The sequence below is a fragment of the Oryctolagus cuniculus genome, chromosome 2 (assembly GCF_964237555.1).
Source record: "Oryctolagus cuniculus chromosome 2, mOryCun1.1, whole genome shotgun sequence".
NCBI classification, from domain to species: domain Eukaryota; kingdom Metazoa; phylum Chordata; class Mammalia; order Lagomorpha; family Leporidae; genus Oryctolagus; species Oryctolagus cuniculus.
The window spans coordinates 107,982,925-108,096,068 of record NC_091433.1 but is presented as its reverse complement, the minus strand read 5'-3'; the positions used below and the strand labels follow the sequence as shown (position 1 = coordinate 108,096,068).

The 113,144-nt window shown below is 49.1% G+C and overlaps 1 protein-coding gene and 5 long non-coding RNA genes across 7 annotated transcripts; 4 read left to right on the top strand and 2 right to left on the bottom strand.

The window, feature by feature from the left end:
- The first annotated feature begins 31,166 nt into the window (after positions 1 to 31,166).
- Positions 31,167 to 33,867, top strand: LOC138848704 (uncharacterized). Its single transcript, XR_011386803.1, has 3 exons — positions 31,167 to 31,404; positions 33,452 to 33,507; positions 33,816 to 33,867. It is a non-coding gene; the product is annotated as an uncharacterized lncRNA (long non-coding RNA).
- An 8,917-nt stretch (positions 33,868 to 42,784) lies between these two features.
- LOC138848552 (uncharacterized) lies at positions 42,785 to 46,190 on the top strand. The gene is made up of 3 exons (XR_011386460.1): positions 42,785 to 42,838; positions 44,753 to 44,801; positions 46,108 to 46,190. It is a non-coding gene; the product is annotated as an uncharacterized lncRNA (long non-coding RNA).
- A 133-nt stretch (positions 46,191 to 46,323) lies between these two features.
- On the bottom strand, positions 46,324 to 66,760 carry LOC138848550 (uncharacterized). Its single transcript, XR_011386458.1, has 2 exons — positions 66,531 to 66,760; positions 46,324 to 47,130 (listed from the first exon to the last, which is right to left on the bottom strand). It is a non-coding gene; the product is annotated as an uncharacterized lncRNA (long non-coding RNA).
- LOC127488058 (uncharacterized) lies at positions 56,004 to 58,394 on the bottom strand. Its single transcript, XR_011386455.1, has 3 exons — positions 57,864 to 58,394; positions 57,120 to 57,504; positions 56,004 to 56,421 (listed from the first exon to the last, which is right to left on the bottom strand). It is a non-coding gene; the product is annotated as an uncharacterized lncRNA (long non-coding RNA).
- On the top strand, positions 66,729 to 76,096 carry PDCL3 (phosducin like 3). Its single transcript, XM_002710014.5, has 6 exons — positions 66,729 to 66,980; positions 67,469 to 67,598; positions 70,914 to 71,004; positions 71,312 to 71,455; positions 72,454 to 72,662; positions 75,622 to 76,096. Exons 1-6 carry the CDS (start codon positions 66,975 to 66,977, stop codon positions 75,762 to 75,764), a joined length of 723 nt encoding a protein of 240 aa, XP_002710060.1. The 5' UTR covers positions 66,729 to 66,974; the 3' UTR covers positions 75,765 to 76,096.
- Positions 76,097 to 85,011: 8,915 nt separating this feature from the next.
- On the top strand, positions 85,012 to 104,717 carry LOC138848549 (uncharacterized). 2 transcript variants are annotated; one of them, XR_011386457.1, is made up of 4 exons: positions 85,012 to 88,961; positions 89,357 to 89,429; positions 90,188 to 90,314; positions 95,023 to 104,717. It is a non-coding gene; the product is annotated as an uncharacterized lncRNA (long non-coding RNA). The 2 variants fall into 2 exon arrangements; XR_011386456.1 differs by lacking the exon at positions 90,188 to 90,314.
- The last annotated feature ends 8,427 nt before the right edge of the window (positions 104,718 to 113,144 follow it).

The following is a 113,144-nucleotide window of genomic DNA, read 5'->3' as shown; positions in this document are numbered from 1 at the left end:
AGCTCTGCTGCCCACACGCCGAGCACGCTGCTCTCCTCCAATCAGGAGCAGGATCAGCTCCTGCCGCTTGTTAGTCAAATTGGTGAGGCAGCTGCGTAGAAGTTGTTTGCTCTCTCTCAGCGCCATATTGTGGGAGATCAGATGCATAGAATTAGTCCTAGCAGTTCCAGTAATTTAGTCTAGTCTCGGTTGCTCCCCACACACCCAAAGATGCGTCTTCAATGCTGCATTGCGGTTGTAAGCCTTTTGTTTGTTAATGAGAATTAGGAATCCAAATTCAAGCTAAAATCCATCCACATAGGGAGCCACCAAAGCCATTTACCTAACTGCGGCGACAGTGGCTTGAACAGATGCCACGCCTGCATGAGCGAGTTTGCGAATGTGCAGGCAATGGCGACTGTGTTAGAATCTTCACCTCCTTCTGGTGCCTGGCAATTTTACTTTCTAAAATTCTAAGACAGAATCGTGGATCTAGGTAATACTCTACTTCCTAGTAGCAGTCGAGGTGTGTAATGAATGTCTTACGAGAGCATGCTGTTCCCTGTCCTCTCTTGAAACCACTCTAATTTTTTTTTTTTTTTTTTTTTTTTTGACAGGCAGAGTGGACAGTGAGAGAGAGAGACAGAGAGAAAGGTCTTCCTTTGCCGTTGGTTCACCCTCCAATGGCCGCCGCGGCCGGCGCGCTGCGGCCGGCGCACCGCGCTGATCCGATGGCAGGAGCCAGGAGCCAGGTGCTTTTCCTGGTCTCCCATGGGGTGCAGGGCCCAAGCACCTGGGCCATCCTCCACTGTACTCCCTGGCCACAGCAGAGGGCTGGCCTGGAAGAGGGGCAACCGGGACAGAATCCGGCGCCCCGACCGGGACTAGAACCTGGTGTGCCGGCGCCGCTAGGTGGAGGATTAGCCTAGTGAGCCGCGGCGCCGGTGAAACCACTCTAATTAAAAGCTACTGACAACCAAATTCATTCATTCATAGACATTTATCAAGTGGGTGCTACATGCTAGGTATTGCAAGGGTGCTGGGAATCCATACATGAATAATAATAGTAGCAAACTCTTACATAGTGCCTAGGGTATGCAAACAATGCCTTTCACACTGTGCACATCAATCTATTATTGGTCACAAAACAATACAATGCTTCACAACCATCATGCGGAAGAAGAGAATTGAATAGAAAGTAACAGAAATAGGAATTAATACTCCTATTAGGAGTAAGAATCATTTCATTGGACCTTTAAAAAATGTTTTATTTATTTATATATTTGAAAGGCAGAGGGAGGGAGAGAGGAAGAGAGAGGTCTTCCATTCTGTTTGTTCACTCCCCATATGCCTGCAACATCCTGGAATGGGCCAGATCAAAGCCAGGAGACGGAAACTCTGCCTGGGTCTCCCACGTGGGTGGCAGGGACCCAAGTACTTGGGCCATTTTCCATTGCTTTCCCATGTGCATTAGCAGGGAGCTGGATTAAGAAGCAGAGTGGGGGCTGGCACTGTGGCGCAGCAGGTTAACGCCCTGACCTGAAGCGCTGGCATCCCATATGGGCACCGGTTTTAGTCCCAGCTGCTCCTCTTCCAATCTAGCTCTCTGCTATGGCCTGGGAAAGCAGTAGAAGATGGCCCAAGTCCTTGGGCCCCTGCACCTGCGTGGGAGACTCAGAAGAAGCTCCTGGCTCCTGGCTTCAGATTGGTGCAGCTCCAGCTGTTGCAGCCAATTGGGGAGTGAACCATAGGGTGGAAGACCTCTCTCTTTCTCTCTCTCTCTCTCTCTCTCTGCCTCTCCTCTCTCTGTGTAACTCTACCTTTTAAATAAATAAATAAATCTTTAAAAAAAAAAAAAAAAAAGAAGAAGCAGAGTGAGGATTCAAATTCCAATGTGGTATGCAGGAGTTCCAAGCAGTGGCTTCCTTACTGAGCCAAATGCCTGCCCCTGGTTAAAATGGTTTTAAAATCAATGATCTTGGGCCTGGCATTGTGGCATAATGGCATAGCAGGTAAAGCTGCAGTCTAAAACACCAGCACCCACATGGGTGTTGGTTCAAGTCCCAGCTGCTCAACTTCTGATCCAGTTCCCTGCTAATGGCCTGGGAAAGCAGTAGAAGATGACCCAAGCACTTGGGCCCCTGCCACTCATGAAAGAGACCGCTTTGGCCTGCTTTCCCCCCGCCCCGCCGAGTCATTGTGGCCATCCGGGGAGTGAACCAGTAGATGGAAGACCTCTCCCTCTCTCTAGCTCTGACTTTCAAATAAATAGATCTTAAAAAAAATCCAAAAAGCCAATGATTTAGAACATATTGCAAGAGGTATTAATAATAATTTTTAATAAATATTTTAAACTCTCATCAACCAATAGGCATCTCACATTACAAGAAAATTATAGATCAGTATTTCCTAAAAACGTAGAGAAATCCAGGGGCCCTGTGTCTGTGGCACAGTGGTTAAGCCACCACTTGTGTAACTGGCATCCCATGTCATGGCGTGTCATGGCATGTCATGGCATGTCACTGGCTGCTCTGCTTCCCATCCAGAAGTGGCCAATATGCAGTTCCTGGTTCCTGGCTTCGGCTAGCCATTTGGGAGAGTGAGCCAGTGGATGGAAGATCTCTGTCCCTGTCTGATATTCTGTCTTTCAAATAAATAAACCTTAAAAGGAAAAAAGCAGAAAAATTCCGAGTAAATTAAAAACAAATTGAGGGGCCAGCACTGTGGTGCGGTGGGTTAACGCCTTGGCCTGAAGCGCCAGCATCCCATATGAGATCTGGTTCTAGTCCTGGCTGCTCCACTTCCGATCCAGCTCTCTGCTGTGGCCTGGGAAAGCAGTGGAGGATGCCCAAGTCCTTGAGCCCCTGCACCCACATGGGAGACCTGGAAGAAGCTCCTGGCTCCTGACTTTGGATCAGTGCAGCTCCAGCCATTGTAGCCATCTGGGTAGTGAACCAGCGGAGGGAAGACCTTTCTCTCTCTCTGTCTCTACCTCTCTCTGTAACTCTGTCTTTCAAATAAATAAAAACAAATCTTAAAGAAATAAGGAAATAAAGAAAAATGATAACAATTAAAAAAAATTGAACCCGGCAATATATAGAAACCCTAATACATCATGACCCATCAGAGTTTATTCCAGGAGTGTAAGGTAGGCTTGATGTTTGAAAAGCAATCAATATAGGAGACAACATTAAAACAAAAAAAAAAAAAAAAAGGAAAGAAAAGTATGATTGTCTCATGGAATCAAAAAAGATAATATCCACTTTTAACAACATTTTCAGCAAATTAGACATGAAGGGAGATTTCCATGATGAGATAAGAGTCATGAACAAAAACTAAAACCAAATACAAAAATGTCTCATAGCTAACACCATACTTACTGGGCGAACAAGGCAAAGACATACACACGTCACCATTACTATTCAACCTCGTGCCGAGGGACCTCGTTTAGATGGGAAGAAGTGAAACTATCTTCACTCACAGATGATTAGGTATAGAGAAAATCGAAAGGAGCTTTTTAAAGATCTATTTGTTGGCCGGCGCCGCGGCTCACAAGGCTAATCCTCCGCCTTGCAGCACCGGCACACGGGGTTCTAGTCCCGGTCAGGGTGCCGGATTCTGTCCCGGTTGCCCCTCTTCCAGCCCAGCTCTCTGTTGTGGCCAGGGAGTGCAGTGGAGGATGGCCCAAGTGCTTGGACCCTGCACCCCATGGGAGACCAGGAGAAGCACCTGACTCCTGGCTTTGGATCGGCACAGCGCTGGCCGTGGCGGCCATTTGGGGGGTGAACCAACGGAAGCAAGACCTTTGTCTCTGTCTCTCTCTCTCTCTCACTGTCTAACTCTGCCTGTCAAAAAAAAAATCTATTTGTTTATTTGACAGCCAAAGTGATGGAAAGAGAGAGGGAGAGACAGCGAGAAAAGTTTTCCGTCTGCTGGTTCACTCCCTAAATGTCCACAACAGCTGCAGCTGGTGTAGGCCAAAGCCAGGAGCCCAAAACTCCACCCAGACCTCCCATGTGGGTGGCTGGGGCCCAAGGTCATGGGCTATCTCCTGCCTTCCCAAGCACATTAGCAGGGAGCTGGATCAGGAGCAGAGCAGCCGGGACTTAAACCAGCACTCCAATGGGAAAATGGGGTCCCAAGTTGCAGCTTAACCTGTTGGTCACGACAGCTGCCCCTCAAAGGATCTTGTGCATTAAATCATTTAATCCTCATGAAACCCATGAGAAAGATGGAGATTCAGTAAGATTAATATTTTCTCTTCCTTATATGTTTGAAAGACCACTAAGAAAGTGCTCTCGGAGTTTTCTCTGTGAAAAAATATTTAGTGATGGCTTCAATTTCTTTAATAGATAAAAAGCATTTTGTTTTATAATAAGTTTTGGTATATTTTGGTTTTGGGGACAATTTCACATTTCATTTAAGTTTTCAAATTTATTTGCATTAACTTATTCATAATAACCTTTCTTTTTTTTAAAGATTCATTTTATTTATTTGAAAGAGTTACAGAGAGAGGTAGAGACAGAGAGAGAGGTCTTCCATCCACTGGTTCACTCCCTAGAGGGCCACAACGGCAATCCGAAGTCAGGAGCCAGGAGCTTCCTCTGGGTCTCCCATGCAGGTGCAGGGGCCCAAGGACTTGGAACATCTTCCATTGCTATCCCAGGCCACGGCAGAGAGCTGGATCGGAAGAGGAGTAGCCAGGACTAGAACTGGCGCCCATATGGGATGCCAGCGCTTCAGGACAGGGTGTTAACCTGCTGCACCACAACACTAGCCCTATAATAACCTTTCTGATAATTGTAGAATCTATGTTAACATCTCCCTTCTCCTTCCTAATATTGGTCATTTGTATTTTCTCTGTTTATTAAATATTTATTTATTTGAAAGGCAGAGTTACAAAGAAAGAGAGACAGAGAGAGAGAGAGAGAGAACTCCATCTACTGGTTCACTCCCCAAATGATGGCAACTGACTGGGGTTGGAGAGGCAGAAGCCAGGAGCCAGGAGCTTCTTCTGGTCTCCCACGTGGGTGCAGGGGCCCAAGCACCTGGGTCATCTTCTGCTGCTTTCCCAGGTGTACCAGAAGGAAGCTGGATCGGAAGTGGAGCAGCAGGGACTGGAACTGGAGTCCAAATGAGATTCAGGTGCCGCAGGCAGTTGCTTAACCCACTACACCACAGTGCTGGCCTCTCTCTCTCTCTTTTATCCTGTCTTGTTAGAGTTTATAATACATTAATATTTTTCAAAGAAGTGACTTTGATTTTATTGGCTTTATCTGTGCCTATCTTCTTTCTATTTTATTAATTTCTACTTATATTGTCATTATTTATTTATCTCCTCCTTTGTTTTTTACTGTTTCTAAAGAAATTTTATTGGAGAGGCAGAAAGAAACAGAGAGACTGCTCCTGTCTGCTGGTTTACTTCTCAAACATCTGCAACAATCAGTCTAGGCCAGGGCTGAATTGAGGAGCTGATAACACTACACAGATCTACGTGTGTGGCAGAGGCCCAATTACTTGAACCATCACCACTACTTCCCAGGGTCTGAACTGGAGGGAAGCTGAGTTAGGAACCAGAGCTGGTCATTGAACCCAGGTACTCCAATGTGGGATGTGGGTATATCAGTTGCTAGGTTGAATGTCTACTCCTTGGCGTTCTTTTCAAGTTAGAAGCTTAGATAATTTATTTTCAGCCTTTCACCATCCTTTTCTCTTTTTTTAAAGATTTGGTTTATGTATTTGAAAGGCAGAGCGACAAGAGGAAGGGAGGGAGGGAGGGAGGGAGGGAGGGAGGGAGAGCGAGAGCGAGAGAGAGAGAGAAAGAGAGAAAAATCTTCCATCTGCTGGTTCACTCCCTAAATGGCCACCATGGAAGGGGCCAGACCAGACAGAAATCAGGAGCCTGGCACTACATCCAGGTCTCCCGTGCAGGTGGCAGGTGCCTGAGTACTTGGGCCATCTTCCCCTGCCTTTCCAGGTGTATTAGCAGGGGACTGGGTTGGAAGAGGAGCACTGGGACTTGAACTGGGACTCTGATGTGGGATGCCCACATTGCGTGCTGTGGCTTAACTCACTGCGGTACAATGCAGGCCCCTTTATTTTCATTTAAAGCTACAGAATTCTCTGTAAGTACACTTTGGCTGTTTCTGTTAACTTTTGGTATATAAATAAACTCCTAACTCATTTGTTCTCTTTAATTTGACTGGTTTTTCTCTATCAGTGTCCTGGTAGGGTTTCCTCTCTCCTGTTTTGGGGAGTTCAGGAGTAGCAGTGTGATTTTGCAACCAACAGAGCTTTTTTAAAAAAAAAAAAAAAGATTTATTTATTTATTTGAAAGGCAGAGTTACACAGAGAAAGGAGAGGTCCGCCATCCGCTGGTTTACTCCCCAAATGGCTGCAACAGCCGGAGCTGCACCAATCCAAAGCCAGGAGCCAGGAGCTTCTTCCGAGTCTCCCACGTAGATGCAGGGTCCCAAGGACTTGGGCCATCTTCCATTGCTTTCCCAATCCACAGCAGAGAGCTGGATAAGAAGTGGAGCAGCTGGGTCTCGAACCGGCGCTCATATGGGATGCCGGTGCTTCAGGCCAGGGCGTTAACCCACCGTGCCACAGCACCAGCCCCCATCAGAGCTTTTACTATAATATAGCTAATGGAATTTCTTCTGGCATTGAGTCTTTGAGATCTTTTAATCAGGAGAGTCTATTTTAGTTCTTTCCTGCTTCTATAAAGTGTATGAGAAACAGCATCCTTATTAATCAGCTTTTCATCACTTTAAAATACCTAACAGCAGCTTCTTGGCAAAGAAAAACTTTTATTTCAGCTTCCAAAAGGAAGTTCCCAGTTCAGAATCTGGGGGCCTCGTTAGTCTGACATCAGGTGGGGCTGGCAGTAGTGGGGCAGGTGCGGCGGAACAGTTCTGTGGTGATCCAGGAAGCGGAGAGAGAAGCTAGGCCAAAAGTTGGCTCAGTAACCCACCTTCTTGTGAGAACAAACTGCCAAAGTCAAAGGCTACCGTCCAGTGACCTAAAGGCCTCTGCCTGGCCCCACTTCCTGGCTGCCGCACTAACCCATCGGCCACCAGCATTAACCCGTTAACCAAGAACATGAGGCTTTGGGGTTTAAACGACTCCAAACCTTGCTCAGTCTATAGCAGCGCCTCTTACGCTTTTAAAAACAAAAAGTTGTGGGGCCGGCACCGTAGCTCACTTGGTTAATCCTCCGCCTGCGGCGCTGGCATCCCATATGGGCGCCAGGTTCTAGTCCCGGTTGCCCCTCTTCCAGTCCAGCTCTCGGCTGTGGCCCAGGAAGGCAGTGGACGATGGCCCAAGTGCTTGGGCCCCTGTATCCATGTGGGAGACCAGGAAGAAGCACCTGGCTCCTGGGCTCAGATTGGCACAGCGCACCGGCCTTAGCGGCCATTTTGGGGGTGAACCAACGGAAGGAAGACCTTTCTCTCTGTCTCTCTCTCTCACTGCCTAACTCTACCTGTCAAAAAAAAAAAAAAAAAAACTGTGAAGTGTTATTTATTCTTAACTCTGTGTTTGGGCGAATACAGAAGGGACAGTGATCATCTTTTGTCTCCATAAATAAAACTCAAGGTACTTGAACTTTCTAGAAAAGAAAGTTGTTAAATATTATCGCCAGAACAATATATTATTAAGACAGTCAGAATCATAGATCCCCATAGGTAGAAAAGTTTACTTTCACAGAGACTATGTGAAATCACTCATATTGGCAAGAGCAACCTCGTTATGTGAAACAGAGCTGTGGAGGAAGGCAAGATGTTTTCTTCTTTTCTCCTGAGATCTCTCTCCCCACGGTTAGAAGGGCCTGCAGGGTCAAGGTGAGCCCTTGCACTTGCCGCTGGCACTGGGAGGAACGAGCAGGCCCAGGAGACGCAACACTTACTCTATGAAGAGGGGGCAGAGTAGAGTGGTTCCTACAGGGAATGTGTGGAGCCGGTGGGGCTTTGCAGCTCTGAGTCGCTTCCTTGTGGACGGTGGCCCTCGAAGATTAACCTAATTTTCTGATACAAAGGTGACTTGACTCATGGCACACAGGCGGCTGAAATCTGCACCAGTTAATTGTGGTGCCAGGATTTTAGGAAGGAGCTGGGGTTGACTTGGGTTGGAAGTCAGAAACTTGGCTTCAGAAGCCTTAGTGTTTTGCAAGCCTCTTGACTCGGCAGTTCCATATTGAGGGACTGCTATAAGGAAACAACCGAATGTGTGTGTGAAGATCTAAGTGTAAAGGGAGCTGTCATAATGGTGCTTATAGTTCTATCCACACTGCAGAATGCCTAAGTCTTCTTAATTAGGTAGTACACATTTTTTTTTTTTGACAGGCAGAGTGGACAGTGAGAGAGAGAGACAGAGAGAAAGGTCTTCCTTTGCCGTTGGTTCATCCTCCAATGGCCGCTGCGGCCGGCGCACCGCGCTGATCCAATGGCAGGAGCCAGGTACTTATCCTGGTCTCCCATGGGGTGCAGGGCCCAAGCACTTGGGCCATCCTCCACTGCACTCCCTGGCCACAGCAGAGAGCTGGCCTGGAAGAGGGGCAACCAGGACAGAATCCAGCGCCCCGACCGGGACTAGAACCCGGTGTGCCGGCGCTGCAAGGCGGAGGATTAGTCTAGTGAGCCGTGGCGTCGGCCGGTAATACACATTTATAATAGAGTATGATTGAGAAAAACTGCTGCTAATTAACATTTCATAATGTAGAAAAACATTTATGCTATATATATATTTATATATATAATCTTAAAGACAGAGAGAGATATACAGACAGAGTGGTCTACCATCCGCCCACTGGTTCACTCCCCAGATGTCTACAATAGCTGGGGCTGGACCAGGTAGAAGTCGGGATCAGGACCAGGATCCCAATCCAGGTCTCCCGCATGGGTGGCAGGAACAGAAAAACTGCTTGAGCTGTCGTCTGCTGCCTCTCAGAGCGCACGTTAGCAGGAAGCTGGAATTGGGACTCAAACCCAGGCACTCTGACATTGGATGGGGGTGCCCCAAGCAGCATCTCACCTGCTGTGCCCAATGCCCATCCCAATGCTATATTTTAAGTTAAAATATTATGCCTGACATAATTCAATCTTTATTTTTTGAAGAGCATATGGTATATTCTATGTTTAGGCATTGATAAAAGAAGAGAAGGAGAAATACCAAATGTTGACAGTGGTTATTTCTTGAAGTTGGGATTATAGGTAATTTTATTTCCTTTTTGTCGCTCCCCGTCTTCGTGGAGGAACGACACAGGACCCTGCGCTGTTCTTTTGTCTGCTCGGCCCTTCCCGGGTTTGCTGCTGGTTCTTCCCGGGTTGGCTACCATCCCTTCCACCTCCGTGGAAGGGCGGTTCCCCCTAGCCACTTTCCCCACTTCCGCAGGAGAGTGGCACACCGCCGGCCGGCTCTCTCGGGGGCTGCACAGGTGTTCCTCTTAGATGTTCCTGGTGCATGTTGTCTCTCTCCTCCTTTATAGTCCTCTTCCACCAATCCCAACTCTGCTACCCACACGCCGAGTACGCTGCTCTCCTCCAATCAGGAGCAGGTCCTGCTGTTTATTGGTTGAACTGGAGGCAGCTGTGTAGAAGCTGTTTCCTCCTCTCCCAGCGCCATATTGTGGGAGAGCAGATACATAGAATAAGTCTTAATTCGAGTAACAGTCTAGTCTGAGTTGCTCCCCACACCTTTTGACTTATCTACAGTTTGAAATAACTTCCAAAAACATCCATGACTTATCTTTGCAGTATTGAAACATGTAAGCTTAGTAAATTTCTTTAAAGCAAATGGGAGATGAATGAGTACGATGGATGCTTGCTATGAGAACTTTCATATTCGTAGTGTATTTTGTTTTAATTTATTTTTTACTTGAAAGTCAGAGTTATGAAGAGAGAGAGAGAGAGAGAGAGAGAGAGAGATCTTCCATCTGTTGGTTCACTCCCCAGATGGTTGCCACGATCAGGGCTGAGCCAGGCTGGAGCCAGGAGCTTCCTTCAGGTCTCCCACATGGGTGTCAGAGGCCCAAACACTCGAGCCATCTTCCACTGCTTTTCCCAGTCTCCCAGCAAGGAGCTAGATCAGAAGTGGAGCAGCCACTGATATGGGATGCCAGCACTACACACTACGCCACAGAGCCGGGCCCTTGCTTTTCTTTGCTTCTCTGCTGTCTCTGGAAGTGAATCTTGCCTCCCCAAACCCTTCCTGACCTGGGAGATGACAGAGACCGGGGGGATTATCATAGCAATGACTGTCATAGAGAGCACTGAGTAGGGTGACATTTATAGCAGTGATGGCTCCCCAGCCTCCTTTGAAGAGCCCTTTTGGGGTTGGGAGACCTTTGCCACCCTGTAAATCTATTTTACAAATGAAGAAATTAGCTAGCTTCTTTGTAAATGGGATGCAGAGTTGGAAGCAACCAGCCAAACCATGTATAACCTCCATCCACAGGTGGATCTCATGAGCCCGTAGGCGCCACCTGATGCTTCTGGGTCACCTGTGTGGGTGAAGGTAGACATGTGCAGACTGGGAGAACAAGGACAGATGTGGGACACAAGGGATCTCAGCTTCACTTCCATACCCAAACCTTGTCCCCATTCGCTCCTGTGTCTGCCTTAACCTGAAATATATAGTGAGGGGAATTCTGGGAAATGTAGTTCTCCAAGAGAAAGAGACACATGGGGGATTTGCAAGTCACTGTCCAGGAGCCCCAGAGGGCAGCTCTGAAGGGTTGGAGAGAGTTGTTATGTGACAGGATCAGGGAATGCCCTGAGCAGGATGAGGATAAGACCTCTAGGGATGAGGGGCTGGTGATGAGGGAGGCTTGGAACCCAGCAGTGACCGAGAGGAATGCCTGTGTGAGATGCTCAGGTCAGTCGTGGTGTCTCTGAGTAGAATGTCCAAATGTCTGGTCCTGGGCATTTAGTGATGTTACAGGGGCAATAGCTCTCTCCTGCAATGAGGGAGCTGGCACTTCTCTGAGCACAGGCGGGGGCCTCAGGATGCACTCCCCAGGAAATGCACCTTATAATTTAACTGCAAGTTTTACCACCTTGCTGTGTACACATAAAAGAACTAGAGGCAGCTTTAAACCCCCAAAACAGGGGATCTGCTTAGTAAATTTCAGTCCCCTTATACAAGGGAACCCTGGGAAGCCATTAACAGTACTTTCCTGGAATGTTTAAAAAGAAAAGAAGATAAACTCTAGGGACATGAAGGTAGCGGTGGGAGCATAGTTTTTTGGTCTCTCAAAATGTTCACCTAAAGACAGAGTGGAGCAGGTGTTTAAGCCTGCAAGTTAAGATGCTCACATCCCACGTTGGAGGACCAGGTTCAAGTCAAGGCCCTGGCTCCTGACTCCAGCTCCTCAGCCGTGCAGACCCTGGGAGGCAGCAGTGATAGTGCAATAACCAGGTTCCTGCCTCTTACATGGGAGGCCTGGATTGCATCCCCAGCTCCAGGGTTTGACCTCTACCCAGTCCCAGTCATGGAGGGCGTTTGGGGAGTGAATCAACAGTTGGGAGCTCTGTCTCTGTGTCACCGTTTCTCTCTCCCCCTCTCCTGACTCTGTTTCTCTGCATCTCAGCACAATACACAAATGACATAGCAACTATATAGTAAATCCAAAAACCCCATGAACAACTTTTACGACCAACACGAGGTGATCAAGTATTGTGGCAACCCCCAGATTAGCACTGGGTGGGGAGAGACAGCAGACTTGTCTGAAGCAGCAGCTGTACAGGAAGAAAAGATGGAAGCAACCAGGCCGGAGAATAGGAGAGACCCCAAAGCTCATGGTATGCCTTCCGAGAACAACAGTGTGAACCGAGGATGGTCCTGCCCAGTCCAACAGCAGTGAGAGGTGGGAGCCTGTGGGAAGGCTGAAGGGACTGGAACATTCTAGGTCATGTGAGTTCTCAAGGCTTCTTGCTGGGGCTCCCTTTCCAGGGCTTTACTCTTGGGAGAAGTTGGTTTGAGTGGAATCAAATTTGAGCAGGTTATAGGTATGACAAGGGGGAAGGAAAGAAACCAGCCATACCCAGGTGAGGAAGGAGACAGGGGCAGGGACCAGCAGGAAGCAAGCTGCCCTGGGGCTTAGCATACACAAAAATGATGGAAAGAGGGTGAGTTTTGGAGTGAGAATGGCTTTCTTGAATCTTTTCCTCATTTCAGAAAAAATTATTACACATGGAAAACAGCCACAGAAAAGGATTAAGGCCAAATCCTACGTAAATCTATTAAGACAAAGAAAAGAAGGAACAGAGAATGTTCCTTGCTGAGAGGGACAGTATGCCATAAAGATGTGCCCACAACTCAGGATAAAAGCATATCCTGTTACTTCAACAAGCTAAAAGGCCTAAGAAAATGATATGAGTCATGAAAGAAAAATGAATCAGAATTATGAAAAAAAAAACAAAACAAAACAAAAAAACACCTCAGCAATGACAACATTCAGGAAAGAAGTAGAAATGAAAGGAAAAAACCATTTGGGAGAACAAGCGTAAATCAGCAGAAACACAAGGATGAACAGAAGGATAAATACAGGGTGAAAAAAAGAAAATTCAGAGCTCAAACAGAAATTAAGAGATCAAGAAGGATTTGAAGAAAAACAAAGATCAATGACGAGCACTGATGACAATATGAGTCCCGGTATTTGTCAGTCTCTTATTATCAGAGTGGAATACCCGAGGCAGACTGAGTTCATAAAGAAACGAGGTTTATTTAGCTCACGGCTCAAGAGGCTCAAGCATTGGGCATCAGCATCCACTCAGCCTTGATGAGGACCTCGGGGTGGGTGGCAGGAGCCTGGACAAGAGGGAGAGGTCAGTCTGAAGACAGGAAAAAGGAGGGCAACTCAGGGCAGGGTTCAGGCTTTTGTTAGAGCCCACTTTAAAAAAAAAAAGATTTATTTATTTTATTTGAAAGGCAGAGTTACACGGGGGTGGCGGGGAGAGGGGGAGAGAGAGAGAGAGAGTCTGCTGATTCACCTCCAAATGGCTGCAATGGCTGGAGCTAGGCCAGACAGAAGCCAAAATCCGAGAGCTTCTTCGGGGTCTCTCACGTGGGTGCAGGGGCCCAAGCGCTTGGGCCATCTTCCACTGCTTTCCCAGGCACATTAGCAAGGAGGTGGATTGGAAGTGGTACAGCCAGGAACCCAATTGGTGTCCATGTGGGATGCCAGCACTGCAGGTGCAGGCTTAACTGACTATGCCACAGAACTAACTCAGAGGGCCCACCAGAACTACTTAATCCCCTTTGCAAATGCAGCCCCAGTGGCCTAAGGACCTCCAAACAGGCTCAGCTCTTAAAGGTCCCACCACCTTGCTAGGGACCAAGCGCTTAACACACGGACGTAAGGAGACAAAGCACATCCAAACCATAGCAGTCCCTGAAGAAGAAAATCAAAGCAAAACAACAAACCATAGACTAAAAACTGGTTCAACACAGCTTTCCTGAAATAAATAAAAACTTGAAACGACACCATGACTGTACACAACAATTAATTACGAATAAATGCAGAGTCATTGAACTTTAGTAAAAAAGGAAAATTACTTGAGTACCTAGTTAAAAAAAAAACTACAGTTTCTCTAAGGGAAATACAATTAGATTTTCATCAAAATTTTTAACACCGATACTTTGTGTTAACTGGATTGGAGGAACATTATGTTGTCTTGAGGATTTCTTAAAAAAGTGATGTCCCCTTTAAGCCTCATAGTTTATAGTCTATAGGCTTGTGGCTCTTGAGCCATAGTTTATAGCCTCCTCCTTCTCTCCTTTTTTCCTTTTCTTTCCTCCCTCCTTCCCTCTCCTTCCCTCCCTGTCCCTCTCTTTCTTTCTCTCTCTCTCATCTGTTGAAGAACCTGGGTCCTGTAACCAGTACAGTTTCTCGGCCTGGATTTTGCTAAGGACACATCCATGGAGTAGATCATTGTGTTCTCTGTTCTTTGTGCTTTCTGTCTATTGACAGCTCAGGCCAGAGGCTGGTCTAGAATCAGGTTTGAAAATATCAGTATGAAAGACCAGCATTGTGGCAAAGCAGGTTAAGTCGCTGCCTGCACCGCCAGCATCCCATATGAGCACTGGTTGAGGTCCCATTTGCTCGGTTTCCTATCCAGCTCCCTGCTGCTGCGTCTGGAAAGGCAGTGGAGGATGGCCCACGTGCGTGGGCCCCTGCACCCTCGTGGGAGACCAGGATGCAGCTCTGGGGCTCCTGACTTCAGCTTGGTTCATCCCTGGCCATTTGTGGCCATTTAGGGAGTGAATCAGTGAATAGAAAATCTCCTTTGTCTGTCTGTCTGTCTCTCTGCAACTGCCTTTCAGATAAATAAATAAATCTTTTAAAAAATCATTATGAGCTTGTGGATTCAGACTTATTTGATGGTTTACAAAACATCGCACTTGACAGTACTGAAGCTTATCCTGTCTCACTTTTGGTTAATCGGTTCCTGAATCTTTTAGAAGTGGCCTTGGTGTCCCTGAGAGCTTCCTTGCTGTCTGTTATATAAGATATTCCAGATTCATCCTGAACTCTTCCCATCCAAGAGCTGGAGTCATTTCTCCAAGAAACTCTGGTCTCTTTTAGTAAGAAACACTCATTTAAGACCACTATTTGGGATCCAGAGATGCTCACTGTTACTGGGTTGCTCATTGCCTGATTTATCATCCAAGCTAAGAAAAAAATAAAGACACATACATTTTTTCTGAGCTCATACTCGTCTTCCCCATTTTAATTTGAGATGAGAGCTTTTACTTAGGTTTGTGTCTACTACACCTGAAATTCCTTTCTCCCACATTGAGAATCATGGCTGTGACCTTGAACTAGGAATGTGTATTTGGAGGAGAATAGTATGAAGAAACACAAAGATGTGACTACCCGAAGCCAGGATAGTGGTATATTTTGCAGAGTAGGGACAGAGATGTTTCTGGCAGTGGCTGGCTCTTGAATTGTGTGGTATTTGTCTTATAATAATCCATTTAAAAAGCTATATGTTTTCATTTTGCAATAAAGAATTAAAAAACAATGCCGTGGTCAAAGGGCACACAATTTCAGCTGAGTACAATGGAGATCTGATGGACAGCCTGGCGATGAAAGTGTAACTACAGCTTAGAATACTGTGTGTATGTGCTTGGAATTTGCTCAGTGGATAGATCTTAAGTGTTTTTGCTTCTTTTTTTCTTTTCTTCAAATTTATTTATTTTAAAGGCCCGAGTTTCAGAGGCAGAGACAGAGAGAAGTATTCCATCTGCTGGTTCACTCCCCAAATGGCCTCAGTGGCCAGAGTTGAGCTGATCCGAAGCCAGGAGCCAGGAGCTTCTTCGAGTCTTCCACGCGGGTACAGTGACCCAAGGACTTGGGCCATCTTCCACTGCTTTCCCAGGCCATAGCAGAGAGCTGGATCAGAAGAGGAGCGGCCAGGACTAGAACCGGCACTCATATAGGATGCCACTGCCACCGGCAGAAGCTTTACCCGCTACACACAGCGCCAGCCCCAAGTGTTTTCACTTCTAAAAAAAAAAAGGTAATCATGGGAGATAATGGAAACATTAACTACCTTGATTGCTATGATTATATCACAGTGTATGCATATACCAAAACATCAAGCTGTACATCTTAAATATATACAATTTCTATTTTTCAGTTATATCTCAATAATGCTGAGAAAAAAACACAGTGACTCCATATATTTCATTGTTTAAAAAAGCACAATCTTGATAAGTGTCTATCCATCTAAAAAATACATTGTGAACACCTCCTTTTGTCTGTATGGAAAACACACACATACACACAAGGCAAACAACATATACGTAGTATGATCCCGTTTAGTAGAAACTACAACTTCATTTAAAAGAACTTTCAAAATCACGCTACTCAAGGGCCATCCAGGACTGTGAGACTTGTGGTAGCTCCTCTTGCAGAATGAAGGAGCACTATGAGGGAGGTGCGGCCTGAGCTTGACCATCACGTGCTCCAGGAGGCACAGGGGGACCAGCTGTTCGGTTATGGAAGCAACTGTGGCAGTTCCTTTAGAAATCGCCTCGTGGGGCCGGCGCTGTGGCATAGTGGGTAAAGCCGCCGCCTGCAGTGGCGGCATCCCATATGGTTGCTGGTTAGAACCCCAGCAGCTCTCTGCTATGGCCTGGGAAAGCAGTAAGAAGATGGCCTAAGTCCTTGGGCCCCTGCACCTATGTGGGAGACCTGGAAGAAGCTCCTGGCTTCGGATCAGCCCAGCTCCGGCTGTCGCGGCCACTTGGGGAGTGAACCAGCCGATGGAAGACCTTTCTTTCTCTGCCTCTGGCTCTCTGGAATTCTGCCTTTCAAATAGATAAATAAATCTTTTAAAAAAATAAACATTTAAAAAAATTGCTTTGGACCATGTACCCCATAGAGCTTATTTACTGAATAATTTACATGCTTAAATGTGTTTGATTCTTTTGGAATTACCTTGTTCTTGTCCATAGGCATGGAATATTAGCATGCAACTCTGAATGCTAACTGTAGTTATATATGAGTGATGAGATTTAGGCTTTGCTTGCTATTTTCTTATTACTTAGCTGAATTTCTAAAAAGTTCTTCATGACATTTAAAGAAAAGACCAAAAGACTTAAAAGGAACAAGAAAATAACAGTAGTGAAGGTCTATATTTAAAATGCCAATGCATTCTGTTATTCTGGTGAATTTCTCCCAGTTTTTGTTTTTAAAAAATTAATTTATTGAATTTCTTTGAAAGGCAGAGAGAGACACACAGACAGACAGAGACGGAGAGAAAGAGAGAGAAAGTCTCATCCTCTCGTTCACTCCCCACTGCTTACAACTGGTGGGGCTGGGCCTACGTCAGGAGCTGGGAACTCAGTCTGGGACTGCACAGGTGGCAGGAACCAAAACTGCCTGCCGGAGCCATTGCGGGTGCCTCCCGGCATGGGCCTGGCTGCTGTGTCGCACCAGGGTAACCAGCGGATGTGCAGCGTCCCCTGTGGCTGCACCTGCACCTGACACTTCATGGCCTTCCAGCATAGACGTGGCAGATGCGGTGCTCCAAGCCTCACCCGAGTGCCCACCCTGGCCACACAGAAAAGGGAGTTGTAGCAATGCCACTTCACGCAGTTGCTGCTCCACTTCTGATCCAGCTCTCTGCTGTGGCCTGGGAAAGCAGTGGAAGATGGCCCAAGTGCTTTGGCCCCTCTACCCATATGGGAGACTCAGAAGAAGCTCCTGGCTCCTGGCTTCGGATCAGCACAGCTCTGGTCACTATGGCCATTTGGGGACTGAACCAATGGATGGAGGACCTCTCTCTCTCTCTCCTCCTCCTCCTCCTCCTCTCTAATTCTGCCTTTCAAATAAATAAAGAAATCTTAAAAAAAAATGCAGCCTATCCTGGAAAATGTCTGATGTGCACTGGAAAAAGAATGTGTTCTGACATTTTGTAGAGTCTTCTAGTTGGTTTATTGTGTTGTTCAAGTTCTTTGGACCCTCACCCATAACCTAATCTACAGTTCAAGATAGGCAACTAATTTATGTCTTTTAAAATTTGAGAAGCAGAGTTCTATATGCAATATTACCCTTCTCCAAAAATTGGGGTTTGATCAGATACTCTTATATTCAAAACTGAGACTAATTTATGGAAAGATGAGCTAATTGAGATTCATTACTTAATTTAGGCTTACAGAATAGGAGTTGGTGTGTTTGCACACTTGGAGTAGCAGATATGTTAGTATAAAGTTAGGTTGAAGCCACAGACCTGAAGGTTCCACGGCATATGGACATTACATGGTGATTGCATTTTTCTTTAGTGAGATGTTACTGATATTTTTTTTTACTCTTTAGCTGATGAAGTACCTGAAAATTTGCAATTGGAACAGGCTACTGTGGAAACATATATCAGAGACTGGTGTTGTGACACAGAGGGTTAAGCCACTGCCTGTGACACCATCAGTCCATAGGAGCACCAGTTCCAGTCCCAGCTGCTCTACTTCCAAACCAGTTCCCTGCTAATACACCTGGGCAGGCAGTGGAAATGGCCCAAGTACTTGGGCCCCTGCCACCCACATGGGAGACCCAGATGGAGTTCCAGGTTCCTGGCTTCAGCCTGGCCCAGCCTCAGACATTGTGGCCATCTGGGGAGTGAACCACCAGATGGAAGACCTCTGTCTCTCTCTGTCTGTCTGTAACTCTGATTTCCAAATACATAAATATTTAAATAAATTTTTAAAAATCTTTTGATTTTGGTTTGTGGATTTCAGATGTCCAAAGGAAACCTGGTCTGCCGGCTGCAATGTGAAAGACAGGTAAATCTTTGTTTTCCTTACCATGACACAGCTCAGTCTTTACATGCGGGTGCTTCATGGTGTGACATGAACTTGGGGCTTGGATGTGTGCTTTCCAGCAATCATGGTGGTGTCAGATATTTCAGCTGGGTCATTAGAACTGCAAAGACCTTGGAACCTCCCCATTGTAGGAAACCGAGTCAGCACATGGCTCCATCTGCACTCTCCCCACAGAAAACTGCTACTGCTCAGAGTGGAGGAATGAACGTGTCACCGCAGCCTAGACCTACTTCCTGTGAACTGACTGTCTCCTCCGTAGCGGGTGAGAGGTATGGCTCAGTGCATTCTGGGACGCATACTCCGACAGTGTCCTGATGGACAAGAAAAGCACAGAATCCCAAGTATTAACATATAGGCTAAGTAGCATTACACCGTGGCCCTGGGACGAAGCCAGGAGTGGGTGACATCTGATTAAATAGTCAGGTGGAGCACTGTGAGAATTATTCATGGCGGGTTTTAAAATGAAAAGTCCAGGATGCCTGCAGCGTAGAGCAGCCGGCAACGTGCAGGCACTGTTTGCACGCTTCTCTTCCACATGACAAGTTCCAGCCGCAAAGCCCTTCTTGAATCTTCCCATCCAGCGGGCATGCGCTGGGGAGTACAGGGATGATATTTAAAATCGTCAGATGTGTGCTCGGATCACAGGGATGACAGCAGCTGTGACAGATCCTGGATCTGAGGATCACCCCAGACTTCACACTTGGCTTCGGGGGAGTCGTCTGTTATTGCTCTGTTTTGGGCATAAGTTTTATCTTTGTGTTTTTCCAGGGCTAATGTAAAATCCCTTTGTTTATCCTCAGGCGCCTTAAAGTGATGGGGGAGAGCCTGGGGCCATGCTGGCAAAAAACAGAACGCAAAGGTTTTCAAAGAAGGCTGAGAACAAGTTACTGAGCCTACAAGAGGACCTCGCTGGTTTTGCTTGGATTGAGATTCTTAACCTGTGATCCCGGGCACCATAAGCAGTGGTTCTCAAACTCAGATTACAGCAGTTTCCTTACATAGCACGGATGTACAATGCAGGTCTGCAAATCTGCAAGGCAGAGTCCCGTGCACTGCACCCAGAGGTTCTTACTCAGAGTCCAGAACAGGGCCCAAGAATCTGCATTATCCTGACCATCCCAGATGTCTGGGAAGCCAGTGGTCTGGAGACGACGTTCAGAAATCTCCTGAGTGTACGTGGGCGGTTGTGATGGGTGTTCTTGGAATGTGGAGAGAGCCATGTGCTGAAGCCCTGGAAGGTAGGAGAAAGTGAGCGGCCAGAGATGCCTGTGCTCTTTTCAGAGATGTGTGTTCACGGATTTCCTCGTACACTCGGAGGTGTCCATGCACCAGCCCCTCTGAAGTTACCGTCCAACCTCGATTTCCTTGGGGAATATTTAGCTTCTCTCCACTTCCGGTCTCAGCCTCCTCTCTTAAATCCACGCAGGGACTCCCAAAGGCATATTCTTGGCATGGAGAAGGTTTTGGCCAGGAGAATGGCTGCACCTCCCTGATCCTATCATTTTTTTTTTGACAGGCAGAGTGGACAGTGAGAGAGAGAGACAGAGAGAAAGGTCTTCCTTTTGCCATTGGCTCACCCTCCAATGGCCGCCGTGGCCGGTGCTCTGCAGCCGGTGCACCGCGCTGATCCAGTGGCAGGAGCCAGGAGCCAGGTGCTTCTCCTGGTCTCCCATGGGGTGCAGGGCCCAAGCACTTGGGTCATCCTCCACTGCACTCCCTGGCCACAGCAGAGAGCTGGCCTGGAAGAGGGGCAACCGGGACAGAATCCGGCGCCCTGACAGGGACTAGAACCCGGTGTGCCAGCGCTGCAAGGTGGAGGATTAGCCTATTGAGCCGCAACGCCGGCCCTATCATTTTTTTTTTTTTAAGATTTGTTCATTTAGTTTTGAAAGTCAGAATTAGAAAGAGTGAGGGAGAGCTCTTCCACCTGCTGGGTCTCTCCCCAGATGGCCATAATGGCACTGGCTGAAGCCAGGAGCTTCATCTGGGTCTCTCATGTGGGGTGGCAGGGGTCCAAGCACTTGGGCCATCTTCCACTGCTTTTCCCAGGCTATTAGCTGGGAGCTGGATCACAAGTGGAGCAGCTGAGGCATGAGCCCATGCCCACATGGGGTGCTGGCATCACAGATGGCTGCTTTGCCCACAACGTGAGGCCCTGTCTTAGCAGTACAGTTATATGCACCAGGAGACCTGGCTAGCAGCCTCCAAAGACAGCAAGAGGAGGATGTTCCCCTGCACGCTGGTTCCCTTCAGACAGTGCCTGGGGAACAAGTCTTGGAGCCAGGTTAGAAGGAGAAAATCCTGTAAAGTCACAGTAAATCACCACCTGAGGTTGGTGTTGTGGGTGATAAAAGGATTCACCAGAGTAGGTATACTGAGCAGAGACAGTGAGCAAGCAAAACAGGTAGAGGTTTGCCACTGCCTCGACGTGGACTAGCGTCTGAGGGGCATACCTGCAGGGGCTATCCCTTCTTAGTCACAGCAACTATTGCCATGTGTTTGCAAGGACAGCCAGAGGCTGTCTGTTGCAATATGGACTGCAATCCAGGAAGCATACTTGTAGCTTCAATGTCTTCTCAGGATGAGTTTTCTGTGGTCCCACAGGTTTTCCTAGGTAGGTGATTCGCATCTCCGGGTGGAGCGGGGGTGCCTGTACCGTATTCAGCTCAGGGACTCAAACAGATGCCCCGGGGCCACCCTCTGTACTCTGGTCCTTTGGTTTCCATTTCAGCCCCTCCCCCACCATGTCTTCTTGAGCTTCCAGAATCTTCTCCTGCCTCTCCAGCTGAACAAAACTGAAATAGCCCACAGCTACACAGGGCATCCCCCCAACTATAATAACCTCGACCCTGATCTTTTTTCCATTTTCCACATCTTCTCAAACATATATTACCATTAAGGTACATGAGTTAAATAAGATACCCCCAAAGAGTGACAGATTTTAGTTTACTACTATTTTTACCTTAGAAGTGCCCATGATTCTCTTCTGACTTAGCAGAGGAAGTATGCAAGCATGTCCACCTTCCAGAACACAGATCTCAATGGAACATTATCAGAACAACACACTTTTTTTTTTTTTTTCCGACAGGCAGAGTGGACAATGAGAGAGAGAGAGAGACAGAGAGAAAGGTCTTCCTTTGCCGTTGGTTCACCCTCCAATGGCCGCCACAGCCAGTGCGCTGCAGCCGGCGCACCGCGCTGATCCAAAGGCAGGAGCCAGGTGCTTTTCCTGGTCACCCATGGGGTGCAGGGCCCAAGTACTTGGGCCATCCTCCACTGCACTCCCTGGCCACAGCAGAGGGCTGGCCTGGAAGAGGGGCAACCGGGACAGAATCCGGCGCCCTGACTGGGACTAGAACCTGGTGTTCCGGCCCCGCAAGGCAGAGGATTAGCCTAGTGAGCCGCGGCGCCAGCCAACAACACACGTTTAAGAAGACTGATTAGCATTGCCGCCTGCATGGAAGCAAAGGTTATTTCCACAAGCCAGAGCCACAATCCCGGAAGTTCCGATCCATTATAAAACGTCTGTGTTCGCGGTAACATTGATAAGCATGGTCACATGATGTAGAAGAGCATTTTGAAGTGTTTTTGTTTTATTCTCTTTTTTTCTGGTTAGGGAAAGTGGGTCACACTTTCTTCTCCTTAATTAATTGAGATTACTCTCACCAGCAACTCGAAGTGGCTATTATTTCAAGGCCCAGATACTCATACATAGCATGCAGAGAAATAAAGCACTCTGGCTTTATTAAAATAAAAAAATTTTAAATTAAAATATGGAGAAGGGAAACACAGAAAGAGAATGTAGCAAATTGCATCAGGGATGTGTGATGTTTCTCATCTGAATTTCCTTTTCTACCTCCCGGCTTCTCCTCAGCAGCTAACGAGGTGCAGAGGACTTAGCCTGTCCTTTACTTAGGAGGCAGCCCCCCTACAGGTGGAGGATGTGTTCCAGGACCCCCAGCGCATGCCTGAAACCACAGATGTACCACACTCTATCCACACTAAGCCTTTCCCTCACATACCCGTGAATATGTTCAATCTGCCCACTAGGAACAGTAAGGGATCAACAACAAGTGTAGCAGTTGACTGGAGTAATATCGCCAGCACCTGTGCTCTCGTGCTTTGGGACGTGGTTAAGTGAACTAAGGACTGCAATACCACAGCAGTCAGCCTGCTGACCCAGAAGGCTCCCAAGTGATGAATGGGGTTAGGTGGTGTATACAGCGTGGACACGCTGCACAGAGGGATGACTCGCATCCAGGGCAAGGAGTGGGACGGTAAGAGATTTCTTCATGCTACTAAGAGCAGTGTGGGATTTAAAGTTCCATTCATATTTTTGGACTGCAGTTGATGGTAGGGAATGGCCACAGCAGGGGGCAGAACTGGAGCCCAGGGAGGACTGCTGTGAAGGCTGTCCATCGGATGGCCTGGGTGGGACTCCTCCCCACCAGCTCGCACCTGTGTGTGTCTCCCCCTCCCTGCCTCCTACCGCAGAGGCACCCAAAGACTCACCTGCCCTCCATCCCCTTCAATTGCAGTGCTTGGTGGCTCAACTGCCTCTCATCTTCCTGTCTCCACCAACTCCTCTTCCCTGCCAAACTGCATGCTCAGGTCTCCCTCACTCTTTGTTTGGTGCCAACCTTCCCCTTGTCCACAGGCCCTTCACCTGCTGTGCGTCTTGGGGGGCTGACCTGCATGGCCTCCTCTGCAGTCTCCCTGTCTGTACCCTTACCCCAGGCCCTGCTGCAGCTACTCACCCCTGACATCCCCAGTGCCAGTCCACAGGCTTCTCTGCAGCCCTCATCCAACTTGGAAGCTTTTGAGCTCCCTGCTCCTGAACACCCCTCTCTCATGGGGCTTTCTCCCTGACAAACCCTTCTAGGTGTCTGCTCCTCCGCCCGCCACCCTGCCCTTGAGTGCTGATGGTCCCCAGAGTCTTGTCTGTCTTGTTCCTTTACTCATTCATCCTCCCCAAGTGCTCCAACCTTCTCCAGGGACTCCCGCCATCATGCAGGTGCTCCCCTGCTACACGTGACTTAAGCCTCTTTCTTCGGCACAAGGAACAGCATCCAGGGCATCTTAAACACGTCCATTTGCATCCTACAGGTGCAACCCATCTTCAGCCTCACTGTCTTCCCTGCAAGTCTGCCTCTGCAGTCTCAGTCAAGGTTGCCACCTCTGGGGCTGGCCTGTGGCACAGAGCGTAGAGCTGCTGCCTGCGACACCAGCATCCCATATAGGCACCAGTTTGTGTACTGGCTCCTCCACTTCCCATCCAGCTCCCTGCTATTGTGCCTGGGAAAAGCAGCAGAAGGTGGCCCCAGTGCTTGGGCCCCTTCCATCCCACATGGAAGATCTGGGTGAAGCTCCTGGCTCCTGGCTTCAAGCCTGGCTCAATGCTGGCTGTTGTAGCCATCTGGGGAGTGAATCATTAGATGGAAGATCTCTCTGTCTGTCCTTCTCTCTCTGTAGCTCTGACTTTCAAGTAAATAAGTGATTTGAAAACAAAAGATTGCCCCTCTGCTCTGCATCATAGGCCTAATCCCTTGGAGGCTTCTCCCACTCTTTCTTTAGCTTCCAAACAATTGCCCTCAGCTCCCACCAACTCCCCTGTCAAACCGTCTGCTGAGTTCGTGCCTTCGTCTTCTACTCCCTAACATCGTTTGTCTCGTCCTGGTACCTTCCCAGAGATTCCAGCACTCTCTCTGCCCTGCTCCATCCATCAACCACACTTTTCCAAGTCCCGGGAACACCACTTGTACCCGGATGCTTTCTCACCTTCCTGCCTTTCACAGCGCTGTTCCCCTCTCCTGTCTGTTCTGCCCGGCAAGCCCCATGTCCTCTAACTTCCCCATCGGCGCCAGCACCAGCTCAGCAGTGGCCCTTGCTGCTCCCTTCCCCTTTGGAGCACTTCTCACACACTTTCATTGGAAACCACGGATGTGTTTCCTGGTACACCCTGACCTCCAGGAGCTCAGGGATTGCAATGAGTTCATCTCCCTGCCCTGGGTACCTGACATGTAGCAGGAGCTCCTTTAATGCTGCTTAAAGGAATGCAGGGATGAGTGAGTGAATGACAACCCTTGTTCCGGGTAGTGTGGAAGGGCGACAGGACCAGAAAGCACAGCCCCCATCCCGCTGAGGGGTAAAGACAGTAGAGGGTGAGAGTGAAAGTACCGGGAACGCCTTAAGACGAGGCAAGGAAATCAGCCAATGTTGTTCCGGGCTCCACCACATTCTCAACAAAAGCCAGCCCTTCCTTCCAATCCGGCAATCCTCCAGCTCCCTGCTCACCAGGCTGGAAGGACTCCTACACCTGCCTGCAGCAGACTGACTCCTGTCACACCCCCTGTCCAGGAGATACAGGCTGGGGCGGGCAGCAGAGCCACTGCCCGTGTCACTGCCAGAGCCACTGTTCCAGTCGCCTGGGCCTGTCCTGGGGCACAGGGACTGCTTACCCCACCCTGTTCACGCCATTTGTGCCTCTGTCATCTACATTCTGTGGCCTAAAATGTTTCAGAGTTCATTGCGAGTCACTTAGGTTTTCGTGCATCAGGGAAGCTCCTGTGCTAATCTGCTCCCGTGAAAGCCCCCTTCCTCATTCAAACATGTCCTTGGACTCGTCTTTATGGAAGCTGTTCGTGATTGCCACTCCTTTTCACCGTTTTTCTCTTGCTAAATGGCCTGGGCTTCATCTCCACTCTCCTATTCCTCAGTGTCTATTTCCAAATGCTAGCCATCTGCTCTTCCCTCCTTACATGTTTCCCGTTCCATCCCTCTGACCATCCTCGCCTGGCTGTATGCTAGAGATTCTTCCGCAGTGCCTATGCTAAATGTTGACAAGGACGTGGAGCAACTGGCATCCTTACACACGGCTGGTGAGACTGCAACAGAATGCCACTTGGGAGAATGACTTCATCGTTTCTTAAAATGTTAGAAATGCAACTACCATATGATTTAACCATTCATTCCCAAGGAAACTGTAAAGAAATCATGCTGGAAGGAGGCTGGAATGGCAAAATGGAGAAAAGGAACTTTGCCCAGGGCCTAGCAGCGCAGAAAGCCTCGGCCACCCCCTGCTGGAGGAAGATGTGGAAAACCAGCATCCAGAGCCCATGTTTGCTTGCTCACCGAGACGAATGGGATCCCTCCCGGTGCTGCCGGTTCAGTTACCTTCTGCACTTCTCCCAGGAAGCCAGGGGCACGCACTCTCATTACACTGCAGGCCCTAGCCAGCCTGCAGTGGGGAGCTGGGACCCTCGAGTGCTGCCTCTGCAGGAGGCATCGCTGGGAGCAAAGAAAAATGTCTCCCTTCTCCCTTCTGTCTTCTAACCTCCTCCCAGGCTCCGCTCCCATTGACAGAAACTAACTGGAAGCCAGCTAGGAAGAGAGTTTATTTTGCTGGTTTCCGGCTTGGCATGATCAGAAAGGAGTAAGCAAAGGGGTTGAAGGCCAATGAACAAGCAACTGGCATAACTGTCTGACATTTAATCATCCCTCAGTATCCACCAGTATTCAGTTCCAGGACCCCCAAGGATACCAAAATCCCAGTTCAAGGCCCCTCTTTCAAAGGGCACAGGATTTGCATATAACATTTGTATCTCCTACTGCATAGATAACTTATTACACCTAATATAATTCAGTGCTGTAAACTAATTGTTACATTGTTCAGGAACTAAGAAGGAAAAAAATGTGTCCATGTTGAATACAATCACAGTTTCCCCCCAGATATTTCCTGTCCCTAGCATTGAGTCTGTGGGCAGAACCATGGATACAGAAGACCAATTGCATTACTCTTGACTCAGGAAAATATAAATTGGGTAAAGCCGTGTGGTCTACCCTTCCATGGGTCTTTCCTGTTAGTGCAACCTAGCTCTCCTCTGATTAGATGGCTCTCCTATCCCTTACCATTGCTAAATAGCTCTGCACTGGGGCCAGTGTTGTGGTGTAGCAAGCTAGGCTGCTCTCTGCAATACCAGCAACCCATAGCAGAGCACTGGTTCAAGTCCTGGCTGTTCCACTTCTGATCCAGCTCCCTGCTAATGCACCTGGGAAAGCAGAGGAAGATGGCCCACGTGCTTGCGCCCCTTCCACCCATGTGAAAGACCTACGTGGAGTTCCAGGCTCCCGACTTCAGCCTGGCCCAGCCCCAACCACTGTGGCCATTTGAGGGCAAACCAGAGGATGGAAGCTCTTTCTCCATCTCTCTCTGTCAATCTGCCTTCCAAACAAACAAAATGAATCTTTTAAAGAAGAACAACACCTAGCTCCATGTTAAAGCAGTTGCAAAAGCCAAGAGAGAGTACAGGATGCAGGCACAGAAGGTGGAGGGAAGGAGGTAGGATGTTAGGGTGGGTGGGGACAGTGCTCCGCCAATGGGGTAGGCTGGCCTTTTTTAATTTTGCCACCGAGCAGCTTTTGTGGATTTGACAACTAGTCTCTGAAATAAACCCTATCTGAGAATCCCTGCTATATAGAGATGCTCACGGAGCTCAGAATATACCACCCGGAAATATGACTGTTGAGCCAGAATATGCCACTCCAAAATGTGCTTGTGTGGCATGAGAATTATTTTTGAGTTGATTATTTTGGGAGGCAGCAGATACAGGAGATAGAAGTCATCCTTGTGTAAGAGAAATCTATGACTATAGAGGAGGTCTCCATTTGTAAGGGTGTTCTCTCTGCCCACCCCAGAAAACGATGCAGCTAAATCACTAGCGACTCTTCTCACTGGAGAAGGCGCACAGCAACCTCGACCTTCGAGTTTGGTTCTTTCCCTGGCCACCACCACATTGCCCCATTCCTTTCTTTCTCTGATCTAGCTGCTGGTGGTATTTCAGCCACCCCTTTGAGATGTATTTGTTTTTCCCCTGGGTGGGAATCACCTGTGCATCTTAGTCTACTTGTACTCCTATAACAGAATACCTTAGACTGCATAATTTACAGAAAACAGACATTTATTTTATCTTGCAGTTCTAGAGGCTGAGGTCCACGGTCAAGGTGGGGGCGTCACCTGGTGAGGGCCATTCTCTGCTTGCCGTGCTGCTGTATCCTCGAGTGGAGGAACACTTTATCCTCACATGGCAGAACCGATGGAAAGGCAAGTGAGGGCTCCTCCAACCTCAAACCCTTGTATCAGTCAGCTTTTCATTACTGTAACCAAATACACAAGACAATGACTTGATAGAAGAAGGTTTCTCTCGGCTCATGGTGATGGAGGTTCACAGTCCAAGGTCAGGCTGGCTCCATGGGTCTGGCATCTGATGAGGGCAGTGGATGGTGGAATGTGAGCAAAGGAAGGGCCCCGCGTTGAGCCAGGAGGCAGACAGAATGACTGGACCCAGCTCTTCAAGCTCTTATAAGTAGCCCTCTGGTGAGAACTACCTCCTGAGGGCATGCTCACATTGACCCAAGTACCTCCTACTAGGCCCACCTCCTAAACATCATAGTTGGAATAAGTTCTCACTCTCTTGGTACCATCAACCTATGACATTGGGGTTTGAACTTTCAACATCTGCATGACCTTGGGAGCCTTATATCATTTTCATGACAGCAACTCTCATAATGATGGAATCCTATGACTTAATCACCTCTTAACACTGTGACTGTGAGGATGAAGTTTCATATGAGGGGAGCAGGTGTTTAGCCTACCAGTTAAGATGCCTACATCCCACATTAGTGCCTGGGTTCAATTCCTGGAGCTGGATTGAGTTCCAGGCTTCTGGTTTCAATCTAGCCTAGTTCTGGCTGTTGCAGGCATTTGGGGAGAGAACCAATAATTACTATGCTCTCTCTCTCTCCCTGCTTCTCAAATAAATAAAAAAATTTGAAATGAATTTTGGAGGGGACACTATATTGTTCAAATTGTACGCCATACTATTAAACTTCTGTCTGGTTTTCCATTAATCCATCTTTCTTTAAAGGGATCTGTTCCAACTACAAAGTCAGAAAGGGCAGAGGACAAATTATTTTTTTCTTCGCCAACGGTATTTTCAAACCTTAAATCCCACATCTGCATCTTAATGTATTTTAAGGGTTTTTAAAGGACAGCAGGTGCATGGAGGAACTCTGAATGGTATACTTCAGATGAGATACTTGTCATTGATTATAAGTTCCACCTTTTATGCCCTACAGATTTAAGTTCAGTTCCTTGAAAGCCTACTGATTGCATTATAATGAGCATTTGCAAAATTCAGTGTGGGAAGGAGGAGGCACTGTTAGTATAGTTCTCTGGCATATGCTTATTTTAAAAGGCTTGGGAATTCCACATGGTGAGTTCATTTATGTAAAAATGTTATATCTTGTTAAATTGTTATGGCACTGACAAATTCACTGGGTACAACTTCTCGAATAAAGCATACCATATGGAACACTCTGGAAAAATAGATGTAATGAAAAGAAGAAGAGTTGATCTTTTATGTCTGTAAATTCATAAAATACTGAGATCTTTGAGTATTAATCTATATACTAAAAAGAGTGACTCAGAGTTTATTTATTTAGTTTTGCTTTTATAAGTAACTGATAATCAGTCGATGCAAAAGTTCAAATGTACAAATAGCACTAAAGGTTATAATGATCCCTACAATTTTACTCCATTCTTGAGAGTCACTATTATTATATTTGTGTGTATGTGTAGCATTTACCTGCATATGTATAGATCTAACTGTATGTTCTGTTTTGAATAAACTCTTAGCTAAGTGGAAATTAGCAGAGGGGAAAATTAGTTGTAGCATTTTTCACCTTGTCTCATTGAGAGGTAGAATGGATCTCGGTCACTTATGTTGAAGCTGGGCCAACCTCTTCACTGGCCTTGACCACTGTGATGCAAAGAGAAGCGATTCTGCCAATTCTGAACCCAGGCCTCCAGGGCCTTGCACTTTCCACTCTCACAGCGCTCCAAGTCTGAGTCAAGCATGAGATCAAGCCCAGGTGAGCCACCTGGAGCATGAGAGGAAAAAGGTCCCAGGCTTCCTGTCCTGTCACCAGGGAAATGCAAGTGTGAGCGCAGCCGGGTGGCAGAGCCCAGCGGAAACCATAAGAACTCCCCGTTGAGCTCAGCTCAAATTGGTGACCTGCAGAAATTTCAGTTAAATAAGTAGTTGTTTAAATAACTAAGTTTTGGAGTGGTTTGTTATCAGCAGTAGCTAACCGATACTAAAACATGGTATACAGTCTTATAAATTTTTTCTTTATTTTTTATGTTATAAAGAACTTGCCCTGCCAATACATTTAGTTCTTTTTAACAATTAAATAATATTCTTTACTGTGGATATCCCTTAGTTTACTTAATATTTCCTCTGTGGAGGGCATCTAAGTTGTTTCTTTCTTCCTGCCCACCTGCCTCTCCTCTCTCTCTCTCTCTCTCCTCTCTCTCTTTCTCTCTCTCCTTTCTCTCTCTCTCTCGTATTGTAAGTCAGTGCCCTTATAGCTTTTGCAAATGCTTAATCTTATTGTGTCTTTTCTCTGCTAGTATTGATTATGGTATCCTTTGAATTAGCTAAAATTTGCTTGGACTGTCACAACAAAATACCACAGACTGCATAGCTTAAATAATAGAAATTAATTTTCTCCAGCTCTACAGATGGCAAGTTCAAGATCAAAGTCCCAGCAAGACTGATTTCTGGTGAGGCCTGGCTCCTTAGCAGGCACACAGATGACCTCCTTCTTGCTGTGTCCCCTCAAAGCCTTTCCTCTATGCACCTGTGGGGAGAGCTCTCCGGCTTCTCTTCCTCTTCTTGTCCTATTGAATCGGGGCCCCACCCTGTGACCTCATTAACCTTAATTACCTCCATGAAGGCTCTGTCTCCAAATACAGACACACTGGAATGTAGGGCTTCAGTGTATGAACTGTGGAGGAAGATGATTCTGTCCATAACACTGTTGGGGAATAGTAACAGCACAGCTGATTTTTTCTGCTTTATCCCATTTCTAAATTTGCATTAAAGATAGCATTATAATTTTTTATCTGGAGAAATAATGTGGGCAAAATATGCAAAAGAAGCCTAAGTGTTATGCAAATCAGAGTCATTGGAGAGGTTTATTTTAAAAATAGAGGTACCAGTTCACTGGTAGTCTTAGACCAGAGGCTCCAACAGTACATGTTCATTGAAGCTTAACAGAATTGCCACAAGAGCTTTGTGTGTGTGTGTGTGTGTGTTGTGTGCCTCAAATGTTTGAAAGTAATTGCATTTAATACTACGTAGAGAAGTAGTTTAGGTCCAGAAAGCCTCCATTCATTGCCTTCCACTTTCTCTCAGGAAAGATATGCTGGTTAGTGTTGGGCATATTTAATATAAACAGCATATAAATAGCAACGTATCTGTCTGTGTTATTTTGAAGATTTTGTGTTATTCTCCTTAAATAAGATGGAAACTACTTCAATAAATAGGAATCTCAAGTTTTTGCTGTCTCAAGGAAGTAGGCAAACTGTTATGGCTATAAAGTAGTCATAATTCCCATTCTATGATGGATTGAAAGTTTTGGGGGCAAATATTCCATTTTAAGTCACTAACAAATAGTGTCTGCCAAAAATTATTCTCACACATTTAAATTTTGTTCTTCTCAGATTTACCAAAGACTACAATACATCCCCTGTTAAATGTAGAAAATAAAAAACCTTGGGAAACAAGACTTCCTCATGCAAGAGTTTATAGATGGATGCCTACTTCTTTGATTAATAAAAGCAAAAAGCCTTTCTTGACTCAGAAACGTTTTTCAAACCACTATGGAATAACAACTATGACTTTCCACTTTTTAATTTTATTGCTGGATTGGAAAAGATGAGTCTGGACAATACCTACCCCAGGAGGATATTATTCTACGAATAAGGGCCCAGCACGACATTTATGAGAAAGCCATGGTCCTCCTGCATTGAACGGATTGGTGCTCAGCCAGTGGGCCCCAGAACGCTGCGAATAAAGACACCTTCTCCACCGGGCGGTAAGCAGCAGTGCGGAGGGCAGCCTCTGCCCACGGAACCCGAGGACATGCTCGGAACCTGCCCTGGCAGCACACAGATGCTGACAATGAAGTCTCTTCCCCACTCGCCTCCCGCCTTGGCCATCTACTGCCTCTGCGTGCTACAGATTCCCTCCCCAGGTAAGGGTGAGGGTGGGAAGAGTGAGGCTGACCTCAATTCCTCATTCTGGAAATGTCAAGTTTTATTCCCCCACCTACTCCTTTTTCACTCGCTTTCTGGCTTCCTGTTTGTTTCTAAGCTGTTGAGAGAGAATAGAGAGGGAGATGCCACAACTTTTCGCCCAAAGAAAGTTTCCCTGTGAGACAGTCTTGTAACAGCGCTTGTCCCGGGCAACCCTGGAGGTGCGAGGCTCAGAACTGGGAAGGGTGCGGCTCAGCCTCCCTTGGGAGAAGACCCCGTTTTGACCGTTTGTGCTCCTTGGATTCCAAGGAGAGAAGAGCAGGAGGTAAAACTGAGCTCACGGGTGAGCTCCAAGACTGGGAATAGAGGAGCAGTTGGAACTAGACGGGGATCCCAGGATCCCAGAGCGCCAGGGCCAGGGCGCTGTCTGCAGTGCTGCTGACCAGGCGCCGGCTTCCTTCATCAAGCCCAGGGAACCAGCGCACGTGTAGGAAGGGGGTGGGTGGGGGGCGAGGTGAGCGCCCCATCTCCCGGGGAACTCACGGTAGAATGCAGCGGGGCAGTGTGCGAGGGCAGAAAAGCTACGGCAGGAAACACAGACTATTTCAAAATTTCGGATGTTTCCATAAGATTTTTGATTTAACAAGAAAATAGATTTCAAACAACGTGTTTGTGTGATCGTGCCATGTAGTGTAATCGCTAAACCTGGGCAATTCAAGGACCAGTGCAGGTCGTCTGGTTCAATCTCTCCTGGTGTAGGGATCTCTATGGGCTCCCCGCAGATCCTACAGATTCTATTTAACTATTTGCAGTGACCTGCAAGCACTACCTGCTAAGACAGCCAATTGCTGCCTCTTCTGGGCGCCAGCAGAATTGTATTTATAGTATTACCTTTCTATCTGTCTATATATTTATATCTACCTCCCCCTTTTTCTAAATTTATTTTATATTCCCCGAGGACAGGTTGCTGTGGTCTTAACCTTTATATTAACACAACCTGTGAGTAAATGGGTAAATGAGTCCAATCATCAAAAAAATTTTTACACCAAGCTGATAGCTGATCACATGTAACTGAAGCCTGCTCTTTGTGGATAAGTAATATCTCTTACTTATGAAAGTTCTCAAAATAGTTGAAGGTAGTTAACATACATTTCCTAATTTTTCTCTTTCCATGAAAAAGTGTACTCAGTTATTTTAACTCTGCTTCACATCCTATCATTTTGAGTTGGACTATTATAGTTCAAGATTGAGCACTATTATTTGATTAGATCATAATATTGTCTTAGCTTTTTCTTGGTTCACAAAAGAACTGCAGGGAACAAAATAATACCCAGTCTTTTAAAAATATATACAAATTACTCTTGAGCTACATATTCCCTGTCCTATATTTATAGAACATTAAGTTCAGCATTTTACATTTTCTGCTTAATTTTATCTTGTTTCGACCTATCCAATTAGTTTCTTCACCTGCACTTGCGATATTAGCCATTCCTCCATTATATTCCACACATGAGAAGAGGTGTTCATTTAAGTCAGACAAAAGTTGACAGCTCATGCTGATGACAGCTGTCCCCAGAGCCCTGCCTGGAGGGTCTACTCAGCGCAAAGACAGGTATCTGTGTGTCTGGAAAGTTACCAGGGTGATCCTGGGGCACTATTCCAGATATCCCATCCACATAAATTCCATCAAGATACAAACTTTGTTGTTATGTAGGTATTCCTTCCCCCACCCCACCCCGCCCCTTTTCTGAGTTGCTAACCCCCATAGTGAAAACCTCTGGTGAATTAAAAGCCATACTGTTTTTAATGAATTTAAGTGCAAATCTCAGATTTGCTAGTGATAGGTAGAATGTGTGTGTGTGTGTGTGTGTGTGGTGTGTGAATTGTAAACCCTATTCATAGCATTGGATCCTTCCATTGGCTTCTTATATGGTTCTTCTGTGGTTGATTGCTTTAATAGAATGTCTGCGTGGTTTTCACAGTAAAGATTTAAAAGTAAATGTTATGATTGCTTTTCTACAACAGTTTTATGATTTCTCACCATAGGGTTTCCTCAACCTTTAGCTTGCCATCTGGATGACCTGGATACTGTGCAACTTGAGGTATGCTATTGTTCAGTAAAGTGAAATTTTTATTTAGCCTGAACCTTGAATATATCATGTGGATAATAGTGTTCACTTAAAACTATTTTAAGATCAGATTTTTGGCTGCAGCAAAACCTCACTATTGTCATTTCCATGGTCTCATTTAAGGCATCCTGAGAGCTGTGCTGAAATTCACTGCCAATATGTGAGAAGATAATGCAAGGTTCATAAATGGGACAATTTTAGAATCTTAAATATGTTATAATAGAATTCCATTAACTAGGGAATTTATACTTTGATTAATCTTTCTCATTTTATTTTTTTAGCAGCTGGCATATTGTCTGAGGCAGTGGGCAATTCTCTCAAGCCAACGCAAGGTACTATATGTATGTATATTACATGTATTACATACATATATATATAACAGTTGTAACATTGCATATGTTTACACCACAATTAATATTTGTAATAAATACAGTCTTTTGTTACTCCCAGCAGAAGGCTGTTTGTGTGTGTCTGTGTGAATATAGTTTTAGGAAATATCAAATGAATCTCATATATAAATTCTCATAAAATATTGGTAATTCCTGTGTATTTTTGCAGCTATCATAATCATATATAGCAATTCCTATTTTTTGAGATTTTGCTTTTTATGGTTTCCTGTAGTCAGCCTCAGTCTGAATATATTAAATGGAAAATTCCAGAAAGAAATAATTCATCAGTTTCACATTTTGTGCAATTCTGAGCATCATGAATAAATCTTGCTCCATTCTTCTCTATCCTACCAAAGACATGAATCATTTCTCTGTCCAGTGTATCAACTTCTGTATATACTACCCATCTATTAGTCACTTAGTAGCTATCTATTTCAGTTATCAGATGAACTGTCATGGTATTGTAGGGCTTGTGTTTAAGTAATTCTTATTTTACTCAATAATGTTCCCAAAACACAAGAATAGTGATGGCAGAAATTTTATTACACTACATTATTTAATAGTTGTTCTATTTCATTATTAGTTACTGTTTTTAATTTCCTTCTCTGGATAATTTATAAATTAAACTACCATAGGTATGTGTGTATATAAAAAATAGTATGCATAGGATTCAGTCCTATCTGAGGTTTCAGGCATCCACCAGGGGTCTTGGAATGTATCCCCAAAGGATAGGTGGGGACTAATGTAAATATATATAATTAATTTAATTGTCTATGTCATGTTATACCATATCATACTATACATCACAAACATATACAGTGTTATTATATAGCAGTTCTCCATGATAATAGAGCACATGTAAAGAACTTAACAGTAACTACAGCAACCACAAAAAGAAATAATTTGAATAGATGTAAAGTCAATGTTGACTTAATAAAAAAATACAAAAAAGTAGTCTTAGGATTGCCCGTGACCCTCAGCACAGCCCATACGTTTTCCCCTTGAGCCGATTTCCTTTACCTCCCTCACTTGCTCTAACCTTCAGCTACAGCCACATTGAACCTTTTATTATTTCCCCAATGCACAAGGCCTTTTATGCCTTTGCAAAGCCTTTTCTTTAGTCACAAATGCCTCTGCCTCCTCACAGACAGTGGTTAACAGCCCAGACGCTAATAAAAAAAAATCAACTGGGTTCAAAACCCAGCTTTATCCAACCTTGGCAGTGTCATTATCTCTCTGTGCCTTGGTTCCTTGTCTATAATGTGGGGTAAGAGTTGTACCAGCCCTCTAATATCCCCATGAGGATTGGTTAGGCACTGTGGCGTGCTTTCAGCAGTATCCAGAATGTGGTAAATGCCAGCCCTTGGGTGCCAGCTGTTACTATCACCTCTCCATGGACTGATCCTCTTTCCTCAAGACCCATACATCCCTTTCTCTCTAAAATTTCATAAATATACCATGCCCACTTCTCCTTATTTTCAGTTTACCATTATGAGTCCGTTTGAAGACAGCCATCATCTCTCATCTTTAGAAAGCATATTTACAGCCCTGGTACCTAGAGCAAAGTGCACGCTGAGAGCTCAGAGTTCTTTCTCTGGTTGCTCCCACTACCCCAACTTGCACTAAAGGGGCTCTCCTCTCCCTCACAAGAAGGCAATCAGTTTCATCATTTCCAAATGCAGAAGAACAAGGGGTTTCTTGGTGAACAGCACTAGCATTTTTTAAAGAAAGATAGTTGGGGGCCGGTGCCATGGCTCACTTGTGGCACCAGCATCCCATATGGGCACCAGGTTCTAGTTCTGATTGCTCCTCTTCCAATCCAGCTCTCTGCTGTGGCCCGGGAGGGCAGTGGAGGATGGCCCAAGTGCTTGGGCCCCTGCACCCACGTGGGAGACCAGGAGGAAGCACCTGGCTCCTGGCTTTGGATTGGTGCAGCGCCAGCAGTAGTGGCCATTTTGGGGGTGAACCAGCGGAAGGAGGACCTTTCTCTATGTCTCTCTCTCCATCTATAACTCAGTCAAATTAAAAAAAGATATTTGAGAGGCAGAGTTACAGACAGAGAGAGGGAAAGAAAGAGAGACACCTTTCATCTGCTATTTCACTCCCCAAATGGCCGCGATGGCTAGGACAGGGCTAGGCAAAACACAGGAGACTAGAACTCCATCCGGGTCTCCCACGTGGGTGCAGCAGCCCAAGTACCTGGGTCATCTCTGCTGCTTTCCTAGGCATATTGACAGGGAGTTAAGCAGCTGGGACTTGAACCGGTGCTCCAATATTAACCCACTGTGTCATAACACCAGATCCAAAAACAGTTATTTATTGAGAGCATACCTTGTGCCAGGTGCTGGGGATACATCAGAGACTCAGACAAATAAAACCACCTGCTGTCATGGAACTTTAATTCCAGTTGGGGAAATTAACATGATAGATAGTAAAATTTAAGAAAATATTTTTATAAAGCAGAAAATATGTGTATGAAATGTTGAGAGGGTTCATTAGCACCAGGGAAAGCATCTTAAGATTTCTCATTATTTTTTGGTCTAAAAATAAAGCATGAAGTTGAAGAGCATGGTCCCCAAAAGCTGTTTACTCAATAGCTGTTCATGAACACACACACACACACACACACACACACACACACACTGCTGTGAATGGATATTGGGAAGAAGATCAGGAACTGAAAAAAATAGTAAATATTTTCAGCTGGTTCTGATATGATGAGCATAAAAGGAAATAGTTCATTTTCCCAGAGTCATTGCTATTAGCAGTGTTAGGTGGCAGGAGCCCAAGTACTCAAGCCATCTTCCACTGCTTTCCCAGCCACATTAGCAGGAAGCTGGATCAGAAGTCGAGCAGTTCGTGCTCTGAGATGGGATGCGGTAGCTTACCCTGCCATGTGGCAACACTGACCCAGCTTGTCTGCAAAGTTACATTGGAGTTTTGCTCCTATGCATCAGAGTGTAGATTTTCCCCTGAAGTTTGAAAAGACAAAAGATTATGTTTTAAAATAATGATGTATTACTGGCAACTCTGTTTGTTATAAGACCCAACATCAGCTATAGTCTCATTAAATTTGTGTAATGAAGCAATTTCTTTTTAGATGGTCAGTTTATTTCATCAAATTTAGGTAAACCCAGTAAGGTCCATGGTGTGTACCTTATATTGAAAAACTCTTCCATGTCTGCCCACCCCGTAACTTAGCCCTGCAACTCTCTTTCCAGGATAACCAAGACATCTACAAAAGGGTGAGTACCATCCTGCGCCATGATGGGAATGCAGCTTTCGCATTTAGAACAAGTGACACTTAGTACTAACATCACTTTTTGTCTCATTCAGTTTTTATTCCATTACTCCAGAGCCCAGGAGCCAACAAATCCAGTTAAAGCCGGGGTCAGTATTTGATCTTAACCCTCTTTCTGTGACGTGGCTCTCCTCTCATGCCTTTTATCCTTCCCTAGTAAACATGTGCAGGTGTGTAGACAGGCAAAGAGTCTCCCTGGGAAGCAGCTGCTCACCGGCTTTTCCCTGGGCTACAAGGATTCTCTCTGTCCCCTTTGAGATGGGGCTGTTAAGTGGTTCACAGATCCAAAAAATTAGAGAATCAGTTACACAAAAGGAAAAACAAGTAAGAAGTAGATTTTTATGATGCACTTGGATGAACAAGAGGAGTTTGGTAAACTCGGTGCTCCTTCACATTCTTTCTTCTTTTAAGATTGATTTTACTTATTTGAAAGGGAGATTTAGAGAGAGAGAGAGAGAGAGAGAGAGAGAGAGGTCTTCCATCTGCTGGTTCATTCCCCAAATGGCCTCAATAAAGTTGGGAGCCAGGAGCTTCTTCCAGGTCTCCCACGTGGGTGCAGGGGCCCAAGTACTTGGGCCCATCCTCTGCTGCTTTGTCAGGCCCATTAGCAGGGAGCTGGATTGGAAGTGGAGCAGCTGGGACTTGAACCACTGCCCATAAGGGATGCCTGCAGGCAGTGGCTTAACCTGCTGCACCACAACACTGGTTGGACATTATTTCTTAGGGTTTTCTGTTTTTTAAATGTTGAAAAGTGCACTGGGGCCAGCGCTGTGGCATAGCCGGTAAGGCTGCTGCCTGCAGTGCTGGCATCCCACATGGGTGCCAGTTCAAGTCCTGGCTGCTCCACTTCTGATCCAGCTCTCTGCTATGGCCTGGGAAAGCAGTAGAAGATGGCCCAAGTCCTTGGGCCCCTGCGCCTGTGTGGGAGACCTGGAAGAAGCTCCTGGCTCCTGGTTTCAGATTGGCTCAGCTCCTGCCATTGCGGCCAATTGGGGAGTGAACCAGCGATTGGAAGACCTCTCTCTCTCTCTCTGCCTCTCCTTTTCTCTCTGTGTGTAACTTGGCTTTCAAATAAATAAATAAATCTTTAAAACAAAAAAAAGAGTGCTTTAGTGATCCATGGGTGACTGACTTCTGTAGTTGTCACAGTGTGTATTAGGTGCAAAATGAAATTAAAAGATAAGTTGATTCTTGTGGAAAAATGCTAAAATCATACATACATATAAGTATGTACAATGGTGGAAATGGCAACCGTCACCTCCAGCTTCCCTGTTATGAGTTTGCGTTACCCCTGGGAGCAGCTTGTGCAGGTAGATTTCTGTGAGGATCTGAGTGGAGGACTATATAGAACATTCTTTTAAATTCATGTGCCCTGCCACAGTAACTGGAATCCTGTCATTAGAAAGCCACTTATGTACATTAACCCACACTTTGAGTCTTTAAAAAGATCCTTAAAATAGCCAATACTCAGCAAAATATAAAAATAAAATCCCCAGGAGGCAAAGACTCATCAGTAGTACAGGTGTAGGAGTGGGTATCTGCAGATGTTTGGGCCACAGGCACCAAAAAGGCAGAAGGGACCGCGCAAGGGGAGAGAGAACTGTGTAACACAGTTGACTTCTACTCTACACCAAAGCTCACGGAAGGATGCATGAGTTGCTGATAAGGACCAAGGTGTCTGCCTGCGTGTGTGTGGCAGTCAGGCAAGGATAGGAAAACAGCACCAGGGACTAGGAGAGCAGACCAGGGGCGCCAGCCAGGAGCTGCACAGAGATGCTTCTAATGAACCTCCTTTCTCGGAGGACGGAGCGCTGAGGGTTAACACAGATGAACGTCTGATGTGCCCCAGGGGACCGTTTCTGGCATGTATTGGAATTGAAACCCATCAAGGCAAGTGGTCTTTTATTGAACACATAAAACTTTAAAGCTCAGCCTGGGAAATGGATTCTACTCTGAAAATGAAAGCCATTTGTAAGGGAAGAAAGTTTTAAAAAAATGCATAGCCCTAGGCCTTCAGAACAGTGCTGGACGTGGCCGCAGGACCCTCTCGGCGCCTCTCTCTTGCAGTTCCTTCCCGTGCACCCTTTACTGCGCCTGGCCGCCAAGATCGCCCGCAGGAGGATGAAGACGGTCCTGCAGCGAGTAGGTGCCTTATCTTCTTCCGCCGTGTTTTATGTAACCCAGTGCCACTGCTTTGGGGCTTGCCAGCCTTTTTCTCCTTCGCTGTCAAATCCTACCTTGGGAAGGAGCTCTGGGAAGAACATCCGGTGCTTTGAACTTGCACAAATTCCTAGACCTCCGGAGCCTCAGTCTCCCCCCGCTGTGACCCACAAGGTGGCTCAAGCACCCACTTGCTCAAGCACTCCTCTCTTGCTTTCATCCGTAAATTGCTTGTTTGTTTGTGTTCCACTTCCCCACACTTCCTCCTCACTTGAAATTTGCCCTTGGCTCTGTCCTCTGCTTCCCATGGTCCCACCTGTCCTGTGTCTTGTGTCCATATCACAGAGGTCCCCCCCCCCCGTTTTAAAGATTATTTATTTTACTTGACAAGCCAAATGAGAGAGCGAAAGAGTTTGAGAGAGAGAGAGAGAATCTGTCAATCTTTCATCTGGTTCACTCCCCAAATGACTGCCATGGCCAGGTCTGGAAGCCAGAAGCCCAGAACTCCATCTGGGTCTCTCATGTCGGTGCAGGAGCCCAAGCACCTGGGCCATCCTCCACTGCTTTCCCAGGCACATTAGAAGGAAGCTGGATCAGAAGTGGAGCAGCCACGGGACTTGAACCAGCACTCCAAAATGGGATGCCAGCAGTGGAGGTGGTGATTTAATGGGCTGCACCATATCACTGGTCCCAGTTTTTCCTTTTTAAATTTTTCTTTTTAAAATAAGTTTAGAGATGACCTGTTCAGAATATTAATCAGGATTTAGTTGCCCAGTAGTAAAATCAAAATTGGTTGTGTTCACCCTGAGCCCAGGTAGTCTCTCCATCTCATTCTGGTTTATCCAGGACTTTTCTGGTTTTAGCTCTGAAAATCTGACTCCCCAGGAAACTTCCCACCCCTGGCCAATCTAAGCTCAGACACTTGTTATCTGAGCCCCTCCTGATCACACACTTCTGGGTCAAGGATGACTCCATCCTTATACCAGACCACAGGCAAGAAAGAAAAAGAAAAGAAAAGAAAAGAAAAAACTGGAGAAGGTGAAATGGCTTCGTCTTGAAAGTTTGCCTAAATCTGGGGTCCATTTCAGAAGTGGGCTGTTAGGAGGCACAACAAATTTAACAGATCTGGACGCAAACGGGAGCTCAGTGCAGAAAAGAACGCTGGCATGGCGGCCGTCACCGCGGCTCAGTAGGCTAATCCTCCGCCTGCAGCGCCAGCACACAGGGTTCTAGTCCCAGTCGGGGCGCCGGATTCTGTCCCGGTTGCCCCTCTTCCAGGCCAGCTCTCTGCTGTGGCCCAAGTGCTTGGGCCCTGCACCCCATGGGAGACCAGGAGAAGCACCTGGCTCCTAGCTTCAGACCAGCGCGGTGCGTTGGAGGGTGAATGGAGGGTGAACCAATGGCAAAGGAAGACCTTTCTCTCTGTCTCTCTCTCACTGTCCACTCTGCCTGTCAAAAAAAAAAAAAAAAAAAAAAAAAAAAAAAAAAAACAGAACAGAGAACAGAATGCTGGCTTCCCAAGCAGGGGCCTGTGCCTGGCCACTGCCGTTCTGCACCTGACCTCTGAGGGCCTGAGAGGAGGGGCAGAACCACAGCAGGACAATGGCGAGGTCACGGATGCGGTTCTCCTTGAACTAACCTGTGCCTCATTCCCCTGCAGGACTCCAGAGCTGCTGCGGTGGGCTTTATCAAGAAGGTATGTGAGTTCTATCCAGAACCAACCCCTGAAGAAAGCTCTAGAAAGAAAGCCAGGACAGTGCTTGGAGCCAGGCCACCCTGGAGCCCCTCTAACATCTTCTTCTGGGAAGAATGGTTTTCATAAGGTGACTCTGAACATCTTCTCTGGAGATGAGCATTGAAGTTCAGGTTCCCTGGGTTTGCCCTGGATACACAGGGATCACAGGCAATGATTCTGGCTGTGGTTGTTCAAAATGTAGAAAATGACATAGTATTTGTATATACCCCCTGCATATACTTGAAATCATCTCTAACTGGCTTATAATATCTAACACAATGTAGATGCTATGTAAATAGTTGTTATGCTGTATTGTTTAGGGAATAATGTCAAGAAGAAAAAGTGTGCCAATACTGACACTGTATTTTTTCTGAATGTTTTTGATCCCTGGTTGGTGCAGTCTGTGGATGCAGAACCTGTGGTGATTGTGGGCTGACTATACGCATCTTGTTTCACCATGAGTCACACGGGCCATCTGCTCTTGGGGCTTTGCTGTGTCTGCTGCAGAGGCTCACAGGCAGTATACAGAGTTAGGGAGAGGCATTGCCAGGGACACCAACCCCACACACTTAACAGTGCATCAGAGTCACCTGCTTAAAATTCAAATTACTGGGCCCCACCTCAGAGATGCCAGTAGCCCCAGAGGGGCTGACAGGATGCATTTCTACCAAGTTCCAGGTATTGTTGCTGTTGCTGCTAGTCTGGGACCACCTTTTTGTTGTTGTTGTTGTTTTTAAATAGTTATCCACTTCCATTTTGTTTGAAAGGCAGAGAAACACACAGGGAGACAGAGAGAAGACATCCACCCATTGATTTACTCCTCAAATGCCCAGAGCAGCTAGGGCTGGGCCAGGCCAGAGCCAGGAGCCTGGAACTCAATCTAGGTATAGGGCTAAGTTTAGGGTTAGGGTTAAGGTTAGGTTTAGGGTTAGGGCTAGGACTGGGGCTAGGGCTAGGGCTAGGGCTAGGGCTAAGGCTAGGTTTAAGGTTAGGGTTAGGGTTAAGGTTAGGGTTAGGGCTAGGACTGGGGCTAGGGCTAGGGCTAGGTTTAAGGTTAGGGTTAGGGTTAAGGTTAGGGTTAGGGCTAGGACTGGGGTGTCAGGGACCCCAGTACTTGAGGCATCACTGCTGCCTCCTATGGTGCACAACAGCAGGGAACTGTGTTGAAGGTGAGATGCAGGTGAACTAAGGGACATCTTAACACGTGTGCCAAATGCCTGCCCCTGGGCCACCTCTTTTTTTTTAAAGATTTATTTATTTATTTGAGAGGCAGAGTTACAGACATAGAGAGGGAGAGAGAGAGAGAGAGAGAGAGAGAGAGAAGTCTTTCATTGGCTAGTTCATTCCCCAAATGGCTGCAATGGCTAGAGCTGGGCCAATCTGAAGCCAGGATCTAGGAGCCTCTTCTGGGACTCCCACATGGGTGCGGGGGCCCAAGGACTTGGGTCCTCTTCTGCTGCTTTCCCAGGTACATTAGCAGGGAGCTGGATCAGAAGTGGAGCATCAGGGGTTTGAACAGCGCCCATATGGGATGCTGGCGTTGCAGGCAGCAGCCTCACTCACTAAGCCGCAGCGCTGGCCCCAAGACCACCTCTTTTGAAAATTGTTCCTAGAGTAATTTTTGAGGGACCTTTGATGTGACCTGGTTGCATAACAGTTTATGTTTTTATGTTGCAGGATCATGCTGCCACCTTGGGACGACCATTTTTCCTTTACAGGGTACGGCACGCTTCCTTCCTCCCTTCCTTCCTTCTTTTGATTTATTCATTTATTTATTTGAAAGGCAGAATGAGAGAGAGAGAGAGAGAGAGAGAGAGAGAGAGAGAGAGAGCTTCCATCCACTGATTCTCTTCCCAAATGGCCACAATGGCTGGGGTTGGTTCAGAATGAAGTCAGGAGCCAGGAACTCCATCCAGGTCTCCTACATGGGTGGCAGAGATCAAAGTACTCGAGCTGTCTTCAGCTGTTTTCCCAGGTGCTAATTAATGGGAGCTGGATCAGAAGTGGAGCAGCCGGGAATTGAACTGGTGGTCCCACATGGGATGCCAGTGTTGTAAGAGCCAGCTTCAGCTTAACCTGCTGTGCCACAATGCCAGCCCCATGGTTTCTCTCATTTCTGCTTGCCTCTGCTTCGCTGCAGCCATCCCAGGGATGGAGTTACTGCAGAATAGGCCCCACCAGGACCCCATGTGAACTAGTGAGTAATTATGGGAATTCTCTCACTCTGTACGTAGGGTGTGGCTCTCAGTCAATATCACCTACAACCTTGAAAGAAGGGTCCATGTGGACAGAGGCTGAGAGTGCACAGATCTGGGAGCGCAGAGAGGCGGGGCAGGGTGTTCTGCTGATGGATAGACTTGTGGACAAACCTGAGTCTACGCTCCTGAGCCTGGGAGTCCAGGATCTGTGGACCCCAGAGCACTCTGACAAGAGGAGTCCAGGCACCATCCTCTTCTCCTGGGGTGATGCAGAAGTCTCACAAACGTCCCAGACTCACAGAGTTTTAGGTTTTTTTTTTTTAAGATTTATTTTATTTATTTGAAAGACAGAGTTACAGAGAGAGGTAGAGACAGAGAGGTCTTCCATCCGTTGGTTCACTCCCCAGTTGGCCACATCGGTCAGAGCTGTGCCAATCCAAAGTCCCGAGCCAGGAGCTTCTTCCGGGTCTCCCACACAAGTGCAGGGGCCCAAGGACTTGGGCCATCTTCTACTGCTTTCCCAGGCCATAGCAGAGAGCTGGATCAGAAGTGGAGCAGCTGGGACTAGAACTGGCGCCCATATGGGATGCTGGCGCTTCAGGCCAGGGCTTTAACTCACTGCACCACAGCACCGGCCCCCAGTTTTAGTTTTTGATCCGCTATTCATTATCTGCACTCCCCTCCCTCCAACCTCAGTGCTTTCATCAGAAATGAGTGAATCAGATCAGAGCCATGCCCCTGCCCCTTGCCACCCACATGCTGTGGGTGACTGGCAGGAAGAATCGGATGAGACTGGAAAACACTGCGTTCAACATTCACAAAGGTGTGCAGCGCACCCTGGCCCATCACAGGCTCCAGGAATTTCCAGAGGAAAGCTCTGGATTCTCACGCTTCATCCTTTGCCTCCCTAACTTATCTGACCATGAAAATTCTTCCTGCCCCTCCCCCACTTCCACTGTAGGTAGCCCTTTTCGGTCTGCCAGACCTATTATGATGTTATGGGGGTGAACAGCCCTTACTGGGTGAGGAGAGGCATGGGTCTGCCAGCTGCAGCTCCTGTTCCTGGGGTAGTGTTTTCAGATTCCTCGCCATCCTGAGCACCCTGGCCATGTGTTTTCTGGAAAGTGCTCTGGGGAACAGTAGCTTGTCCTGACATCTCCAGGCTAAATGCTGTGATGGATGGCTTGTGGGTGCTTCCACCATGTGCGCAGAGGGTAAGGGGAGGAGATGGGGACAGTGTCCAGGTCCTAGGAGCAGGGATCCGTGAACTTGCACTATCTCAGGGCAAGGGTGGACCAGGTGCATCCCCAGGGAGGTGGTGTGAAAGCTCAGTGAGAAGAACAAGGTTTTAGGGCTCCCCAGGGAGAGGGTCTGAAACTAGAAACAGGCTGTGATGTCTTAGTTCCTGTAAGTCACTCATTTTATTTTTTTTCAGCCCAGGAATGGAAGAAGCATCAAAGACAAGGCCCAGTAGACAGCTCAAGGTCAGACTCAGTGTAGTTTTTCTATTGCAAGCAAATGTTGTGTGCCTGATAAGGGGGAGAGAGAGGCATTGTTTAAGGGAAGGGAGACCATGCAGAACCCCCAGGAACCCAGCCCTTCCATGTTCCAACTCATAGCACTGAAGAGACTCTGACCCCAGTCTAGCAGAAGTAGGCTGTCCATGGCAACATTATACTTCCACTTCTATGCCTGGCCACTGGGAATATATCAGCTCCAGCCAGCTGTGGCTGTGGTGGTGATGGAAGCTCCACACAGCCCCCCTGGGCTCCCAATCACTTCTCACCCGGACCCTTGGATGAGGAGAGCAGCACCCAGCCTGGCACGCTTGGATGATGCTCCCAGGCTCCCTGCAGTGGGGCACTTCCCAGCACAGCCACAAGGCTGTTCCCTCTGTTGGATGGTACCCGAGATCTAGAGTTTGTTTTTACGTTTAACTTCCACTTCCACTGTTTTCATGTATGTGTTTGAAAGACACAACGATAAAATGCAAGAGAGAGAGAGAGAGAGCGAGTGTGAAAGAGAGAGAGGGAGAGAGAGAGAGAGAGAGAGATAAAATGAAGAGAACAGAAAAATCTCCCATCTGCTAGTTTACTCTCCAAATGCCTGCAACGGCTGGGGCTGGACTAGGCCAAAACCAGGATCCATGAGCTTCCTCTAGTCTCCCATGTGTATGGCAGGGACCTAACTACTTCTGCCATCACCTGCTGCCTCCCAGAGTGTGCATTAGCAGGGAGCTGGAATTGGGAGCAAAGCTGGGACTCGAATCCAGGCACTCCCACTGGGATGCAGACAACCGAAGAGGTGTCTTAACTGCTGCACCAAACGCCCTTCCCAAAGAGACTTAGAGCTTGAATCTGGGGCATTTCCTTGGCCTTTGGGGCCCTGGAAGGGGAGGTCGATGGTGCACAAGGACAGCCGTGGGCCTCCCCTGTCTCTCATGGACGTGGGCCACTGTCCCGCTGATGTGCTGCAGCCTCCCTGGCCTGCTGGCCTCAACAGTGCCAGGTGCCGGAGGAAGCTGTCCCTCTGCTGGGAGACAGAACTACCCAGCAATACAAGGGGAGGGCATTCCCTAAGGCCACAGCAATTACACAAACTCAGTGGCTTAATTAGTTACAGCAAAACAAATCTTACAAGTACTGATTGCAGAGAAAGCAATCTGTGCATTTATGGCATGTCAAATTGAGGTGTAATTGTAAAGTATGGCTCATAATAACATGCCCACGGGCCTCATCTTGATTCTGAGAGTGATTTGTCTAAGCGGTACATTTTCCTTTTCTTTTTCAGGACTGAACGGCAAAGGAACAGTGGATCTGAGAAGGGCATCCAGGGGTTATTCTGAACAAATATCAAATTTGCTTTCTATGAACAAGATTTAAAGATTTTTCTCTTGCTCTGTATTCATTAGACTATTTAGCTGTAAAACAATAAAGTAGATGAAAACAACATTTTGTTTCTTATTGGGAAGTCTTGGGGGGACAATGAAGTATACTTTTTAAATAATAAGATTAAAAATTATTTATTTGAAGGGCAGAGAGTCAGAGACAGAGAGAGAGAGATCGTCCATCTCCTGACTCACTCCCCAGATGCCTGCAACAGCTGAGGGTGGACCAGACTGAAGCCAGGAGGGAAGAACTGAATTCAGGTCTCCCACGTGAGGGAGAGGGCCCCAACCACTTGAGCCATCCCCGGCTGCATGTTAGTAGGAAGCTGGAATCAGAAGCAGAGCCAGGACTCAAACTCAGGCACTCGGGTGCAGGATGCGGGCACCCTAAGTGGAGTCTTAACTGTTGCACCCAACACTCATCCTAGGATTTTTGTTTTGAATTTATCATTTTTCGTGTTGATTTGGCATGCCGTGACTCTGCTGTTACTGGGAAGCTGGAGTGCCGTGTGGGCTTGGGATAGGCTGACTGGCTTCGGATCCAGGCTCCTCTGGTAACCTTAGTTGGGTCACTTCCTATCCCAGTGCCTCAGTTTCCTTCATCATGACATGGGGTTGGTAAGAGCAGAACCTCCTTCACATAGTCTTTGTGAGGGCCAAGGGGGTGGTTCCTGGGAAGGACTTGGCGTGGGGGCACACAGAGCACACACGGCAGGGCTGGCTCTAGTTACGCTCTCGGGATCATTCTCGTTATGTGAAGTCGGCTGGTGAGACTTGCCCCAAGGAGGGCTCTTTCTTCACTGCTGACTGCACTGAGGCATCACAGCTCCAACTCCTCAGACCACGTGGCTGGGGCCTTTACTTCTGCGGCGCCTCCTCTGTCAATCTTTGCATCTGTCTTCAACTTCTAGGTGTTCTGAGATCATCTGAAGGAGAGAGGACAATGCAGAAAACGTGTGTGCAACCCCAGGAGGGCCCCTGATGAACTGTGCCCCCAGCCTCCATGGCTCTAAGTAGTCCCCAGTTCAGCTTCTCCTCAAATTTCCCTCTTCAAAAATGTAGTTAGAATTATTTTTTTAATAGCATTTGGGGCTGCTGTTGTAGCATAACACATGAAGCCTCAACTTAAGCCCAGCATCCCATATGAGTGCGAGTCTGAGTATCAGCTACTCTGCTTTCAATCCAGCTCCCTTTCATACGCCTGGGAAGACAGCAAAAGATGGCTCAAGCGCTTGGGGCCCTGCCACCCATGTGGGAAATCCAGATGGAGTTTCTGGCTCCTGGCTTCACCGCTGTGGCTTCTGAGAGCCTGCATTAGCAGGAAGCTGGAGCCAGGAATTGAACCTGTGCACTCCAACATGGAACTCTGGCTTTTTATCCTTTAGGCTAAATGGCTGCTCGTAGGCATTCATTTATTAACTGAACACTTGAATGCCTGGCAGATGCTAAGTGCATAAATCATTTCTTATTATTCTGTATTTCTGATGCTTTGCCATCTTGAGTTGCTGCTGGTGAGACTGCCCCTGCCAGGGCTAGCTAATTGTGAGTATGCCTTTTGCTTGCCAACTAGCAAATCCAGAGCCCCCACTCAACCACCTCCTCTATGGGGTTCTCATGCTCTGGACCATCACTGCCCTACTCTAATCACCCCAGCGCCAGACACCAGACAACTAGAGATTAAGTTCGCTGAAATGATTCTAACCAGTCCATCCTACGCCTGCTTACCCTGCGTTACTTGTTCCTTCCCATGAAAACCACAAGCAGCTGCCAATCAACCTGACAACCAGGTGTGGGGTCAGGCTGAGAAATCAGTGCCAATGAAGGCCCCAAATTGGGATGGTAATATACCAAAGACCTACAGAAATTAGGGTATTACAGGAATATGTTACTAAAGGGCATGCAAGAAGCAGCCTCCCACCCAAATTGGAGTAAAGTGAGAGACAGCAGAAAGCTGTCCTTCCTGGAGGCTAAGAGAGTGTCTCACAGTCTACTTCTCAGGTCAGGAAGCACTAAACACCTGTTTCACACCTCAGAGTGCTCCAGACGTCTGCAAGCAGCTTGAGAAACTGGCTACTGCCCTGAGACTAGTCCCTCTCAGTTGCCTTTATGGTTCTCAACAACTGAAATGTGGCAGAAGATGTAAAGGAAGACAGAACAGATGTGAAAGCAGGCAGCTTTATTGGTCATTGCTCCCCAGGGAGGCTGTGGGTAACCCCAGGTTCCGAAATGGGACCACAAGAGGCTGCCAGCCTAGCCCATGTGCATACTGCATATGGGAGGGACACTGGAAAAGGGAGTGTCCAAGCGGTCCCCAGAAGGGGAGGGCACAAGAGAAAGCAGGTTCCTGGGGCCGGCGCCGTGGCTCACTTGGTTAATCCTCTGCCTGCGGCACTGGTATCCCATATGAGCGCCGGTTCTAGTCCCGGCTGCTCCTCTTCCAATCCAGCTCTCTGCTGTGGATTGGGAAAACAATGGAAGATGGCCCAAGTGGTTGGGCCCCTGCACCCACGTGGGAGACCTGGAGGAAGCTCTTGGCTCCTGGCTTCAGATCGGCATAGCTCCAGCTGTTGCGGCCATTTGGGGAGTGAACCAATGGAGAGAAGACCTTTCTCTCTGTCTCTCTCACTGTCTGTAACTCTACCACTCAAATTAAAAAAAAAAAAAATCAGGTTCCTTTCAGCTCCCCCTGCCAGAAGATTGACAGGGCCAGGGGCTCCCTGATTGGCTCCTCATGGCAGAATCCAGATCGCCCACTGAGGAGTCCTGGATTACCCTAGAAATCCAAGAGGAGAAAGTTGTGTTTCACTTCTCTAGCTTGAAGGAGGCCTGTGCTCCATTCAGCAAGAAGTAGTTATAGAATAATGACCTTCACCCCTCAAGACTAGGAATGAGGGGCCAGCACTGTGGAGCAGCCTTGAGGCCACTGCTTGTGATGCCAGTATCCCTTAGGGGTGGCAGGTTGCATCCCGGCTGCTCCACCTGATCCAGCTCCTTGCTGATAGCCTGGGCAACCAATGAGAGATGGCTCAAGTGCTTGGGCCCGACATGCATTTGGGAGACCCTGGCTCCTGGCTTTGGCCTGTAGCAGTCCTGGTTGTTGTGGTGAGAGTATCATCCCTAGGATTGAGACTCACAGACGTTGAATACTGGCTCAAGGTCTTTTAGTAAACTGCAGAGTCAGAATGCAAGCCCAGGCTTGGCTGCCTTCAGTCTCTTGAGCTTTCACCATCCATTGCCTCCCAGGGGCACACAGTTATCCCCGGGCTGGGTGCAGCAGTGGGGTGGGATGAGGGTATAGGTTGAGCTGGACACAAGGTCACAAAGCTGCATTCCTATTTAGTTGGTTCTTGACTTCTTAGGTAGAGGGGATGCACCTTGTGCAAGACATAAGGAAGCAAGAGTTTACCGAGCAGTGCCTGATTGGGCATGACTGATTTGGGGAGGGGAGAGATCTGAACGGGCAGCGGAATTGGAGGAGGTTAAGGAACCCTCCCCATCTTTGGATTGCATGTTATTTTCCTATCCATTTTTAGATAGTCTGACTTCCTTAGTCTCCATGAAAGTATTTATCTTTGTGAGAGAAGAAAGAATATAGGGGCCAGTGTTGTGGCACAGGGGGTTAACCTGTTGCAGCATCTCATACTGCTCCAAGACATGACTGTTCCACTTCTGATCCAGCTCCTTACTAATACACTTGGGAAAGCGGCAGAAAATGGCCCCAGTACTTGGGCCCCTGTCACCCACATGGGACACCTGGAGTTCCAGGCTCCTGGAGTCAGCCTGGACCAACCCTGGCCTTTGAGGCCATTTAGGGAGTAGTTTCTCTCTCTCTCTCTCTCTCTCTCTCTCTCTCTCTCTCTCCCCTCCCTCCCTCTTTGCCTTTCAGAATAAATAAATACACCTTTGGGGGGGAAAAGGAAAGAAAGAGAGAAGGAGAACAAATAAGCCTGGCTCGAATCAATCTCTTCTGAGAGTTGGAAAAAATTCCACTGTTGGACAATTTTATTTTTTACTCAATTCTCTGATCTCTTCGCTAACTCTCGACTTCAGCTTAATATTAAGCCCATCAGTTCGCCTCAAGAGATTAAGTCACAATCAATAGAAGCCCTCAAGGAGAAGGCATAGGACTTATTGAATTTATAATGTTGGTCTTTGTCTTCCAGAGGCTGGTGAAATGGAATTTAGGGAATTGCTGTAATAAAGCAAAGTCCAGGAGAAGAAGTTTTCAGTGCATGGCAGCCGTGAGGAAGCGGGGATGCCGGGATGCAGGGCAGCGGGGCGGGAGACCAGGTGGCTGCCGACTTTACCATGACCTCAGGTAGGTGGAGAGTGAGGAGCATTTGTGGAAAAGAGTAATGTTATGCTTAATCGGCACTGAAAAGATGGACAGGACTGTAAAATGCACCTTGTTATCAGAGGATAGGTTCTCCTCTCACTCTGCTAGAAACCAGGGACATTTTAGTATCGAAATGTGTATTATGTAGGGTAAAAGACCCAACAATAGTGTGGTTTAAAAAACAAATATCTTTTTCTCACTAGTCTCAGTCTCCATGAGGCTGAGCCAGGTTGGTGCAGCCGCTCTGTTCTCTGAGCCACTCAGATGTACAGGGCTTGGCTGATCACCACCCCACTCCCCGCCGTGTGGGCAAAGCTGTGTTGCGGCCAGTCTGTGCTCCACCCTGGCGCTGTGCGTGCACAGCATTTAAGACCAGAAGTGAAATGACAAACACCACTTTCTTCCCATGGAGAGAATCAGCCATAGGACCACACTCAGGAAACGTAGTCCATACTTGGGTGGCCATGTCTAACTCTTGGCCCTGTTGTCTTAGATTTAGAAGAAGAGAAAGGGTCTTGGTAGGCAATCAGCTGACTAACACAGATCTCAACATGAAGGAAAGGAAAAGGAGTCTTTCAGCAGATGTGGTAGGAGGAAGAGGATGTGCGAAAGCCTGTCAAGGATTGGTGAGTGCTCTACAGGCCACAGCCAAGTACCCCTGCCCCACCTTGGCCTGGTGGAATGTGATGGGATTGAATGACTGCCCATGAAACTAGGGGCCAGGCAGAGAGGTAGGATCCTACGGACAGGACTGCTCAGGAGAGAGAGGCGAGAGGGCAGAGTGACTTGTGGTCCATTGACTGCAAGAAGGACTGGAGTCGTGCGGCTGCCCCAAGAAGCCAAAGTGAAGGGCCCCTGTCCATTAAAGGGAACCCAGGTGAAGGAAGACAAGTTGAACAGAAACTCCATTCTAGAACATTCCTGGGACTATTCTTGAAAAGAATGATAAGGCATGGCAAGAATCTGAAGCAAAGAACTGTTCTGAAATTCTTCAGAATCCTGAGAACATGAGTGAGTTGTTTAGGAATGGCCCCTTCAGCCCCATTCCACCATGGCTAGGGGGAACATGGTGCTGGGCTCCACTTCTCCCCTCCAGCTTAGCAAGCAGGAGGTTCTCAGCCGGACCCCCGTAGACCCACAGAAGGTGATTTTCTTCTTGACACTCCTCTCTGGTGACATGTACTTTTGCTATTGGTCCCCTTATGGCTTTTACCATTCCTGATTTTTTTTTTTTTTTGACAGGCAGAGTGGACAGTGAGAGAGAGAGACAGAGAGAAAGGTCTTCCTTTGCCGTTGGTTCACCCTCCAATGGCTGCTGTGGCCAGCACGCTGATCTGATGGCAGGAGCCAGGTGCTTCTCCTGGTCTCCCATGGGGTGCAGGGCCCAAGCACTTGGGCCATCCTCCACTGCACTCCCTGGCCACAGCAGAGAGCTGGCCTGAAAGAGGGGCAACCGGGACAGAATCCGGCGCCCCGATCAGGACTAGAACCCGGTGTGCCGGCGCCGCAAGACGGAGGATTAGCCTAGTGAGCCGCGGCACCGGCCTCATTCCTGATTTTGTATCTGTCTTCTCTCCCACATTGGAAACACCAGGAGGCCTGGGATCCCCACCACCTATGCATATGGTTCTTAATACATGCTCAACACATAGTAGGCACTCCATTAATAACTACTAACTTTCTAGAAGGCCTTGTGGATGGGATAGTGACTTGGGATGACACTAAAGAAGGAGATAAGAGCCACACTGCCCTGGCAGCCTCACCTGTGGCCTTCCTCTCATGGCCCCACTCTTCACTGCTACCTTTTCCTTGGAACAGGTGGGGTGGGAGAGACTGCTGTCTCCAGCATACCACGGAGTCTGGGATGCATCAAGGGAAGAGGCTCCTCATTGTCTTATGTGCTTCCAGGCCAATTGTCTTCCTGCTAAAGCTCCACACTTTGTAAGGGCTATTTTCTTCTACTTAAGATTCCCTACACACCTCAGTTCATCTTCCACAGACAGGGCTGTACAACCTCTTGCCATGAGAGATGTGGCCGTTTGTCCTGGCCATCCTCTTTCCATCCAGGCTGGCCTCAATGCCTCTGTGGACATCTGTCTGACACTGGCCTTGGAGATCTGACCTCCTCAACAGAGCCTTTCATCCCTTCACTTTGGCTACCTGCTGGTTCTTCCCCCAACCATGATGCCAGCTTCTTGAAGGCAGAGGTTGTGAGTTCCCAGTGCCTAGGACAGGGTTCACCTGATAACAGGCTCTCAATAAATGTTTGAGTGGATGGCGGAGCAAACACATGTAAGAAAATGAGTATGTGGTTCACATTTGAAGTACTAAAATAATATACTTATTTAATAATTCAGACTAAGGGGCCAGTACTGTGGTGCAGCAGGTTAATGCCCTAGCCTGAAGCACCGGCATCCCATGTGGGCACCGGTTCTAATCCTGGCTGCTCCTCTTCCGATCCAGCTCTCTGCTTTGGCCTGGGAAAGCAGTAGAAGATGGCCCAAGTCCTTGGGCCCCTGCACCCATGTGGGTGACCTGGAAGCAACTCCTGGCTCCTGGCTTCGGATCGGCGCAGTTCTGGCCGTTGTGGCCAGTTGGGGGGTGAACCATCGGATGGAAGATCTCTTTTTTCTCTCTCTGCCTCTCTGTCTCTGTAACTCTGACTTTCAAATAAATAAATAAAATCTTTTTAAAAAATTCAGACTAAGTTAATTGATTCACAGGCTCTTTAGCTAGCTGTAATTATCTGTGCAAGTTCTTTAGTTGGAGGATATTAGTACTATTAATAACTGCAAAGATCATTATTTGATTAACAAAAGTTTGCTGTGTTTGATTTATGCAAATATTAAGTCTTTGTATGGGACTGTTATCAGAAAATACCTATTGACATGGGGAAGTGGAGGAAGAACTGACTTGAAATGTAAAAGGAAGCAAACATTGACAATCCCATTGTCAGAACAGAGCTGAGAATCACTTGTCAGAGCTACCCTGGTTTAAGGATGTGCTCTTGTACCCCACAGATGACTGTACCAAAGGTCATGTCCTCTGGATTCATCTGTGACCTGGGATTGAACATAGGTAACCAGGCAGTAGGCATTCAGCCCAGGGGTTCAGACAACTGTGCCCCATATCAGAGTTGCCTGGGTTTGACTCCCAGCTCTGGCTCCTGTCCCTAGCTTCCTGCCAATGCAGAGCCTGGGAGCCAGTGGTGATGGTGTAAGTAGTTGGGTCCCTAACACCCCCATGGGAGACCTAGATTGAGTTTCTAGCTCCAGGTTTTGGCCTGGCACAGTCTCAGCTCGTGCAGGCATTTGGAGAGTGAACCAGTGGATGAGAGCTCTGTCTGTTTTTCTCTGTCTCTTGGCCTCTTAAATAAATAAAAAATCAAAACGAATTAGTAATGGAGTTAAATACAAAACAAACACATAAACCAAAAAAGTCTCTGCCTCCTCCACAAATACAGGGCCAAGGGATCATTTCTCCTCTGTTAAAGCTTAAAGACCACTGTGGACAAGCCTGTGGTTCAACAACATCATATTTACTGGCTTGATCAAAGTGGGCCGTGTGGAAGAGCCATGAAATGCTGCCCAGTCAGAGGGAGGTTTGTGAGGTCTGGGCTCCTGCTGAGGGTACTGAGGGTACTGAGGGTACTGAGGAGGGCCTAGGGAAAGCAGGGTGAGCTGTATTCCGGCTGCTGCTTCTGCGCAGGATTAGGATAGGAGGATTAACAAGGAGTTAGGTGCTGCCATGAGCAAGGATGACTCAGCATTTGGGTGTCCTAGTAAAAGACCAGAGTTGCAAGGTGGGTGTCGGGGCATTCTTGGTGATCACTCAAAGACAGGGTGACTGAGGCATTTTCCAGAATCAAGACCCAGAGAAACAGTATTTGCTGTGGACGCTGCTGCTGGCTTTACCCATCGACCTCCCAGCCACACTGACAGCAGGGCCATGATGACTCTTTTTCTGTCTATGATGATTTTTACTCTTGCAGTCCTGGACAGTTTCAGCTTTCACTTAACTGGATTCAGCCAAATATTAATGATTCCATTTTTTAAATCACGCTAAAGACAAATGTTCACACATCCCTTCATCACAGTGACAATGGACTACACACAGGATCAAAGGCACTGCAAAGCCTAATGAGGCCAATGCCAAGAAATCACAGGATGATGGTCTGGGAAAAGCAGCGGAAGATGGCCCAAGTGCTTAGGCCCCTTGCACCCACATGGGAGACCTGGAAGAAGCTCCTGGCTCCTGGCTTTGGCCTGGCGCAGCCCTGGATGGTGAACCAGTGGGGGAGTGAACCAGTGAACGGAAGAATTCTCTCTGTGTGTCTCGCAGGCATGGAAAGCCATGACACGGTGGCAAAAAACAATCTAAATGAAGGATCCTGGTGAACAACACCCCAGCAGAAGGAACAGGCCATCAAGGAGAGAGAGGCGCCTTTCTCTGAAGGGACCTCCACTGTGATATGGCCTTGACTAAACAAATTCAGAGTTGGTGAACTCAAGGGGCTTCCATAGCCTAGACAGCTCATAGCAAAAGACTCGGGTGATTGCTGACATCATAAATAAGAGTGCCAATTGTTAAATCAACAACGGGAGTCACTGGGTTCATGCTCCCCACGCAGGATCTCTGTCCTTAATATGTTTAACTATGAAACTCAAAAACAACACTACTAGTCAAACAATACCCTATACCTGGTTCGGTTGTGTGAGTGCAACCTGTTGAAATCCCTGCTTAGTATATACTAAGTTGATCTTCAGTATATGAAGGTAATTGAAAATGAAACGTGATGAAGGGCGGGATGGGAGAGGGAGTGGGTGAGGGGAGGGCCACGGGAGGGAGGGAGGTCGGGGGGAAGCCACAACAATACAAAAGATGCATTTTATATTCTACTTAAAACTATTGGTTGAACTCTGTAATTAATACACAATTACTCTTAGGTGTTTAGTTAATGCTATAACTAGTACTCAAATAGTATTTTACACTTTGTGTTTCTGTGTGGGAGCAAAATGTGGAAATCTTTACTTAACATACGCTAAATTGATCTTCTGTATATAAAGATAATTGAAAATTAATCGTGATGTGAAGGGGAAGGGGAGAGGGAGTGGGAGAGGGGAGCGTTGTGGGTGGGAGGGAAGTTACGGGGGGGAGGAAGCTATTGTAATCCATAAGCTGTACTTTGGAAATTTATGCTCATTAAATAAAAAAAAAAAAAAAAGAATTCTCTCTCTGTATCTCCCTCTCTCTTAAAAACAAAATGCCTTCCCTGCTCTCCAGCCAACTGATGGCCCGTCTTGATTTTAGTCCCGCTCCCTTCCTCGGCCTTTGTGTTAATTATCTATTCCTGCACAACAAATTTCCCCAGACAGCACTCCAGAGTGGTAATGGGAGGTGGTCAGCGAAGCCATCCCTGAGAAAGACTTCAAGGAAGCTGATCAAAATTAGCAGTAACAGTCATTCAAAATTTTTTGAGCTTGATCCAAGGGTTTATAACAGATTGAGAAGCATTATTTCAGTAAAACAAACAGCCAAACAAAAACCTCTGGACAATAGGAGTCCATGGAATTCGAGCTAGGGACAGTGCACATCCCCCTGTGGTTCTGCCTTGTGGCAGATCTGTCCCTGTGAGCTCAGCAACCAAGTGGCAGTTCACGTCTCCCCCGATCCTTGGAGTAGAACTATTCAAGGTAGTGGCAGAATCCATTTTCTGTATCTCCATGCTGTAGAAAGCTTGTATCAAATGTGTAAGGGCACGCTGGCTGTCAGCAGGGTTGGCTCCGTCCAAAGCCTTGCTCCCGGAGCTGGGCCTGGTCCCGGGCCTTCTGTGTGCATCTTGTCTCCTGATGTCCCCTTCTGATATTGCCTGGGGCCCACCCTAAGCACATCATGTGACCTTAATTACTGCTTTAAAGGTCCTGGAGCCAAATACAGTCAGTTTCGTAGGCCCTGGAGGTGGGGACTTCAACACAGGAATCCTAGGGGCCTACGACTCAGCCCATGACAGCCTCCCTTTCACAGTGCAGCAGACAGGAGGTGGCCTGGCTCTGGGATGCTGTCATCTCTCCCCTGTCCAGCGGGGGCTGGGGGCAGGGACAGTAACAGAGCAGGAAAGGAGCTGCTCGTTCCCTGATGGCCAGCAGGAGGCGGTGGCCTGGCTCTGGGATGCTGTCATGAGGCAGGGACAGTAACAGAGCAGGAAGGGCGCTGCTTGTTCCCTAATGGCCAGCAGGAAGTGCCCCCTACTGCTTGGCCTGCTGGTATTCCTCAGCTTGGTCCCGGCCCTCTTCAGGGAAGGGCACCACCATGAGATCCTGGACGGTGTGTGGTGAAGAGCTGGTGCCCCTTCCTCCTCCACCAGCCTCTCGACCCCGGCAGCAGCCTCAGAGGCTCTCCCCCTACCCCCACCAGATGCACAGACCTCTGGGAGAGCACTTGGCAGGGAGGTGCAAGCCTGGCCCCGTCCAGGCCCCTGGAACACGGGCCTGGCTTAGCCCATCAGATGGCAGCCGCAGGCTGCTCCCAGTCCCTGCTGGGCGTGGGGGTGGGGGTGGGCTCAGGGACAAACACGCTTACCTGCTGTGACAGCCGGCATCTAACTCATCAGAATGGGAACGCTGAAGTCATATCTTAGAAAGCCCAGGGCAGGTGTCAACAAGTTGCCTCTTTAGGACATGGAGACTTTTCTTTCACCTCCGATCTTTGCTTGGGCTTCCAGAGCCAATCCCCAGTCGACAGGCAAAGCCAATGTGCACTCCTCTCTACCTGAAGGTCACCACGCCCAGGGAGCAGCCAGAACCCACAGTGCTCGCTCTTGCTGGGGGAATGGGATCCTTGGGAGTCTGAGGAGTTGGTTCACGAGGGAGCGCAGCTGAACACAGTAAGATCCAAACCACAGTCAGAGGCTGACCTACAGTAACAATTTCTGATTCCCTACCTTCCTTCCCACCCTGCTGCCTGACTCATCTGGATTTTTTTTTTTTTTTTTTTTGACAGGCAGAGTGGACAGTGAGAGAGAGAGAGAAAGATCTTCCTTTTGCCGTTGGTTCACCCTCCAATGGCCGCCGCGGCCGGCGCGCTGCAGCCGGCACACCGCGCTGATCCGATGGCAGGAGCCAGGAGCCAGGTGCTTTTCCTGGTCTCCCATGGGGTGCAGGGCCCAAGCACCTGGGCCATCCTCCACTGCACTCCCTGGCCACAGCAGAGGGCTGGCCTGGAAGAGGGGCAACCGGGACAGGATCCGGCACCCCGACAGGGACTAGAACCCGGTGTGCTGGCGCCGCTAGGCGGAGGATTAGCCTAGTGAGCCGCGGCGCCGGCCTCATCTGGATATTTTAAGCTACAACAAAAACCTCTGTGCTCATGTCTCCTGGCTCCATAATAGAACATCAAGCCCTTGTGAGGCTTGTGGGAGTAGAATCATTTCACATCACAAAGGAGCCGGTGCTCATTATCACAAAGTGGACTCTAGATTCTCAAGTGGCCCAGACAATTACTGTCTCGGTCGTCATATAAATGCGAACCAGCGACGGATTCCACAGGGAACTTCAGAGCCAGAATCGATGGTAGGAATAGCCCTGCCCTGTGTTCCTGGCAGTCTTGATAGATTGCTCCCACCCCCACCCCGATCTTTTGTCCTCAACTGTCAGACAGGGAAAGGAACCCCACTGCTGTGATCTGAATGTGTTTCCTAAAAGCTCATGTGCTGGACACAGAGTCTCTAAGTTCATGTTTTAATAGAATGTGGGGATGCAGCCCGTGCAGATAATTGGCATTGGATGTTGTGAGGGTAGGGACCCCCACGATGCCATTAATGGCCTTACACGAAGAAGGAGAGACCGAGCTGGCACAGCTGCTCTTTCTTGCCATGGGACGCCATTTGCCATGTCCAGCAGCGAGAAGGCCCTCGCCAGATGCCAATGCCAATGCCACACTCTTGAACTTCCCAGTTCACAGACGCATAGGCCACATAAACTTTTTTTTTTATTTGACAGGTAGAGTTATAGACAGTGTGAGAGAGAGAGACAGAGAGAAAGGTCTTCCTTCTGTTGGTTCACTCCCCAAATGGCCGCTATGGCCGGTGTTGCGCCAATCCGAAGCCAGGAGCCAGGTGCTTCTCCTGGTCTCCCATGGGGTGCAGGGCCCAAGCACTTGGGCCATCCTCCACTGCCTTCCCAGGCCACAGCAGAGAGCTGGCCTGGAAGAGGAGCGACTGGGACTAGAACCAGTGCCCATACAGGATACTGGGGCTGCAGGCGGAGGATTAACCAAGTGAGCCACGGCACCGGCCCCGCACATAAACTTCTATTCTTTACACATTTTCAGTTTTTTTTGTCACAGCAACAGAAAATGGACTAAGACACAATAAATTAAAAACCCTTGCTATCTCAATCATATATTTAGAACATATCTGAGAAAGTTTCAAGAGCCAGGTGACACACAAAATTGAAAAATGGCCATGCCCCCCCACCATCAGTCAGGGGTCCAAGACAGCAGCCCCGACCTCGTGAGCAAACAGGACACTGTCAGCTCCTGGGGATTCTGCAGGCTGAGTCTGGGGGGCCTTTTCATGGACGACTTCGTATTAGCAGCCTCCTCTAGAGGGGGCACGCGGCCAAGTGCCAGCACTAGCCCACCGTGAATACCCAGCATGGATAATCGTGACGTCTTACGTTGAACTGTGCATATGTTCTTGGCTTTGAGTGCACAACCGTATTCTCTTTGCTCTGAAAAGAGTGCAAAATACACAAGACTGCAACACACATAATACATAACGCACAATATACAGAGTATATTCCTGTCATTTCATCAGATATGTCTCAAAGGAAATGCCTTAGATTCAAATCTAACAACACTAGCAATTGAGAACTCTTATCAAATCTAATGATGCATGCTGATATTGTAACACAAACGCAAGACTGCGACAGGGGCTGTTACACTGAACACTGAACTCAATCACCCCAAATCACACCTCCTACAACAGGACCATGGGTGGCTTTCACCACTTTCTTGGGAATGAGTGCCAGAGGGGTGTTGGGGAAGTTGGGTTCCGACTGGGAATCTTGCAGGATCGCAGTGCGCGGAGCTCCTGGTCACTGCACGGCCAGCTGTACAGGACTGTGCAGGGTCACCCTACTCTTCCTGGTTTGCAGAGCACCTGGGCACTGAAGCTTCCCAGCTTTATAGACAGGCAACTCCACATCCATTCTCTGAGCAGTTTCTGCTCTTCAGGTAGCCATGGGTGTGGCCATGGGAAAATGCAGGCCTACTTGTGAGGCTCTGATCCTCTGGGCTCCTGGCTCCTTCTGGACTCAAGGGGACCATGGCCTGCAGATGCGAGTAGACGTGGCTGAGCCAGACTCCTTCAATAAGCAGAGGCAACTTGTCACCCAGGAACTACCCGATAGGAGAGGAGGCACAGAGATGCTTTTCATATGCAAATTTGTCCAGGTGAGACCCTAACCAGGTCCCTGCAAGACACAGGTAAAGGTACGCTCACCTGCCCCACAGCCTTCCACTCCCACAGGCTTTCTTCAAGGCCTTCCCTGCCTCCCTCTGAGGCTGATTGACAGGTCACTGCCAACTCGAGGCTTTGGAGAATCCTAGAGAAAATTAGGCTTCCTGTACGGCTAGTTCTGCTGTCCCTCCATCTGCCAGGGAATGTGTAACAGACAGGAAAGAGGAAATGGAGCCTTCTCCAGCACACTGATGCTTTTAAACTCATTCCCTTCTTTTGCCTCCCCGAACAGAAGAGCCCCAGGGGCGGGTGCTGTGGCACAGTGGGCTAAGCCTCAGCCTGCAGTGCCGGCATCCCAAATGGGCACCATTTCATGTCCCGGCTGTTCCACTTCCGACCCAGCTCTCTGCTATGGCCTGGGAAAGCAGTGGAAGATGACCCAAATGCTTGGGCCCCTGCACCCACATGGGAGACCAGGAAGAAGCTCCTGGCTCCTGGCTTCAGATCGGCGCAGCTCTGGTTGTTCTGGCCATTTAGGGAGTGAACCAGTGGATGGAAGATCTTTCTCTCTGTCCCTCTGTCTGTAATTCTACCTCTCAAATACATTTTAAAAAAATAAAATAAAATAAGTTTTCTAGGGCAGAATGAGAATGAAGTCTAGGGAAACGTGTGAGCAGCCTGCTGGAGGTATGTAGTTATAAATTTATTTTATTCTTTGCCAATTTTTATATTTATATAAAAGAACTTTCATGTATTTTATATATATGATTTTAAGAACATAATGATACTTCCCACCCTACTCTCCCTCCTCCTCCCTTTTTTTCTTTTATTTTTGCAATGACATACTTTAAATTTATAATCGCAAGCATATGGTGGTTATAAATTTAAAGGCTAATCAGATTCATCATGTGTGTTTCTGTGGCTGTGTTTACCTGCACCAATGAAGGTCCGAAGTGGCCAAGGGCTGGGGTGTGATTAGTAAATGACAAACATCAGACATGTTACATTCAACAGAGTTTAATGGAGCAGGAGCAATTTGTGAATGAGGTAGCCCTAGGTTTTATAGGTTCTGCCATGGGACTGGGTAACATTTACAGACAGAAAAAGCAAATCACATACAGGAAATGGAAATGAGTCCAAAGACAGATAGATTAGTTCAAGTTTAGCGCTTGCCTTATTTGAATCTAGTTTGAATAGTCGGCTGTCGCTGGCTGACTGAAGCTCAGCTGCTGTGACTGGCTGAGACTCAACTACTTGTTCTAAGAGTAGGCTGCAGTCTATTTATGCAATGAGTGAGTCTGCAGTTCACTATGTATGGAGTAATTTTAGGTCAAGCTTCAAATATGTGTAGGGGCAGTGCCAGGCCAAACTTGACTTAATTTAGCAAGTATGACATACAAGTTGGAGGAAAGACTGTGGGTATAGGGTCATGAAACATGAACACTCACTCTCTCCTTTGCTTGAGCGGTATGAGAAACAGTGAAGACAGGAGGCTTAGAGGGAAAGATAAGAGTTGCTATTCAGAAAGTAGATCTCCGTGGACCTATCTGGTAGCCCATTTTGTAGTTGAGGATAATGGCAAACCAATAAGCAAGCAAGCAACCAAACCACTGATGTGGCCTGTTGTATCTATCAATTCTCATGAGACACCATGATCATTGAAGTAGCAACTGACTCTGCACAGAGCTGTCTCTCTGTGTGTGACAGTGTATTCCTCACTACTATAATGATTAACCTGAAGCAAGCTAACTTTATAAAGAAAATATGTTTATGTAGCTAATAGTTCTGAAGGGCATGGTGCCGCATTAGCATCAGCTTGGAGATGGCAGGAGGGAAGGGCACATCCCAGGACAGGAAGCCAGCGAGTGGTTCCGGGTCAGGCTCAGGCTTTTCTAACAACTAGCACAGCCCCGTGAGAGGCATCTTGGCTCTTTCTAAGGGCAGTGCCCCCAGTGGACCAGGACCTCCCAGAAGCCCTTCCCCCTTAACATTTCCCCACCTTCATCACCACACTAGTGCCCAAGCTCCCAAGACATAAAGCTTCAGGAACCCATCAAGCAGAAAGGGACTCATGGAAGGGGAGACTGTTCATTCTGTGGAATGTTGTGCCCAGAAGACAGTGACCCTATGGTTTGGAAAGCCCCACATTTTTCTTAGTTGTTTTTAAGAGATATTTTTCTTCAATGGCCTTAGGATTAGTGAACTTTATTTTGAATGTATCTGTTTGTCAAGGTTAGTCTCCAAAGAGGGCAGGGTCAGAGTGGAGGGGGCAACTGGCAAGTAAGTAAGGACTTTTTGGTTTCTGCAGTGACTGAGAGGAGGGGGGCCGGCATTCATGGGTGGGGGGTCAGGGATGTTGATGTCCTGCAGGTGCTTCCATGTAGCTAAAAAATCTGCTTATATCAAACCTTAAATGTTTGTTCCGTTTTAGCTGAATTTTTCTAGAAACATTAAATTTTCTAGGAAAGCAGCTTTCTTTTATGTTGAGGGAAAGTCATACTTTGGAATTTTACCAAGTTGTTCACCATTTTAGAAAATCAAGTTATTCTATCTGATATCTCAGTTGCCAAGGCAACATACAGGGTATGTCTACATTAGTATCAGTTGTATTCACAGTGATCTCACTTGTCTATAGAGAGCTATAATTATTTCAAAGTGTCAGAAATCTTTAAAAGAGCATTTTATTAGAAATCGGTATAATTAGGGGCTGGTGCTGTGGCATAGTGGGTAAAGCCACCGCCTGAAGCGCCAGCATCCCATGTGGGCGCTGGTTTGAGTCCCGGCTGCTCCACTTCCAATCCAGCTCTCTGCTATGGCCTGGGAAAACTGAAAGATGGCCCAAATCCTTGGGCCCCTGCACTTGTGTGGGAGACCTGGAGGAAGCTTCTGGCTCCTGGCTTCAGACGGGCACAGCTCCAGCCACTGCAGCCAACTGGGGAGTGAACCAGTGGATGGAAGACCTCTCTATCTCTCTCTCTCTGTGCCTCTCCTTCTCTCTGTGCCTCTCCTTCTCTCTGTGTAACACTGACTTTCAAATAAATAAATAAATCTTTTTTAAAAAAAGAAATTGGTATAACTACTCAACTATTTGATTATGTAATTGAGTTACAGAATTTACATATTGAAAATAAATTATTCTTCTTTATAGTTGAGGCATTTGTTGATTTTTAAAAATTGTTTTGTTTGTATTTATGCTATCCACACATTTTAGAATACTAATGAGGACATATGAGCCTGTAACATTTGTCCCCTACGTGCTGTGGGGTCTAGTAGACAATCACTGTGCAAAAGGCAAACTTGTGGAGAGACCATTGCCACTCTTAGGCTGAGGTGACAGTGTTCTGGGAGCTTGTTGGCCCAGAGACCCTTGTATGTGTCATCTGGAGCCAAGGGGAGTACCATGCAAGGGAAGAGCCCAAGAAAAGTGGGTGAGAGGGCAGGAACCAAGGATGCCAGGATCACACAGCCAGGTCCCTCATGGAAATGCATTTGGTCATTAAAGGGCTTGTGCCCATTCAAAAGTCAGTGTAGAGTGATGGGTAGTGGGAGGAGGAAAGAGAAAGAGAGAAAGAGAGAAAGAGAGAGAGAAAGAGAGAAAGAGAGAAAGAGAGAAAGAGAGAAAGAGAAAGAGAAAGAGAAAGAGAAAGAGAAAGAGAAAGAGAAAGAGAAAGAGAAAGAGAAAGAGAGAATATCCTCCATTTGCTAGTTCACTTCCAAAATGGCTGAAACAGTTGGGACTGGTCCAGACTGAAGTCAGAAGCCCAGAACTCCACCTGGGCCTCATACGTGGGTGGCAAAGGCCCAAGTACTTGGGCCACCTTCTGCTGCTTTCCCAGGCATACATTAGCAGGGAGCTGGATTGGAGGTGGAGCAGCTGGGACTCAAATAGGAGCTCTCATACGGGATGCTGTCATCACAGGCAGAGGCTTACCCCACTGCACCACCATGCCAGCACTCCCCACCCCAAGTATATATTTTTTTAATTACTTGAGAGTGAGTGAGCAAGCGTGCCCATCTTCTGGCTCACACGAATGAGGCTGGAACTGGGCCAGGCCAAAGCTGGGAGCCAGGATCTCAGTGCAGTTCTCCGAAGTAGGTGGCCAGAACCCCGCTATCTGGCCCATCGCTTGTTGTCTCCAGGTGTGCATTCACAGGCACCAGGAGGCCGAGCCAGGTGTTAAACACAGGCTCACTGTGAAATGGGACGCATTTCATTCCTTCCCCTTTTCATAAGATTTATGTATGTATCTGAAAAGCAGAATTACAGACAGAGAGCGGCAGAGACAGAGGGAATTTATATCCACTCCCCAAATGGCTGCAACAGCCAGGGCTGAGCCAGGCTGAAGCCAGGAGCCTGGATATCCATTTGGGTCTGCAATGTGGGTAGCAGGAGCTCAGCTACTTGGCCATCTTCTGCTGTCTTCCCAGGCACAACAGCAGGGAGCTGGAGCCAAAGCAGAGCAGCCAAGACTTGAACCGGCGCTCATGTGGGAAGCAGGCACTGGAGGCAGAGGCTTCACCCCCAGCGCCACAATGCTGGCCCCAGGACAACTATTCTCCTCTGTGGCAGTCCAATCAGGCAGATAAGAGAAAATCAGAGCAAAGCCTCTTCATTTTTAAAAAAAAATTTTTTGACAGGCGGAGTGGACAGTGAGAGAGAGATAGAGACAGAGAAAGGTCTTCCTTTTCCGTTGGTTCACCCCTCAGTGGCCGCTGTGGCTGGTGCACCGCGCTGATCCGATGGCAGGAGCCAGGTGGAGGATCAGCCCATTGAGCCGCAGCGCTGGCCAAAGTAAAGCCTCTTCAAGCATCTGCTGCTCTCCAAGGACCTTTAATTTAATCAGTATTCCAGGGGGCTGTGTTATGAGCCCCGACACCATCATCACAATCAAAACAATGAACACATCCATCCCCTGCTCAAGCTTCTGCTCCTCTGAGGTCTCCCCCACCTCCTCCTGATCGCTGATCTGCTCTGTCATCACAGCTTCATTTCACAACCCCCTCTCTATTGCTGTGCCGTGTGGAGGGGACAGCACTGCATCAGTCACTCCCAAGGTGGCCCCGGGCCTGACTGGGCTGGAGACAGCAGGGGAGAACCCACTCACACTCCACTGCCCACTAGATGGAAGTTAGGTCCATCGTAAGGCTCCTCATGAATTAAGGCAATCGCGAATCACTTGATTCACTCTTATACAGGGATGTGTACATGAGCATCACTTGAGGATAAAAGACACTCTCAGTTCCTGGCCCCCTGCCCAAGATGTAATCAGTCGGAGAATGAAGGCCCAGGAGAGCTGCGGTTTTTGAAGGCTCCCAGGTGGTTCCAAAAGCATGGACAAGGTTGGGAGCCCTACACGTATCCCACAGGTGAGATTGGGTCTGGGATTCCCAACTTAACTCAGGTGAGTAGGACACCTCCCTCCACGCCAGGGAGGAGTATTGCACTTTTTAAGGATTTATTGTTGCCGGCGCCGCGGCTCACTAAGCTAATCCTCCGCCTTGTAGCACCGGCACACCGGGTTCTAGTCCCGGTCGGGGTGCTGGATTCTGTCCCGGTTGCCCCTCTTCCAGGCCAGCTCTCTGCTGTGGCCAGGGAGTGCAGTGGAGGATGGCCCAGGTGCTTGGGCCCTGCACCCCATGGGAGACCAGGATAAGCACCTGGCTCCTGCCATCGGATCAGCGCGGTGCGCCGGCCGCGGTGGCCATTGGAGGGTGAACCAGCAGCAAAGGAAGACCTTTCTCTCTGTCTCTCTCTCTGTCTACTCTGCCTGTCAAAAAAAAAAAAAAAAAAAAAAAAAAAGGATTTATTGTATTCGTTTGAAAGGAAGAGTTACAGTAGACAGATAGAGGTCTTCCACCTGCTGGTTCAACCCCCCCCCCCCCCCATGGCTGCAGCAGTCCAGGATGGGCCAAGCCAAACCGGGAGCCAGGAGTTTCTTCGATGTCTCCCACGTGGGTGCAGGAGCCCAAGCACTTACGCCATCTTCCGCTGCTTTCCCAGGCCATAGCAGGGAGCTGGATCGTAAGTGGAGCAGCCGGGACTCGAACCTGCGCCCATCTGGGAAGTCGGAGTACAGGGAGCAGCCTCACCTGCTATCCCACAGCGCTGGTTCAGTGTGTGCACCACAGTCTCGGAGGCCTGCATCTCACTGGAGCCTCCGCTTGACGTTCATGCTGCTCGGTGCCCGCTAGGGACCAGCCATGGGCTACGCACTTTAGCTAACGGGGAGCTCTGAGGGCCAACCAACTGAAATGGGTTTGATTTTTCTGTTTTGTTCATTGCTGGATCCACAGAGCCTAGAACAGCGGCAGGTACATAACAAGTTCTTAATAAAGGCCTTAGGCATGGGTTGCTTTATCTGACACTGCAGTGGTGGTGGGTGAATTCCAGATTACCTTGCAATTTTTTAAAAAATAGGATTAACATGCAATACTTGCACATTTTATGGGGTACCACGTGGGAGGGAGTTCACCACGTGTATACAGCGTGTACCGAGCAATCAGGCTAACGTCTATTTGCATTTCCTTACCATTACTCAACGCTTGAAGCACATCCCTGGGTAATTTTTCATTGTGACACCGGATCACGGAAACGCACTCCTGCTTCTGACTTCTCCGGTTTCGAGTAAGACACACACATTACTTCTGAAATACTCCTTCTCCCTGCCTCGCCACGCCTCCGCCGGGACCTGCCCTAATAAGGTAGATTCCGACACTGGCCCCGGGGACCGAGGGAGCGCGGGCGGGGCCGGCCGTGCGCATGCGCACAGCGTTTACGCCCGGTCTCGGAGAAGCGCGCGCAGACTCAGAAACTTCGCTTCCGCCCTTGGCTCCGCCCAGCTTGCCCTCTTTGGGGCGGGGCGAAAGCCGGACCCTGGGAGAAGAGGCGGGGGGGTGGTGGCTACGCGCGTGCGCAGAAGGGAGCTGAGGGGCGGGACCGCACGGTGGAAGAGGCCTGAGCGCTGCGGGGCAACATGCAGGTGAGCTAGGCGGGAGCGGGGTCTGGGCCCCGCGATGTCTCGTGTGTCCTCCTGGGCTCGTGTCGTTCTCGGGCGTCAGGCTTGTGAGAAGTACTGGGCACCCGAGGCACGAGGGAGGCCCGGCGAGCCCAGGCCCGGCGCAGGCGCAGTGCGGGACGGCAGGTGCGGTCCGGCCGGCTCGCGGAGGCTGGTGGTCCCCGCCCCGCTGTCCCTGCCGGCTGAAACTCCGTCCTTTGGGGGTGTTTGCCCTGTGCGGGACCCTCCTCAGTTCCCTTCTTGAGCCTTGAGCAGGTGTGCTGTGGGCCCACTGTTGGGATGTGGAAGTCGAGTCTTGGAGAAGTTCCGCCTTAGGAAACAGTGTTCCTGGCTGCGTTCCGAGCTGGCTTCGGACACGTCTCAGAAGCAGGCCATATATTCCTCCCTGGCCCAGCACCACGCCCTCCGGGCTTGATGTTGCGCTCCCGATAGCCTCGACTCCCCTGTCCTAGGACCCCAATGCGGACACCGAGTGGAATGACATCTTACGCAAAAAGGGCATCCTGCCCTCAAAGGAAAGTCTGAAAGAGTTGGAAAAGCAGGCGGAAGAGGAGGAGGAGCGAGCGCTGCAGCAGTCAGTGGGTGAGTGCTTGTGTTCTCTTTGGTCTGTGGGTCTGGCTTAGGACACACCTCTCTAAGCCTCCAGCTCTTGCCGTAGGGGGCTCCTCTGAGAGCCAGGACCCGGGCTGCAGGGTGGGCGTGGTCATAGGGCGTCGCTGGCCATCACCTTCCTGGACACAGAATTTTTAAAGATTTATTTATTTATTTGAAAGTTGAGTTACAGAGAGAAAAGGAGAGGCAGAGAGAGAGAGAGGTCTTCCATCCACTGGTTCACTCCCCAGATGGCCGCAACGGCCGGAGCTGAGTCAGTCTGAAGCCAGGAGCCAGGAGCTTCTTCCTGGTCTCCCACGCGGGTGCAGGGGCCCAAGGACTTGGGCCATCTTCCACTGCTTTCCCAGGCCACAGCAGATCGGAAGTGGAGCAGCCAGGATTAGAACCAGCACCCATATGGGATGCCGGCACTGCAGGCCGGGGCTTTAACCCGCTGTGCCACAGCGCTGGCCCCGGGCCACAGATTGAGACTTGGCTGCACCCTTTAGTCACACAGTTCCATGTCTGTGTCACCTGAGCGCGTGATGGTGCTGAAGAAGGTATTTGAGTCCTGACCTTCTGCTCATGGGTCCTTTGGGTAATGTCCTAGAAGCTTGTTCAGAGTGTTTAGTGTGTTCTCCTGGGGAGGTACTTTCTTACCTTTGTGATTTGCTTGAGGATATGAAATGAAACTAGCTTCACTTGGGGAGGCATGTTTGCAGCGTGCGGGGGCTGGGAGGGATTTCCTCAAAGATGCCTGTGTCACCTGAATCAGAATCCCCGCGGGGCTTCCAGAAACATTCTCGGACCCTGCTGGGTGGGAGTCTCGGGGTGGGGCCCTGGAGTCTGCCTTTGAAAGGAGGACTTGAAAGGATGTTGATACATACAACCTACAAGAACCGTGGACTACAGGGACTAATGCTTTTATCCCCTGTGGGCCCCGTGGAGCTAATGTAGAGGAGGATTGATTAGAAACCAACCAGCAAATGCTTATTGGATGATGGCTGTTCCGGGCACTGAAGCTGGCAGCTGGGCACAAGCCAGACAGAATTCTGTGTCCTGGTGGAACTTCGAGGGTAGTGGCAAAGACAGACAGCAACAACCAAGGGACAGGGGCTAGGGAGGGTTGGAGCAGAAGCAGGCCTGATTCTAGCCGGAGTCAGAAGAGGACAGCTGCGGAAAGACCCGGAGAGAGGAGGCAGAGATGAGAGTAGACCTGAGGGGTAAGGGTGGTAAGAGACACTTAGGACAGAGACCTGAAGGGTGATGATACACACCCCGGAAGGGTTAGGTGAACAAGCGAAAAGCCAGCTGACGCGTTGAACAATCCGCAAAGAGGCCGGAACCCCCTGGGGAGAGTACTCCCAACGACTCAGGCAGCTTTTGGAGGTTTGTTTGTTTTTTATAGATTTATTTGTTTGAAAGGCCGAGTTAGAGAGCTTCTGTCCACTGGTGCACTCCCCATGTGGTGGCAACAACTGAGGCTGGGCCAAGCCAAAGCCAGGAGCCTGGAACTCCATCTTGGTCTGCCCTGTGGGTAGCAGGGCCCCAAGCACTTGAGCCGTCTTCTTCTACCTCCAGAGATAAGTTAGCAGGGAGCTGGATCGGAGTTGGAGCAGCCAGGCCTCGAATCGGCACCCGTACGGGATGCTGATGTCACAGGTGGTGGCTTTGCCTGCTAAGCATAACGCCGGCCCCAGCTTTTGGCGGTTGAAACAGAGCAGTGACATGACCTCCACTTTGACAGCGCTGTCCTGTTGCTGCCTAGCTGAGCGTAGGCTTTGGGGTGGGGGACACGGCCGGAAACTGTTGTGGTAGTTCAGGTGAGAGGCTGCATTGGCTCAGAATGGTGTGGTGAAGGTGAAATGGTGAGTAGTGGTGTAGTCAGGTTGTAGTGGGATTTGCTTCTGGACCCAAGGAAGGCTAAGAGAGCTAAGCGTATTCATGGGCTTCTCATCCCTCCAACACAGTACCCGAGAAAACGAAAACGAATTGTTTTGGAGGTTTAAGTCCCAGAATGGGGCCCCATTGGTTTGGCCCCTAATGTGGCAAGGTGGCAGTGGTGGAGCATGGAGAGCTGCTGTGGAAAAGGGTCCCATGGCCAGCCAGGAAGAGGCGTGGCTGGGCCCGACTCGACTTTTATAACCAGTCCTCTTGGAAAAACGACCTTCCAGGGGCCTACGGACTTCCCACTCACTGGACCTACCTTCTATACACCATAAGTGGTTTAAGTTTCCACCCTCCTAGTGCTATTATGAGTTTGGGATTTCAACAGCTGCATGAATTAGGAAGCCAGATCTTGTTCAGACCACTGCAGTTAGAGTGACTGCACGCCTTAGTGCCTGAGCAACCTGAAGGGTGGAGTTGCCACCAACTGAGATGAAGGCTTGGAGAGGAGCAGGTTTGCAGGAAGATGGAGACTCTGTTTGGGACATGTTAACTTTGAGAGTCTCACGGAACAAGTAGAGGGGCTAAGCAGGTGGTTGGGTGTGTTTTCAGAGAAGTGTGAGCTGGGGATGTGACTTTAGGAGTTGTGAGTGTACCGAAAACACACAAAGCCCCTAGGAGTAGTCACTGAGGGTGCAGGCATAGAAGCTGAGTCAAAGAATTGAACCCTGAGCACTTGTCATCAGCAGAAGGTTCACAGTGGGCACAGCTGTAGGGGCAGGAGGAGAACGGGGCCTCCTGGAAGCCAGGGGAGGCCGGGACGGCTTGGATCAGGTGCCGCTCGTCATCAGGGAATGAGGTTGTTGACCTGGATGAGAGTTTTGTTGGAGGCACAGCGAAAGCCAGGTTTGCTGTCAAGCAGGAGTGACAGTAAAAATGAGATGCTGATTTTATACCAGTTCATTACAAGAAAGGATAGAGTTGCCTGCCACACAGAAGACATGGCCAAGAAATACATGACGGTCACCTTTAACTCCAGGAAAGTGTGTGTGGGAAGGTCCCCTGCTGCCATCACCCCGACTCCTTGGGTAGTAGAATTGTTGATACACCTGCCGCTAGTGGATATGCCCGACCAGGGGACTTCGGGCTTTGTAAACCTGGGAGATTTCTCACCCATCCACTCACTGTGTGGGGGTGAGATGCTCCCGTCTGTAGGTGTCCGCACAGGTTTTTCTTTTTAAAACACCCCCCACGTCTTATTCACTAGTGAGATGTAAGTAATCTTTATGTTGGTGAGCTGGGGCCTGCTGGTATTGTGTGCTTACCTTTAGGAGAAAAGCGAAGGGGAATACCCAAAATGCATGTTTGTTCATCTTGAATTTTTGTTTTTTTTGCTTTGGCTGTTGTAACTAAATTCAGTGAAGACGTATGAAGATATGACATTGGAAGAACTGGAAGATAATGAAGACGAATTCAATGAAGAGGATGAACGTGCTATTGAAATGTACAGGTTAGTGCCACTCAGAGGGACCGTTTAGGTTTTTTGCGTGGTAATTTTTACCATACCGTAAAATGTGCATCCATTGTAAATTTACTTTTCTGGGGGCTGGTGTTGTGGCACAGTGGATGGAGCCACACTGCCTGTATTGCCAGCATCCCATATGAGTGGTAGTTAGAGTCCTGGCTGTTCCACTTCTGACTCAACTCCCCTGCTAATGCGCCTGGGAAGGCAGTGGAAGATGGCTATTTGTGTGTGTATTTGTGCATGCGTACATATGTGCATGTGTTAGAAGATATTTTCTCTGTCTGTTGTCCAGGCAGCAAAGACTGGCCGAGTGGAGAGCAACTCAAGAAAAGAATAAATTTGGAGAAGTTTTGGAGATTTCAGGAAAAGATTATGTCCAAGAAGTTACCAAAGCTGGTGAGGGCTTGTGGGTAATCTTGCACCTTTACAAACAAGGGTGAGCTGATCATCTTTTGTGTTCTAGAACATGTGAATTTTAATTTATATGTTGAATCCATATCAAGCTTATTCCATATTCTGGTATTTGTCGTTGTTTATTAGTGTTATGTGTTTTTGTTGCTCATTTACTAAAGCTTTAATGCCTAATTTTTATCTTGACTACCAAATTAATATCTGTGACTCAATGCAATTGTCTCTGTAAAAATATAGCAAAGAAGGGGCTGGCGTTGTGACATAGTGGGTTAAGCCTCCGCCTGCAACACCAGCATCCCAAATGGGTGCCAGTTTGAGACCCGGCTGCTCTGCTTCTGATTCAGCTCCCTGCCAATGCGCCTGGGAGAGCAGCAGAGGATGGCCTGGACGCTTGGACCCCTGCACGCATGTGGGAGACCCAGAAGCAGCACTGGGCCCCTTGCTTCAGCCTGGCCTAGCCCTGGCCGTTGTGACCATTTGGGGAGTGAACCAGAGATGGAAAACCTCTCTCTCTCCATCTTTCCTCCTCTATCCATAACTCTGCCTTTCAAATTAAAAAAAAAAAAAGTATAGTTGAAGAGTCAGTTTGCTTTCACTGAAAAGGAATTCCTGGGACTCCGGCAATTCCAAATTCTATAGTTCATGGTTCCTGCAGACAGAGAAGGTGACCTCCCAGCCATTGTCTGCCGTGTGGTGCTGAGGGCCTCCAGCCTCCCTCCACGCTCAGTCCTGCTCCTAACCTGTAGAGCCCAGTGCTTTTTGTGGCATTTCCTTAAAGCAGGAAATATGTTCTGGCCTGTTTCACACATTCTGCATCTTTGGTGTTCTCTCATTCGACCTTATGGAAGGCCATAGCAGTTGTCTTTTATGCTGACACTGTTTTCCTGAGCTGTTGTTGTATCAAATGAAATTGGACTTTGGGTTTCAAGTTCTTCACTTCACATGGACATATTAGGAAGTGCTGATTGGTCTTGGCCGGTAGTGGAATCACCAGTGCCTCTGCATTCTGTTTGTGTGTTCCAGGATTCCCCTCTGTGCCTTGATAAATCAGCACTTCAGCGCACTTGCCAGGAAGTTTCCTGATGTGAAGTTCATCAAAGCCATTTCAACAACCTGCATACCCAATTATCCAGATAGGAATCTGCCCACGGTATTCGTGTACCTGGAAGGCGAGATCAAGGCTCAGTTTGTTGGCCCACTGGTGTTCGGCGGCATGAACTTGACTCGAGATGGTAAGGGGCGTATGAGGGCCGGGGAGGGGGTTTTTCTGTTACTGAGAGTGCTTGTTTGCTGGCCGGGTGTTGCCATGTGGGCAGCTGTGCATTTGGTCTCCTGTCTTAGCAACTAGTTAGGAGCAGTCACAGCGGGGCTGCAGCAGTTCTCAAAGGAAGACACAGAGAACCTAGCTACATGTTTAACGTTAATGTCAAATATACTTTATTTGGCCCTGCAGCTAAATATTTTTTAAGTGTAGCCCAATATAACATTCATTTTTTGCTCACATCAACGTATTGTTGAAGACACATAGGAGTTCAGTCTAAAAAGTTTGTGGTATGATAAAATTAGAAGATAAATCTATTTTGGTGCAAAAAGATTTTTTGAGACCCTTGTATAGTTTTTCATAATACACATTTTTCATGAATTTTTTGAAGCCCTCATATGTATGTATATTTCTCTGTTGAAATATTTTCTCAGTTGAGTACCTTAGTAGCTTTTCAATTTAAACTTTATTTATTTTTGCCTGTAACTCTGGAAGGATTAAAAAAAATTCCTTCCCATGTGTTACACATGGAGATGGCAAAGTGTTTATCCATGCTTAATGAGAGAACCTGAGGCCAGAGGCAAATTCTCTCTACTCAAGGACTGTGTCCAACCATGCTTGAATAGTCTTCAAAAATATTTTCAACATTTTATATATTACACCACTAAAATAGTTCACTGGGAAAAGTATAAACATGCATCTCATACATGTTTGTTATATGTCATTCCAGTGTTGAAAGGTGTATAGTGTTTCAAATGCATGCTGGCATCTCATTTTGACCTATTTATTTATTTATTTGAAAGAGTTACACAGAGAGAGGAGAGGCAGAGAGAGAGGTCTTCCAACCTAATTTTGACCTTTTTTGAATGTACTGTGCATGGAGATTGGCATGGTAGTCTATTTTCTGTTTCTTTAACAAAGTACCCCAGGCTGAGTGACATCTGAAGGAAAGTCGTGTATCTCACTCAGCTCCCGTTTGGGAGGTGGGGAAGCCCAGGAGAGTGGCACAGGCATGCGCTTGGCTTTTGGGGAGTGCCTTGGGCTGTGTCTGTCATGTCAGAGAAGCAGAGGCCTGTGTGGGACAGAGACCCAGGGACGTGCCAGGCTTGCTTTGTGACAACCTGCTCTCGAGAACAAATCCATTCCTGGGAAAACCAGTTCAGTTTCTCCAGAAGAGTATGTATCTCCTTTAAGGGGCCCGCCTCCCAACCTTGCTACCCTGGCAACCAAATTGCAGCTTTTTTGGCAGGGACAAGCCACATCTAAACCACAGCAATATGCGATCATAGCTGTAGTCTGTTGCCACACAAAGACTGACTTGTGGATTAGTGACCTTGTATGTAACAGTAGTCACATGGGGAGTGAACAGTGTCATTAAATACATACCTGTTCATGTATGGTGGATATATAAATATACATATTCTTTTTTTTTTAATTTATTTGAAAGGCAGAGGTACAGAGAGGCGGAGAGAGAAAGGTCTTCCAACTGCTGGTTCACTCCCCAAATGGCCGCAACAGCCAGAACTGGGCTGATCCAAAACTAGAAGCCAGGAGCTTCTTCCAGGTATCCCACATGGGTACAGGGGTCCAAGGACTTGGGCCATCTTCTGCTTTCCCAGGCCATAGCAAAGACTGGATCAGAAATGGAGCGGCCAAGACTCGAACCGGTACCCATATGGGATGCTGGCACTGCAGGCCGCGGCTTTACCCACTATGCCACAGTGCCAGCCCCAAGATACATATTCTTAAGAAGCAGAAATCTTAAATTTTTCAAAATGAATTTTGTCGAATTTTCAGAATGGTAAACCAAGGTATGTAGAGCTGAAACTACTGATGGTATTTATCTCCATGGAGCACCTTTCCCCACACCACTAATGAGGTACGATTGACCCCCCCCCCCCCAAAAAAAAAAGTGTACATTAAAGCTGTAGAGCACGAGGATCTGAAATGGGAACACCGTGTGAGACCGGCAGCACGGTCCAGCCCGTTGCCACGCCCAGCTCCTCACGCAGTCTCCTTTGCACTTTGGTGAGGACGCTGCAGGTCACCATGCTGGCGCGGTTCAGGTGCACAGTGCATTGCATCGCCATGCTGTGCCTCGCTCTCCAGAACTTGCCCACCTGGCTATCAGAGACTTTGTTACCCCGAGCCCTGGTAGCTGCCGCTCGGTGCTCTGTTTCACGGAGCGCTTTAAAGTCACGCGACTGCAGTAAGGCTGGGTGTGAGGTCTGGTTAGAAGGACCTGGCTGGCAGAGCCTCTCTGCGCTGATCCACCTTCTCCAAGCCGTTGGTTATGGAATCTCTCGGGCAGTCCCTCTGCTCTGCCTGAGATGTTCTCTGCCCGGAGAAATCCGTCCCGTGATTTGGCTACATGCGGTCTCGGGCTGCGTGAGTCTCACGGGTGAGAGGGAGTGAGGAAGCACAGAGGCCGAGTCTCTGATTCCTTACTTTTTTTTTTTTTTTTTTTTTAACTTATTTGACAGGTAGAGTTATAGACAGAGAGAGAGAGACAGAGAGAAAGGTCTTCCTTCCGTTGGTTCACTCCCCAATTGGCCACTACGGCCGCTGCACTGATCCGAAGCCAGGAGCCAGGTGCTTCTTCTTGGTCTCCAATGTGGGTACAGGGGCCCAAGGACTTGGGCCATCTTCTACTGCTTTCCCAGGCCATAGCAGAGAGCTGGATCAGAAGTGGAGCAGCCGGAACTCGAACCAGTGCCCATATGGGATGCCGGCACTGCAGGTGGCAGCTTAACCTGCTACTCCACAGCACTGGTCCCAAGGTGTTACCTTTTTTTTTCGCTTTCTTCTTGGCAAAAACATTAAATTGGTCATCAGATTTTGAGATTATATTTTCTGCTTAGGAAAACCGCAGCTTGATGGACTTAGGGTGAGGGGAGCCTTATGTGATTGGCTTTTTCTCGATCATGTAGAGTTGGAGTGGAAACTGGCCAAGTCCGGGGCGATCAAGACAGACCTGGAGGAGAACCCCAGGAAGCCGATCGAAGACGTGCTGCTGTCCTCGGTGCGGTGCTCTGTCCCCGCCAGGAGGGACAGCGATTCCGAGGGTGACTGAGGCTGCAGCCGCTATCACTTGCCGAACTTCCTGGACGTGACAAACTGTCTGGATGTTTTTTTTAAAAAGCAGGAGTGAATCCTTTTGGTTTTTAACCTTTTATAATTATGTTTCAAATCTTTTACATTTCAGAAATAATCATTGCTGGAATTTTATTAAATTATTGGAACTATCTTTTTAAACTAATACCTACTGTTGGTATGACAAATGTCTGTTTTTCCTCACATATATTTTCAGGAAGTCATAAAGTTATTCACTATGTTTTAACATACAACTAGATATAAAGGAATGTGTGTTTTTTTAATAAAAGTGAATAAATTATACCATGGAAATATTGCACACCGTTTATTTTTTTAAAGATTTATTTCTTTTATTTGAAAGGCAGAGTTACAGAGAGGCAGAGACAGAGAGAGGCAGAGACAGAGAGGTCTTCCATCCTCTGGTTCCCTCCCCAGATGGCTGTAATAGCTGGAGCTGGGCCCATCTGAAGCCAGGAGCTTCTTCCAGGTCTCCCACGTGAGTGCAGGGTCCCAAGGACCTGGGCCATCTTCTACTGCTTTCCCAGGCCATAGCAGAGAGCTGGATCGGAAGTGGAGCAGCCAGAACTCAAACCGGCGCCCACATGGGATGCCGGCACCGCAGGCAGCGGCTTTTTATGCCACAGCGCCAGCCCCTGAAGGATTTCAATCTGCTGCTACATTTCTTTGGTTAAATGTTTCTTCTACTTAATGTTCACCTCAGATTATTGAGATGCCAGCTGACCTTATTATAAAAGGCCGCATTCAATTATATTTTGGAAATAAGCAAGATAGAAGCACACACATAAATAAATTCAATCAGTAAAAAACACAACAGGATTTTTTTTTAAAAACTTACTTAGAGGCTGGCACTGTGGCATAGTGGTAAAGCTGCCATCTGCAGTGCCGGCATCCCATGTGGGTGCTGGTTCGAGTCCTGGCTGTTCCACTTCCAATCCAGCTCTCTGCTATGGCCTGGGAGTGCAGTGGAGGATGGCCCAAGTGCTTGGACCTGCACCCACATGGGAGACCAGGAGGAAGCACCTGGCTCCTGGCTTCGGATCTGCATAGCTCTGGCCGTGGCGGCCATTTGGGGGGGTGAACCAACGGAAGGAAGACCTTTCTCTCTGTCTCTCTCTCTCACTGTCTGTAACTCTACCTGTCAAATAAATAAATAAAAAATCTTTAAAACAAAAACTTACTTATTTGAAAGAGTTACAGAGAAAAGTAGAGACAGAGAGGTCTTCTATCCACTGGTTCACTCCCCAGATGGCCACAATGGCAGGAGCTGAGCCAGGAGCTTCTTCCAGGTCTCCCATGTGGGTGCAGGGGCCCAAGCATTTGGGCCATCCTCCGTTGCTTTCCCAGGCCATCAGCAGGTAGCCGGATCGGAAGTGGAGCAGCCAGGACTCCAGCTGGCGCCCATATGGATGCTGGAGCTGCAAGCTGGGGCTTTAACCCGCTGCACCACAGCGTCGGCCCCCACATCAGGGTGTTTTGTGACCCAAAATGCAGTTAGCATTTATCACTTCTTGTCAAATTGACAAATCCCTTGGTTTGTGTTGAACGATATAGTCTTAGTGCTGGTTTGAGTCGTAAAATTAGGAATCAGCACAGAGTTCTTTCAGGTTATATTGACTTTAATTTTTGCTCTGCTTTACTGAATTACAGTGGCTGTGGCCCATTTTACCAGTAGCTATCAGAAGTGTCTGTCTTAGTGCTATTTCGTTGGATACATCAGAACTGGCTGATGCCAACGTGCAGCGATGGCTCACCACGAAGGGTGTTTCCTGAAATCTTACTTGCAGAGTTGGCACCAGCTGGGTTGGGTCTGTCACACGTGCACCAATTCCGTCAGCTTTTTATAGGAGAGCCGGCTCCCTTCCTAAGTCTTGTGATGCTGGGGAAGAACAAAGCAGGGAAGTTGGATGCTGCACGTTTTGAGAGCCGTGATATGAACACTTAAGTCCCCGGTGTTCACAGTGGTGGGGACCTGCAGGCTTGTTCCACTGGGGGGCCTTGCAGAATCTAATTCTGGATACTCCCAGTGCCACTTTGATCCGAGAGAAAGCTAGGCCTCCTCACCTTGCTTCCACACCAGAATGAGGCCCTTCACTGGACCACACAAAGGCCCCAGTGCCCATGGCCTTGGCTAATGAGTTCTCACCAGCTGCCAGCACCCGGGACCCAGGCAGCTGTTTTACTTACGAAGTGAACTTGATTTAAGGGAAGAAGCATCTCCTAAAATTAGGATTGTGATTTGGAATATGTCTGACTCGCAAGTTCCTACAGTTTCTGGAGACTTCCTTTTTTTCTTTTTTTTTTTTTCCTAAGATTTATTTGGAAGAGGGACAGAGATCTTCAATCTGCTGCTTCACTCCGCAAATGATCGCAACAGCCAGGGCTGGGTCAGGTGGAAACCAGGAGCCAGGGGCTCCTTCTGGGTCTCCCATGTGGGCACAGGGGTCCAAGCACCTGGGCTGTCCTCCACTGCTTTCCCAGGTGCATTAGCAGGGAGCTGGATTGGAAGTGGAGTAGCTGGGACTTGAACAAGCACCCATATGGGATGCGGGTGTTGAAGGTGGCGGCATAACCCACTACACCGCACAGCTGGCCCCAAGACTTCTCTGTGTGTTCTGTTTGCTTCACAGCTTAGTGATCTGACAGGTGATGAGATGTGGCACTGAGCACTGCGTTTTTCTTCCACAGACAAGCAGAAGCTCGTAGATGGGGAAGCAGACAAGAACACCTATGTCCCGGCTTCTAGTTCTCTGGGGTGAAGGTTACAGGAAGTGCTAAGTAGCCCTTCTTTAAGTGATTGGTGAGAAGTGGTTCAGTGGTTTCGGAAAATCGAGAGGAAATACTGGGAGAATTGAAATGGTTAAGACTGTATAATTAAATGCAATGGATTCCAGCCGGCGCCGTGGCTCAATAGGCTAATCCTCCACCTTGCGGCGCCGGCACACCGGGTTCTAGACCCGGTCGGGGCGCCGGATTCTGTCCCGGTTGCCCCTCTTCCAGGCCAGCTCTCTGCTATGGCCAGGGAGTGCAGTGGAGGATGGCCCAGGTGCTTGGGCCCTGCACCCCATGGGAGACCAGGAAAAGCACCTGGATCCTGGCTCCTGCCATCGGATCAGCGCGGTGCGCCGGCTGCAGCGGCGGCCATTGGAGGGTGAACCAACGGCAAAGGAAGACCTTTCTCTCTCTGTCTCTCTCTCTCACTGTCCACTCTGCCTGTCAAAAAAAAAAAAAAAAAAAAAAAAAAAGGCAATGGATTCCGATCTCCTTGTGGAAGAGAAGGTGTGTGTTGATAGGTTGTGAATCTGCTCATTGTAGAAGCTGTGTGCATTGTGGACGCACAGAGGTGATACCCACACCTGCCTCGTCGCCAGCCCCACTTCACATTCTCAGGCCCAGCGTGCAGGTCAGCAGTCACCGCCTTGTTGTGCAGAAGGGCTTCAGGGAAGCTGTCCTGAGGGCCAGCATTGTGGGGTAGCAGGTGAAGCCAATGCCGGTGATGCCAACATCGCCTGTGAGCACCGGTTTGAGTCTTGGCTGCTCCACTTCTGAGCCAGCTCCCTGCTAATGTGCCTGGGAGAGCAGTGGATAATGGGCCAGGTGTAAGTAAACCTTACTTAACCTTAAATGGGCCCAGAGGATGGAAGATCTCTCTGTCTCTCTATGTAACTCTTCAAATACGTTTATAAATCTTTAAAAAGTGAACATTATTTTTAAAAAAGAAAACTTGTGCTAGGTATGAAAGGCTCTTTATGAGAGATATAAAAGTCTATTTTAGTGTTTAGATTTTGTCATTTATTACCTCTGGCTTTAAATTCCACTTTGTTAGCTCACGACCTCTGATTTTGCCAAAGCATTTCTCAACGTGCTGTGACCTTGTTGTCTGCTTTTAAAACGTGTTCCCTCGAAAGCGATTTTGTGCTGCTTACAGAAGCCGCTCACTCAGAACCACATACTTTGGGCAGGTGGCTCTCCACACACCTGATAAACATTCTCACTTCTGCAGCAGGTGGGCCAGTCTCTCCCACGCTGCGGGCTGCCCCTCACTTAGGCCCCTCCCTCCTCAAGTGATCTTGTTGAAAACCTGAGTGTCTGGGGCTGGCACTGTGGCTTAGCAGGTGAAGCTGCCACCTGCAGTGCTTGCATCCCATACTGGCACTGGTTCAAGACCCGGCTGCTCCACTTCTGTTCCCGCTCCCTGCTATGGCCTGGGAAAGCAATGGAGGATGGCCCAAGTCCCTGGGCCCCTGTACCCGCCTGGGAGACCCGGAAGAAGCTCCTGATCCTGCCTTTGGATAGGCACAGCTCTGGCTGTTGCAGCCATCTGGGGTGTGAACCAGAAGATCCAGCTCTCTTGCTCGCTCACTCTCTCCCTCTCCTCTAACGCTGCCTTCCAAATAAATAAATATAAAAAAAAAAAAAAAGGAAAGCTGAGTGGCCACCACTCAGGCAGGGAAGCACTCAGGGTTCTTGGGGGGAATGGGACTATTCTTGGGGGATGGGACCATTCTTAGGGGGTGGGACTATTCTCGGGAGGTGGGGCTATTCTCAGAGGGTGGGACCATTCTTAGGGGGTGGGGCTATTTTCGGGGGTGGGACTATTCCAAACCAGTAATAATGGGGATAGGATAACAGGCATCTGTCAGAACCCATGGGATTCCACAACACAGAAAATCTTACTATCTGAAAAAAATCACGGGGAGGGTCAAGGGATTCCTGGGTGGAACACAGTATGTGGCAGAACAGTTTAAGTGTATCACAGAGGTGTGAATCAGCTCCGCAGACGGGGCTGGGGGAAAAGGTGCTGACGTAAGTAGCCGTGGAGTGAGTGGAGTTTGAGCTGAAGGGCAGAAGGAGCTGATGAAGTTATTTCACCAGGCATAGCTATGGTTTCCGGTCGCAGTGCTACTGTCCGTGTGTACTAGAACTGAACAAATGGGCAGCTGGTGGGGGGAGCCAGGTTTCTCACTGGTAGAGCGAGGGGTTACAGATAAGCAAGGGGAGGAGGCAAGAATGATCTTTGTTTTTAAAGATTTATTTATTTATTTGAAAGAATTACACAGAAGGAAAGGCAGAGAGAGAGAGGTCTCCCATCCACTGGTTCACTCCCCAGTTGGCCGCAATGGCAGGAGCTATGCCAATCCAAAGCCAGGAGCCAGGAGCTTCCTCTGCACATGGGTGCAGGGGCCCAAGGACTTGGGCCATCCTCCACTGCTATCCCAGGCCACAGCAGAGAGCTGGATTGGAAGTGCAGCAGCTGGGACTCAAACCGGCACCCATATGGGATGGCAGCACTGCAGGCGGCCCCAAGAATGATCTTTGAGGTTATGGTTTAGAGTGGGAGCCATCGGTGGTTTTGAGTTTGTGTTCAGCAGCACAGGAACAGACAGATGTGTGCAGATGTATTTGGACAGTGTATAAACATTCCTTGCTCTTGGCTGAGGAGACTTAAAAGCAATGACATCTCAGTAGCAAAAAACACACCTGCCACTCAGACCCTGGTCTCTCCCCTTCTTCAAAAAAGGAACCGGGGATCCTGGAAGATTTGGCTGATTCTAGACCAGGCGAGGAAATAAGCAAGATGAGCTTGGAGTGTCTTATAGTACAAGAGAGTGAAAACGTGCTACCGAATACATGAAACAGAAAAAGGCAACCCAAAGCCATAATGATGGGAGTTTGTCGAAGGGACACAGGAGCCAACTGACCTCCCAGTGGCTAAATCTGGAACAGTTTAAGCAATAAAAACAAATACTGGATTATAATTCAAAGTATACATATCCATGAGTCTGTACTGATAAATGATTGGATTAACAAGTGGGGGAGAAGAGAGCGTTTCCCATTCAGAATTCCAAATACTCCATGCAGCTAACTCTCCACGTAGGATGTCCTGTCACATACACTCTGGTGTGTAGATTTTAGGAAAAATTAAAACAACTGGTTAGGGTACTCCTGAAATGTGCCTTTAAAAAAATATTTATTTATTTGAAAGGCAGAGTTACATGGAGAAGGAGAGGCAGAGAGAGAGAGAGAGAGAGGTCTTCCATCCGCTGGTTCACTCCCCAAATGACCGCAGTGTCCAGAGCCCGCCAATGCAAAGCTGGGAACCAGGTCTTCTTCCAGGTCTCCCATGCAGGTGCAGGGGCCCAAGCACCTGGGCCATCTTCTACTGCTTTCCCAGGCCACAGCAGAGAGCTGGGTCGGAAGCTGCAATCATCCTAAATGGGATGCCAGAACTGCAGGCAGCGGGTTTACCCACTGTGCCACAGCGCCGGCCCCAAAACTCTAATTTCATACTCAGTGTAATTTGCATTCGTTTCATGTAATTACAATTAGCCTTCGAGGCCTGTGCCGGTGCGGGGCCTGCTAGCTTTGATGCCGATGCTTTCTTGATCCTGCCAGCAGGTGGCACTCCCTGACAGCTCTGTCACCACTGCCACTGGCCAGCTGCAACCCTTAGATGCAACCTGACCTCAAGGGATATTAAAATGGGGAGAGAGAATGCACAGTCATTGAAGGTATGTGAGTTTACTATACCTTGACGTTTTTAGCTTTTCATTTTGAAAGTAGATCATTCAATGTATCAGTTTGTTGACTTTTAAGGTGTTGAAACTGCCAACTTCCTAATAAAAAAAATAAGAAAAATGTTATTATTTCTTGAATGTCCATTATGGTGAATACAGTTTTTTTCAAGAAAAATTTTTAAGCAGTGCTTTTTCCTTTTTTTGGTAACTTTCTCTGAGATATAATAACAATTCTTTCATTTTTATTTATTTATTTATTTATTTATTTATTTTTTTGACAGGCAGAGTGGACAGTGAGAGAGAGAGACAGAGAGAAAGGTCTTCCTTTGCCGTTGGTTCACCCTCCAATGGCCACCGCGGCCAGCGCGCTGCGGCCGGCGCACCGCGCTGATCCGATGGCAGGAGCCAGGATCCAGGTGCTTTTCCTGGTCTCCCATGGGGTGCAGGGCCCAAGCACCTGGGCCATCCTCCACTGCACTCCCTGGCCACAGCAGAGAGCTGGCCTGGAAGAGGGCAACCGGGACAGAATTCGGCGCCCCGACCGGGACTAGAACCCGGTGTGCCGGCACCGCAAGGCGGAGGATTAGCCTAGTGAGCCGCGGCGCTGGCCAACAATTCTTTCAATCTTCAAAAAATAGACATAATAGATTAAAAACAAAAAGTTGCGGTTAGCAAAAAGTCGAGTGATTACAAACCAGTGCTTTGCCTCTTAGTAAATGTTGCAGAAAAGCATAAAAATGTGCAAGCTTTTGATCTCCCTGGAATTTGAGATACCCAGATGAAAGAGTGTAGCACCACAAATGTACACATGGCAGGTGTGCGTGTGTGTGTGCATGTGCGCACGCACACACACACACACGCTGTTTAACTGCAGGAAGTAGGTGAAAGGCAGGTCTGCTGGCCGGTGCTTACTGCCCTCTCACTGGCCCCAAGGGCTTCCTCATTCCCACTTGGTGTCCCAGCCCTGGGGGGTGGGGGGGGCACAGGGTGAGGTCCAGGAGAGTACCTGGCAGTGCTGTTTCTTAGGATAAGTGAAAACTGCTGTTCCTGAACCTCGCTGTGGTGCGCCAGGCCCCTGCAGCAGGTTCACACGAGCCAGGTCTGATTCTGAGTCCCGCAGGGAGACGCGGCTGTACTGCGCGTTTATCAGACACCACGCGGTCCACAGCTGCACGGAGTCCCCGGGTTCAACACCAGCTTGTGCTGCCTTCCTTTCGAGGGTGTCATCGTTCTGAGGCTGCTTTCTGGTGGGTTCTGGGATAAAAGCAGGTCCAGCTCGAGAATTCGCTTGAGACAGCAAGCGAGGCAGTGGGGTCTTATTAAACTGTGCAGATTGCACAGTGCCCAGCAGACACAGCACATCACAGGAATAAGTAATAAAATGCATTGTTTTTCTTTTCAGTTTATTTTGTCAAGCAGCCGAAAGTTTTTAGGACGTGAAAGCGTATGAAGTCGGTTGGCCCTAACTATTTAATAAAAGAAACTATCAGATATTGCTTTTGGGCTTGGGGCACATAGTGGAAAAACTATTGAGCTGTGACCCAAGGGGAGTTTAGGAATATCTGAATTAATGACTCGGTGTTCTGACTTGTCATTAATTCTGCCTCTGTGTTGGCTGGTATGTATCCACCGCTGGAACTTGATTATTTCTAAGTTAACAAAGGATATTGTTGCTTCTGTCGGGCTGGACCCTAAGACTTGGGGGGACTCTGAGTGACTCCTGAAGGGCAGCCCTTCCTGGAGCAGATGGCTTCCTCTTCATCAGCAGGGTGTGGGAGCTTCTCTTGATGTCATTAGTATGTGTTTATTGTCCCCGTGCCCCACTGGTCTCGTCTGTAGAAGATATAACCACTGGGGTTATTGGGAGGATTAAATGAGCTAAGATTTTGAAGTACGTAGAAGAGTTTGTGATGTTTCTTTGTTGGCACTCTCATCATCATCATCGCCATTGTCATCATCTATTTTTGAAAACCCTGAGGTTTTGGCATCATGAAACACCAGCTGATCTGAGATTGTTTGCTCTAGTACTCACAATTATAAACTGCACCTCACACGACCCAGCCGCTCTTCAAGTCAGTTTGCCAGCATAATTTGGGAGAATCTTAAATTATATCTTTTTTTCAAAGATTTATGTATTTATTTGAAAGGCAGAGTTACAGAGAGCAGGAGAGACAGAGAGAGATCGTCCTGGCTGGGACTGGGCCAGGCAGAAGCCAAGAACCAGGAGCTACCTCCAGGTCTCCTACATGGGTGGCAGGGGCCCAAGCACTTGGGCCATCCTCTGCTGCTTTCCCAGGTGCATTAGCATGGAGCTGGATTGGAAGTGGAGCAGCAGGACACAAACTGGCACCCATATGAGACACCAGCATCACAGATGGTGGCTTCACATGCCACACCACAACAGTGACCCCAAATTACATCTTTTAACGTGCTTATTTGGGGAACTTCATATAATTGAGTTCCCTTGAATGTTTCCACCATTCCACCATTCCACCATTCCTCTTTGTACAGGAATCTATTTTTTTCCTCTGTTGTTTCACAATTTTCTTAGGATGTCAAGAAATACCCACCATTCTCTCTTTTCTTGGTGTCTTAGCCACTAGAGAGTTTTCAGCATGAAGCACGTGAGGGTTTGAAGTTTGGCAGTGTGCCTTTTTTTTTTTTTTTTTTTTTTTTTTTTTTTTTTTTTTGGACAGGCAGAGTGGATAGTAAGAGAGAGAGACAGAGAGAAAGGTCTTCCTTTTGCCGCTGGTTCACCCTCCAATGGCCGCCACGGCTGGCACGCTGCGGCCGGCGCACCGCGCTGATCCAAAGGCAGGAGCCAGGTGCTTCTCCTGGTCTCCCATGGGGTGCAGGGCCCAAGCACTTGGGCCATCCTCCACTGCACTCCCTGGCCACAGCAGAGAGCTGGCCTGGAAGAGGGGCAACCGGGAAAGAATCCGGCACCCCGACCAGGACTAGAACCCCGTGTGCCGGCGCTGCTAAGTGGAGGATTAGCCTATTGAGCCGCGGCGCCGGCCCGGCAGTGTGCCATTTATCTCTTGCCAAGGCGAGCCCCCTTGCATGGGATCGGTCCTGGCTTTCGCTTGTTTTGACGTCGACTTTTCCATTGGGTTCTCTCAGCCCTCTGTGCAGACCCCCTGTAATTGACAGGCGTGGCATCGACGTGGAAACAGAGGGGTTTCAGCGGTACCAGGTCGCGCGCTGCGCTCTGTAGCACCTCAGCAGTTCCCCGTCCCCTTCAGGGATCCTGAGATGTGACTTCACAGAGGCACGTGGCCGCACCCGACTTGAAAGCAGGCAGGTGAAGACCACTGGGAGTCCAGGCCCAGTTTCCGTTTTCCTTTGAGTGAGAATGAATATGAGGCAGAACAAAAATAGAACCAGACAGGTGCAGGACGAGAAGCAGGAGGAAGTGGGGACTTGCAGGGCTTCTTGTTTCATCTTTCCACACTTGTCTCTGCACACGGCACTGCCGCTCCCCTGCTCGGCAGGCTCCGGGCAGCCGGGGCTCCTGGGAGAATGAGCTTTTCTGGGACTCAGTCAGTAAGATATGGATGGGAGAGGGAGTGGGCCTGTGGGGTGGGGGCTGTGACGTCTGTGCCCCACGTGGGGCTGCTTGCCTTCCGGGCCTTCCCTCCAGCTTCCTGCCTGTGCAGGCCCTGGGAGGGGGCAGGGATCCACCCGTGCCTGATTCCTGAATGCTTAGGGAATTAATCAGCAGATGGGAGCCTGCGTGCCCTCTGTCTCTCTCTCTCTGTCTCTCTCTAAGACATAGATACATTACCTTTTAACTGGATGGGGGAGAGAATCTCTTCAAAATGCATCCTGAGCCATATAGAGTGTGCTTCCCATGACTGTGTAGTCAGATAGATGCCATCTCTCCCAGAACTCTCCCAGTGTCCCCTCCTATTGATGACCTTGTGTAGTTCTTACCCTAAACTCAGTAGGTACATAATTTAAATACAGAAGGAGGCCAGGAAGGAAGGAAGAGAGGGAGGCTGGGAGGAAAGAATCACTGATGTCTAAAGGCCCCCGTGTTGGTGATTATTTTTAAGTTAATGAGTTTGTCTCTTCTGCAAATAGCACGGTAGGTGGGTAAGGAGCTATGCCATTTCTATTCAGGCTTTTGTTTGCTTGGAAAGAAACCAACCAGAGGGGAGGTTTTGCTCATTTGCAATGGGCACTTAGCAGGGAGAAGACTGTGCAGGCCGTAGCCTTCCTCAATGGATCTGTCAAGAGTGGAGTTAGGAGAGAGTGTCTGCCGGAGAGCCACACGGCATTCTCCCGCATCGATCAGCACGTGCTAACAGGTGCAGGTGCGCCGAGATGTCTGCCGAAGCAAAGCCGTCCAGCCCCTAAGAGCTCCCGAAGGCCCTCGAAGGCCGCGGTGTCTTCTTTTGCAGACAGCAGGCCTGCTGAGTGAGCACAGGAGAACTCAGTGTGCACCCAAATGAAGCGCCTGCTAAGGGGGGGCCTTGCAGCGGACAGAGCCACCCCTGGCTGCATGCATGGCTGCAGTGATGTAAATTAGCCCCTGCCTGGGGCCTGCAAGAAACCAGGTCAGAACCAGGAGTCGGCTGGTCTGAAAATGCATAATGAACCTGCCCTTTCCTAGGGAGACAGGACTTTTTTTTTTATTAGATGTTTCTCAAAGTATGCAAAATAGGTGAGCTGCCCGGGAGCCTCCAGCGGCAGGCATCTAACCAGGCAAGACAGAAAGACACAAAGGATGCTGAGTGGGTGCTGGAGGCAGTAGGTGGGGTCAGTGCAGACGGAGGTGAGCAGGAGCCAAGAACCTCCCCTGTGGCTGCAGAGCACGCATTGTGAGCTGCATTCAAGTGCTGTCTTGGCTGCTTGGTAGCTGTGTGACTTTGGGTGAGTTACTTAACTTTTCTGAGCTTCAGTTTCTTGTGAAACTGTAAAATATGAACAATACTAATATGGACTTCAGGGTTTTTATAAAGATGCATATTATAATTAATGTTTGTATCTCGCTTAGAACAGGGTTTTGCACACAGCAAGCATGAAGTAAGTTGCTTATTACCCAAACTCATCTGTCGGACCTGGAGTTCCAGTTGCCAGTGCTACCCACCAGTCCTCCACAACCTGTTGGCATGAACAAACACCCTTTCATTATGCTCACAAATTCTTTTTTCTTTTTTTCTTTTAAAGATTTATTTATTTGACAGTTATAGAGATAGGGAGAGACAGAGATCTTCCATCTGCTAGTTTGGCCAGGACTGAGCGAGGCCTATGCCAGGAGCCTGGAACTCCATCCAGGTATCCCATGGGGGTGGCAGGGGCCCAAGCACTTGGGCCATCTTCTACTGCCTTCCCAGGCACATGAGCAGGGCGCTGGATCAGAAGCGGAGCACAGTCAGGGCATGAACTGTCACTGCTCTATGGGTTGCTGGCATTGCAGGCAGCAGCTTAACCCACTGCACCAGGGCATCCCCTATGCTCACAAATTCTGCGGATCAAGACCCAGTGGGCATGGCTTTTGTGTCGCAATGTCTGGGGCCTCAGCGAGGAAGACCCAGTGACTGTCAGGGGCTGTGGCATCCTGCACAAGCCTGGGCTTGATGATGGGGCTCGGCCAGGCCTGTCTGCTGGAGCGCCCCCACACACCTGCATCCTGAGTCCAGTTTTGCACATCAAGGTCACTGGGTGCCAAAGGGGAGTGTCCCGAGAGCATACACATGAAGAGAGCCAGAAGGAAGGCATCCTAGAGTCACTCCCACGACATCCTGGTGCTTGAAGCTGTCACAAGTCAGCTGCGATTCAAAGGGAGGGGCCATTTCATCAGCCGGGCAGAGCGTCCACTGTCCCAGCAGGTTGCGAGTCCCTCGTGCGTTGCTCGAGTGGGCAGAACTGCCATGTCCAGCTTAGTCCAGAGCAGCGGATGTCCCAGGGTGACTTTGTGCTACTGGCTGGGCCTGACCCGAATCCATGCCCCCTTCCACGAGGACTGCAGCGTGGGACTTTGAAGTCACTCCAAAGGCCACCAAGGCAGGATCAGAGCCTGGCTCTGCATTTCCTGCCTTGGAGGCGCAGCCACTGATAAACCTCATTACCCGGACCCAGGGCTGAGTCTGCTCTTATCCCACGGAGGTTGCCTGGGCTCCATTGTTTTAATTACAGGCTGTTCTTTCATTTAAAAAATCAGCATGAGGATTAAGGGTACTGTCATTTTAAAAGCCCAACTCCTGGCCTAAAAACTCAACAGTGAATCAGAGGACAAATGTTCTCATTGTGCTGGTTAAAAATAGGAGCCATGGAAAAAGTGACAGAATGAGATGAATGCCATTAAAGTGTAATTACATTTACTGTAAATGGGAGCCTTGGCAAGTGTCTTCTAGGAGCCGAGCGCTCCTGGAGCCTGTGACACGGAAAACCCCAAACCGCCACCGCCGGCTGCGTTCATGGTTAGAGTTCTTATTGTGTGTTTTGTTAGGGATTGTTCTTAGTGTCCAGGAGCCTTTCAGAGGTATTAGAAGAACTCGTGTCACTCCAAAGGAGAGTGAGCACCGGGCTGTTCACTCTGGGTCTTCCCTGCACGCACGAGCTGTCCTTGAGGTTTCTACGGATCAAGTGCTGTCACAGTCAAGTGTGGCAGCTGGACAGGATGCATTTGAAAGGTAGGGCTTACTTTTCTCTGTTCACGAAGATAGCTTGTGTTTTTCTCATTGTAAACCAAGCAGTCATTACTGCCATATAAATTTAAATACCCATATATATATTTTTTCTTTATATATATATATTTACACTCTTTATATATATTTGCTTTCTTTATATGTTTATTTCAATCTTTATATATATGTATATATATAAAATAAAGTAAATATTTTTCTGAATTCAGCTACCCACAAATACAACACTGCTGACATTTTGGTGTTAATAAAAAAAAAGATATAGATGTCTTCTCAAACCACAGTCTTCCTGTGGACTTGTAGGTAGTTTGAATGGTTTGCTCTTGTTACCAGAGCTCAATGATATAATCTGAATCTATTTTTTTTTATATTAACAAATACAGAGTTCCATGATCATACCCAGTGACTGCCTGGTTATTCCATACAGATAGCGTGCCACACTTTTGGCTCTGATTTGTAAGTTGTTATTTTCCTTTTATGAAAGACTGTTTCAAGATATGTGACTTATAGATATATAACCTAAAATCATGGTATACATGAAAGTACTTTTAAAAGTTTGTGGAAGTGGGGAATTAAAGGTTAAGTTTATTTGGGGGACAACTGTCTAGCCTGGCAGTTAAGACACCAGTTAATGCCCCTGCACCCCACATTGGAGTACCTGGGTTAATACTCGGGCTCTGACTCCTGATGCCAGCTTCCTGCAAGGGGGCATGCTGACGGGCAGCAGTAATGGCTGAAGCGTTTGGGTTCCTGCCACCCACTGGGGGATCTGGATTGAGTTCCCAACTCTTGACTTTGGCCACCAGCCCTGGCTTTTGTGATCATCTGGGGAAAGAACCAGCAGGTGGAAACTCCCTGTCTATCTCTGTTTCTATTGTCTCTCCACTTCTCAAATGCATTTTTCAAAAATTTAAAAATAAAAATAAGTTTTTTGATGTAAATTTTTTAAGTAGGCATAGATTTTTTTAATTTTAAGTAGGCATAGATTTTTTCCATAATTTCATATTTTGTGAACTTTTTGACAATTCTTCATATGTCTGGATCTCAAAAAATTTTTTTAATTTTATTTTTGACAGGCAGAGTTAGACAGTGAGAGAGAGAGACAGAGAGAAAGGTCTTCCTTCCGTTGGTTCACCCCCCAAATGGCCACTACAGCCGGCACTGTGCCAATCTGAAGCCAGGAGCCAGGTGCTTCCTTTTGGTCTCCCATGCAGGTGCAGGGCTCAAGCACTTGGACCATCTTCCACTACCTTCCTGGGCCACAGCAGAGAGCTGGACTGTAAGAGGAGCAACCGGGACTGGAACCCGGGGTGCTGGCGCCACAGGCGGTGGATTAGCCTAGTGAGTGCCAGCCTCAAAATTTTATATTAAGGAAATTAGTGTGATACCTGTGTGGCACAGAGGTAAATCACTGCTTGGGACTCTTTCTCTCTGCTTACATTTTAAATAAATGAAAATAAACAAATTTTTAAAAAGGGTACTAGCACTTTGTTAACTACTCATTTCACAGTTTTTCTGTTTTTTATTTGTTTTTCTTTATTTGAAAGAGGGGGTGGAGAGAGAGAGATTTTCCATCCACTGGTTCACTCCCCAAATGCCTACAAAGCCAGGGGTGGACCAGGCTAAAGTTAGCAACCAGGAACTTCCAGCTAGGCCATTCGCAGGGAGCTGGGACGGAAGTGGAGCAGCCAGGACTCCAACATGTGCCCATATGGGATGCTGGTGCCACAGGCAGAGGCTTAGCCTACTGGGCCACAGTGCCGGCCTCCAGGGAATGACATTTCAGGAACATTGTTGAGGCCAGCAATAAAACTGGGACCAGGAACCTGAAACCTGGGAGCCGAGTTAGAGTTAAAGGGAAGGGAAGACAGGGTGTTGGTAACACACAGCTGCTGCTGTTAGAGTTCCCGCTGCCCTCGATGGGGGGCCCTTTTCCAGGCCGATTTCACACCCACAAGACCCTGTCCCATTTACTCAGCGGCCATGCTGAATTTGTTGGGCCTGCCACAGAAAATGTCCCCACGAGGTGTCATGATCAGTCGCGTGGGATTTCGGCTTGGGGTGCTGTGTAGTTTTTCGTGCGGGCATGCCTTCCGTGTTTCCGTGAGCACCTGTTGCGCGTGTCCTCTCTCAGCCAAGCGTGTGCAGGTGCTGGGGCTCCTTCCCTGGCTGAGTGTCCAGGCCCAGTGGGGAGAAAACCACAGCAGGGGTTGAAACACGAGGAAGCCCTAGGAAGGTGCACAGGACCGTCCCCTGCTGACGCAGGAGGAACTGGGAGCCGCTTTCCGAGGGAGGGGCTTCTCAGGTGAATTCTGAGGCAGAAGGGTAGGTAAGAAATTCAGTTCACGCCTCCTCCGGTTTCCAGGGAAACCGGAATAGCAAGGCAGCCTCACGTTGGTCCCGAGGTTGCTCTAGATCAGACCCAGCTTTGAAAATTCGCCTGGAAGCTTTGGCAGAGGTCTGTGTGTCTTCTCACAGATTATCTGTTCTTTATGCATTTATTTATTTTTTTAATTTATTAATTTTTTTTTTGGACAGGCAGAGTGGACAGTGAGAGAGAGAGAGACAGAGAGAAAGGTCTTCCTTTTGCTGTTGGTTCACCCTCCAATGGCCGCTGCGGCCGGCGCGCTGCGGCCGGTGCACCGCGCTGATCCGATGGCAGGAGCCAGGAGCCAGGTGCTTTTCCTGGTCTCCCATGGGGTGCAGGGCCCAAGCACCTGGGCCATCCTCCACTGTACTCCCTGGCCACAGCAGAGAGCTGGCCTGGAAGAGGGGCAACCGGGACAGAATCCGGCGCCCCAACCGGGACTAGAACCTGGTGTGCCGGCGCCACTAGGCGGAGGATTAGCCTAGTGAGCCGCGGCGCCGGCTCTTTATGCATTTAAAAAAATATATTTATTTTATTTATTTGAAGGATAGAGTTACAAAGAGAGGTAGATCCAGAGAAAGAAGTCTCCTATTCACTGGTTCACTCTCCAAATGGCCGAAATGGCTGGGCTGCGTCGATCTGAAGCCAGGAGCCAGGAGCTTCTTCCGGGCCTCCCATGTGGGTGCAGGGCCCCAAGCACTTGGGCCTTCTTCTACTGCTTTCCCAGGCCACAGCAGAGAGCTGGATCGGAAGAGGAGCAACCAGGACTCCAACTGGCACCCATATGGGATGCCAGCACTTTAGGCCAGGGCTTTAACCCGCTGTGCCACAGTCCTGGCCCCCTCTTTATGCGTTTTTTTCAAGATAGCTTTTTGTTGATTTGTAACTACTCTTTGCTTATTGAGGATAAGAACACTTTGTTATATGTTAACTTTTTTTCTGTTTATCTTTGTTTTAAACTTGTTCATTTTGTTTCATGTAACTGTCTTAAGTTTATTTGTCTAAGTTTTCTTTATTCTTCCCCACCCTGGTGCAACATTCAGGCTAATCCTGAGTCTGTGTGGTTTCATTTTTTTCTTTTCAAAGATTTACTTATTTATTTGACAGAGTCACAGAGAGAAAGCGAGAAGAGGGACAGAGAGAGAGAGCTTCCATTTGCTGGTTCACTCCCCAGATGGCCACAATGGCCGGGGCTGAGCCAGGCTGAAGCCAGGAGCTCCATCCTGTGTTCAGTGGCCCAAGGACCTGAGCCATCTTCCACTGTTTTCCCAGGCAAATTAGAAGGGAGCTGGATCAGAAGTGGAGCAGCCAGGACTCAAATCAGGTGCTCATATGAGATGCCAGCACTGCAGGCAGCGGCTTTACCCTCTGTGCCACAGCACTGCCTGGACATTTGTTGCAGCTCAGACTTTTAAGTTTTCAGACAATGAATAAGAATGCAAGGTGTTGACTTCCTTAAGCCCTGAGCACTATCAGGAAACAGTAGCAGTAGTGTGGGCTGGTTCTCACGGAGGCAGGTGGTTCCTGCTTAGGCAGGATCCTGGAGGTCCGTCCTGTCCCGGGCCAGAATCCTGGTCTGAGACCTGGTAACCCAGCGTGGGACTTACCAGGGGGTCACGGCAGGGATGAACATCATGAGGTGTGCAAGCAGAGGGTGGCCTGGTGCCAGCTGAACCACAGAGCAGGGGAGCCACGCCTGGGGCCTACGCAGAGAGAGCAGGGGGTCTCCCACCTCCAACCAGGGGTCTCCCACCTCCTCAGACAGCTCCTGAGCCTCCATGTCCCCACTGCAGAGACAGTGACAAGGGGACCCTCCAGGAAGTAATGAATGTCCCGTGTGTGGGGAGTGAACCAGCTCCAGTGGTGCTGGCCTGGGTGGGACAACAGGCATAGGTGTGGAGTGCCCATGATCTGGCTCCTAGGAACAGAATCGAGCCTTGGGAAATTCTGCCTACAAGTACAAGGGTGCTTCAAACAGTTCATAGCAAATGGACTTAAAAGATAAGTTTATTTTCGCACGGGAAATTTATTAAGCACAAAAAGCTGCTTATGAAGGGTCTTCAAAAAGTTCATGGACAATGCAAAGTATGAAAAAACTACACTTGGATTTCAATTTTTTTTTTTTTTTTTGCAGCAAAATAAACTGATCTTTTTACCATTTTCCATGAACTTTTTAAAGTACTCTTATAAAACTCTATTAGTTGGTTTATTTTAAAACTTCACTAGGGCACTGTGGCGCAGTGGGTTAAGCCTGCAGTGCTGGCATCCCATGTGGGCACTGGTTCAAGTCCCGGCTGCTCCACTTCCAATCCAGCTCCCTGCTAATGCACCTGGGAAAGCAGAAGAAGATGGCCCGAGGCCCTGGAACCCTGCACCCACTTGGGAGATCCAGATGAAGCTCTTGGCTCCTGGCTTCCGCCTGGGCCAGCCCTCGTTACAGCCATTTGAGGAGTAAACCAGCAGATGGAAGATTTCTCTCTCTCTCTCCTTATTTCTGTAACTCTGTCAAATAACTAAATAAATATTTTTTTTGGACAGGCAGAGTGGACAGTGAGAGAGAGACAGAGAGAGAAAGGTCTTCCTTTTCCATTGGTTCACCCTCCAATGGCCGCTGCAGCTGGCGCACCGTGCTGATCTGAAGCCCAGAGCCAGGTGCTTCTCCTGGTCTCCCATGCGGGTGCAGGGCCCAAGCACTTGGGCCATCCTCCACTGCACTCCCTGGCCACAGCAGAGAGCTGGCCTGGAAGAGGGGCAACCAGGACAGAATCCGGCACCCTGACCAGGACTAGAACCCGGTGTGCCGGCGCCGCAAGGTGGAGGATTAGCCTAGTAAGCCACGGCGCCGGCCCTAAATAAATATTTTTAAAAACTGTTAACTTTGGCTGTGATGCAGCGAGTTAAAGCCCCAGCTTGAAGTGCCGGCATCCCATATGGGTGCTGGTTCGAGTCCCGGCTGCTCTACTTCTGATCCAGCTCTCTGCTGTGGCCTGGGAAAGCAGTAGAAGATGGCCCTGGTCCTTGGGCCCCTGCACCCGCATGGGAGACCCAGAGGAAGTTCCTGGCTCCTGGCTTCGGATCAGCTCAGCTCTGGCCCTTGTGGTCATTTGGGGAGTGAACCACGGAATGGAAGACCTCTCTCTCTCTCTCTGGCTCTACTTCTCTCTGTAACTCCTCTGTCTTTCAAATAAATAAAATAATTCTTTAAAAAAATACTGTGAACTTTTCCTAAGAAGAGTTTCAACTGAAGAACATGGGCTGATTAGTTGAAAGTGTAGGTAACAGGGAACCACTTTGTTTTTTTACTGTACTGATCCGTGTGTTTGAAATGTTTTGTATTAATAGAACAGATCCAGAGATTTCAGCTTAAAATAAAGTTTCACGAAACTTTATTCACGAAAAGCCGGTGCTTTTCATTGTTTTCTTAGGTCAAGTTGGATGAAAACTGAATTGAATGCTTTAGCTTTTTAAAAAAGCCTGTTTACTAAAATGCCACTTTATATCACTATTTTCCTTAATCTATTCTTTTGCACCTAAGTTGGGAACCTTTGGAATGGCATTCTGTCTGTATCTGCATCTACCTAAACATATACGTAGTATTTTTTTTTTAAAGTGATTTCTGGGTGGTGACCTACTAGGCAACTTTTATTTATTTTTTAAATATTTTGCAATTTTTTTTCCTAGTACTTCTTCGGGAGCGAAGTTGCATTCTGCGAACACAGAAAGAAGACCGCCTTCCCCTCGCGGGGGCCACGCCGGCTGCGTGGGGGTCGCGGGGCTCCCGACGCCGGAACCGCGTCCCCGGCTAACGCAGCGGGCGGGCGCGCCCCGCCGGGGAGGCGAGTCGGTCAGTCAGCCCGAGCCCCGTCTGCGGCCGCGGCCGCCCCCGCGGCGGGAAGGCGCCCGTCAGGGAAGTGGAGCGGCCCCGGCTTCCGGTGGCGGCCCTCAGCGCGGGAGCGCCCCTTAAGCCCGCCTTGCCGCCTGTCCGTCACGGAGCAAGGAGTGGGAGGGGCCTGCCTGCCCAGCTGGATCCTGTCCCTTGCTTCTCCGAATTTTGGACTCCCCTTTGTGCTACACGGGAAAGACAGACGTCGGCGCAGGTGATGCTGGGGGCGGGGGAGGTTTACACAAGCTCCCGCCAATCAGAACCTGCGTCTAGAGGCACCCATCAATCAGAACCTGAGTTTAGAGGTACCCATCAATCAGAGCTTGTGGTATGTAAGCTCCCACCAGTCAGGACCTGCACCATACAAGAATCCACCAATCAGAACCCACACTGTACAAGCTCCCACCAATCAGAACCTGCACTCTACAGGCACCCACCAATCAGAACTTGTGGTATATAAGCTCCCACCAATCAGGACTTGCACCATAGAAGAATCCACCAATCAGAACCTGCACTGTACAAGCTCCCACCAATCAGAACCTGCACTGTAGAAGTGTCCACCAATCAGGAGCGTTAAACTGGCTGCCACCAATCAGAACCTTTGCTCCATAGGCACTCCTACCAGAGGCAGCATCCGGCAGGAGTAGGTGGAGAGAATGACTCTTGATTCCAGGAGGACCAGGAACTGCACTGGTTAAGTCTTCACCTGCCGCTTGGCATTAAACACTGACCGGTGTCTCCCCGACTTGGCGGTGCATCCTGGTGAGAAGGCCTCTGCCTTTGGCAGCTCCTAGTGAAGTTTCACCGACGAGGGGGCGGCCACCCTGCGTTAAGTTTGGGTTCAGGATCCTCGTGGCTGGCACTGGGGCCTGGTCACCCCAGAACACATTCAGGAGTTCACGGAGCACAAGCAGGCTGGGCGCGTCCCTGTGCACCCAGCCCGTGCCAGTGTCTGAATGCTGGTGACTCTGCCAGCACCGCCGCCACCTCCCCCGGGTGTTGCCTCTCCTGACCCCGTGGTGAATTCTCAGCCTTCTTAGATCCCCGCCTCTGTGGCGCGCCTCCGCCAGGGAGGCAGACCTCAGCCTGCGGCTCACGTGCCGCGGCCTGGACTCTTGGGCTGATGGTGACACACACACCCATTAGTTCTTTTTAAAAACTTTTTTAAAAATTTGTAAATTAATAATGGGATTTTTTTTGAATTTTTAAAGATTTTTAAATTTATTTGAAAGACAGTTACACAGAGAAAGGGAGAGGCAGAGAGAGAGACAGAGAGAGATCTTCCATCCACTGGTTCACTACCCCAAATAGCCACAACAGCCAAGGCTGGGCCAGGCAGAAGCCAGGAACCAGGAGCTTCATGTACCTCTCCCGCGTGGGTGCAGGAGCCAAGCACTTGGGCCATCCTCTACTGCTTTCCCTGGTGCATTAGCAGAGAGCTGGAATGGAAGTGGAGCAGCTGGGACTCGAACCGGCGTCCATATGGGGATGCCAGTGCTGCAGGCAGCGGCTCAACCCACTGCACCTCAGCGTTGGCACCGACCCATAAGTTCTTAGCCTCACAGTGCTAGGGAACTTGAGAAAGTTTGTGGAAAACGGAATTCAAAGACAACTTCATTCTGGTGCAGTTTTGCACTCCTTACATAGCTTTTCCAAAAATACGCATTTTCTGGGAACTTTCTGAAGACGCTTCCCATGCTGCGGCATCATCGTGCCTCCTTTAGTAGCCGACTCCGGCTGGCCCTCGAGGTCACAGGGGCCCCGGAGCAGAGCATGCAGTCAGGTGGTCTTGAGCTCTGAGGGAAACAGGCAAGTATGTCCTCCCCAGAGCCTTCACTCTCCCCTCCTTGCTGAGTGCGGTTTGCAGTTTGCAGGCTCACTCTCCAAAGGTGCCTCTCCAAAGCAACGCACCCCTAGGGAAGCCCAAGCCCCTTCCACGCCTCCCCACCCAGCTGTGTGCCTTCCTGGGGGCGGGGGTGGCCACACCCTCCCATGACCCAGGGCCTCTGCGGGTTCAGAGAGCTCTCACTTCTGCATGGCTCCTGCTTGCCTTTGTTTCCACTTTCATCCCCTTGCAGTTGATTCTTGCGGGCCAGGGGGTGATGTTTCTAAAAGACAAACCTGACTGCATCACTGGCTGTCATTCTCTGACCTCTCTGTACCTTTCAAAACCTTATTTATTTGAGAGGTAGAGAGGTAGAGGAAAGAGAGAGAGAGAGAGAGCACTCCCATCTGCTGGTTCACTCTCCAAATAGTCACGACTGGTCCAGGCTAAAGCTAGGAGCCAGGAATTCAATCCAGGTCTCCCCATGGGTGGCAGGGACCCAACTGCCTGAGCCACCACCTGCCGCCTCCCAGGATGCACATTAGTAGAAAGTTGGAATGGAAACTGGAGCCAGGACTCGAACTCAGGCACTCTGATACGGGATGTAGACATCGCGAGAGGCATCTTCGCCGCTGTACAGATCGCCTGTCCCCCTCTGCACCTTCTAAGGCTGGGCCCCGCCCGCAAGCTTCCTTGGGGAAAGCACCTCCTCTGCACCAGCCCTGGTGGCACACATTGCAGGGTCGTCCTGGTGTGCTTCTCCATTCCTGCCCGCCGGGGGGAGCTGGTGAGCAGGTGGGTCCTCCTCTTTGAGCCTGGTGCAGGGTGGGCGCTCAACTGTAGCCCCAGAGGAGAGCATAGTGAGCCTGAGCACAAGGAAGCTGTGGGTCTGTCAGATCCTGGCCTGGCCCTAGGTGCTGTGCTGTGCCTCGGGCCAGCGGTCGCCTATGGACGGTCTCTAGTCATCTGACATAGGGCCACTGTGTCTCTCCCTCGACATCTGCCCAATAGAGCAAGCTCTCTTGCCACTGTTTTGTTTTATTTTTTAAAAAAGATTTATTTATTTGAAAGGCAGAGTTACAGAGAGGTAGAGGCAGAGAGAGAAGTCTTCCATCCACTGGTTCACTCCCCAGCTGGGGCTGGGCCGATCTGAAGCCAGGAGCCAGGAGCTTCCTCCGGGTCTCCCATGTGGGTGCAGGGTCCCAAGGACTTGGGCCATCTTCCACTGCTTTCCCAGGCCATAGCAGAGAGCTGGATCGGAAGTGGAGCAGCCAGGACTCGAACTGGCGCCCATATGGGATGCGGCACTGCAGGTGGCGGCTTTACCTGCTACTCCACAGCGCCAGCCCCTTGCCACTGTTTTAAGCATACATTTTGTTCTTGAGCACATGGTGGGGGGAGGGAGACAGGCAGGGAGAGAGGAAGAGGAAGGATGGAGAGAAAAGAGGAAATAGGCATGTATCCCTAAGCTCAGGATTTCCAGCTCCTGGGTGCTTCCTGCAGCCAGAGGATGCCGGGTCTTTGGGCCTCAGGTGGCTTTCATGAGCCCTGGGCACTTCTGCCTGGGTGGGCCTCTTCCTCCTTAAAGATGCATTCAGATTTTTATTTTATGACTGTGTTGGTATACAAGTAAATATAATCCAATCTGGGCTCATGATTTTGTGTTTGTTATTGTAATGCTCAGTTTTCTCTGGATTTGAAGTAAATTAAGATGGAAAGATTCCTGTAAGCCCCCACCAGCAAAGGGACCCCCCAGGCCCCCAGCGTCCTGTGCTGATGGCCCTGTTACCCAGCCCTTAGGTCTGGGAGGGGAAGCAGCCGGGTGCCTGTGGGATTTGCCTTTCCTTGGTAGGGGCGGGGCAAGGCAGAGGCCAGCTTTGTGGGACTCCTGGGATCACCAAGAGCAATTTGGAAGTACGTCCCAAGTCCCTCCAGGAGCCCGTTCATCTCACGTCCACACTCCTGTTCTCTACCGGGAGAGTGATTCCCAGGTCTCTTGCTAACTGTCCTTCAGGGCCACCCACGACTGGACTGCAAACGCGGTGTCCAGCGCCTTCCAAACAGTCTGTGGCCGGAGCCACGGCTCAATAGGCTAATCCTCCACCTAGCGGCGCCGGCACACCGGGTTCTAGTCCCGGTTGGGGTGCCGGATTCTGTCCCGGTTGCCCCCCTTCCAGGCCAGCTCTCTGCTATGACTCGGGAGTGCAGTGGAGGATGGCCCAAGAGCTTGGGCCCTGCACCCCATGGGAGACCAGGAGAAGCACCTGGCTCCTGGCTTCGGATCAGCGCGGTGCGCTGGCCTCAGCGCGCCGGCCTTGGCGGCCATTGGAGGGTGAACCAATGGCAAAAGGAAGACCTTTCTCTCTGTCTCTCTCTCTCATTGTCCACTCTGCCTGTCAAAGAAAAAAAAAAAAACAGTCTGTGACAAGCCACGCCTCCCTGGTGATCTGATCACAGATGTGGGAAGGAGCCATGGGGGGAGGCTGCTCTCAGTACCTGCTGGAATCAGGCAGGGAGGAGGGAGACAGGATTACAAGGAAGGGTGCACAAACGCAGGCACTGATTTGTTCTTAGAACTTCCTTGGCTAACTTTAAAAAGGCTCTGTGCAGAAGGAAGTCCTTTTGGAGAAGGATGTATTGGATGAGAGGAGAGAGGACACAAACTTGGAATACTCCGCCGTTACAGCCATGATTGTGCCACAGCCTGGCTTTCTTGGGGAGGAGGAGGGTCCTGTCGTCACAAAGTACGCGCACAGGGCGTGCGGCCCCAACCTGCTGGAGCTGGGCTCCGGAAGTCAGAACTCCGATGCCTTCCTGGCTCCGTCGATGACTGAGCTGCGAGACTCTGGCACGCTTATCCCCATTTCAAATGCAGACTACCGTTCATAGCCAGAGAACTTCCAGAGAGAGGAAAGAAGAAAAATAAATTGCTGGGACAAACTCCAATTGCCTCGGCTTTTGGTTTCAATGAATATCTGTGAGGATTAGCATTCCACCAAGAAGAATGGGATCCATGTTCGTTTCTGAAACACGGCCAAAGAATGAGGACTGTTTCTGTTACATCTTCCGCTGCCCGAAGCGCCTTCAGACAGAACACTCCTCCGGGGAGTGCCTACTCCGAGGTGGCAGCCAGGAGGCAGCCCCTCTCCCCAGCCCCAAGTCGGGCGGCCCCTGTTCAGTAGCCACCTTTTCAGCCCGAGCTGTCCGTGGCAGATCTAGTGACACACACGAGCTCTTGTTGGAGCCAGAGGTTGTTTGAGGACACTCATCTTCCGGACTAAAGCAGCCACTTGGAGTCCCGCACGGCCCTGGGACAAAGGTGCTTCTGGTGGACCGAGTTGAGAGCCTGGGGTAGCTGGCTTGGCACCAGGTTGTGCTGGCAGGAGTGGCCGACCTTGGCTAGCCCGCATAGACAAATGCCGATGCCCCCGCCATTCCCGGTCAGCTATTAGGGCCCTGCAGATCACAGAGTTAATGGTGACCATGTCCAGCTGGGAGGACATTGGCCCCGACTACAGATGCTCCCTCCACCAAGTGCTCAGGCCCTGGTCAGAATGAAGGGATTCCCAGGCAAAACACTCACAGACTCCGAGAATGTCATTTCTAGGTCAGTGACACAGCCAAGTTGTAGACTGGGGCTGCTTTTCTTTGGTTAGCCTTAATCTAGATGTTTGAAGGGTAGACTCTCGATGCTTTATAAATTCTACTCTGATTTTTTTGCAAACTTTGTTGTTGTTGTTTTTAATTTATTTTTTGACAGGCAGAGTGGACAGTGAGAGAGAGAGACAGAGAGAGAAAGGTCTTCCTTTTGCCGTTGGTTCATCCTCCAATGGCCGCCGCAGCCCGCGCACTGCAGCCGGCGCACCACGCTTGATCCGATGGCAGGAGCCAGGTACTTACCCTGGTCTCCCATGGGGTGCAGGGCCCAAGCACCTGGGCCATCCTCCACTGCACTCCCGGGCCACAGCAGAGAGCTGGCCTGGAAGAGGGGCAACCGGGACAGAATCCGGCGCCCTGACCGGGACTAGAACCCGGTGTGCCAGCGCCGCAAGGCGGAAGATTAGCCTATTGAGCCGCGGTGCCGGCCTTGTTGTTGTTGTTTTAATAAAAGATTTATTTACTTGGAAAGCAGACTTAGGAGAGAGAGAGAGAGAGAGAGAGAATCTTCCATCCGCTGGTTCACTCTCCAAATGGTCTCAAGAGCCAGGGTTAGACCAAGTCAAAATCAGGGGCCAGGAACTCCATTTGGGTCTCACACATGGGTGGCAGGGGCCCAAGTACTTGGATGATCTTCAGACGCATTAGCAGGAAGCTGGATTGGAGGTGGAGCAGCCAGGACTTGAACTAGTACCCAGTGCTGCAGCCAGCAGCCTAGCCTGCTGTGCCACAGTGCTGGCCTGTCTTCAAGACTCTGAAAAGCACCTTACTGTAGCTGAGCAGAGTCCGGCTGTCAAATCAAAAGGCTGCTTGTTGCTGTTGAGCTTTTATTGACATAAGATGGAGTCGCATTTATTCCCAATGAGTCATCTGTAGAAATGTTCTCCAGTGTCCAAGGACAAAGTAACCTGTTCCTGACGCATCTGCCAACATTTTCAAGCAATGAGACTAAGGCCATTGAAGGAGTTTATTATGAATGTTGCCATCTGGACTTAACTTGGATCAAATCATTTGCTAACGTGGGAGTCCTTTGCTTCCAGAATCCAAAGCATAGGAAGTCATTCCTTTGGTTCTGTGAGTTTTCCAGGATTGGCCATGTGCTGGAGATAGTCAGATCCACCCAAGTCAGATGAACTGAGAATAGGCAGAGGTGGTGCACAGTGGACAACCAGGTGCCGTGACCTAAAGAAGGCGGAAGGGGTGCTGACAGGTGCCCCTCACATTGCCAGGAGGCAGAGTAGGATTCCTCCTAACCTCATCCTCCAAAACCTCCCAGTGTGTATTTCTGGCCAGAGTCCGAAGCTGCAGCTTTGCTCACCCATTCATTTCAGTCACCTAGAACCGACCCTGCTCGAGGTCCTGAGCTCAACACTGCCGCGGGTACAACGTAAGTAAGATGCCGTCCTGGTTCCTGAAGAGCTCAGCTCTCTGCATGGCGCATGCGCACATCGTGCGTGTGTGCTGGAAAAATAATACCTTCCTCCTTGCTGCAGTCCCCTTGTTTTCTCCTTCTCAGAATGAGGTTAAAAAAGAAAGAAAGAAACAGCCCTGTGTAATATTCCAGGCAGCTTCTTATGCTCACTGAGATAATAAAGTGTCCTAGTGACTCACAGGGAATGGAAGTTTTTTTTCAAAGAGTTATTTATTTGAAACCCGGAGTTTCAGAGAGAGAGGCCTTTGGGTCACATCTTTATTGCCAAGGCCAAAGCCAGCAGTGACCTGCCTGCACAGTACGCCATCCACATGCTTTGTATGCCCTGATACCTCTCTCCTGGAGAGAAGAATTAATGTCACACTTTATAATTTCCTTTGAATGTTCACTTCTCTCTCTCTCTCTCTCTCTCTCTCTCTCTCTCTCACATATGCACACACACACACACACACACACACGACACAAGTTGAGACGTAGCCAGTAAACAAACTGCCCAAAGAGTCTTCTACTTACTCAGCACTCACAGCTGTCAAAACCACCTGGTCTACCAGCACATCAGGGGAACTTGTCCCACTGTCTGCTCAGCAGGGTCCCGTCACTACCCTGAGTTCGAGCACATTCTGCCTTCCAGAAACTTCCAGGCCTGGGTCCTGCGTATGAGATGGAGCTGGCCAGGACTGTGGTGAGAGAGTGACACAAGCTTTCTGATACACTTCCCTTTTGGGTATCTTGGGAGGATTGTTAAGACAGAAGCAAGGCTGGCGCCGCGGCTCAATAGGCTAATCTTCCACCTGCAGCGCCGGCACACCGGGTTCTAGTCCCGGTCAGGGCGCCGGATTCTGTCCCGGTTGCCCCTCTTCCAGGCCAGCTCTCTGCTGTGGCCAGGGAGTGCAGTGGAGGATGGCCCAGGTGCTTGGGCCCTGCACCCCATGGGAGACCAGGAGAAGTACCTGGCTCCTGCCATCGGATCAGCACGGTGCACCGGCCTTGGTGGCCATTGGAGGGTGAACCAACGGCAAAAGGAAGACCTTTCTCTCTGTCTCTCTCTCTCTCTCACTGTCCACTCTGCCTGTCAAAACAAAACAAAACAAAACAAAAAACAAAAAGACAGAAGCAAGGCACCAAATCCACTAGCTGGTGCTCAAGGGATGTAGTGTTTGCTATTATTCTCCCTTGGTAGACACACCCTGGTGCAGGGTGAGGGCAGGACGAGTCAGTGCGGTCCACACACGGGTGAGTCTCAGATGGAGGCTCTACAAAGCCCACACCCTGCGTGTCTGGTGTCTCCCTGTACTCTGTGTTAACACAGGGCTTCCCTTGGGGGAGGGGGGCGGGGAGCATTCTTGATCGTGTCACACCTGACTCTGTAGCTTGCTCTATGGGAGTGGGGGCTGTTGGGAGGCAACAGCCAGGTCTGGGCTTCAGGGACATTTCTCGCTCCGACTTCGCTGTGGCACACAGCTGTCTCCGGTCCAGGGAGTAGGCTCAGCTCCAAGTGCCACGGGTTAGAGAGATCCAGTCCAAGGCCCTAGCACTCCTGCCCAGCTTGGGGTGACCTTGCAGAAATGGCTTCATCTTCCCAAGTCCTGATTCCCCCACCTTGGAAACGGTGAGAACACTACGGGCCTGACTGGGTCGCTGGGGTAAAGAGACAACTGACAAGCCGTGCGGTGCTTAATTCCAGCTCAGCCGACGATGGCTGCTGCTTCTGGTTTACAGAGTGGCTTTGTCCTACACGTACCTGTCACTGTCATCATCTATGATGTCACCATAGAGCTCCTAGATGAAGGAGAAACAAAGGGAAGTGTGATGGAAACCACCAAGGACTGGAAAGAAAGGAGTTTTCCCACACCCCATTCCACCCTCATGAAGGTGCGCTTGTCTGTGCAAGTGCCCTGGCTCCCCTGGGTGGGTGCTGCCCCTACGGCTCTGCTCAGACCTGCTCTCGGCTGCCTTGTTTCCTACTGTCCTCAGCCTACTGATGCGTCCCGTCTCCTGCAGGCCTGGAGGCTCCTCGAAGACAGAAGCCCTATTGAGCTGAACAGCCCAGCTGCAGTGTCTGTGATGACCCCGCTATGCACGGTGCAGCTGAATGATGCATAGAGGGACGATGCCTTCAACACTGGCTCATAGACATGGAGCTCAAACTCGTGTGCAGGGTCCCCTCCAGGTCCCTGGCCAGCCCCTTGTCCCTGCTCATTGTCATCATCATCGTTGTTGTCATCATCATCATTATCATATATTAGTAATTTGTCAGTGGGACTGGCACTGTGGTGTAGTGGGCCAAACTCCTGCCTACATCCCAATTGAGCACAGGTTCGAGTCCCGGCTGCTCCTCTCCCGATCCAGCTCTGCTATGGTTTGGCAAAGCAGTGGAAGGTCCAAGTTCTTGGACCTGTGCACCTGCCTAGGAGACCTGGAAGAAGCTCTTGGCTCCTGGCTTCAGATCGGCCCAGTTCCAGCTGTTACAGCCATCTGGGGAGTGAACCAGTGGATGGAAGACCCTTCTCCTCCTCTCTCTCTCTCTGCCTGTAACTCTACCTCTGAAATAAATAAATAAAATCTTTTAAAAAAATTGTCACTCAAACTGGGATACTTTTGAATGCGAAGATGAGTACTGCTAATAAACTAAGACAACTGATGGTCCAACTGAACTGTTGCCCCACTTATTGAACCTGTTTGTGGGTTACTCCATGCTGGGCGCTCTGCCTACCTATCTCTAAAAGCCCTGTTAGCTAAGGCTATGTTGTCCCATTGCATAGATCAGAAAACTGAGACCTGTGAGAAGTAAGGACCTAGACCAAGGTCACACTTCCCCCAAGTGGCAGAAGCAGGATGCCTACCCACAGAGCCTGGGCCCGAGACCTCTCTGCTGGCCGCTTTCAGCCCATATCGCCCCTCACTCAGGAGGCCACCACATACCTGTGCAGCATCAGCATTAGGCTGGCACGTGGCTAGGGAGGGGGCCTACAAAGGTGGTTTGGAATTCTGGGGTCCCCTGGCAGGCTGGCAGTCAGACAGCTCTCCGGGGCCTTTGTTTCTCTGGCTCTTGGTGGAGGTCTGGGACCGATTCAGAAATGCCGGTGTGATGCGAGGGACTCTTCAGACTCTGGCACGTGACCTTGGCATGGCAGCGTCCCTCCCCCCTCCAGTTGGGCCCAGGAGCTGTCTGGCTCCAGCTCAGTGCCATGGCCCGAGTACGAAGGTCTTGTCAATATTCCCAGCCAGGGCAGCTGGAGACAGTTCAGGTAGTTTTCATTCTTGTCCAAGGCAGGGATCAATGCAACCGACTACAATGGCCCACTGTGGGCCCCACGTGTCCATCGACGTTGACTGACAGCACAGGCAACTATCTCTGCATGGGCCATCATGCAGCAGGGCTAGAGCGACTGCATGTACTTGTCAAACAAAAGGCTCCTGGCAGCTCCGCGTTCTGTAGTCCACCTGCTGTCTCGCCGGGGCAGCCTTCTCCCAGCTCTCCCGTGCGTGCGGCTCTCCTCCTCTGCTCCAGTATCCAGGCAACCACGGGAGCACATCCGTCCTGGAGTGACAGGGATAAGAGCTGTGCGCTCCATGCTGGCAACCGACTCTTAGAACATTCTGGAGATATGCTTAAGCAAAGTGCCGTTGACATAGTGGCAAAACAGAAAAGACACAAAGAAAGAAACACCATGACAAAATTTAGACGAGGCCTGCTGTGTCTGTCTTCTTCACATTTCTATTTCTGGGTAACTGACGTCATTTAGCGTGTCAGTGATGGATCGGTGGTGGTCCCTCTGATTGTTCTTGCGAGCTTTAGGAGCAGGGCACTCTGTCTCAGTCATCATAAACAACTTTCATTACCAAAGACACAATCCAAAATATCAGGTGCACTTATATTTTGTGTTGCCAGTCAATTCTAGATTATCTGAGCAATGGCCCTGAGTCATGGGCTAGGAAATAGAAAAGCTCACAGCGTGCAAACCCCATTGATAGATAACTTGGAAATACATCCCATCATGCTTCCATAGGCTGTTCCCTCTTTAAAAAAAAAAAAAAAAAAGATTTATTTATTTATTTGTTTGACTGGTAGAGTTATAGACAGTGAGAGAGACAGAGAGAAAGGTCTTCCTTCCGTTGGTTCACCCCCCAAATGGCCACTGTGGCTGGCACGCTGCGCCGATCCGAAGCCAGAAGCCAGGTGCTTCCTCCTGGTCTCCCATGCGGGTGCAGGGCTTGGACCATCCTCCACTGCCCTCTCCTGGGCCACAGCAGAGAGCTGGCCTGGAAAAGGAGCAACTGGGACTAGGACCCGGCACCCACATGGGATGCCTGCGCGGGAGGCGGAGGATTAACCAAGTGAGCCACGGCGCCGGTCCAGGCCTTTCCCTTTTAATTGTATGGAGGTATTTTGTTATTTATCCCCATCAGTGCTATTAGCTGCCACACGTACAGTGCTGACTCCCTGTCAAGCACTGTCTTAACCCCTTTGTATTTGTTCTCTGATTTAATGCTCCCAACACCTCCAAGAAGGGGGATTAAAAAATATTCATTAATTTTTTGAAAGGCAGAGTTACAGAGAGGGAGAGAGAGAAAGAGAGAGAGAGGTCTTGCATTCACCAGCTCACTCCCATAACAATTCTGCTATGGAGACAGAATAACTAGCAAACTCCATGATAGAGAGCTGCTATCTGTCTTAGTCCCCTTAGTCCCTTTGGGCTTCCAATACCATAAGCTGCTTGGCGTAGAAACAAGGAAAAGTTCTTGGTCACAATCATGGAGGTTGGAAGTCTAACATCATGGGGGCAGCAGAGTGGGTGCCGGGTGAGGGCCTGGTCTCTGCTTCACAGACAGCTGTCCTCGGCTGTATGTGAACAAGGTAGCAAGGGCGAGCACGCTCTCTGGTGCCTCTTTCGTAACAGCTCCAATCCCACTGCTGAAGGCTCCACTCTCATGGCCTACTCACCTCCCCCCGAGGGGGCCCACCCCTAACTCCATCACATTGGGGGTTAGGATTTCAACCTATGAAATTTGGGGAGATACAGACATTCAGACCATAATGCTATCTTAATTGCTGCTTTACAGAGGAGGAAACTGAGGGACAAAACAGTCAAACTCCTCCAAGAACAGAGTGGAGCCAGGACTGTCACTCAAGTTTATGTCTTCCATCATTGCGCCATGCTGGATGTATAAGACGGTATTAACTGAGCAGATAACACACGTCTTCAAGTTTGACTGTCTGCTCTATCCATCTACCCTGAGTCATCAAAGTCACCCATTTGTCCAGAAAGTGCCGTCAGATGGCTGGCATTGGGCTGCAAACTAGAAATCACACAGAGGCTGGCGATGTGGTGCAGTGGGTTGAGCCCTGCAAATCCACACCATGGAACACACCAAGGAGAGATGGCTGTTGCCCAACAAATGTAAAATGCCCAAGGTAGTTAAGTTTGGAAAGCACAGTAAGGGGTGGGAGCTTGGTCTACCGGTTGGGGTTCTGCTTGAAACGCCTGCATCTTTCTGGGTTTGAAGTCTAGATTTGCTTGCAACTCCTAATGCATCCCCTGGGAGGCAGCAAGTAATGGCTCAAATAGGTGATTGCCTGCTGCCCATGGAGGAGGCCTGAATTGAGTTTCGAGACTCCTGGCTTCAGCTTGGGGGTTGGGGGCCAAGAACAGAGATCTTTGTCTGGAAGGGAGATTTCTGTTTGTCTGTCTCTCTACCTCTCAAATAAGACAAACAGGCATACAAAAAATGTAAAATAAAAATTAACTAACTCATTAATTAACAAATGCATACATTCATGGAAAATGGAATTAAAAGATAAAGTTTATTTTGATGCAAAAAATTGAAATGCAGTTATAGTTTTACCTCTTGGTGACGGGATGGGATGAAGCACGGAACAGGACAGAACCCCTCCCTCCCCTGAGCGTCAGCCATAGAACCTTGGCAAGAATCAGGGCTGAGAGGTGGGATGGCAGCCACACAGGGCCCCTGCGTTTCGTTCCAAGGGAAGGGAGGGACCTACTCCTGGAAGCTTCTGAGCAGGGGCAGGGTATGGTTGCTTTTAATTTTTCAAAGCACAGTCTGTGTACTCCGAAAAGAACTGCTTCTGAGGATGCTAGAAGCAGAGATCAGCTTGGAGGGTGTGGCAGTGCTTCAGGGGGGTGTCCCTGTGGCTTGAACCTTTGCAGGTGGCGAGAAGCTTGTTTGAAAGTAGAGCCTCTAGGGTTTACTGATGATCCAGAGAGTGGGTGGAAGAGGAGGAACCAAAGAGAAATCCCAGGGCTTGGCCACAGTAGATGGTAGGGCATTTACTGAGGTGGGGAGCCAGTGTGGCAGGGACAAGGTCAAGGGCTCTAGCTTGGGTCTGGTCTCATGGCCTCCCAGTCCCGGCTGAGGTGTATGTAAGGAGGGATCTGTGGCCTGGCTTCAGGCAAGAGGGACGTATCTGAGCGTCTCCATCTTCTGAACGTTCCGTGGGACTGGGAGGAGCAGTGATCCTGGAAGGAGCCAGGGACCCTCACTCATTTAGAGGCCGCCCGTGGTGAGGACCCTGCGTGGGAGGTGGCAAGAAAGCAGCTGTGGGGAGGGAGCAAGAAAACATGAAGAGGTTGAGGACTGGAGACCGAGGGCAGACACAGCCTCAGGGGAGGGGGTGAGCCAGGCTGACAAAGGCTGCAGACAGCACTCCCACAAGCCCCTGGGATCCACACTGATACAGCTGGGTGCAGCCAAGGTCAACTCAACGCAGGAGGCACTGCATGTTACAACGGGGGTCTGATAAGATGATAACAGAGCTGAAAAAGTGACATAGAGCCCTCGTGACGTCATAGCACAACGCACTACTCACGCGTGTGCGGTGATTGTGCTAGAAACACACCTCCTGCACCGCCAGCAGTGCCAAAGGACTGTGCACACAGCCGAGCACGGGACGCAGCACCTGCTAGTGACGTAAGCACCTCTGGTGCTGGGTTATGTATCCACCACACTTTCTGTCAATCACTTTAGAGCCTACTCCCAGTGCAGGTCGAGTTACACCAGCGGCGGCCTCCTGATCCTATCAAGGCGCCACGGCAGGTGAGGGGCCAACACCATCTGGGCGTGTGTAAGTGCGCTCGGCGAGGTTCACACAGCGAGGAAACCACCCGACCGCACGTTTCTCAGAAGGTGCCTCCGTCATTCAGCAGCGAGAGACGCGCAGGAAGTTCTGGGAGAACACAGCAGTCGGGGGTGGGATTGGAGGAGCAGGTGCAGGGAGCAGTCTCCTTGCATTCCCGTGTGGGGTGTCTGTGCAGTGCTTGTGTAATCGGAAAAGAACAATGAAATTAAGGGGGGGATTTTGCCAGTGAAGAGAGGTCTCCAGCTTCCCAGACACCTGCCTTCCACATCTTTGCTACAGGGAGTGACCGATGTCCCTCCCTCACTCCTCCATCAGCAGGTACCACTCCCCCTCCTCCCTGGCCCGGGGTCCACCCTGGGTTCCAATCTTTTTTACCACACCCTCCTCCAACCCCTTCAGAATCGGATCGGGTCCTTTCTTCCTGGTGCCGTCTCCTTCCTTGAAACCCGTTAACGCGGGCGGGAGAAGGTAATTCCACAAATGGTGGCAGTTGCCGGTGACAGCATAAATAATATGCCTCGCTGCGGCATTTGCAACAAACAAGCCCACCGCATTGATTTGGTTGTGCTTCTGATGCTTGTTTTTTTATCAGCGAGCTTTTTTCCCTGAGCACTTTCAGGCTCTGTTTTGTGCAGATGATTGAAGACATTCTGGAAATTTCTTTTTTAAATGATCCTCTCCATTCAGACACCTCAGCCCTTTGAGGCAAAACAAATAACACACACACACACACACACACACACATTCTCTCTATCACACACACAGTTTTTCAATCTCTATCAAGCTGAGAGTCTCAGGGTAAATGCATCGATTTGTTTTCATTTAAAAGTGAGAATAGGAGAGAGGAAAGTAAACCTCATGGACATGCATGAGAGAACACAGCGCTGTAAACTGGGGAGAAAATAAAGATGCCTTTGTCACACATCTCTTATAAGGAATGATGTTTGTGCAATTAAACGGAGCCAGCTTCGCGGCTGGGAACACCTCGGCACGTTAGATGTTTATCTGTGGGGCCGTTCCCCTCGTGGTGGCTGTCATAGGCTCTGAACATCACAGATCGGGAGGGGGAGGGGTGCTTTGACGTGCAGGGGTGCCAGGTTCCGCCAAGCAGTGCTGACTAGTAGGTCACTGGGTCACCCGTGCAAACCTGCAGGGAAAGGAAGCTTGTCTGACTCCTGGCTCCCAGAGCTGGGGCAGCAGCTGGTGGACTTCCTGGAGGAGGCTAGATGTGAGGATTCAGCCTTCGAGGGAGCAAGAAAACCCTACGAAAAACCCAAGCAGAGCCAGTCTTTGAGTGGAGACAGGAGATGCAGGGAGAGCGAAAGACAGAGCTGGGTGTGCAGGGGGGTGCTCAGGACAGCAGGGAGCCCGGGGTGTCAGGTTGCTCAGAACAAGCACTTGAATCAGTTTCACCTACGGGGAGACTGGAGGTTTGCATAGCTCAGCCCTCTGCTCTGAGCAGCAGTCCTGCCCCAGAATTGTGGACGCGGGGCCTGAGCATCGAGCCTCTCCTAAGCTAAGGCATGGGGGTAGGGGGTGTGCTCAGCGGCTGCTCAGTCCATTGCCGTTTGTCATGCTGAAGCCTGCAAGGTCTGTCAACCCCCTGAGCGGCCCTTTCTTTTTCTCACATTCCTGATGTGAGTCTTCCACACCTGCGGCTTCTTGCGTGTCTGGATCCACCCGGATGTGCCCATGGGCTCAAGGCCCACTTAGCTGGCACCGACATCCATTTCTCTACTCCCAGATGACCACCTGCTGTCCTGTCCCTTGCACCAACACCCCTGGGTCCACCTGCTGACACTCCCAGTCCTCAGTCTTCTCCCCTTGGAAGGGGTTAATGTTGGTATCAAGGAGTGGACTGGGGCTCACCAGGGTGGAGGGGTTCCTGCAAGAGTGAGCCTGGCCCCTCCCAGTGTCCTCTTGCGCCCCCTCTTGGACAAGCTCTTGCTGTGTTCTGATGCAGCCAGGGAGCCCTCACTGGGTGCTGGTCATATGCTGTTTGGATTTTCCAGCTGTCAGGACTGTGAGCCAAATAAACCTCTTTTCTTTATCCAACACTCAGAATCAGGTCTTATGTCAGAGTAACTGCACAGAAGCCCTAATCGCTACTGTGATGCTCCAGGGGCGACTTTCAGCAGCAGGGACTTGGTCTAAGGGAAAGGGGGACTACTCTCCCTGCACCAGGACGCTCCTCCAAACCTGCAGGGAGTGCTCAAGGCCTTGAACCCAGTGCCTTGGCAGAATACACTCAGGATGATGGGTTCGTGGACATCTTAAAAAAAAAAAAAAAAAAAGAAAACTCATTCTTACTGTGTTTAGACAAAAATTCCTAGGACTTAAGCTGAAGGTTCCACCCTCATTTTTTTTTTTTTTTTTTTTTGACAGGCAGAGTGGACAGTGAGAGAGAGAGACAGAGAGAAAGGTCTTCCTTTTTCCATTGGTGCACCCTCCAATGGCTGCCGCGGCCGGTGCGCTACGGCCGGCGCACCGCACTGATCCGAAGCCAGGAGCCAGGTGCTTCTCCTGGTCTCCCATGCGGGTGCAGGGCCCAAGGACTTGGGCCATCACCCACTGCATTCCTGGGCCATAGCAGAGAGCTGGCCTGGAAGAGGGGCAACTGGGACAGAATCCGGTGCCCCGACCGGGACTAGAACCTGGTGTGCCGGCGCCGCAGGTGGAGGATTAGCCTATTGAGCCACGGCGCTGGCCACCCTCATATTTTAAGTTATGACTTATTCTATGTCCTTCTGTAGCGATCTGTGCAAAAAGATGATAGAACAGCCAGGGGGATGCTGGACCTGAGCCCACCAAGTTCTGCCGAGGTCCAGGGTCAGATCTGGGGACTACTGGATACAGAGAGGGCACGGGGAATCTGAGAAAGACCCATGTCTGTGTCACAGCAGCCCACAAGGCTGACTCAAAGCAAGCAGGAAAAAGATGCTTTGAGGTACAAGATGCAATCTCTGCCTCCCAGACCCCCCACCCCACCCTACCCTGGCAGGAAACGGGGGATCATTCCTTGAGATAAGAAATGACATTGTTCTTCCACCGGAAGGAAGTAGTGAGCAATAAACAAGCTGTCTGAGCACGCATGCGCGAAGGAGGCTGTGGCAACGATGAGGCCCCAGGAATTTGCTCTCTTGGGACGGCATTTGCCCCGGAGGACAGCTCTTCTGCAGCTCTGCCCACACTCAAGTGCAATGATGAAACCGGCAACAAGGCCATGAACAGCATGAGGTTAATTGCGTCCTTGTGCGTGCTCAGCCTGCATCACACGTTTTCTGGGCTGGCACAGAGCAGCTCATGGTGCAAATAAATCCTGCTTCAGGCGTTGTGAAAGGTACTTCGATGACCATGAAGATATATTGGTGGCTCCCTGTGGCCTTCTAGGTGAGGCTGTGGGTTGGAGGTGGTTTGTTCCCAGTGGTTTGTGTGCTGGAGGCTTGGTCCACTGTGGTGGCATGGAGATGGTAGAACCTTTCAAAGGTAGAGCTCATGGGTGGTAATGGGTCATGGGGACCCACCTCAGGAGGGATTATTGCAGGTCCATGGGGCTGAATTAGCTCCTGAGAGAATGGGAGTTAGAAGAACCCTGGCATCTCCCCCAAATCCCTCTTTTGTGTATACCACTTGCCACTCTTATGCGTGCACCTGCCACTGTGGCGCCATTGGCCGTGAGGTTCTCATCAGCACCCTAGCAGATGCTGGCATTATGCTTTTGTAGCTCCAGAACCGTGGGCTACATGAAGCCTCCTGTCTTTACAAAGCTCCTGCCTTGGGTATTCTGTGGTAGCAACAGAGAGCGGATGACAGCAGAGGACCAGTGTCCTCTGGGCTGTTCCAGCACCCATCTCGCTGCCTTGCAAGCATCCGCCTGGGAGCCTACCAACCTCCTGGAGCTGAGAGC

What these genes read in the sequence shown, in the direction of transcription:
- PDCL3 (XM_002710014.5), top strand. An exon ending in TTGCACCTTTACAAACAAGG is followed by an intron (nt 71,456 to 72,453) that starts GTGAGCTGATCA and finishes TGTGTGTTCCAG; the next exon opens with GATTCCCCTCTGTGCCTTGA. An exon ending in CATGAACTTGACTCGAGATG is followed by an intron (nt 72,663 to 75,621) that starts GTAAGGGGCGTA and finishes TCGATCATGTAG; the next exon opens with AGTTGGAGTGGAAACTGGCC.